The 144,179-nt window shown below is 43.7% G+C and overlaps 1 protein-coding gene and 2 long non-coding RNA genes across 4 annotated transcripts; 2 read left to right on the top strand and 1 right to left on the bottom strand.

Moving 5' to 3' along the window:
• Positions 1–4,447: 4,447 nt before the first annotated feature.
• Positions 4,448–12,881, bottom strand: Gm39205. Its single transcript, XR_878955.1, has 4 exons — positions 12,850–12,881; positions 9,684–9,942; positions 8,459–8,483; positions 4,448–6,216 (listed from the first exon to the last, which is right to left on the bottom strand). It is a non-coding gene; the product is annotated as a predicted gene, 39205 (long non-coding RNA).
• Positions 12,882–47,920: 35,039 nt separating this feature from the next.
• Positions 47,921–52,512, top strand: Gm51578. Its single transcript, XR_003947567.1, has 3 exons — positions 47,921–48,120; positions 48,469–48,552; positions 52,166–52,512. It is a non-coding gene; the product is annotated as a predicted gene, 51578 (long non-coding RNA).
• Positions 52,513–53,793: 1,281 nt separating this feature from the next.
• On the top strand, positions 53,794–114,827 carry Smad1 (SMAD family member 1). 2 transcript variants are annotated; one of them, NM_008539.4, is made up of 7 exons: positions 53,794–53,969; positions 80,858–81,438; positions 96,753–97,010; positions 99,776–99,892; positions 103,410–103,631; positions 109,312–109,568; positions 113,430–114,827. In NM_008539.4, the coding sequence occupies exons 2-7, from the start codon at positions 81,039–81,041 to the stop codon at positions 113,571–113,573; spliced, it is 1,398 nt and encodes a 465-aa protein (NP_032565.2). In that variant the 5' UTR covers positions 53,794–53,969; positions 80,858–81,038; the 3' UTR covers positions 113,574–114,827. The 2 variants fall into 2 exon arrangements, with proteins under 2 accessions (NP_032565.2, XP_006530809.1); XM_006530746.4 differs by lacking the exon at positions 53,794–53,969 and adding an exon at positions 80,549–80,769 and having other exon boundaries at positions 113,430–114,813.
• Positions 114,828–144,179: the final 29,352 nt, after the last annotated feature.

Raw genomic sequence — 144,179 nt, 5'->3', positions numbered from 1 at the left:
TCTCATAGAGACAGGACCTGTTAGGGATTGAATCTCCTGCTGTTGCTAATGAAAGAACACCACACTTCTTGTATCTTCCCAGTGGGATGGAGGAATAAGCAAAGAAAGCTATCAGCGAGTGGACCTCAGAGGCAGAGTTGAGTAGAATTTGTGTAGAACAAACACAATAAATTATTCTACTGGATTCATCTTCCACCAGTCCCTAGCAGTCTCCTAAGAACACTCTAGGGAATGTTTGTGAGACAGAGACTAACTATAGTCCAGGTTGACCACAAAGTCATGGAAATCTTCCTGCTTTAGCCTCTCCAGGCTTGAGCCCCCACTCCGCCACTATAGGAGTTCAACCTAACAATGAGATACTCCATTTAAGCTTACCAAACAGACCTGCTCTCTAATGTGAAAGAGTGTCACCTGTAGTGGGCTCATGTTGACCTCACAGACCAAACCAAAGTGTTTCATATGAACGCCCATCTCACTGTCAATAGCACAAACCATAAGAGTTGTGAGGGGCAGGGGGGTTCTATTTTTCTACACACACTTGAGTGTGTGTGCAGGCATGACTGTCCATCTGCTTGTCTACACAGCTATGGGTAACATTAGCACCAGTGCTCCACAATCATTTCATGTTTTTCAAAGGACATCATTGTAATATTTTTTATTTCTACTAGTGTGCATGTGTGCAAGCATGTGTGTTACAACTGTGATTAGAAGACACACATTTACTCACATCTGATCTATAAGTTATAAAGTGAGAGACTGAGACAGTGAGAGGGAGAGGGAGGGAGAGAGGGAGGGGAGAGAGGAGGGGGAGAGGGAGAGAGTGGACTGGGCTTTTGAAAACTCAAAGTCCACCCCTATTGGCACACCTCCTCCAACAAGGCCACTCCTCCTAATCCTTGCCAACCTGTTTCCCTAACTGGGGACCAAGCATTCAAATTTGTGAGTCTGTATGAGTCATTCTTACTCAAACCACCTGACACCTTGAATCATTTTGGTTCCCCACTGAGATTGCATTGAAGTTTGACTCTATAAATTGCTTTGGGAAGAACTGACTCAATATTGAGCCTTCAAAGCCAATGGCATTGCATATATCTCAGTTGAGTTAGATCTTTTGAAATTTCACTCATTAATGTCTTGTTAATGTTTTATTAATTAAAAAAATTTTGAGACAAGTTTTCTCTGTGTAACAGAGCCCTGGCTGTCCTGGTCTCACTTTGTAGATTAGGTTAGCCTTGAACTCACAGAAATCCACCTCGTCTCTGCCTCCCAAATGGTTCAATTAAAGGTGAGTGCTACCATGCCTGGCCTGTTTTCTTAACTTTTTTTTTCTAGATGTGTCATGCTTTTGAACTGTTGAAAATGGCTATATTCTCTTTCTTCCTTTCTCTCTCTCTCTCTCTCTCTCTCTCTCTCTCTCTCTCTCTCTCTCTCTTTCCTTCCTTCTTCCTTTCTCTCTCTCTTCCTTTCAAAAATTATTTATTTATTGATTGATTGATTAGTTAGTTGATTTAATTTATATGAGTACACTGTAGCTGTCTTCAGACACCAGAAAAGGGCATCAGATCTCATTATAGATGGCTGTGAGCCACCATGTGGTTGCTGGGACTTGAACTCAGGATCTCTGGAAGAGCAGTCAGTGCTCTTAACCACTGAGCCATCTCTCCAGCCAAGCTTTATTTTCTTAATGTTAATTTTAATTGTTTTTTTTAAAACCACCAATATCTTGATTCAACTTTTAAATTCTTAAATTAATTTATAAAATTAGGATATCATGCCCATTTTACAAGGTTGTTATTAAGGATAAAGAAAGTTGTCTAACTTAAAGTACTAAGATTTAAAAAATATTTCACAAACAGATGCTTCATAAAAGCCATATCATTTAACCCTTGAAGCATCCTTCTCAGGTAACCTCAGGGAGAGAGCCAAGTAGTAGGCCCCAAAGATGGGCATCTGGGTCCTGTGCATGCGACCTTACATAGATGGAAGAGAAGGCAGACGGAGGGGTCACAAACTGTACATACAGGACACAGGAAGCTAGGAGAGGCAGGTCATTCTTTTTTTGAGACTTCATGGCCCTGTTGACTTTTGATTTTAGGATTCTGGACCCCAGACCTATTAGAAAATAGGTTTATATTCTTTTAAACCAAAACGTCTAAGGTAATGATTATTATGATTTAGAAAACAGAGCACCATTATTGCATGTTGCATACAAGCAAACAGGCATCTTCCAGCTGTGCCTTCTTGTGACCTTTCTTCAGTATGCACACTTGGAGAAAAGAGGAGAGAAGGGGAGGGGAGGGAGAGGAGGTGAAGAAGGGAGGGAAAGGAAGAAAGGAAAGGAGAGGGGAAAGGAGTGGACAAAAGAGGAGAGAGTCGCTTCTCTTCTTATAAGGACACCGATCCTATATAATCAGGACCACTAATTTGTAAGTGAATAAGTCATATATATATTAAATTTTTTTCCCTCATCTGGTATTTGCTATTTTTTGTCCATTTCCTTCCTACTTATTTTTATATTGTGTATTTTTTTACTCTTTTCTTTTATTGCTTTATTGTATCTGTTTCTTCCCCCAATTATGTGTATGCATGTGTACCTCTGTGTGGACATGTGCACATGAGTGCCGGTGCCCTTGGAGATCAGAAGAGAGTACTGCAGCTGCAGAGGTTCTGGTCCTCTGTGAGAGCAGAACTCGCTCCTCCACAGAGGTGCCTCTGGTTCCAACTTGATCCTTTCCTTATGTTTCTATGTTTTCATCAGTTTATGTTCATTGAGTGACATGGTGGGCCAGTCATAACATTTTCACACGCATACCATGTGTTTTGACCACACTCACAGGCTCACCCCTCCCACATTAGTACTACAGAGACTGTCAGTTTATGCAGAACTCATGCTAACAGCCTCGGCCATTCCAGTTTCACTTTGGTGCCACTAAAGTGAGCATTTTTTTACTTTCTTCCTGGTTCCTTTGGGGTTTGCAGTGCACTTTTCTCTCAAGAGTTTATTTTCAGACAGGGCATCGCTATACAGAGTGCTCGAGAACTACCAGCCATATCTTTGCACCCAAACCATACCATGTACTAGAGCTGCCACACATTTCAATTCTGCACGTGTTATAATGTTCCAGCACTTTGTCACTTTTAACAGTTGCATTTTAAAGAGACTTAAAAATTTAAAAGAACAATAACATTTATTTAGAAGATCCAAATTTTTCTGTGGAATCACTTTTATTTTTTAGCCTAACAGACTTTCTTTTCATTTCTTATAGTGCTAGACTTATGATTAAAGATTCACACAAATTTTATGTATATGAAGTGTTTTTTTAAAAACACCACCCCACCAGATTATGCCCTTCATTGTTTTTATGTGATGTCTGCTTCTCATCTTTCCCCATGGGCTAAATCGAGCTCGGCCCTCCCCCACGCCCACCTAAACTATGTGGTGAAGTCCCAATGCCAATGTGTCTGTTTTGGAGATGAAGTTCTGGCACAGTAACTGGGCTTAAATAAACCTCATGAGGTTGTGGTTCTGATTGTATAGGATTGGTGGCTTTGAAGGAAGGGAAATACATCCCTCCCATGTCTCTCTGTGTATATACTGAGAGCACAGTTAGAAGGCAGGCCATGTGTTAGCCAGAAGGTAGCCTCCACCAGAACCCAAGTGTGTTAAACCCCTCAGTTCAGACTTCAGCCTCCAAGGAAAATCAGTGTCTGTTGTCCTGGTTGCCCAGTAGGTGGTGTTTGTTATGGCAACTTTTTGAAGGCTATTCTTCTAGTTCCCACATTCTTGTTTTCTTCAGTGATGTCTATGATTTTATTATTTCTAGTGCTTTATTATAGCCTGCTCTCAGGGCTAGCTTCAGCTGTCAACTTGACACACAAACCTACAGTCACCTTGGAGGGAACCTCAACTGAAGAATTGCTCAAATTGGCCTGGGGCTATGTTAGTGGGGAATTTCCTTCCTCCCTCCCTCCCTCCCTCCCTCCCTCCCTCCCTCCCTCCCTCCCTCCCTCCCTCCCTCCCTCCCTTCCTTCCTTCCTTCCTTTCTTCCTTCTTTCCTCCCTTCCTCCTTCTTTCTCTCCCTCCCTCCCTTCCTTCCCTCCGTCCTTCCTCCCCCTCTCTTTTTCTCTTTCTTAATTAATTTTTGAGATTACAGCATTTCTTCCTTCACTTCCCCAAAGTGTTACTCTCATTGCTCTCTTTGAAACACACACACACACACACACACACACACACACACACACACACACACACACACACACACAGTTAGTCTGTACAGTGTTACTTGTATGTATGTTTTCAGGGCTGATAATTTGATATTGGATAACCAATTGGAATGCTCTTCCCTGGGGAAGACTATCTCTCCCACACTCAGCAGTCATTAGTTGCCTGCAAATCTTTGTGTAGGGTTGAAAATGGACTTTCCTTCGTCCACTTGAGCATGGCTAGTGTTATTGTTCCCGTTTAAGTCATGTCTAGGCAGTTGAGTCAGTGAGATTTTATGCTTGTTGCTTCTGACATCACTAGTGTTACACCATGTGTGCTTCTTACAGTAAACTCCCTATTTCTTTGGCTATTAAGAGTAGTTCCATTTACTTCTTCCACAGTGATACCTGAACCTTAGGTTCAAGTTTTGTAGATGTATCTATTGGACCCGGACTCCACAATTTTACGTTTTTATTATTTGTGGTTTTCTGTAATGCTCTCTGTTGCAAAGAGAAGTTTCCTTGATGAGGGGTGACTATACTTACCTGTGGGTATAAGGGCAAATATTTATAACATGGTTAGAGATTGCACTGGTTAGTAAAGTGGTGGTTGCTGGTTCCCTTCCATGATCCATGACTTTACCAGCCTTGGGTGGTTGGCTAGGTTTCCAATACCAGTCATGATTTCCTTCTTGTTGAATGGGTCTTAAGTTCGAGAGGCACTGTCTACTACCAAGGTATTTATGTGACTACTACATGCTGATGGTTATTGTACCCTGGTAGGTGTGGTTCTTAGGTGCCACAGCCAGCTAGGGCTGTTGATTGGTTCCCTCCTTTGGACGCTCGAATTACACCTTCTGGTCATGAGAGCTCGTCCTCAGGGGTGAGGCATTCAGGTCAGTTACAGTTTAGGGGCCTCTGGATCTTGTGTCTGAAGTGCATGTGTCTTCAGCAATAGGAACTTATCTTCCACCTCTGTGGTACAACCAAGTGCAATAGCCTGTCTGGGGAGTCCTTGGCCATCCCTGACCAACAGCTCAGAAGAGAGCCATCTCAAGAGGGATGTTTTCTTGAATACTTGTAAGAGGGCCTATCGCCCTGGGGGTGGTGCCGGTCCTGGGCCAGGGCTGTAGAAGAAAGGTAACTGAGCAAGAAAGGCACAAGCCAGCCTGAAGCACTTCTCCATGGCTTCTGCTTCAGTTCTTGCCTCCAGTTTCCTGCCTTGAGCTTCTGTGCTGACCTCCCTCAATGATGAACCGTACGTACGTGATGAAAAAGCCCTTTCCTCCCCAAACTGCTTTTGGCTGTGATGTTTATCACAGCAGCAGACAAGCAAGCTAGAGTGGGTGCCTTTCTGTGCTTCCCTTCACGTCTTCTGCTTGGGTTTGGCGAGCTTCTTGAATCTCAGTTTAGGTTCCTCAAATTTAGAGACTTTTAAAAATAAACTTTAGCAAATTGTGGTTATTGTTTTCTAAATCAAATTTCCGTTCCTTCTTCAGCCTACACTGTTTTGCAGGAGTGAAGGGGAATTGCAGATTCCAGTGTGTTGAGCAGCTTGGCCCCACCCTACCGTTTACTCATACTCTTCACATTGTCCACTCCCCGCCCCTGACTTTTTTGTGAATGATTACCAAAGTTTAAGTCGACATTTTTTTCATTTGCAATATCTTCGGCACTGTTAATCCCATTCACAGTGATTTTCCACAGTATTTATATTTTATCCCTAAAGGCTCTATTTGGGTCATTTCTTGTTTTTCCATTTCTTCCTAATAATGTTCACATCTCTATCTTCTTGAAAGACACAGTATTTTCTGTTGCAACAGATCTCAATTTTCTCATTGTTCTGCAGGCTGGAAGACTGAGATGAGGGTGGAGGGTGGTGACCTGCAGGCCTGGAGGTTTGGTACCTTCTTCTCCTGGCCTTGTAGAAAGCTGTCTTGTCCCCATGTGTTCACTGGTCTTTCCTCTGTGTCTGTGTCTGTGGGGGTCCCCCGTAGGGCCAGGTTTCTTCAGCTTTCAAAGACACCAGTCAGAATGGATTAGGACTCTGTAACATCCTTGTTTTAACTTATTTATCTGTTAAAATATTCTGTATCTGAATTCAGTCTCATGCTGTTGTACAAGGACAGGTCAGGATGGGGATGTCGGGATGGGCGAGGACAGAGAGGAGCACAGTGCAACCCTGGCAGTGATTGAGTTAGAATTCTTTTTCTCCCTTCTAAAGGTCCCCCCCATCAATGAAGGGTTTCTCTCCTACCCCCAGCTGCTTACCAGCTCAGGGCTACATCATCAGTAAAACTCTTTTCACATTTAATACATTTCCTAATCTTTTTTCCTAATCTTTCTCCTTCCTATAAGGATATCTATAACCAGTATAGCTATGTATAACCTATATATAGCTATAACTTATGAGAGATATTTTGACACTTTTCTTTTTTCAGGTAAGGTCTCAATCTGCCCTAGGCTAACCTGGAATTTAGCTTCCTAGGATGGCCTTGAACTTGGGATTTTCTATACGTAAAGTATTTTAATGGGTAATTTAGTGTTCTTTACCAATCTTATTGATCTATATATTCAGTTTTTAAAATTTTTGTTTTTGAGACAGGGTTTCTCTAAAGCCTTAACTAACTTCATAGACCAGGCTGGTCTCACAGAGATCCACCTGCCTCTGCCTACTGAATTAAAGGGTTAAAGGCATGTACTACCACATGGCTTTATTTTTGTGGTTATATTTTTGTCCACTTTCACATTTCTTTAAAATTAGAAGGCAAATCTGATTAATATAATTAATTCTATTGTGTTGAGAAACTGAAGTCTTTATGTTGCCAGGACAAAGGGTTATTTGCCACCAGTCCTCAAGGGAATGGCCAGAAATTAGCCCCCTAGTGAAAATATTAAAACTTATCATTGAATTCATCCTAAATTGAGGAAAGCTGTTCTTTGGCATAATTAGGCAAAAGCTAAGATTAGGTCAGTAGATATAAAAACTGTCTCTTAAAAAGAGTAAAATTTTCGGATATCAATGTTTTTCTTCTGCCTTGGTGTATGCGAGTTACGGTTGTTACTCCCAGAAAGTGTCTTACTGTCTCCTCTGCTAGTGTTTGTGTCTGTCTGTCTCACTGAAAGGGATTTGAGTATGGATTGCTTCATTTCAAGCTTTCACTTGCGCATGCCTGGCATAGCTTTTAAAATGACAAAGGTAGAATTTCCTATCTCGGTTAGTATCTAGTAAGTACTCAGAACTTGCAGGCACGTTCTAAATTGTTTAGTGAAAGGGAAGCCACAAAAATCTTCCCTTTTGCGCAAAACCTTATCACTGGTTACTTGAGATGAAAATATTTGTGGATCGCTTGTTCGGCGGCATCTCCTTTAAGGGAGAGAATTTGTCTTGTTTATAGCCAAAGGCCATGTTACACATAATAAGTTCAGCAAATCTTTGTAGAAATGAGAGCAGAGGTGGCTGGTTATGTTCAGAGATGAATAGAAATTCCACAGCTCACTTATTGGAATAACTCAGAGCTCAGATGAACTTCTGGTCATATTTGAATAAGTGTCTCCTGCATACTTTGCTACAAAGACAGTCCAAATGATAAAGGGCCACCTGAGACACTGAGGCGTACAGCTGACACAATCGAGTCGGGGCCCATCAGTAGTGGCTTATTAAACTCTAGATGCCCAGCCTGAAAAGGGTGGGGTTCTGGCAAAAGACTGGTTTTTCTGAGGTGAAGTAATTTTCACCTCAAGCAAAGCATTTATTGTAAGTAGCATGGGTTGTCTTGATGCATGAAATAACCCACCTACGTTCAAACTCTACTCCATAAGCAAGTCTTCCTTTTACATTTTGTGATGTTATATTTCATGTTTGAAATTTACAAACATTTGTTCACTTAAAATATTTACTAAGTCTGGCTGTCAGCATTTCATTATTGCTGTATCCTTAGCGTTTTTACAACCTTTCAAATTTAAGAAGGTATTCAGTTAAGTCAGTCTCTCTCTTTCTCTCTCTCTTTCTCTCTCTGTATGTGTGTGTGTGTGTGTGTGTGTGTGCACACGTGTACATGCATGTGTGCATGCATGTCTACCTGCCTGCTTTCCAAAGATATCAGACACAGATATTGTTTCTTGATAGTCATTATCTCTTGTTAGGGTTTCAGAATCATCACATGATGAAAAGGAAATGAACTCTATATGAGGATTGAAAAACAGTTTACAACAATGAGCTTTAAAGGTCCAAATTTTCAGGGCTAGAACTTACCTGTAGGCAAAACCTGTGCTGTATGCTTTGTGAAAAAAAAAAAGAAGCTATTAGCTGTATGTCTCTGAGCACTGTGTTAATGTACGAGTGTCGTTCTGATAACTTCTTGGTCATCAGTATAAATGAGCAGAATGACTTCTGCATTGAGTTTGTTATGAGTTATCTGTAAGTGATATCATCTTACTTACATAACAGAGATGACCTTCACCGGACTTACTGTACTTAAAGTGAATAGCTTCCTTTCTCAGACAGGATAAATGCTGAGGTTATATACTTAATATTTTCAAAAACACTCTTTTTGACAATACTCAATTAATATTAATATTGGAGTGTCATTTTCCCCCTTAAACTCTGTGTTACTTTCTCACAGCTCCAGTGAAAATTGATTTAAAAACAAAACAAGTTTCTCACTTAGTCTATAAAAATCATAGCCATAAATCACATTGATATACATGATGAGACATGTAGACTTTTTAAATTACAGAAAAATCAGGATATTATCTGTAGTCACGTAGCGTATTTATCGAGGACTGAACACAGGCATCTTGATATCCAGTCCCTTTTTTGTGACATAGAAATAAAAATCTATGAGCTATTTTTGTAACTAACTTTGAACTTACCCCCGAGATTCTATAGTTATATTATTGGGGGTGACTAGTAAATAGTTGGGGGGAGTGAGTGAAGTCCTGAGCAAATGTGTACCCTTGACATGAGCAAGGCCATGCAAGGCCACCAATGCCTCCGACGCCTGGGGATGGCGAGGCCTTCCTGTGGTCAGGCTCAACGGAATGACAAGAACTCTCCCTGGGCCAAATATGGATGTTGATGAACAGTAGACCTTCAGCTAAAACCAGAATGTACAGAAAGTCTGACCACAGGTTCCTCCTAATGAATGCAGCGTAAGACTTCTCCCCTACCAAGACCCCCCCCTGAGATCAGCTAACTCTTCTCCTTGTTTCTGTTGCACAGGATGAATAGGCCGGTTTTCTGGGCTGCTGCTGGCAGACTCCATCTGAGACATGGACCACCCAAACCCAGGTTTACATGACTTGTGTCTGTCACTTCTTCATTCCCTGTTGCTCGAGTCAGACCGAGCCCAAAGCGGGCTGCAGCAGTCACGTGACCTTTTCAGCAGCCAGTTATATTAGTGCACAGTGTACGGTGATTAAGCAAGCACAGGTTTACATAAAAGATTTCAAATTAGCGTCAAAGACACGTAGCATACCTTAAGGTTTGGCTCTGAAATAGACCTTGGTCTTCAGTCTGTGGTGCCACTGGGAAGCAACGCAGTCTTTAGTGGGGAGAGACTAATGGAAGGAATATGTGTCTCCTGTGTTTGCCTCTGATGACAGCATAGGGAGCCTGCCTCTTCCTTTTGTTGTCTTTGCTTTCCAGCCATCCTGAGGGGGGACAGCTTCCTACTGTGATGGTCTGCATGGCACAGCCCCCAGAGCAGCAGAGCCAGCGGAGGCAGACTGAAATCACTAAAATCAGAAGCCAAGTCAAGTCTGTCCTCCCTTTAAGTTACTTGTATCAAGTAGAACGGCAGCTGTCAAGCACATACCATAGGGTAACTTACAAGCAGTTCAAACTAAATGTGTGTACAGGCAAAACTACCCAAAGAGAAGCTTAAAGGGGGCTGTTGCTGCACTGCTACTTGAAATCTAGGTAGGATCAAGGCCAGATAAACCGTGTCCATAGTATAATGAGTTTTAAAGTTCTCCAGCTATAAGCTCAACTTAGTGATTGAGTAAAAAAAAAAAAAAAAAAAAAAAAAAACTATACAATTATTTCAAAAGATGGTTCTGTTATTTGATATATATATTTTTGCATTTGGCATGGTTCCTTTAAAATCATTTTTTAAAAACTATTATTTTTAAAGTAGGGTACAATTTACTTTCTTCATTCCATTATCTACACACACACACACACACACACACTGATGACAAGACCAAAGCAAACCATGAAATGATGGTCACCTGCCATGGCATGTGGCTCTGGGATTGACCTGATTGAGGTGCCAGGAATGAAGGTCTTCATAGGGGCACAGTGAACACTTCACTGACTTCCTCTCCAGCCTCTACATTCGTTGTCTTGATTGCACTAATAGCTCCATATGCCAAAATTTATCAACTTTTGTACTTTAAGTAGGTGTGGGTAATTGTATGTTAATTATACTTCCATAAAGCTGTTTTCTGTTTGTCTTATAGTACTGGGGACTGAACCAGAGAGCTTGCACATGCTAGGAAAGCATTCTAGCACTCGGCAATGTCCCCAGACCCAGAGTCTCATACATAGCCCAAGCTAGCCTCAAATTCATGATCCTCTTGGATCACCCTCTAAAAGTGCCATGTTTTTAGGAGTAACCACATGCCTGACAATAAAGAAATATATATGTAATATATAACATATAGCATATAACATATAATATAATACATAATATATATGGTGCAACAATTGCAAGTCTGCTTCTGTGTATTACTTAGACGGCTTCAATTATTCACTGATGTGTCAACAGTGCTAGCGTGTGTCACTGTCATCAAGCTCTCGAGTGGCTCAGTACCTTCCATTTCCAGAGGGCATGCTCTCATGGGAAGCACTGAAATGCACTTACAAGTCAAAACACAATTGTAATGAATTAGTCCCATGTATGTTTTAACCACTAAATACCTTTTGTGCTGGCGCTTTTCTCTTAACTCCAGCTGTTTCTGAAAGGAGGAAAATTAACACTCACCTGTGCTGTGGCACTGAGACGCTGAAAAACACTAAACCTAAAGACAAAATAATCTACCTCAAAAGAGAAAAACCAAAAGGCAATTAGATGTATAATTGTGTCAGTCTGGTTTGGGGCCATAAACTGGATTTCTTCTGCCTTTAAGAATGGTGTATTGGGTATTCTAAGCCTGGGACCAGAGAATTCACTTAGCAGTTAACAGCACTTGCTGCTCTTGCAAGGAACCTGGATTTGGTTCCCAGCACCCACATGGCAGCTTACAACTATTCATAACTCCAGTTCCAGGAAACATGACACCCCTTCCAACCTCTGTGGGCATCAGGAATGCACATGATGAACTTAAATACACGCAGGCAAAACACTCCCATACAAGACATCACTCTTTAAAGTTAGCCTCAGCCTGACAGAGAAGGTGAACGTTCTGACTAGTTTTAGGTCAACTTGATACAATCTATAGTCTTCGGAGAGGAGGGAACCTCAATAGAGAAAACACCTCCATAAGATCCAGTTGTAAGCAAGCCTGCAAGGGATTTTCTTCATTAGTGATCAATCGGGAGGGCCCATTGTGGGTGGTGCCATTCCTGGGCTGCTGGTCCTGGGTTCTATAAGAAAGCAAACTGAGCAAACCATGGGGAGCCAGAAAGCAGCACTCCTCCATGGCTTCCCATCAGCTTTGCTTCCAGGTTCCTGCTCTGTGTGAGTTCCTGTCTAGATTTCCTTTAATGATGAAGTGGGTATGTAAGGCAAATAAGCCCTCTCCCTCCAACTTGCTTTTGGTCATGGTGTTTTATAACAGTAATAGCAACCCGGACCAAGACAATGAGTGACCCCTTTCCATGTTACCAAGCCTTGCATGTACATGGTGGTGTGTGGTAGGTACATTGTAAGACAAGGCAGGATAGAGTTCACTGATGGCCATGGAACCTGGGACAAGTCCCCTACTGGAATGAAGTTCTGGAAATCAAGACAACGAATGTAGAGGCTGGAGAGGAAGTCTGTGAAGTGTTCACTGTGCCCTTATGAAGACCTTCATTCCTGGAGCCCCAGTCAGGTCAATCCCAGAGCCACATGCCATGGCAGGTGACCATCATTTCATGGTTTGCTTTGGTCTTGTCATCAGTATACCTTTTTGGTTGTATGCCTCAAGTTTATTAAAATATCTTACTACCCTTTTCATTTGGTTCCTCTCTCTCTCTCTCTCTCTCTCTCTCTCTCTCTCTCTCTCCTGAGTTTGATAGCTTTCTACTCATTCTCTGCAAATCCTTCATAAGATATCATAAGATGAACAATGGCCAACAAATATGTCTATGACTTACTCCCAAGGACCTGTGCTCATGCTATCTTTTATGCAAGAAGAGATTTTTCGTGTGCATGTATGTGGTTTGGTCCTGGGAATGGAACTCGGGGTGTCACAGATGTTAAGCAAACTCAACATCACTGAGCTATAACCCTCAAAACCTGACAATCTTTATTTTTAAAAGCCTGCTATTTTTGGTTGTGATCCTAGCCTTTAACGGCTGAGCCGTCTCTCCAGCCTAGATAAAGACTCAACAAAGAAAGAATTTCAGACCAATTTCTATTATGAAATTTGATGCAAAAAATACTCAATAAAATACTTTCAAACTGAACCAAGAAACACATAAAAAACATTATTCACCTTTATCATGTAGGCTTCATCCCAGCGATGCAGGAATAGGTCAATATATGAAAATCCATCAACATAATCCATCATACAAACAAACTGAAAGAAAAAAAATCATTAGATGCTGAAAAAGCCTTTGACAAAATCCAACACCCCTTCATGATAAAAGTCTTATATCAGGAATACAAGGCATATACCTAAACATAATAAAAGCAATATACAGCAAGCCAATAGCCAAAATCAAATAAAATGGAGAGAAACTTAAAGCAATTCCACTAAAATCCAGGACATGACAAGGTTGTTCACGCTCTCCCTACCTATTCAGTATAGTACAGAGGTATCTTGAATGGCCAAGAAGCACTTAAAGAAGTGTTCAACATCCTTAGTCATCAGGGAAATCTCAGACCATTGTACACCTGTCAGAATGGTTAAGATAAAAGACCTCAAGGGATCGCACATGCTGTCAAGGATGTGGAGCAAGGGGAACACTCCTCCATTGCTGATAGGAGTGCAAACTTGTACAACCTCTTTGGAAATCAATTTGTCAGAAAATTGGGAATAATTCTACCTCAGCTGTATCACTCCTGGGCATATGCCCAAAAGATGCCCCACTATACCAAAGGGACACTTGCTCAACTATGTTCATAGTAGCTTCATCTGTAATAGCCAGAAACTGGCAACAACCTATGTGTCCCTCAACTGAAGAATGGACAAAGAAAATGTAGTACATTTATACAATGGAATACTATTCAGCTCTTAAAAAGAAAGATGTCATGAATTTTTCAGGCAAATGGATGGTACTTGGAGAATATATATCATCCTGAGTGAGGTAACCCATAGTTAGACACAATGAAACTGGGTAACAAGGAGTTCCCAAGGGAGGATGCATGAAGTTCACTCAGAAAGGGAAACTAGATAGTAATTGGAGGTGGATGGAGGGAGGAACTGGGTAGGAGAGGAGGGGATAGGGTGAGCAAGAGAGGTCTGGGAGTGAGAATGGAAATCGGTGGGGTGGGGACATCTCAGGTGACTAGCTGGAGGCCTGGGACTGGAGAGGATACAGGGAGTCTATGAGGGTGACCCTAACTTAGATTACTATCAGAGGGGGATATAGAAACTGAAGTTGCCACCTCCTGTAGCCAGGCAGGACTTCCAGAAGAGTGAGGGGGACATCAATCCACTCACAAAACCCTCAACTCAAAATTTGCCTTGCCTACAAGATGTACAGGGATAAAGATGGAGCAGCGATTGAGAGACCTGCCAAGCAACTTGAGTCCTATCCTATGTGAGAGAACCAACCCCTGACATCATTAATGATTACTCTGCTATGTTTGCAGACAGGAACCTAACAACTGTTTCCATGAGGTTTCATCCAGCAGCAGATGGGGGCAGATGCAGAGACCCACAGACAAGCAGCAGAGCCCAGGGAATCTTGTGGAAGAGAGGGGGAGAGAAGTGAGCAAGTTGGAGGGGTCAAGGACACCACAAGAAGACCCACAGAGTCAACTAACCTGGGACCATGGGGGCTCACAGACCCTGAAACACCAACCAGGGAGCAAGCATGACTAAACCCTACACATTTGTGACAGATATACAGCTTGGTCTTCATGTGGGTCACCTAGTAAGAGGAGCAGAAGCTGTCTTGGACTCTGTTCCCTGCCTTTGGAGCCCCTTCCCAGCTACTTGGACTGTCTGGTTGGGCCTCAGTGGGAGAGGAAGTGCCTAGACCTGCTGGGACTAGATGTCCCAGGGTGGGTGGTACCCAAGGGGGGAGAAGGGGAGGGAGTAAAGGGGAAGGGATTTGTAAGGGTGGAACTAGGGAGAGAGGAGGGAGGGAGGGAGCTGTGATCGAGATGTAAAGTGAATAAAAAAATATTAAACATTTTAAAAAGCCTGCTATGATTTTGATTGACATTGATTGAATCAATAGAGAAATTTTAGGGGAGCTAATATCTTTAAAACATTGATTTTTTTTCTCTTTTCTGAACACATCTGTCAGTTTTTAAAGTGCTGTACTGCTTTATTTCTCATCAATGATTTACAAGTTTTTGATACAAGGTCTTACCGGGTAGCTCTGACTAACCAGGAACTCACTGTGTAGACAAGGTTGGCCTTGAACTCACAGAGATCCACCTGCTTCTTCTGGGAATACACGAGTGTGACACAACCACACCTGGCATCTGTTGGTGAGATTTGACCCCTTGAATTCACAGTTTCATGCTACAGTGAACAAGAACCTTATAAATGTAATACCCCATTATTTATTTCTAGTATACAGAGAGAACATATATATAGATAGAAAGAGATAGAGATATATCGATATATTGATATATTGATGTCACATCTGTCAACCTTGATGGATTGATCATTCTGTGTGAACAACATCTTTAAACAGGAATATATCAGCTTCTTCCTTTACTATCAAGATGTCTTTTTAAAAAATATTTTTTTCTTGTGGTTTTCTTTTTAAAGATATATTTATTTTATGTATATCTGGGAGGTGTCAGATCCCCTGGAACTGCCCTTAAAGACAGTTGTGAGCTGCCATGTGGGTGCTGGGAATTAAACTTGTGTCCTCTGGAAGAGCAGCCAGTGCTCTAAACCACTGAGCCATCTCTCCAAACGAAACACGGTGTTTTGTTTTGTTTTGTTTTGTTTTGTTTTGTTTTGTTTTGTTTTGTTTTTTGAGACAGGGCTTCTCTGTGTAGTCCTGGTTGTTCTGAAACTTGTTCTCTTGTTCTGTAGACCAGGCTGGCCTTGAACTCAGGGATCTGCCTGCCTCTGCCTCTGCCTCTGCCTCTGCCTCTGCCTCTGCCTCTGCCTCTGCCTCTGCCTCTGCCTCTGCTGAGATTAAAGGAATGTGCCACTTCTTCCCGTTCTCTCTCTCTCTCTCTCTCTCTCTCTCTCTCTCTCTCTCTCTCTCTCTCTCTCTCCCTCTCTCTCTCTCTTATTGATTTGGTTTAAACAACCAGTGTAGTATGAATTTATAAGAGCAGATATCCTTGGCTTATTCAGGATTTTAAGGGGGAAAATGTTAAGCTTTTTACCATTAAGAGTTATTTTAGCTCTAAATTTTTTAATAGATTTTCTCAAACTGAGAAAGATGTACTCCCATTTCTGCTTGTTTAGTACTGTTTTATCATCATAAACGGATGTGGGATTCTTTAAAATGTTTTTTCTCTGCATACAGAGATGATTTCCTATTTCTGTTCATGTAATAGGTTACTTTAACTGACTTTTTAACACTTGCTTTATTCTATGTGCATGTTTGCCTATACAGACATAACATATATATGTGTGTGTGTGCATATGTATATGTATAATGTATATGTATATGAATATGTGATGGTTTGTATATGCTTTGTCCAGGGAGTAGCACTATTAGGAGTCGTGGCCTTGTTGGAGTAGGAGTATCACTGAGGGCATGGGCTTAAGACCCTTATGTTAGTTATCTGGAAGTCAGTCTTCCACTAGCAGCCTTCAGATAAAGATGTAGAACACTCAGCTCTGTCTGCCTCATGCCTGCCTGGATGCTGGCCTGTTCCTACATTGATGATAATGGACTGAACCTCTGAATCTGTAAGCCAGCCCCATTTCAAGATTTGGTCATGGTATCTGTTCACAGCAGTAAAACCCTAACTAAAACTATATGTATGTGTATGTATATGATGTACATGATATATGCATATGATATATATGATATATATCTATATCTATCTATCTCTATCTCTACATATGTATTTGTGCATGTGCTGCTATCTGTGGAGGCCCAAAGAGGAATTGAATCTCTTGATACTGGAGTTTCAGACAGTTGTGAGCTACCATGTGGGTTCTGGGAATTGAACCCTGGTCCTCAGGAAAAGCAGACAGTGCTCTTAATAGATGGACTATCTCTCCAGCCTCTAGTAATTATGTTTTATATACCCTTATATACATAGCATTTATTACAGGTTCTGGCCATGGCACATAGTAGGTGCTTAATTAATCTCTCAGATTAATCCTAAGTGAGGCAAATGGGCATTACCTTCAGATTCTGTGTAGTTGAGACTGGATCCCCTATCCCCGAATGTGCATGATTTGTGGTCTTCCTATGAACCTACGCTTTCTCCACAGAACAGGAGAGATCCTGCTAAGCAACACTCCCTCACACCTTCTGCTTTGTAGGTCCTGACAGGAGTCTTCCTCCTGAGTTCCAAGTGGAGACATCATAGGGAAAGACTCTAGTCAGTCCAGATGAGAGCGAGGTCAGCAATACTTGGTTCTTAGCAGAGTATTTTTCTGTTAAGTTGTGTAATTTTTTAAAAATCGTATTTATTTATTATTTGCATGTGTGTGATCATTTTGCCTGCATATCTGTCTGTGTGCCATGTGTGCTCCTGGTGTCTGTGGAGGCCAGAGAGGGCATCAGATCCCTGCAACTGGAGTTAACAGGTGATTGTTAACTGCCATATAGGTGCAGGGAATCGAACTCAGATCCTGTTAGAACTGCCAGTGCTCTTAACTACTGAGCCGTCTCTCTGGCCTCAAGATGTGTCTTTTTTTTTTTTTTTAAGACTGAAAATGTTATATAACTAGAAAAAAGAAAATATATATCATATTCATACAAATTCATTATTGATGTTTTTGAAACATCTCTCCGTTATAGGTGATTTCTCTAGAAAATCGAGAGAAGCCATGCCTCTGCATCGCTTGCAGTCATTCTGAGCAAGGAAGATGGCGTTAGAAAACAGTTAGAAAACGTCAACATTTTAGTTAAACACTAGAAAATAAAGAAAGAGGACAATTTGACCTCTTGGCCTGTATTCATGGAGAAATGTGGGCTCTTCTGAGAACCTGAAATTGCTTTGTTCGCTTTCCCAGGCTTGCCTCCCTGTGTCAGGAAACACCTGTCTACCTGCAGGGCAGTCTGCTTTAAACACTCAGGACAAATTAAAATTGGCCTCTAGGGATTCCCAAGGTTCTTCTAAGTCAAAAGCTGAGAGAAGCCCGAGCCTGTGATGAACGCAAAGCATTTAAAGGTGTAAGGACACAATGTCTAAAGCGCTATTGGCAGGTGGCTGCTGGAGGAGGAAGAGTGACTTTCCTCTGAGGGATGACTACTGGCAGAGATCCAGTGATCCTGTGGATGGTCCCGCACTCAAGCACACAGAAGCAGCACCAACTGGACTCAATGGGTTATTAATTAAAAAAAAAAAGTAAAAAGGACATTAAGTTGGCAATGCATTGGCAGGGAGCAGAGGAGGTTTGGAGAAAGAGAGCAGGAAGTGAATGTGATGGAGACATTGCAAGCATGTGTGGATAACAATCACCAAGAAATGCATGGGGTTGGTCCATGAGACCTAAATACAACAGTACACACACCCCCAACACACACACAGGGCCACTGCCACCACAGGGAGCAACTCTAACAGGGAAGAGGGCCCTCCTCCTCCCTTGCAAAGCTGGTTCTCCTTTTGATTGGCCAATTAAAAAAAATGCTTTCTCTAAGTGGGATAGTTAGAGCCCTGGGATGAGCAAGGGGAAGGCTGGAGTTTGACTTTACTCGGTACACGAGTGGAACCATCTGCACACAGGATCTGAAACTCATTCCTGCCTCTGTCCTGTCCTTTCTGGTGTTGACCAATAGGATTTTTTTTCCCTAGTCAGGCACATAAGGATGCTCTCTTGGAAGCAGGACTCCATTGTGTCAAGCTGAGACTGACTTTCTAACAAAGCCTCCTGGCTTATCTAGATTCTAGTGTTGGTGTTTGTTATACTTAGTATTTCAACACACATGCACACACACACACACACACACACACACACACACACATACACATTAATCAATAGATGGCAGATGATCTGAGGGACTTGTCTTAAGAAGCCCTGGGCGGCTGGAGATTTTTTGGGTTTTTGTTTGTTTGTTTGTTTTTTTGCCAGTACCTGCATTTCAGCGCTGTAACTTATGAGCAGAGACAAGAAGGTGACAGTGCTTCTGAGCCAAACCACAGCCCTCCAGTGACCCCTCTGGCACTAGATCAGAGATACTGCAATCCACCTTCAGGCAACAAATTGAGGCCAGGCAGAAATGACTGGAGAGCCAGTGCCTGGCTCTCTCTATTTGAACAATGCCTGTTGGGCCGGGCATGGCAGCTGGCCTCTGTGTGAGTGCACTGATGCCTCTTAACTGCACCTGGTTCATTTGCTCGCTGGACTGTTGCTGGAGGCACTCAGGAAAGAGCCCGCTTATTGCAAAACTTTTTTTTTTTTTTGAATCAAGATTGTCTTCAGGGTGTTCCCAGGAGTGGCTCCAAATTAGTGGGAGCCTTTCACAAGCTTTGTTATAAGTCATATGAGATTTGTTCAGACAAATACTGTGTCATGCTGTTACCATCTTTGGTAAGAAAATAATCTCTTCTCTAACTAAGTTATTATCCAATGACTGTCTGGAAAGCATAGGATTTGAACCCTCCTTTATCTGTCCTCATTTACCAAAATTTAACTAAATAAATAATTATCTCAAAAAAATGAGAAAGGAGATCTAGGTTCCTAGAAAAAAAAACACATTATGTTGGCTGCTTATTATTATTGTTGTTGTCTTTCTTCCTTCCTTCCTTCCTTCCTTCCTTCCTTCCTTCCTTCCTTCCTTCCTTCCTTTCTTTCTTTCTTTCTTTCCTCCTCCTCCTCCTCCTCCTCCTCCTCCTCCTCCTCCTCTTTCCTCTTCTTTGTCTCCTCCTCTTTCTTCTTCTTTCTGAAGTGCTTGTCAGAGTGGAGAGCTGGGGTTAAGCACAAATTCTATTATGGGATAGTGAATGCAGATCAAGGAATATGCAGAAGATAGAAACAATGGCTTAAACACAAGGTATATCTCATTGGTAGACAGCTTGCCTAGCATATTAAGGGCTGGATCCCAACCCCTCAGGAAACAAAACAAAACAAAACAAAACAAAACAAAACAAAACAAAGCAACAACCATACCCAAGGCTCATGGGCTACTGCAGAAAGACTGTAAGAGCCCGAGGAACAAGGGGAACTGTAAGACTATGTCTCTTAGACATGCTGCCTAAGCATGACCAGAGCAAGGACACCACCAGTAGATATGCTAAGGAGGCCTCAAACCTAGACAGAGAACTACAGGCAACTAAGAAATGCCGAGAGCCTGAGAAATAGTCTTCTCTAGGGAGAGAAAGCAAATCAGCTATCCAATCCTAAATGGCCAGTCCTGAAAACATAATCATATAAGTAAGATTATATGAACTAAGGAGGTTATATTTACATATTTAAGGATATATGCACAAACATATATGTATCTAACAGCAATACTTAATAAAAAAAAAAAGAGGCCATAAATTTGAAAGATTTTTCATGGTAGAGTTTTGATGAGAGAAAGAGAAGGGGGAAAAGTTGTAATTTTATTATAATCTCAAAATTTAAAAATATTATTAAAAAAAGAAGAAAAACATAAAAAGAAATGGAGCAAGAGAAGAAAGAGACAGGCATTCAAGGATTAGAGAACAGACCGTGTGTGAGTGTAGGACCCTTGCCTGAGCTAGCTCTCCAGATCCAATCACCACCAAATGTTAAAGGCTGCTATTCAAGCCAATGCTCACCATTCTGTCCCAGAGGGTCGACAGCAACAACAGTAAGATGTGCCTGCCTTTCTCCCTCAGGGAGTTTCAGCAGGCCCTAGCCTTCTAGGAACCCATCTCTAACAACCTGCTTTTAAGTCTTATGATCAGAAAGACTTAAGAAACATTGCTTTCAGCCAGGCAGTGATAGAGCATGACTTTACTCCCAGCATTCAGGAGGCCGAGACAATCAGATCTCTGTGAGTTCAAGGCCAGCCTGGTCTACAGAGTGAGTTTCAATACAGCCAGGACTGCACAGAGAAACCCTGTCTCGAAAAACACAAACACAAATGAACAAACAAAAAAGTCTTATGGTAATAGGGGTTGGAGAGAGAGAGCACACATCTAAGAGCACTTGCTGATCTTCCAGAGGGCCCAACTTTGGTTCTCAGCACCAAATTTGAATCACATTACAACTGTCTGTAACTCTGTCTCTTAGGAATCTAATGCCTGTTTGTGGAAGCCACAAGCATCACACACAGATAGACAAATACACATACCCACGATAAAAAGAGAATTCTTTTAAAAAGAGACCTCGGTCATGTCCAACAAATGTGCAGGGCAGTGATTCAGACCATTAGGGGATCCGCAGAGTACATTTCCTAGGTAGGAAACCTTCATAATGAAGGAGATGTGAGATGCCATAACGTGGGGCCATGCTCTTGACTAGAAGTGATGGAACACTGGAACAACTCTTTACAGGAGCAACTTCAGTGCTATGCTAACTCTGAGGCATTAGTCTGGAGGAATCAGGGCCACTTTCCAGATATAGAAAATGTGTTCAGTCAGGCTGTTGTGCCCTAATCCCAGTAGGTATAGTACACGAACTCAGAGGAGAAAACCTGTGGTCTGATCTGTCCTCATTTCCTTTGACAGCACGTCTCTTCTCTCTTCTCCAGCTCCAGGCTCTGTAGACAAGGCACCCTGCTCTCGCCAGGGGCACAGCACAGTCATTCGGGGTGTCTAACCTTCATTCCTACAACTCTACTGGTGCGTCCTGTTGACTCCTGGTGAATATGGATTGTCAGATGGTGTCAGTAGGGTAGTTGGCCACATGCAGGAAGAACCATGAGAGTCTGAGCAGCTTGCTTCAAGCCTAAAATAACAGTTTGTTCTTTTTGTAAACTCTTTCAATGAAACGGACCGTAGTCACCTCAAACAATTTTTATGGCTAGACATTATTTTGAGAATAATGTGTGTGTGTGTGAAATCAAGTCATTTAGGGTCTGTGGGGAAAACAAATACACATTTGTGTGGATTGGATTGCACATAAGTCATATAAAGTCTCACTGGCCAGAGGAACAGGTGAGAAACTTTTGTTTTAAACTAAAAAGTTATGCTAACACTGTGTAAGGGAAAGGTGGCACCCACTGGGGGACACTCTGAGATGCGATGGAACACTGGCGCTTCATGTTCTTTATGGAGCTACTTTTGAATTTGATTCTTTTTTGTGCATATGGAAGAATGTCAAAACAAAACACTAATGATGGCTTATTTATTCAAAACAGCTTATGAAGTAATAAAATCAAACCAAAGCAAACAACGCTGAAATGGCAAATAAAATAAATTAACTAGACAACAAATGCTATTCTATTTTAATATATTCCATATTATATGTGATAAGTACCAACCAGAAAGTTACTGTATAATACAATTATGAGTGGAAAACTCCAGGTGTTACTCTAAGTGATTTAAAGCAATCTAAAAAAAAAAAAAAGTCACCCTTTTGTTACTGTACAACAAAGGAAAGTAGACAATTATACTCTGCCACTTAACAGTGGTTGATAGTTTTAAAATTAGTCCACGAATCTGGGAAAGTTAGTAAAGAGCTTGCCACACAAGCATCCCAGCACTCAGCTTTTAAAAAAAGTTTGATGTGCTAGGGAGATGGCTCAGCATTTAAGATCATTTATAGTCTTGCAGAGGGCCCAGATTCCATTCCCAGCACCCATGCTGGGTGGCTCACAGCTGCCTGCCACTCCAGCCCTGGGACTCCAATGCCCTCTCCTGGAGTCTGCAGGCACCTGCACTCACATGTGCGTGAACTTACATGACAATGACACATATACACATAACTAAAGGTAAAACGAAGCTTTTTAAAAAGCCAGTTGAAGTGACACACACCTGTAATCACAGCACTGAGGGAACAGAACAGGAGGGGTCCTGCAACTTGCAAGCCTGGCTAAGTCAGTGAGCTCACCTGATATCATACTGTGGCCTCCACACATGCAGATGCCTGAACAGGTATGCACATGCACAAACAAATAGAAATAAAATTTGTTCCCTACTAGGAGATCTACAATATCCTAGACTTCAGTGTGTAAGTGTGTGTGTGTGTGTGTGTGTGTGTGTGTGTGTGTGTGTGTGTGTGTGTGTAAAAGTATGTGTATGTGTAGTGTATTTGTGTGTGTGTGTGTGTGTGTTGTTTTTTGAAAAAAAATAATTTTGCTATAATTTTCATTCTCATTACTTCATTTTGAATCACACTGGCATTTCTCTGAAAATTTCCCCCCTTTTTAATTGAAATTAATTTTTATACAATATATTCTGATTACAGTTTCCCCTCCTCAACTCTTCCCCAATCCTCCTTACCCACCCAAATCTACATGCTTTTTTGCTCCCTCTCATTCAGAAACAAACAGACATGTAAATAATATGGATAATAAAGTAAGAGAAGATAAATTTTTAAAAAAGAATAGGGTAAAACAAACAAAACCAAACAACAAACAAACAAACAAACAAACACAAAAGAGTCAAAATAAAAGCACAAGAAATACAGGTAGACAAAAAGACACATACATCCCACAGACAGATATTCCATGAAGATTTATAAAACAAAACAACCAACTAACCAACCAAACAACATAAAAACAAATTAAAGCCGGGCGTGGTGGCGCACGCCTTTAATCCCAGCACTTGGGAGGCAGAGGCAGGTGGATTTCTGAGTTCAAGGCCAGCCTGGTCTACAGAGTGAGTTCCAGGACAGCTAAGGCTATACAGAGAAACCCTGTCTCGAAAAAAAAAAAAAAAAAGAAAGAAAGAAAAGAAAAACAGATTAAAAAACAAAACAAAACAAGAACAACAACAATAACAAAAAACCTTCCAAAAACATTACATAGTTTGTTCTTCCATATCCATGGCCTGCCCTTAAGTGTGGTTTGTTTACCCAGTGCTACTCTGTTGGAGACACTAAGTTTTCCTGAGCCAATGGTTATCAGTTGGACCCATTCCCAGCAGGCACTGGAGGTTTCCTTTGGTGGTGAGAGATGTCTAGCTGGGGCTTTGTCTTCTCCGTGGCTTGGTGATCCACTCAGAATTCTTTTATATATGTATATACTTTAAGAAGCTCTAGTGTGGGCTGGAGAGGTGGCTCAGCAGTTAAGAGCACTGACTGCTCTTCCAGAGGTCCTGAGTTCAATTCCCAGCAACCACATGGTGGCTCACAACCATCTGTAATGGGATCCGATGCCCTCTTTTGGTGTGTCTGAAGACAGTGACAGTGTACTCATATAAAATAAATAAATAAGTTTTTAAACAAAAAGAAGCAGCTTCTAGTGTGTTAGGTTTCCATAAGACCCCTCAGATGGCCCTCGGTTTCCATAGGACCTCTCAGATGGTCCTAGATTTTACTGCCTCTCCCGTATTTCCTCCTTTCCCTCCTTTTCCTTCCCCCTCCCTGTTTGAGATTCCCATTCCAGTCCACCCAACCCCATTCAATCACAACCATCTATTCTATTTCTTCTACCTAAGAAGATCTCTTCACCCCTCCTCCAGCCCCTCACTCTATAATTAACCTCTGTGGTTTTATAGATTGTAGCCTGCTTAGCAAGAACTTAATAGCTAACATGTATAAGCAAATACGTACCATATTTGTCTGTTTTGGATCTGGGTTACCTTACTCAGGATAATTGTTTTTAGCTCTATTCATTCACCTTTGGATTTCATGATGTCATGTTTGGAAAAAGCTGAGTAATATCCCATTGTGCAAATGTATCACCTTTTCTTTATCCATTCATCCATCTATGAACATCTAGGCCATTTCTAACTCATGGATATTATGAATAGAGCAGCCATAAACATGGCTGAGCAAGTGTCTCTGTAGGAGGACGTGGCGTCCTTTAGGTGTGTGCCTGAGAGTGGTGTAGCTGGATCTTGAGATGGATCTATTTCCAGCTTCCTGAAGAACCACTGCACAATTTCCACAGTGGCTGTACAAGTTCGCACTCCCATCAGCCACGTATGAATGTTCCTCATCTGCCAGCTCTCTGTATTAAAAAAATATCTGAATCAAGGTTTTACAAACTGAACAACCCAAATTTTCTGTGGTATTATTGGTAGTTGAGAGGTGAAAGAAATTAACATTGGACAACCAGAGCATAGCCAAAAAAAAAAAAAAGTCAAAATTAAATTTAAAAATACAGAATTGATTATACTGACTATCAAAACATGAACGTTTCAATGCTTGTAGAATAAAAACCAAGTGTGTTTGTGTATACCTGTAAGGCCAGCACTCAGGAGCTGGATGCAGGAGGCCATTCTTGATTCTGTAGTAAGTTTGATGCTTGCCTTCCCTGTATGAATCCCTGCTCAGAAAATCAGCAAAACAAGCAAGCAAACAAAACAAAACAAAACAAAACAAAACAAAACAAAAGAGAAATAATTTGGGAAATAAGAATCAAATGAGTGTTTGAGAAATAAAATGGAAGAAATTGCAAAAGGAGAGGGTCACACAACCAATGCTTAATATGAAAACACTAAAAAAACAAAACAAAACAAAACAAAACAAAAAACTCTGAAAACTGAGCAGGAAGGGGTGGGGAAAATGAACACGGTTACCATGGTAGGAATAAGAGATATAAGCAGCACAGTTGACTTATATTTGAAAATAGAATGCATAATTTTTTAAAAATTAGAAAACTCATAATATGTTAAACACAACTCAAAATGTATCTAGCTATACATGCACAGCCTTTGCCAAATTTTATGAAATGTAAAACTTGGGATACATCCTATGGGGCAGTTCAACTTTGACACCAAACCAAGAAACGAACTGTGCAAGAAATAAGAGTAGAGGGCAGTCAGATTTAGGAACAGGTTGTAAAACCTCTTGGTAAAATCTTGGCAAATAAAATTCAGCACACACAAAAATAATACATCATGACTAACTTGTATGTATGTCCCAAGAACACATGGATCATTAGACAATCCATAAATGTAAGTTACCTAAAAATGTGTTAAAGAAGAAAACAATGTCATCATCTCAGCAGATGTAGAATAAAATGTATTAGTAAATTAATCATTTTAAAACAAAAAAACCACACTCCTATCACATTAAGAACTAAAGAAAATTTTTTCTTGACTGGGAAAAGGATAATTATCAAAAGCTTACTTAAATCATCATTTAATTTTATTTATTTTTCTGTCTCTGTGTATGAGTGTTATGTATGTGAGTGTGTATGTGTATGTGGTTTGAATATGCTTGGCCCAGGAAGTGGCACTATTAGGAGATGTGGCTTGTTGGAGGTGGTATAACCTTGTTGGAGGAAGTGTGTCACTGTGGGGTTGGGCTTTGAGACTGTCCTCTTAGCCACATGGGAGCCAATCCTCTCCCATTTGCCTTCCTAACAAGATATAGAACTCTCAGCTCCTTCTACAGTGCTGTGCCTGCCCGATGCTACCATGCTTACCACCATAATGATAATGGACTGAACCTCTGAAACTGTAAGCCAACCCCAATTAAATGTCCTTTATAAGAGTTGCCTTGGTCATGGTGTCTCTTTGTAGCAATGGAAACCCTAAGACAATGAGTGTGTGTGTGTGTGTGTGTGTGTGTATGAATGAGTATGTGCAAGTGTATGAGTGTATGAATGTATTTGTGTGAGTGTGTATGAGTATGTGTGTGTGTGTGTGTGTGTGTGTGTGTATGTAGACACTGAGATCAAGTTGTCTTTTTCAATCATGTCTCTTTCTTTTTCTCCCTGCACCAGAAGCTTGACATCTCAGCTAGATTCATTAGCCAGTGAGTCCCTGGGGTCCTCCTGTCTCCTCCCTAGTGTTGGGGTCACGGGTACTCGCTCTTGGATCCTCATGTTTATAGAACAAGCATTTTTTCCACTGAGACATCTCTCTAGGTTCCTAAAATATCATTTTAGATGAAAAACACTGAAAATATCTCTTTTAGAATTAGGAACAATACAAAAATATCCCCTTCTAGTCAACATTGTATTAGACATTCTCTGCCAGCACAATAAGCCAAGTGTAAGTATCAGCAGATACAATAATTGAAAGGAACAAACAATGCCATTTTCATAAATAAGATACTTACATATAACCACTAAAATATCCATATTCAAACTATTGAAATTAATAGACAAAATAGTAAGAATACAAAACTCGTATTTATTTATATAGACCAAGCACAAAGGGAAAACGTCCACAAAACGTCCACTTATACCTCTCTGGACATGCAGCCCATGTAGCCAGGCATGCAAGATATATGTTACCCACTTGGCTGTGATCCATCTTCCCTGGGACCCTCTCCAAGTGCCTAACTCACTGCCACACCTTGAGACTTTCTTTTGGTAACAGATCTGTTTACCTCATCTTTGCTCCCATTCACCTGGTGCCATCCCCCAGCTCAGGACTCTCCAGCTACCCACAGGGTTCTAGTAAGGGAACAACTCCCCTTTGTTCAGCGCTCGTAGGATTTCCTGAATCCACCCAGCCCATTGCCCTGACCCAGATGCCTGGGAACTCTGACCTTGTGGGCTAAGAGCTCATAGCAAAAGATTAAAGGAATGACTTAACTAAAGATGTCATGAATCCATCTCAAAACCAATTATTAAAAAAAAATAAATGAAGACAATATATCTTCATTCAAGATAACTAATTCCATAGTAAGGATCACCAACAGCAACAACTTAGGTGAAGTTCAAAACACAAAATTCAAAAGAACAATTATAAAATAGTCAAAGAGTTCAAAGGAGACCTAAAAGAAGTTCTTTAAGAGGAGAAGCAAACTGTTGAAGTCTAAGAAAATGCAAAGAATGGAATGAAGTAAGGGAACTTTGTTGAACATTTAACCCTAGACATGATAGACGTATCGAAGAAAACTCAGACTATCATTAAGCTGGAAATGAAAAATTAATTAAGTTCAGAAAGACCACAGATACTTGGTAGAACATATCTGATGAACAGAGAAAAGTTTTGGATGACAGAAACGGGCTGGAAGAGTTTATGACTAGTAAGCTAGCTCTAGAGAGAATCCTGGAAGGAATAGTTCACATTGCTGAAAGGAACAAACATGGCAAAGAGGCTCCAGGGGTGGGTGGTGGTAGAATGGCTGTTCTGTAAAGTAGGGCTGAGAAAGCACACACCACAAAATGGACAAAGATGACAGTAATTCATAGACTCTGCTCAGTAAGGATGCTACGGCTGACCTCAGCTTCCTGTAAGAAGACAGAGGGTAGCTGATTGGGTTAGAACAGAGGATCTAGAGATGTCAAGATGGTTCAGCAGTTAGAGGGGCCTGCTGGCAAGCCTGAAAACCGTCTCTGGAATCTACATGGCAGAAGGAAATAATCCATTCCTGAACATTCTTCTCTGACTTCCACAGATGTGCTGTGGCACATACAGTCACACATAAATACACACATCCTCACACATATGCACATGTATATGCATAAATAAATACATAATAAATAAATGTAATTTTATAAAACCAGGCTTCATCTTCTTTGTCATTTACAAGAACTACACAGCACTGCCAGAGATCGGCACTGTCTTAGAGCAAAAGGATGGAAAGCAAACCGAAAAGTATTCCAGGAAAAAGGAAATAAGCCACATTATTCTTACATCTGGCAAACAGAACTAATGAAAAGACACCAAAGGGTCACTTTATTGTGAAAAAGGCAATATCTTACCAAGAGGACATTACAGTTCTAAACTTATGCCCACTAAACTCAAATAGTGACTTGAATATTCTTGTCAATGGACACATCATCCCGAAAAAAGTAATACAGAAACATTGGCTCTAAATAAACACCAATAGACACCAAAAGATACCTACAGAACATTCTACTCAAACACTACAAAAGATATGTTTTGAGAAACACACACACATATGAATAAATAAATAAATAAATGTAATTTAAAAGGCAAACAGAAAAAAATTCTTCAAAGTACCATATATTGAGACACACACACACACACAAATCCTCCCAAATTAGAAAATTAGAATGACTTTATGCACTGTATCTGGTCACAGTGCGATAAATCTTCAAATAGAAAAAGAAATTCCAGGAAACATGCAAGTTCATGGAGATAATTTCACTATTAAATGGGACATTAAAAAATTAAGAAAGAAATTTAAAAATTTCTGGAATTAAATGAAAATAAGTACACAATATACAACCTCTGGGATACAGTGAGTACAGTCCTAAGAAAGAGCTCTAAGTCCCCACATTTAAAATATCAGAAAGAGCACAAATATATAACTTAATGATGTATGTCAAGAGCAGAAGAAAAAATCCAAACCTAAAACTGTAGATAGGAAGAAATAATCAAACCTTGAACAGAAATTAATCAAATGAAAGCAAACTTAAAAAAACAATTATTAAATGGAGATTTAATTCTTTGAAACTATATACAAGATGTCAAACCCTTAGTCAAGTTTGCAGAAGAAGGAAAGAGAAGATTCAAGTTAATAAAATTAGAGAGGAATGAGGCGACATCACAACAGAAACTAAGGAAATTTTTTTTAAAATTAAGGATTTGCCTTAAAATCCCATATTCTACCACCTTGTTAAACCTGAAGGAAATAGATGAATTTCTAGATACATCTGACTGACCCATCAAAGTTAAATCAAGACAACAGTTTAAGCAAACCTACAAGCAAGGAAGTTGATGCATACATAAGAAGAATCTACTTACTAAACAAGTCCAGGAACAGGTATATTCACAGCAGAATCTATGAGATGTTTAGAGAAGTGATAGGACCAAGGCTTCTAACAGTGTTCTACAGAATAGAGACAGGAGGAGCAGCTCTAAACTCCTCCTATAACGCCACTATGACTCTAACACTAAAAGCAGATAAAGGCACAACAAAATAAGAGAAAACTATAGACGAATGCCACTGATAAACAAAAATGTAAAAACTCTCAGCAAAACACCTGCAAACTGAATACAGAAACATACTTTAAAAATTTATTGACTATAGTCAGATTGGCTTTATTCCAGAAATGCAGGAGTAGTCAGCCTGTCCAAGTGGTTAAATATAATGTCATATAAATGGAAATAAAGATGAAAACCTCATGATCACCTCATAGATGCAAATACAGCCTTTAATAAACTCCAACATCCCTTCATAATAAAATCTAGAAAGAATAATTCTAGGAAACATACTTCAAGACAGTACAGGCTGTATACAACCGACTCACAGCCAACATCGTGCGAAATGGAGAAAAACTCAAAGCAACCACACTGCCTCGCTTCTTTCCCTTGTAAGACAAGAGAAGGAAATAAAAAGCATACATATAGGAGCAAAGCATCTTTGCAGATGGTATTATAAGAGACACCAAAGGCTCCACCGGAAAATTCCCAGAACTGTTAGCAAAGTGGCAGGATACAAAATTAACGTGCGAAAACACAGTGGGAAAGAAAATAGGAATGTAGTCGAAGAGGTGAAAGATCCTGTAATGGAAATTTTAACACTCTTAAGAAAGATACAATCAAGTATAAAGAAAGGTCTCCTGTGCTCATGGCTTGGTAGAATTAATACTGTGGAAATGACCATCCTACGAAAAGCTATACACAGATTTAATATAATCCCAATCAAAATCCTTGAATCATTCTTCACAGAAAAACAATTACCTTACCATTCATATGGAAACATAAAAGATACCAATAACCAAAGACATCCAATGCAAAAACAAAACAAAAAAACAAAAAAACAAAAAAACCCACAAAAAACCGCTGGACATATTACCATATCCAATCTCAAGTTATACTTCAAAGCATAATAAAAGGACTGTGAAAGTAGTAGATTAGAACAAAAGACCCAGACTTACTTCCACATAATTACAGCCACATTTGACAAGGATGCTAAAAATACACAATGAAGGAAAGACAGCATCTTCAACAGTGTTGGGAAACTGGATGTGAACGCATAGAAGAAAGAACTCGAATCCTTATCTCTCAGCCTTATCAAAAAAATCAACGCCCAAGACTCAACCTAAAAAAAAAAAAATCTCTGAAAGTCAGAAACTGCTAGAAGAGATGGTAGAGAAGGCACCACAATCTACAGACACAGATAAAGACTCTGGTCACTCACTCACTCACTCACTCACTCACTCACTCACTCACTCACTCACTCACTCACTCAATAAATAAATAAATAAATAAATAAATAAATAAATAAATAAATAAATAAGGAAACAGCTGACAAATGGGACCTCATGAAATTGAGAAGCTTCCGGTGCACAGCAAAGGAAGCAGCGAGCAGAAGAGATGGCCATAGAAGGTAAGAAAGGGTTGACCAGCTATGCATCCCACAGAGAGCTTACATCTAGAAGATAGAAGGAACTAAAAGCCAACCTATCAAGAAAACAGACAGTGCAGTCTAACAGCAGCCTATAGAGCTGAACAGAGGATTCTCACAAGGCTTTGTTGTTCTGTGTGCCTCAATCACCAAGAACAAGATGTGTTAACTAGAATGCACTGGAACACGACCTTACATGGAGAAGCACAATCTGTATGTTGCAGCGTATCTCATCTGATTATTTTACTTCAAAAGGTTCTTTAATTCTACTGCATTATCATTAGTATTCTTAGACAATAAAGCCACAGTTTTTGTTCTTTTTATTGATTTGGATAGAATACATGAACAATGAGAAAGCAGTTTAATTAACATTTGAAACTGAAACCTTTTTTGAAAAATCCATTTATAATCATAACAAAAATTAAAATGTATTTAGGAAATAAATGTCACAAAAAGTGCAAGACTTTCACGGCTCTCCTTGAAAGTTGTACTGAAAAGCATTCAAGAAAAATCTCAATGCATTGAGACTGAAAAGGAAGAACGGCTCGTCTGGACGGTCAACTTGATTCGATTGAAAAAGGCCTAGGAGATCAGAACAGCATAGTGTGAGCATGTGTGCAGTGATGTAGTGAGAGGCGAGTATGAGTGTGTGTGTGTGTGTGTGTATGTGTGTGTGAAAGAGAGAGAGAGGGTATGTGTGAGTATCTCTGTGTGTGAATGTGTGTGTGTATGAGAGTGTGAGTGTGTGTGTGAGAGTATGAGAGTGTTTATGAGTGTGAGTGTGTGTGGATGTATGTGAGTGTAAGTGTGTATGAGTGTATGTGAGTGTGTGTGAGAGAGTGTGATTGTAAGAGAGTGTATGAGTGTGTGAATTTGTGTAAGAGTGTGAGAGTGTGTGAGAGTGTGAATGTGTGTGAGAGAGTATGAGAGTGTATATGAATGTGAGTGTGTGTGGATGTGTGTGAGTGTGTGTATGAGTGTATGTGAGTGTGTGTGAGAGAGTGTGATTGTAAGAGAGTGTATGAGTGTGTGAATTTGTGTAAGAGTGTGAGAGTGTGAGTGTGTGTGAGAGAGTATGAGAGTGTATATGAATGTGAGTGTGTATGGATGTGTGTGAGTGTAAGTGTGTATGAGTGTATGTGAGTGTGTGTGAGTGTGAGAGAATGTGTGTGAATTTGTGTGAGAGTGTGAGTGTGTGTGAGAGTGTGAGTGTGTGTGAGAGTGTGTGTGACAGTATGAGAGTATGTGTGTTTGTGCATGTGTGTGTATGGATACAGGTGTGTATGCATACATGTGTGAGTGCATGTGTGTATGAGTGCAGATGTGTATGCACATGTGTGTGTGTATGTATGTATGCATGTGTGAGTGTGTGCATTTGTGTATGCAGGTCTGCTGGGGGAAGCATGAATAAGCCCAAGTGTGTGCACAGGAATGGATGTCAGCTTGACACTGAGGGTTTTCCTCCATTGGTGTCCATCTTCTCCAGATGGTGTCTCTCACTGACCCTGCAGCTCAATGGTTTGGCTCCAGTGAGCTCTGGAATCTACCTGTCTTTGCCTTGCCTCTGTCTGCTGGGTTTGTAGGTGTGTGCTCATGCACCGGGATTCTGGGAATCTGATCTTAGGTCCTAACATCTGTGCTGCCTTTTCCCACTGAGTTACTCCCTAGCACCTAGATTCACCAATAGTCTTGATAAAAGAGTAAACCAGATACGTTTCCCATTCAGTGTTAAAGCATTGCAGATTCTAGTAATCAGGATAGTGTTGACTTAGTGTAATTCTCAACATTGGTCAGTGGAATAGAATAGAGAGTTCAGAAAGCAGGGGAGAGGGATATGCCAGAGGCTGCATTGCAGTTTTGTGAGGGGAAAAAAAAGCCACCAATTCAGCTCGACATGGTTGTACAAGCCTTTAATGTCAGTACTCTGGAAGCAGAGACAGATGAATCTCTATGAGTTGGAGGCTAGCCTGATCCACATAGTGAATTCCAGGCCAGCCAGAGCTACATATTCAGACCTTGTCTCAAAACAAAAACAAAACCAAAAACAACTAGTATACTCATTATCTACCAGTGAAGTTGGAGTGTTGCTGTGTAAATATTCTAAACATGCAATAAGTACAGTATCATAATTCAGATTCTTAGGTGCTATAAATTTATTTTCTCACAGCTCTGGAAGCTAGACGTGGAAGATCCAGGTGCTGGCAGTGTCCATTTCCAGAAACCCTTCCAGCCTTGGCATGCAGGTGGCCACTGCCTCCCGAGGCCTCAAGGCACCTTTCCTGTGCACACATGCATCCGTGGTATGTCACATTCTTCTTAAAGGCCAAAGCCTCACTGTGTCAGAGGCCTGCCCTGATGACCTCGTTTACCCTTAGTTACCTCCTTAGGCCTCATCTCCAGGTCCTGTCACATGGAAAGGGAAGATAGCCTACTGTATACCAATTAATAGAAAAAAATGTGTTCCAGACCAACCAAAGATTCAGTGTAAAACACAAACACTTCAAGACACCAAGCATAAGGTGGAACAGAACAACAACCCCTGAGAGAAATTAACAAGGAAAGCCCGGATGAAGCTCTCGGAAAGTTGTCAGGCTATAGTACAGGAAGGACAAATTCACAGCCTGGTGGGTCGCTTATTCACTGCTGGTGGTATTATAAACGAATATACCCATTATAGAAACCAGTACTGAGAAGGCTGGAGAGGTGGCTGAGTGGTTAAGCGCACTTCCTGCTCTTCCAGAGGGCTTGGGTTCAGATCCCTGTACCCATATTAGGTGACCCAGGAACATATATAACTCCAGCTCTGGGAGATCTGATGCCCCTGGTCTCTGTGGACACCTACACACATATGCACACACTATCTTGAAATATAACACAAATTATTTTTAAAATCATTATGGAGGTTTCACAAAAATTAAACTTGAACAACCAAAGGACCCAGCTGTACCACTCCTGAGTATACACCTAGGGACTCTGTATCTTACTACAGAGGTACTTGCTCAGTCATGTCCACTGCTGCTCCGTTCTCTGTAGTAAGGAAATGGAACATCCTAGATATACATCAACAGATGAATGGATAATGAAAATGTATTTGTTTAGGTATACAGAAAAAAATTATGAAATTTGTAGGATCCAAACCCAGAAAGATAAAAACTGAATGTTCTTTCTTGTGATTGTGTGGACTGTGGGTAAAGGCTGAACACAAAAAACAAAGCAAACCAAAAGCTAGAAAGGCGATCCAGAGGGGAAATGAGGTGCTGAAGAGGGGAAGGGAAGGGGACATATGATGTGAAGGGTAGCTAAAAACTTTGTCTGAAAAGACTATAATGAAACCTAATTTGAATTCTCCTTTGTCTGTTGATTAAAAGAAACATAGACATAAATAAATACTGTAGTTGGGAAGCTGGAGACAAAGGAACTTAGAAAAGAGGTGCAAGAAGAGGGGGAGATCTCTGAGGGGATCCGTAGGCATAGAAGGAAAATGTTTGGCCCCAAGAGATCAGAAACCATTAATAGAAATAAGGATGTCAGGAGCAGGTTGGGGTTGTGACATGTTAACTTTGAAATAAAATGGATGCTAGCTAGCTGGCACTGTGAAACTGGAGAGGTGAGTTCATGTCTGACAGGTGTTTTCAGCTGTGGGAGCTGAGACATTCTCCTGGGAGATCTCTGATCCTGGGAGAACAAATGCCCTGGAGGGCAGTCCTGGGATAAAGGAGACTCCTGCAATCGAGGAAGGGCTAGGATGTTGCAACGGCTCAAGAGAGCAAAAGTATTTGTGAACAAAGAGGTCATCATACCCAGAAGGCTACGGAGTGAGGGGCTAACAGAGCATCTGTGTGAAAGGTTCGCCTCAGGACCTCAGAGGGAATTCTATCACAATGGTGGATAAGTCAGGCCATGACAGCTAAGGAATGAGTGTGGGTTCAGGAACTCTGAAAAGACATTTGGCAGCAGATGAGTACACTGGGGGGCATGCTAACCAATTCAGGAAACAGAGAAACCCCAGAATGAGAATATTCTAAGGAAAAAAAACCTCAGAAATCTCGAAGAATCTCAAAGTTTGAAATCAGAAACAGCTTGAAAACAAGGAGAGGAATCTCTCTCTCTCTCTCTCTCTCTCTCTCTCTCTCTCTCTCTCTCTCTCTCTCTCTCTCTCTCCCTCTCTCTCTCTCTCTCTCTCTGTGTGTGTGTGTGTGTGTGTGTATTAGAATGGACACCCTGGGGCAGTCAAGGAGCACAGTGGGTAAAGCTCTTAGAGCCAAGCCTGAAGACCTGAGTTTGATCCCCAGGACCCACAGAGCAGAAGAAGAGAACCAACTCCTGTAAGTTGTTCTTTCACCTTCACATACACACTACCTCCCGCCAACACACACACACACACACACACACACACACACACACACACACACATGCACACACACAAAATACATGCAGTAAATGTTTTAAAAGAAGGATAACTGTGCACAAACAGAGGGTGGGAATACTTAGGCACATGAGACTTGTAGGGATGCCAAGATCTATTCTTTTCAGGCATGCACATGAAAACACATGTATGTGTATAAACATGCACATATGCACACAAAACCCTAAAATAGTATAGATTTATAAAATGTACAGCAGAAAAAAATGTAACCACTAGCAAATTAGGTTTGAAGCAAAACTTATGCAGTTAAAGTTTATATCATTTTACTCTGTATACAAATAATAGACTATACTAATTTTCTTTTAAATGAAATACAGTGAAAATCTAATTGGCTTTTAAAAAGAGGTGGGTTTTTTTGGATTTAGTGGCATTTTATTTTGTATTTATTATTTTGTTTAAGTTAAAAGTTTGATTTTTTTTTCCCCCTTGTTTTTGGCTTTCTTTCTTTCTTTTGTTTGCTGAGGATATTCTCATAGTGCTATCCAGGCTGGACTTGAGCTCAAACCACCCTCTCACCTCAGCCTCCTGAGTAGGTGGGACTACAGGTATATGCCATCAAAAGAAGCTTGAGCATTTTACAAATTTCAGATCATAAGTCTTTTATAATTAAAAGCACTCATGAGTCTCAAAATAGTATTTGTGGAGAACACAATTTTAAACAATCTGTCCTTAAAAACAGAATGAAAACAATGGTAGGGTATATTTCATTTATTACTTTAGGTCTTTGTATTTTAAGATTTCTGTTTTGAAGATTTATGTTATAGTCGGACAGTAATGGTGCACGCTTTTAATACCAGCACTTGGGAGACAGACACAGGTGGCCTGGTCTACAGACTGAGTTTCTAGACAGCCAGGGTTATACACAGAGGAGCCCTCTCTTGAATACCCAAGGAAAAAAAAGAGAGATTTATTTTATTTTTAAATGATCTGTATTGGGTTGGTGTGTTCATGTGTGAATGGCTCCGGAGGTCAGAACAATGCTTCAGATTCCCAGGGTCTGGGGTGACAGGCAGGTGGTGTAAGCCACTCACATGGCTTCTGGGTCCTCTTCAATGGCAGTGTTTCTTAAAGTGCATTAACGTCTTTCATAATATTTAAATTGTAAGGCTTTCAATGAAAGTAACAAAAGTGTCCAACTGATGAATGGGGTAAAGAAAATCTAATATCAAATACAATGAAACCTGTTCAGATACAAGGATGAAATCTTTTAGTTTGTGACCACCTGAATGGATCTGGAGGATACTGTGTTAAGCTAAATAAACCCGAGACAAAAAGGCATGCTCCATGAGTTCACCCATATGGAATCTTAAAACCTTGATCTTCTAGAACTTAACAGTAGAATAGTTGTCTGCAGAAGCTGGGGAGGGAGGACACAGACTTTATTGTGGGGATCAGTGAAGAGCCCTCGATCCTGTGAAAACATGGTGAAGAGACAATCCTTCACTGTGAGCCTTTATGTGTAGGTGTCCATGTTCCTGAACGGGTGTGTTTGTTTGTAAGTAACGTTAGCCTTTCCCCTGTGTACACATTTGTATGAGTCCTGGCCAGATGTGCCTATGTGGCCCAAGATGCTAAGGTAGACGAAACCAGTCTGTAGGAAGGGTGTTTTCCAGCATGAGGGTAGCTGGTTCATTTCATTACTAGCTTGGCTCAATGCTAGTAAATGCTAAGGATTGTGGGAAATGGCTGAACACATACAATCTAAAAAGGATATGGCCTCAGCGCTCAAGTGATGCTTCTGAGGCCACAGGAAGAAACAAGGTGACTCCATAGAAAAACCCCAGTCACCATGAACAAACGCACTAGCTTTGGAACATTCAGGCCCATCTGTAACTTCCGGTAGCAACGACACTTCCGGTTTATCCCTTTACCTGGCTCCCTGTATCAGGACTGGACTCCTTCAAAGTCAGTAAGTTGTAGGGTGGTAGTGGAGGCCTCAGGAAGTCCTTCCTGTCACCAAGGACTGGTGGGTACTCAAATATCAAGGGAAATACATAAAAGTCTGGTATTGTGTTTACATTGCACACTAGTAAAGAGTATTCCAGGCACATGGGAGACAAGAATCTCTTCAGAGTAAGTTATCTCTCATTTGCTGTGAGTTTTCTTACACACACTCTCACAATACCTACATGTAGCTCACTCTGTGCATATTTCCTGCACACTGGGGCAGGGGAAGTGTGTAATGAAAAGCAAGCACCCGGTTCAGCTATGAGAAAAATGGACCTAGAAAGGACAGCGTGGGAGACCTTGGAAGAAGCAGTCTTGTGCAATTTGCCTCTTCAAGATGCCTTTTCCAATACTAGCAGGCTGCCACTTGGGAGCTTGCTCCCGAGTATTTCCAAGATCCACAGGACAGTGGTTCAATGGTAGCTAGAGTCCCATGTGGCTTGTTCACTTATAGCAGGCCTGGTAGATGCTCAGTAAGTATTTCCTGACCAAATAAATGATCTAGTGAGTTAACAGCCATGAAAGCATCTAAGCAAGACAAAGGGGGATTGAAGAGTGCTGCTTCATCTCTGTCCACTAAGATTCTCCCTTGGGAGAGAAGCAGGAGAGCATTGATACGCATGCTCTGGGGAGAAGGCCTGTGTGACAGAGGGCTTCAGTCCAGGTCCTGGTGAGCTAAATTGAATCAATGAGCATTCTCCCATAGAGGAGTATCCCCACAGAGAGGAAATGAAACCTTCGATGGAGAGGAAGTCAATCTTGATTTTTCTGGGCCTGGTGCCAGATATCCTAACACATTAACCATGAGAGACAACAGCAGAGGCACCCAGGACTCATGCTAGACTGTGCTGCTCTTCTTCTCTTGGTTAGCTGGTGCTGAGTAACTAAGTCCCGTGCTCCACAATTTCAGGGCCTGCGCTATCAGGGAGGCCTGAATTACTCTATCTGCTACAGAGGGGTAACGGAAGCTGCGTGAGGTGCTTCTGATCCCAGCCTTCCGGCACTGAGAGTTCACCAATGTTTTCATTTCACTGAAGATTAACTTAAAGAGGCAGGGTAACCTATACATATTGGGAAGAAAGAATGGTTTCTCATTCTATTCTATTCTATTCTATTCTATTCTATTCTATTCTATTCTATTCTATTCTATTCTATTTATTTATTTATTTATTTATTTGAGATAGAAAGGAGGGCTTGTGCTGTGGAGGCCAGAGAATCACTTTCAGGAATCAGTTCTCTCCTTCTACCATGTGGGTCTCACCTGGGAATCGAACTCTGGTCCTCAGGTATGGAAGCAAGTGTCTCTACCAGCCGAGTCATTTTGCCTGCCCGAAGGAATATTTTTTTTATTTGATTAAAAAAAACAAAGAACAAAAACTTGTTGTACAGTGGAGGAAAATTTATTGACAGGGGTGTTATGAGACTCCTCATCGTGTGTTCTTATTTTAACATTCATCAGCACATAACAAACCTACTAGCTCTTGCTATTTGCTACGTGGGAAGAGTTTTGAAAGCATAGAACCTTGAAAAGCCACAAGGTCTTTCTTGGCTAAAATGTGCATGCCTATGATGGTGCATACCTGTATTCCAGTACTTTGGAATTGAGAGCACAAATTTAAGGCCTGCCTAGACTGCGTAGGAGACCATATTTAAAAGACAAAAATATTTATATCTAATTCAAAAAAATTGGAGGCCTCCAAGTGGGAAACCTGCAAAATCTTGTGCTAAGATGTTTTGAATACATTACTGTCCTCAGATAGCTCACAGTGAGAAGACATCCAAAGGCAACTCCTGACAGTGGCAGGGCGAATTACATAGGACGTGCTTAGTTTGACGCTGGCTCCCAGTGTTCACCATTGTACGGGGTTATTCTGTGTGTGCTGCCACTCCCCATGAGTTGCTTGAAGGGAGCGATGTGTTCAAAACCCTGTGCACAGTTAGAGTTGTTCTAGTGTCCTTTCTGCCACTGTGATAAGACGCTCGGGCCAAAGGCAAGTTAACAGAGGATTGTAGCCTACAGGTCACAGTCCATCACTGGAGGAAGTCAGGGCAGAAACTCAAGGAAGAACCTAAAGCAGAAACCATGGAGGAATCCTGCTTGCTGGCTCCCTTGCAGGCTGGCTAACACTCAGCTAGCTTTCTAAGGCAGCTTAAGTCCACCTGCCCAGAAAATGGTGCTGCCCACAGTGGGCTAGTTCCTCCTACATTAAACACTGATCAAGAAATCCCGAATAGACATGCCCACAGACCAATCAGATCTGATCCCTCATCTGAGACCTCCTTTTCAGGCTGTGTCAAGTTGATAGTAAAAAAACAAAAAAACAGTGCTCAATAAATATTTGTGAATGAGTCAATGTCTTTATTGTTAATTTAAATTCAAATAAATCCAAGTGGTTCGGACTCAAGTGTTTGTTGCAAACTATATAACATTTTGTTTTTGTAGTGTGTGTATGTGTTTGTGTGTGTGTGGAATATACACATACACAAGTTATGCTGAATAGATATCATGACTTAGTTGACTTTTTTTAAAAAAGATTTATTTATTATTTTATGTAAGTACACTGTAGCTGTCTTCAGACACACCAGAAGAGGGAGTCAGATCTTGTTACGGATGGTTGTGAGCCACCATGTGGTTGCTGGGATTTGAACTCTGGACCTTCGGAAGAGCAGTCGGGTGCTCTTACCCACTGAGCCATCTCACCAGCCCCTTGACTTTTTTTTCTACCTGTCTACATTAGGGTTAACTAAGTTGTGTATAAAAGTCTCCCTCACAGCCTATTCCTCTGGCAAAGTGCTTTTCAGACACCTAAATGGCTCTTCAACTAATAAGGAAATCTGTATACATTGTAAACCTCATTACCTCCTAAATTTTGTCTCTACTTTTGCAGTCATGACAACACAACCCGGCATGTATAGATCTCCTAATTTCTCAGCCGCTTCTGACATGGGGGCTCCTAATTCTTGTTCAGATGAAGCAAAGAGTATAAGTTTGTGGATGAATCTCGCACGACTCATGCAGCTCCAGAGCCCTGGAAATGTCCCAATCGTGGTTTGTAACATAACAATGTTAAGATAATTAGTTTTGTCTTTTATTTTATTACAATTTAAAATACAAAATGTCAAGCATCATTAATGACATGACTATGGAGACTAGTCTCCCCCGCCACCCCCCCCACCCCCCCCACCCCCGCCAAGCTCTCTTTGTCCTTAGATTATATCCTACTAAGGATTTCAATCAGGTGAACAACATATCTCTGTTATGGTTGCTTGTTTGTTTTTGTTTTTTGAGACATGGTCTCATAGACTTGTCTGTCCTGAAACTTATTGTGTAAACTAGGCTTGCCGGCCTTAAATTCACAGAGATCTGCCTTTCCCCAAGTGCTGGGGCTAAAGGTGTGGGCCTCCATCCTTAGCAAGGTGACTTTATTTATTATTTATTTAACTTTTGGCAACTGTATCTTTGTAAGACACTTAAAATAATTCCTCTCTGCGTCACAGGCTACATTCACAGGTTGGTTTATTTTACTTTTCTATTTTTTAATTCTTTTTCAAAAGAATACTTTAGCTCCATAATTGTGTAAAATATGACTATGATTCAATGGTATATTTACAGTCCATGTTATAGTAGAGAATTCCAGTTTCCATTCTATTTCTCTCTTATTAAAGTCTATGCAACTTTTAAATATGTTTTGCTTTACTCTTTCATTATACTTTTAGTAGGGAGCAAATGCTTATATTCTTATGGGACATTATCTTTTTTAAGGATTTGCTTTACTTCTGTGTGTATATGTGCATGCACATGTGTGTTGTTTTCGTGTGCACATGCACGTACATGAACACTCATGTATGTGGGGAAAACAACAAATACCAGAAGACATCATTTGATTCCCTAGTGCTGGAGTTACAGGTGGTCATGAACAGTCCAATGAAGGAGCCGAGAGCAGAACTTAGGGCCCCTGAAAGAGCAGCAAGCACTCTAACCACTGAACCATCTCTCCAACCCTGGACCTCCATCTTTTAAACATAAACAAAATAGCATAATATACATTTTTGTTCCTACTGCACTTTCTTCTCTTGATGTACCCTGTAGCATAGGAAACAATTCAAATTCTTTATCATGGTTCCAAAATGCCCCATTAATTAACTAATCCTCTAGGAATGGACAAGTGATTTAATTCCAGTGTTTTTTTTTTTAAACCAAACAAACAAAACAAAAACACAAAGCTTTTGACAGTGGAAGAAGGAATAGCAGATAGTGAATCTAGGCCTTTCAATAAGATGAGGACTGAAAAACTATGCATAAATTTGGCAATATGGAAGCCAAGAACATTTTAGCTAAGGAGAAACTGTAACACACATGGTCTACCCAGTAGGACACAGCAGGCTGGCTCAGTAAGAACAGTCCAGTAGTGTGGCACAAGACAGAAACTGGGCTGTAGATGGCAATGGGGAAAACAGAAGTCTTCCTTGGTTTCATCATCACTGTGACAAAGTACCCAGTAGGAGCAACTTGAGAATGAAGACTTTTATGTATTTATTGTTTGTTATTAATTAATTAATTTGTATATTTACTTTCCATCCTGATTGTAGTTTCCCCTTCCTCCTTTCCTCCCAGTCCCTCCCCTGAGCCCTCCCTCCCTATGCTCCTGTCTTCCCTTTCTCCTCAGAAAAGGGGTGCCAACCATGGATATATCAACCAGCCTTGGCATAACAAGGTGCAGTAAGACTAGGTGGATCTTTTATTGAGACTTACACAAGACAGCCCACTTGGGGGGAAGGGATCCAAAGGGAGGCGACAGAGTCAGAGACAGCCTCTGCTCCTACTGTTAGGAGTCTCACATGAAGACCGAGCTGCACAGCTGTTACATCTGTGCAGAAGGCCTAGGTCTGTCCCATGAATGCTCTCTGGTTGGTGGTTCAGTCTCTGAGAGCCTCTATGGGCCCAGGTTAGTTGATTCTGTAGGTTTCTTGTGGTGTCCTTGACCTCTCTGGCTCCTTCAACCCTTCTTCCATAGAATCTCCCAAGCTCCACCTAATGTTTGGTTGTAGGTCTCTGCATTTGTTCCCCTGAGTCACTGATTGAAGTCTTTCAGGTGACAGTTATGCTAGCTTTCTGTCCCCAAGCATGGCAGAGTATTATAAATAGCACTGGGGGTTGGCTCATGGGATGGGTCTCAAGCTGAGCCAGTTATTGGTTGGCCATCCCTTCAATTTCTGTTTCATCTTTACCCTTGCACAACATCTTGGCAGGAGAAACTTTGGATAGAACAGTTTATTTTGATTCATAGTATAAGGAGGGATGCAGCCCATCTTAGTGGGAAGAGCATTTGTTGGGTGGCTGTACATGGGCACGTGTGTTATGTTAACATTTCCTCCAAGATTAAAACATGCCAATCTTCAGGAAGCTCCTTAAGCAGGAACGGAAACAGCTCAACTCAGCTTCAGGAAGTCCCTGAAACCAACCAGATTCACTAGGCCCCTCCCTGCTATAGTAACCAATAAAAGCTGAGAGTCTCTCTCAGACAAATAGAGCTGCCAAGAAAACTTTCAGACAAGGCAAGCTGCAAAGGAGCCTCAAACCAAACCAACCGAGATACCTGGAAAGGACACTCTCCAGCTTGTTGAGCTGCCTGCAGGCTGTGCAGTGTGCTCCAGGTTCCCAGGTTTGTGAGCTGTCACCCATGCTGAAGTGGGCTTTGGTGATGCAGCTGTCTTTGAGTCATTTCTGCTCCCATAAGTAACCCTTCACCCATATCCCTGTAAGTAACCCCAATAAGCTCATTGGTTCACCAAGCTGGAATTTAATGGTACTTTGATCTTGGGTGATTAGATGTTAATGTTGTGTCTCCCCAGGAAAAGTTTTGTCACATTACAATGTACAAGTAAGAAGCAGAGAGCAGAAAGAAAACAGGGCTGGAGTACAAAGCCTTAAGGCACATACTATATTTGATTAGAATGTTTTATGTATGTATTTTGTTATGGAAGATATTGGAGCATATTTATAGTTTATTCTTCATTTTCTAGTTATGGTAAGAATAGCTGGGAAATATAAATGTGTGATGAGCATTTCTTAAAAACTACTTTTTTTTCTGGGGCTAGTGAGATGGCTCAGTGGATAAAGGTGCTTGCTGCCAAGTCTGACAGCCTGAGTTTGACCTTGGGAAGAGTGTACGTGATAGGATCGAACAGACTCCAGTACATCATTCTCTGACTTCCTTACCCTTGCCATAGCATGAGAGCACAAAAATAAAATGATGATGATGATGATGATGAAGGAAGAGGAGGAGGAGGAGGAGAAGAAGAAGAAGATAAATGATCTTTCCTGAAGTTCACAGGCCACCATAAGAAGACAACCATCTACCTCTTATCTAACTACAATCCAGCTGAAGTTCTCATTAATCCAGTCATGTTTCCCCACTGTTTCTGATCCACCCACCAGTCTCACTAGGCCTGCCAAAACCATTCCTGCTTTGGCCTTCCTGAGTGTGATGGCTAATATTGACTGTGAACTAGATGGACTCTAAAAACTAGGGGATAATTCTCAAGGTATATGTGTGAAGGAGATTCTAGATTAGGTTCACTGAGGTGAGAAGACCCATCTTAAATGTCGGTGGCACCATCCCACTGGGGTGAATTGTGAATAAATAAAAAGGCAGATGGACAGGGCATCAGATTCCTTCATAGATGGTTGTGAGCCACCATGTGGGTGCTGGGATTTGAACTCAGAACCTCTGGAAGAACAGCTAGTGTTCTTAATCACTAAGCCATCTCACCAGCCCCTCTTTGAACTTCTTGACTACGGATGCTATCTAACCAGTTGCCTCACATTCTGGCTGCTGGACCTTCCTCAACGAAAGACTGTATCCCTCAAACTGTGAGCCAGCACAACCCTTGCCTCCCTCAGGTAGCTTTGTCAGTTGTCTGACCAAGACAATCAGTATTCCCAGCTGCTCTGTATGGAAGGAAGCCTTCCCATCTGTTGTTTCTCTCGTGGCTTTATATAAAGCATTCAGATTTAATAGCCATGGACTTTTGGAGTCAATACATTTTTTTTGGTAGTTCTTATTTTTCTATTAAGAATTCTGAAGAGGTAACCCCAGGCTTTCCTCCTCCACATTAGACCATATGATAATTTCACATTGTGTTCAGAATAAAACTGAAGTCCTGGCGAGGATTCAGGCAGGATTGTTTGGCATCTGTATTGTCCTTTCCTCAGCTCAGAGGACTCAGGGAAGCCCTCTGGTCACTAACACACACCCCTGCCTGGGCTTTGACATCCTTATTACTCACAGTGTGATTCTTCTGACACTTTAAATGACCATGTCTTAACCTATGTCCTTTGATCATTGTGTCCCCAGCGACAACCAACAATCCAGAATGAAGCCTTTATACAACACAGACAGTTCAAGGCTGTGTCTAGCATACAACAGGAACTCAATAAATGTTCACTAGATAAAATCTTGTTCTCTCTCTCTTGTCAGGACTTCCTCTAATAACTTTTTCATCTATTCTTTCTCTAATGCTAATGGCTTTTGGGATGATACAACCATGACAAATTTAAATTTGATTTAAATAAATAAAATTAAAACAAATTTGATCTTCTAAAAGTCCAATCTTTAGAGAGTTTTATTTAGACAAATGAGACTATCCCTGAGTTCATTTGGGTAAAAACCAAACAAACAAACCAACCTGCTAAGTTTGTCTTGGATGGGCAAGTGCACTGCTAATCTTTCTCTAGAGAAATGAGACACTCAGGTGAGTGTTGATACAGAGTGGGCAATCCTGGAGGATACCAGGAGGAAGACACCATCCCGTGAGGGAGGTCCTGCTTGTCCAACCCCATATGAAATAGTGTGTTCCTCTGCCCCTGTACTGCTGCTGGAGACCGAGCTTAGCTGGAGGTGTATGACAGGCAGGCCAAGCTGGCCACCGGGCTAAGACCACGTCTTTCAAGACACCGCATAGTCTCGCTTAGATTTCTACCTCTGCTCTCTGGTTCAACCTCACACTTAGGGGAGTAAGCAAATGTTTGCATATATGTTTGCTTTTCTAAATGAATTTTTAAAATAAAATCCTTGCAAATAATAAAAATAACACACACTGAAAATAAGTTAGAATTGGCATTTGGAATGAGTACTAGCTGTTTTTGTGTGTCAACTTGACACAAGCTGGAGTTATTACAGAGAAAGGAGCCTCCCTTGAGGAAATGCTTCCATGAGATCCTACAGTAAGGCATTTTCTCAATTAGTGATCAAGGAGAGAGGGCCCAGCCCATTGTGGGTGGTGCCATCCCTGGGTTGGTAGTCCTGGGTTCTATAAGAAAGCAATTTGAGCAAGCCAGAGGAAGCAAGCCAGCAAGCAGCACCCTTTCGTGGCCTCTGCATTAGCTTCTGCCTCCAACTTCCTGCCCTGTGTGAGTTCCTGTTCTGACTTCCTTTGGTGATGAACAGCAATGTGGAAGTATAAGCTGAATAAACCTTTTCCTCCCCAGCTTGCTTCTTGGTCATAATGTTTTGTGCAGGAATAGAAACCCTGACTGAGACAGAATGGAAGCTGTGAAGGGTCATACTAAATTTTACACTTTCAACTTAGAGTAACTACAGAAACCAGCAAAGTAAAAAGGGGTCATTGCATTGGAAGCAATAGCGGGGGCATTGCAGGGGCTAGGGGGCTATTATAGGGGTGGGTGCATTGTGGGGACTAGGGAGTCATTGAAGGACTGTTGTGGAGACTAAGGGGGTCATTTCAGGAGCTGGGGGGGCATTGTGGGGATTGGGAGTCTTTGGGGCGGGCTAAGAGGGAATAGGGGGGACTGGAAGGCCGGGGAAACAATAGAGGGGCCACTGGAGGGGCTGGAGGGGAATAAAGGGGTCATTGCAGGGGTTAAAGGGGCAATAGAGAGGCCTAAAGGGTAAATGGGGTGGGGAGTAGCAAGGCACTCGTACTCTGAAGCAGAAAATGGGGACAGCAGAGTGGGAGTCTAAATAGGGACAGGGGTGGGCACATAAAGTAACAGTGAGAATGTCTGAACAAGTCATGAGGGGTCATAGTATTAGCTATCTGCCTAAAAAAGCCAATAACACCTCTAAATCAGTGTACAAATAAGCATAGATAGTTTAAATGAAAATTTCCCATCTGTACCTAAAATGTTCCCACTAAGAGTCAAAGACCATCTATGAAATACCGGAACACCAGGTGTGAGAGTTCCCCTTTCAAATTATTGGTCAAGATTGTCCAGCAGATTCCCCAAACAGACTGTTGCGATTGTCATTGGCTGCTCCCCAGAGGTGGAAGGTAAGTCCTATTGTTGAGGTGGGCATGTCTCTGTGAGTTCCAGCCCAGTATGGTCTATACATCAAGTTCCAGGGCAGCCAGAGCTACAGAGTGAAACCTCCAGGTAGCCCCTCAGCACCCAAGAACCCCCTCATGATGATCTCCCTAGACCCAGCAATGACCCTCTATTGTCCCCTAGCTCTGACCCCCACAATAGCCTCCTAGCTCTGGAAATGGCCCTCAACACCCACATGAACTTCAGTTATGGGTTCCAGAGGCTCTGAGCTGGAACTGACCTGAAGCCTCCTCCCTGAAATTAACTTTCACCGTACCAGAAAGCAGAGCAGAGCAGAGCAGAGCAGAGCAGAGCAGAGCAGAGCAGAGCAAGCAAACAAACAAACAGCAACACCAGGCCACACCTTTTCCTTATTACGAAGGTAAAACAACATTGCACGTCATACCTTTTTCAGATTATTTTAGTTTTATTTTTCGAGCTAAGGTCTCACTACATAGCTCCGGCTGGCCTGGAACTCAATGTATAGACCAGACTTACCTGGAACTCTTAGAGATCTGCCTGCCTCTGTCTCCAAAGTGCTGGGTAAAGGCACAGGAATGGTTTTTGAAAGCAGAAATCATTTTAAATGGTGTGACATGCTTGAGTCAGATTACCCCTTCACTTAGAAAACTGAATTGTCTTAGTGACAGCTTGAACTTAAAATCAGAGGCATTTTCTGAGCGTGCTTGAATCTTACTAGAATAGTATTTCAGGATATTTAAAAAAAAAAAAAACAAACCAAAAAACCTTTAGAGCCTGGTGGTGGTGGTACACACTTTAGTCCCAGCACTCGGGAGGCAGAGGCAGGCTGGTCTTTGTGAGTTCAAGGTCAGCCTAGTCTACAGAGTCAGTTCCAGGGCTACCTAGAAAAATCCTGTCTAGAAAAGCCTAAAAACAAACAAACAGAAACCAAAAGAACAACAACTCCCTTGAACAGAAATGTCAACAGCTGTAAGGATCTACTAACATACTTAGCAAAGACCGCTGAACATTCTCTAAGGGAAGAATAGAAGTCAATAAAAATGGATGAGCCTAGAACCATTATGTAAGGAAGAAGGGGGCATATTATGGTGAACACTTCAAAGTTTATCTGCTTGATCATTAATACAACGGACTCACAAGTCAGAAATAACTGATGAAGGGGGGAGGGGAGCCTTTTGCAGCAGGAAGTCCTGGTAGCTTGCCTGATTGTGGTGTGCTGGTAAATGTTTAACAACCAGCTTTCTAAAGAGAGCCGGAAGGACCTTAGCTCACGGTGGCATTTGTTCATTTTGTTGTTGATGTATTCATTAGCACCATGAGTAACTCGCTAAATAGGTCTGTAAAAGACTTGCAAACTGGGCCTGGTAGGACAGGTTTGTAGGTAAGGGTGCTTGCTGTACCAAAAGGACCCCAGTTTGATTTTTCAGCACCCATGTAAAGCCTATGGCTGCCCATGCAGGTAACCACAGGTTGGGGGTGGGGGATGGGACGTGTAGAGACAGATAGATCTCAAGAGCTCTCTAGCCAGTCATCTTAGATGAAAGGGTGGGCTTAAGATTTGGCCAGGAAAAGTGTCACAGAAAAACGGACTGTGATAGAGAAAGATCCCTAACAGTAAGTATGGAAGCACATTTGAATATAGGCATGTGCACACATAGTACATACCCCCGCCCCTGCCCACACATACCCTCCAAGGCTCATGATCCGGGGCAAGCCGTCTGAGCACATTGCTGTATTTACCCTCCACCTTCTTCCACGGGGAAAAGGATCCAGATTTTAAAAGGATATTCTCCACTCTTCCTCGAAGATAGGAACGACCGCAGGAGAGTGGCTGGCAGAGAGTGCTGGCAGAGACTGTAGGAGTGGTGACAGCCAGTCACAGGTGGTACTGGTAAGTAGCAGCTTTCTTAAAGGAGTTTCAGGCTCAGATCTCCTCTTCTACCGAGGCTGCAGCGGCCATCTGTAACTAGCCAAGAAAGAAAAGCCAGGAGACTGGCAGAGTACTCTGTTTTAATGACTTTGAGTTGTCTCACAGCCCCTGGCCTTCTCCCTTGGGTCTTCCATAAGCCATGGCTTCTTCAGGCATTGTATTAAAAGTAGGCAAACTCATTCTTCTTCTGTCTCAATGGACACAGACCTACCAAAGGGAGATTGCCACTGAACACAAAACTATTGAAAAATTTAAAAAGATCATACAGTCACTTTCAAAAACTCATTGTTCTGTTGATGTGTGTTTGTCTAAAACTCTTGGCTTGGAGACAGAAACTCCTCTAAGCACAGCACTGTGAAAATCTGGGAAAAGGCCTACCTGTTGTATGCAGGCTACAAGGAGAGGCCATGTTGAGGACCATGAGGGCATCAGCACACTTGTGGGACCAGCGGCAAGTCACTTAGCAGTTGGCACATTAGCTCTTCATCTGCAAAACAGAAATAATGACATCCATATTAGAAGGATTTATTTTTATTGTTAATTATATGTATGTATGTGGGAGGGCCTGATCACTTGCATGTAGGCATCTGTGGTGGCCAGAAGAGGGCGTCAGATCTCCCGGAGTTAGCTGTGCAGGATGATGGAAGCTACCCAGTGTAGACGCTAGGAACCAAGCTCAGGTCCTCTGCAAGGGTACTATGTGCTCCAAACTACTGAGTCAACTTTCTGGCTCCTCCGTGTGTTGCTTGAGGGATTAATAACTTGTACAGAGGGCTTAAAACAATGCCAGGCAAACAGCGAACACAAAATCTGCAGCTGTCTTCACCGCCCTCCTCACACCCGTAATTCAGTAGGTTATGGTGTCATCTAAAGATTCTGAGGATGTCCTGTACTTCATGGGGATGTGCTGAGACTGAGACCAGGCCTTTCCAGGGTTTAGTCTTGTGTCCTCCAGCTCAGTAAACTCTGCCTTACTTAGGCTTTATTGCCGTGAAGAGACATCATGACCACAGCAACTCTTATAAAGGAAAATATCTAACTGGAGCTGGCTTACAGTTTCAGAGGTCTAGTCCATTATCCTCATGGCAGGAAGCATGGCAGACATGGTGCTGGAGAGGCCAAGAGTTCCACGTCTTGATCTGTAGGCAGCAGAAGGAAGCTGTCCCACTGTGAGTGGCTTGAGCATATAGAAGACCTCAAAGCCCCACCTCCACAGTGACACACTTCCTCCAACAAGGCCACACCTACTTCAACAAGTAGTGCCACACACACCCCCAGGCCTGGGGGGGGGGGGCGCAATTACCTCCAAACTGTCCCAGCATTCAAGCGCCCCTTTCTCAAACTGTTCTTTGAGAATGGCCCTCAACTTGAGAGACCCACAAGCCCCACAGAGACCGGCAATCCACAGATCCTATCACCGTCCCATCATGTCACCCTCTCTCCTTGCTCATCACCACTCAGTGCTTGTGGTCACTCCTTTGTCTCTGCCCTCTAGTGCCTGACTCCCTTCCATCACACTCACTGGCAGAGTCCCAGCTTTTGGGACACTTAACTGGTCCGGCTTCAGTTAAGTGAAGCTGGCTGCCTGGGTTTGCTTTAAGTTTTGATGGCTAACCTCAGATGGGTACTCAGCAGTGTGGCCTGGCATTTCCACCATATTTCCCTACTTCCTGTGCTTTCTGACTCTGAGAAGATGACAGTCTGGAACTCGCCTCTCATCTACCCACTAGCCTCCCAGACACCCTGTCCCATTCTCTGGAAGCAGTCCTGGGTCTGTTCATAGAGAGGGGGAAGCAGGACAAGACCTCCCTGGCGCTCACACCTCTGCACCTGCTAGTCTGGTACACCTGGGCCTCCCCGCCTTCCCTCCCAGCCTTGGCTTCTTCTCCCTGCACTACTGTTCTGGCTTCTGATGTTCCACGAGTCTGTGAAGCAGAACTGCCCTTTCCTCTGCTAGGAGGGACGGGAACTGTATTAGTCAAGGGTTTCTGGAAGAACAGAATATGATAAATATATGTTATGAAAGGAATTTATTCAATTGGATTGTGTGAAGGGTGTGGGCAATCCAACCACGGTCATCAGCACTATAGGGAGTCATTAGCTGGCAGTACACAGGCTGGATGCTCCGTTAGTTCGAGCCTGTGGCTGAAGGCCTGGAGGAGTGCTGCTTTTCAGTGTACATTGGAAGGCTAAAGAAGCTAGGCTCTGATGGCACTGAGGAATGGAAGCAGGCAAAAACAAACAAGCCAAAACCTCAAAAGCATGAGTTATCCCATTTCTCTGGTTAGCTAAGATATCTACTAACAATAAAGGAAGGGTGACCAAGCATGCTAGCAGCAAGAAAGAGCACATTTGAGCATGGAACTGAGTAGTACAAGTGAATGTCAGACACTGGCCAGGGAGGGCCTCACGGCACGCTATGAGTGATGGCGCGGGTGCGGATGGGCAAAGCTGCATGGACGTCTCTGGGAAGGGCTGTCCAGGGAGGGTATGGCCATACACTCAGGTGAAGCTGTGTCCAGACTGATCTGCAAGATGGAGGTGGCCAGGATGGCACTGGGAAGAGAAGAGAGAAAGACTAGGCTGGGGTGGGAGAGAATGGCAAACAGAAGGTAGATTGTGCATGACCTCCATGTGGTAAAATGGTTATTCTGAGAGAAGTGGGAAGTCAGTTGATTTTTGTTTTGTTTTTTGTTTTTGTTTTTTTAACAAACAAAATGACTTTAATAATGAGGTTAATCACAATTTACAACTGTCTCAAAAATGCCCATTTTGAAAGAGTATCCAAAATTTTATTACCATTTAAAGAAATAATCTGCATGGAGTAAAATAAAAATTTATAATGTGCATAGTATTAGTAACTATCATTTAGGGACAGTAGTCATGCACTAAGAAAGGCCATCTGTGGTGCTATAAATTACTTTAATGAACAGTTGCATGATGCCATTGTATATCTCCCTAGGATTTTTTTGTTTATTTTTATTATATGTGTATGGTGCTTTGCTGGTATGTGTCTCCATGTCTTCACTTATATTATGCATGTTTCAACAAGGCCTTCCCTGGTGTGTCTGGCCTGGTGCCCTGGAGGACAGAAGAGGGTATTGGATGTCCTGGAACTGGAGATATGGTTATGAGCTGTCCTGTGGTTGCTGGGAGTTGAACCCAGGACCCTCTGGAAGAGCAGACAGGTCTTAACTTCTAAGGCATCCCTCCAGACCTCCCTTCAGGACTTAAACAAGAAACATGCACTGCCTTTAGATGCCTGCAATTAAAAAAAAAAACAGCACTATTTGGATAAAATTTACAATCATAGAATGTAGCTATTCAAAATGTACAATCATATGACTTTTGCTATATCCACACAGTTGTGTAACTACCTGATTTTATTATTAATCTTATTTTGGAATCCTTTAGAGACCCTCCTAGGTCTTTCAATCCTGCACCCCACACTGTAATCCCAGGTTTTCCTATTCTGTTCCATGGCTTTGTCTACTATGAGCATCTTGCATGAAGGAAGCAAGTTCATTTGGCAGAATGTCTAATACTTGGTTGTTTTGTTTTGTTTTTGAGACAGGTCTCACAGAGGCCACGGTGGTCTTGAAGTTACTATATAGCCAAGGATGCCCTTGGACTTCTGACCTTGCTCCAGCCCAGAGGGTGGGCATTAGAGGCCAGCACCATCCCACCCGGTTTATTCTGTGCTGAGGATGGGACAGAGGCTCTCATTCCACCCTGGGAGGCAGGGGAAGTGCTTCTTTCCTTTTCTATGGCTGAGTAATGTTCCCATGTATGGATATACCTCACTCTTTTCATCTACAGAGGGTCTGTACAGGGGAGGGAAATGGCCCTGAGTGGCTTTAAGCCAGGCTCACTCCAACTGTTGCCCAAGGGACCAGAGAGCAACCAACTATGTCAAATGCTGCTTTTAAGGAAAATAAGATGAGATCCAAGAATTGACCAGTAAGTGCTCAAATAGTTTAATGAAGAAAGAAATTTAATTAGCAGGAATATTCTTATGTATAATTTATAAATGGCATTTTATGGGTTTATGGGATTTGTTGCATTTCCTTTGAATAATTAAATATGTAATGCAGATATAATACTTAAATAATTAATAAGAATTTTAAGTGGAGTGCTAAGCATGTAAAGGTACAGGAATAATTGGAGAGTGTCATTAATTTGTAGTGGCCTTTGGTATTTCTTTATATTGCGGGCAATGATTTTTTTCTTTTTTTGGTTTGTGGGGCATTTACTCCTAGAATAGTTCTTCTCTAAACATAACTCAACATTATGATAAGTGTTCAAGATTCCATGCCAACTTCCAGAAACTGACCAAGAAAAAAAGTTGATTGTTTCAAGAAGGTGTTTTTGGTGTCTGAACAGATCAGTAAGATGTGAGTTCCTTTGTGTGTGTGTGTGTATTTTTGTTTTGTGGGTTTTTTTGGGGGGGTGGGTGGGAATAGGGGCAAAACTGTTATCTAAAAGATTGCACCCAAATTTACAGTACTAAAAGGGTATTTCCCAGTCCAAAGCCAGTCTGGTCTGTAGAGAGAGATCTCATTTCCAGGCAAACAAGAAAGCAAGGAAGTTCAGTTGTAAAGTTCTTGTCCAGCATGCATAAGGCCATGGGTTCGATGATTCCCAGAACCTTATAAATAAAAATATGTGCAGCCCTGTAATCCCAGCACTGAGGATGTGGAGGCTGGAGGAAGAGAAGTTCAAGGCCTTTTCCCCTTCAAAGCGTGTTCGAGGTCATCCTGGGCTACGAGACCTTTTAACAAACATACAAATGGTTTCTGTCATTTGCCGCAGGAAGGGTACATACTGGAAATAAATGTATCTACCTAGTAGTTAACAGGTCAGCCAATTTGAGGCTCATGCTACATGAAGGGCCGGTAAATCACTGAGTCAGTGATTGCAGGGCCTTTAAAAATGCGTTTTTAGGACGACTGAGTGGGCTCGATGGTCGTGTTCGAGAACTTTTCAGAAAATAACACAGGCTTTGGAATTTGACTGGCAGCTAGGCAGGGACTAGAGTCAGAGGAAGGCGCGGGCCGGTAATTTGGAGAGGATCCCTAAGCGGCAGCGGGCGCGCGCGGTGCGCGTGTGAGCGAGGGCAAGCGGCAGGCGGGTTGTGCGCCGGGTATTGGCAGGCGGGCTGTGGAGGCTGGGCGGTTCCGACTGCCTGACGCCAGCGCGACCAGATCAATCCAGGCTCGGGGAGCGAGCGGGCGCACCAAGGCGAGGCCGGGGCCGAGGCGCGGGGACGGCGGCCCGGAGCTAAGCAGAGCGCGGGGACGGCGGCCGGGAGCGGATCGGAGCACGGGACCCGGCGCCGGGTCTCGTGCGTCCCTGCGGATGGGCGCGCCGCCGAGCCGGTAAAGCCGAGCGTACCCGAGCCGACTCGAGACAGACTTGTCCTGTGCCGCGCGGGGCGCACCGGGACAGGGACCAGCTCCAGGGGGGGATCCTGGGCGGGCTCCGGGGGGCATCCCGGGCGGGCTCCGGGGGAGGATCGGGGACAGGCTCCGAGGGGATTCTGGGCGGGCTCTGGGGTCGATCTGGGACGGGCTCCGGGGAGGATCCGGGAGGACTCGGGGGACCCGCGCTGAAGGAAATCTGGGACGAGCTCCGGGACGCAGTCCCCCCCCCCCCCCATGATGGCGCCTCGCGGCCGCGAACCTGCCGCCAGACCTCCCTGCCTCCCCGCGTCTTTGTCGGGCGTGTCCAGTTCTCCGGGGACCCCCGTTCCGCATCGGGCCGCAGCCCCATTGTGTCCCCGCCCCGGCCTGCGGACCCTCGCGGGGACAGCGCTGCGCTCAGCTCGGGTCTCCCTGGATGGACGCGCGCACCCCTGTGGGTCCCCACACAGCCTGATTTGGGGATCGGGGTTAAGGAAAGTTCGTAGCGTAGTTCCCTCTGATTTATTCAAAGGTCTGGCGGCCTCGCGTCTCCCCCCCCCCCCCCCCGCCCCCTTCCGCCTACACCCCCTGCGTCGCCCAGTGTCGCCTCATTCCTTTCCCTTTACCGGATTCGATTGCCTCACTGCGCGTTCCGAGCGCCGAGAACAACTGTTCTCGTCCAGACCGTCTTTGTTAGTGTTTCTGTCGCGGGGTGGGGGCGGTGGGCGTGAGAGCGCGGGCCTGTGCAGCCGCTTTGCGGACTGCGTGCGAAGGCTGCGGGGCCAGCGTCTCCCCGAGGTGCTCGGAGGAGCCAGGAGGGACCATCACCGGCTACATCCAGACAGTATGGTAGTCGCGGCTTTTGTTTATTCGGAGGCACATGTAGTTTTTCTAAATGCACGGTACAAAGTAATCCAGCCAAGAGCTTTCCATCTGAAAATCGCCGCCTATGCCACAGCCATCTAAGAGAGCATCGTTGTAGAATGCTTGTTGTCAACCCCTGGCCTCTTCCCCCTCTCTTGGGTTCCTGGGTGACATCTGAAGTTTTCAAAGCACGGACTGAAAGGAGTTGCTTGGTTTATGTAATGCCTTCCTGTTTTTGGAGCAGATTCACAGCATGCCCTTCACAGCATCAATCTCTCTCTAAGGGCCTGTGGTGGATAATGTGCCCACACCTCAGCACAATGAGAAAACTGTTCCCTGGCCAGGTTCATTTTTCATCGTGTTTATAATTACCACTGTAAGTTGTACCGGAAGCTGATGAGCTGTGCTGGAACAATTCACAAAGAGTCAAGGCAGAGGCAGTGTCCACTGCCTGGGTGTTTTCAATTGGTGCGCCTATGTTTTGCACCAGCGTTACTGTGATGTAGGTGCCAGGCCTAAATAGACTGGACTGGCTTTTGGGTTCGCCCTCTCCATCTCTGCTTTCCTCGTTTTCAGTTAGATGATATTTCTCTGAAGGTGGAGTGCCATCTGTGGAAGTCTGCATTTCCTAGGGAACTGTAAACCAGGGTCTCTTCTGGGGGTGGGGATGCCAGAGGCTCCAGAACGATCAGGTTTCTTCAGAGGATGGGGATTTGTCCTTGATTTAGTTTTGACCCCTGCAACCATAGTAGTAATAAAATACACTCTCCCTTTTGCAATGTCCTCTAGTTCTTGGAGAGATGGTGGTTTTGACATTTTGGAGGAGTAGCTGGGTTTTGTTTTGCTTTTGGCAATTAAAAAAATGCTAAACTCTTGTTCGTTTTGGAATTTAAATTCCTTTTCTGGTAAATTCGTGTGAGCATTAAGAGGAAGTAAATCTTGGTCCCCAGTTACACACATTAGTTAAAAACTAAATTTCGGTTTTTAATCTTGATTTCCAGCTATTCTGGGCTCAAGATAAAATGCAATAATGTGGTATATTGGAAGAAGAATAAGCTCTGATGTAATTAGATGAGCATATTTAAGCTGCAGTAGCCTACATAATCAAGGCCAAGTTGTGTGTGTGTGTGTGTGTATAAAAGACCTCATTTGTGTGGTCTTACAGGGCTAATGGAGGCATCGCCGAGACTTTATAAATAATGTAGAGTTGTGTGTAATGCGGAGTCTCCAGAGAGGCAGAGAGAGCATCATTACCAGCCTTTTCAACCTGCTTGAGATCTTAAATTGATTTACAGCACTGAACTGGTGCAAAATGATCCGTCAGGATGACATGGGGTCAGCCTGTAAAAGTCTGTGATGTCAGCCTATTAGTTCAGCCATCATAATTAAACCGTATTCTAGGGCAGCTAAGCAGGACTCTGGCGTTATACTTCAGATATGGGTGCTACATGGATTTGGTTTATGATGGAGAGGGGAGATGGTGAAGAACCTCCGTGTTGTTAAAAGAGGGCCAAGTGTTCTGAACTGTGATTTCTGGGCTGAGGGTTGCTGCATCTTGTTAAAGGTGTAGCTTTTCATGTGATGCTCTGGGTTGGTAATGGGGACCTTCACAGTTGCGATCTTTGTATCAAATGATGCTTTCGTCAGTGTGAATTTAACGTGGCCTTCTGGATGCGCTGAGATACCAAAGGAAGGCATCCTTCTTTGTTTCTGCCCTGAGCTTGCACGGTGCTGGTAAGTGAGTGAGGAGGTTATTGCTTTAACAGGGTATAGGCTCCAGGCTTCCACTGAAGACATAACAGCGACTCAATCGGAAAAGAAAGACCATCGCTTTTGCTTAAGTTCTTGTAATTTAGGCACTCAGTCTATTAAGTAGAAGTAGCCTTGTCTGTGTAGCTCAGTCATTATTTAAGATACAGTGTTGCCTGCACCACCCACATTTCAAGTAGTCATAAGCCACTACCATGTTGAATGGAATGTGCCTGTGACAGTTTTTATTCTCCCAGAAAATTCTAGATTCTAGAATCTAGAGAGTTGACCTAGGACTCCTCTGCACAAATACTTTTTTTTTTTTTTTTTCAGAAAGGCAGTTTGGCAGCCAGGGCTACATAGAGAAACCCTGTCTCAAAACCAGCCAACTAAACAACAACAACTTCAGTTTGGAATGCTGCTTGAAGACAATGGTTAAAATGAAGTTGGCTTTCAATAGACCCTATTTGCCCTTTGTGACCGTGATTTGGAGCACTAGGTAGATGGAAATTATTGTAGTTTTTTCTCTCTTTCTGAGTTTTTACTGTGTGCCAGGCATTGTTTATGGTGGTTATAACTTATTTAAGCCCTGGAACTTCCAGAAGAGTGGTGTTCCCATCTTATAGGTAAGGAAACTGAGGCAGAGTGACTGTGTGTTGCTTCAGGCCACACAGCTGGCAAGTTCTTAGGATTTACAGTCTAAGTAGGAATGTGAATCAAGCCACCTGATAGCCCTGAGCCTCAGTCCTAACTCTGTTTTATTATTTATTTTCTGTTTTGTTTGTTTGCTTTGTAGACTATTTTTCTCTTAAACTTTCTCATGCACCAGAAATTTTTCTGTGACCTGAGTATATGAAGTCTATGAAATAGGTCTACAAACCAAATACTTACTGATAATTAGTTACAAAGAAATATCCATTATTAAAGGCCAGCAGGATGGTCCAGCATGTCAGTAAGGCTGATGGACTGCGTTTGATTCCAGAACCCACATGGTAGAAGGAGAGAACAGACTTCCACAAGTTGCCTCTAACCTCCTTAAACAAATTGAAGATAAAAACATTTAAAATTTATTTAAAGGTAAGTCTTTAGTATACATAATATATACACATACACATACCACTTACTAAAAAGGAAAATAAATGTGCTAATTAATCAGACGGACATTCTGTTTGTTTATTTTACATTAAAATTGGCTGGGCACACAGGACGCAGGGAATCTTCAGATTTTCAGAATAGATGATACTTTGACTTCATAACTGTCAGTGCGGAGACTTGTCAACCTAAATATGTCCTGTCAAATGACAGAAGCGTGTTTAGGGCTGTTTTAAAAATTATTGGGAATTCTAGCCTCATCCCAAGTCAAACTCATTGAACATTTTATAAAACTGAAGCCCAGCATCTCGACCGTCGATTTGTAGGAGCGAACATTCTACCACAGTCCAGGCCAAGGATACTAGTGTCTGCTGTGGGAGGTGTAGGGGAGCGCTACGAAGCTTCCTTTCCTATAATCACACTGTTACTTAAAAAAATAAAGTTAAAAAAAAAAAAAAGCCCCAACATTTGTCTGTGTCTGTGAAGAGGGAAGGCGCCCGACACATGAAGGTTAAGGAAAACCCACTGTCGCTTCTCTCCCTCCCTGCCTGGGTCCGGGGATCAAGCTCGGGTTATTTGGCGTGGCAGTAGGCACCTTCACCAACCTTCTTCTGTACCAAGGCACTGCAGTTCTGTAAGAGTTAAACATTTGGTGTCTATGGTAAAACTACAGCCATATAGATACAGAGATAGTAGTTTTTTCTCTATAATTCATAACATAGGCTAGTCTCAGATCGGAGCTGACGTGTTGCCCTTAGTTACTGTGTGGTATAAGGACGTGCGTGGACAGTGCAAAGCGTGCATGCTGCATGTTCCAGCCCAGTTGTATGGTGGAGCAGGGGTGCCAGGAACACCATGGACTCGTTGTCTGTCTGTCTGTCTTCCTTTCCTACCTGGAGACCCTCAGGTTGTCTGTCTGTCTGTCTGTCTGTCTGTCTTCCTTTCCTACCTGGAGACCCTCACGTTCACTAGCTGGAGTCCTTCGGTTTGGAAGGCTTTGCTTTGTCGGTATGGACATGTCTGCCTGCTTGTACTTTCAGGCCTTGAGACAAATGGATTCCTTGCCATCCTGTTTTTGGAGGGTGCTTTCTCCCATCACCCCCCTATTTAAGCAGCACATGATTTGAAGACAAGTTTGCCAGGAAAGCAGCGCGTTTACAAGTCCGGGCAGTTGTATCTCTGCTTTTCTGATTAATTCCCTCCACTTGCCCTTTGTGTTGCTGCGATCAGTCCCAAGCTGACAGACGCTGCTGCTGAAGAAAGTTACAGTCACCTGGTTTATCTGTTTATCAGAACGCCTCTGCTTCCCCTAACGAAGCAGCTGGAGATAAGAGCGGTTCTCGAAAATTCCTTGGAGACTTTTTTTTTAAGAATGGGTGTCAACTTTTGTAGAAAGTCTCACAGTTCAGTTGCTCTTAACTCTTTTGGAGGAAGGATTAGAGCTGTTTAAGAATCTGATGGAAGCATGGTTCAGTACCTACCTACCTGGCTTCTACATCCTGTATACTCCTGTCTTCCTATCCAGAGATGTGGCTATGCACTAGTGAGTTTGTGCATAAGGCTCTGTGCTTTCAGGCGAAGTACACGGTTTGATTTTGAGACTGTCTTGCCAAAAGCTGCAGAGACTAAAGATGCTTACTCTTAAATACTGCTTTCAAGAGTGTCTAATCCAACTGGTTCCTACCGAGTTGGCCAGTCTGAGGCCAAGAGAGGTTACCTGGCTTGTGTAATGTCTCCCCTCTAACTGATGGAAACAGAAAGCCAGATCTGGATCCTCTGCGTATTGTGGGCCCATTTATTTTATTTTATCTATTTATTCTTTCTGTTCCATTCAGTGTTTCTGAGGCACTGAGCTGAGCACATCCTGGATCTTTTGGGGAGGGGAAGAAAGAATAATTTCTTTTGGCATAATTTTGTTGTTTTTATACTTAACATTGTTTGAGCAAAGTAGCAATTAAATCTGACAAACATAGAGAAATGTTTGCTTTCTACAGCTTAAAATTGATTTTTTTCTCATTCTAGAAATCGAAAAGAAAACCCCCATGTCTGATTTAATCAATGGGATCTTATTAGAAATGGGTGATCTGAGGCTGTACAAAGTTCAGATTGAGTCAGACAGTTGTGACATACTGAACAGTGCATGAAAGTCTTCTTTCGACTCTCTAGACCACTGTATTCCGTACTAAAAGCTGAAGTTTGGGGTCTGTCGGGAAGGAGCTAGGTGGGTAGTAGGAGATAGTTGGAAACGTATGGGAAGAGAAAGGGTAATTTAACTATAAAAGGGTGGAGAAAATATAAGTCAAAATGATGTTGAGATTGGTGAAGTGTCTTGGTGTTCTCCGTGGTACCAAAATCACGGGCTATGTTTAGCAACATAGAGCATCTCTTCTGAAGTCTATTCTTTTCAGTCGGTATTCCTTCTTTTGCCATTATCAGGTAGTAGACATCTTCAGTCTAATTTGACTGTCAGTGTTCTGAGTTGTATAGTAAAAACACATGAGGTATTTTCAGCAATTACTTAACTGTGCAATGGCCTCCTTTAAGTTTGAGAAGAAATGAAACCAGGAAGCAGGATACTCTCCTGCAGCTACTTCAGATCCAAACCGATCATTTAGGTGTGCCAAGATAGGACACAGTTAGTCCGCAAACCAGCTCTGCAGCGTGGGCAGGAGCACGTCAGGGCTCTCATTTGCATAAAAGACACTTTCGTGAATGGTTCAAACATCAGTGACTACATCCATTTGGGGGATGTAGTCAAATTGGGAACTGCCGTATTTGGAGGGTGGAGCAGCTCAGCTTTGCAGTTTTCATTATAAACTTATCTGAGAATGGAGTCCCCCTGGAAAAGAAAGCCTCAGAGCCTGTCAGGATCCAGGACTCCCTTTCTGTTGATTCTCCTGCATCTCTTTTTCTGTGTGATTCCCACAGTTGAAAAGAATCCCTGTGTTTCTCTTTGAAGAGCCCACATCTGTGCTGTGGGGAATTCGTGGTGTTGGTTGCTTCTCCTTCCTCTGTAGTATTGTTTATTATTAAAGATACTCCTGTATCGAAAGAAGGCACACATAACACACGTCAGCGTTAACTAAACACCCATATCTTTCTTAGTCCAGGGCGTCAGCAAATGTTTATGGTCATATTTGGGAAAGAGAGATATAAAAGGACCTACATGCTTATTCAGAAACATGTTGTTATGCTGAGTTTTTAAGTGTTTTATTTACAGTTTTCCTGAATTTTGGAGAGCCTGTGCTATATCCTTTTCATTTATCCGTTTTAGGATCTGCTGATTCAAACTGTCCCTTCCTGCTCCTTGTCTGTCTGTGCCCTTGCAGAGCACAATCATTTCAGATGGGCACAGCTATTTTTCCTTTCAGTTTCAAACACCAGAAGAAAAAAAGAGTAGCTAATTATCTTAAACTACTATAATTAGGCATTAAATTAAGTCATTCATTTAGTTAAATTCAAGTTCCTTTATTTGTTTGGATTGAAAGAAAACATTTATTTTTATTTTTTTAGTAGAAAAGGGATATAAGCCCCTTACTTGGTGATTTTTTTTTTTTTTGGTGTAGTATTATAGGAAATGTGTACATCAATTACCCGTGATTTTTTTTAACAGTTAGAGTAATTAATGAGAAGACACATTAAAAATGAAACAAAAAAAAATCAGTAACACTGTAAGAATTATTACAGGGCAGTCTGGGGACTCCGGTGGGGTAGAAGTACATGGGGCTTGTATCGTAGGGAGCACAGTGGATAAGCAAGGGCGAATGGCCCTGTAGCAGCCCCATCCACTGGAAATCCTGCAGTGGTGTAAGTGCCAGCCATATACCACCCAGAGCTGTGGCCACGGGTGACTGGCAAACTCGGAATGTGGCCAGTGCAGCTGAGGAATGGCCTTTATTCACGTCTGACCTTGGTGGGCGTTCCTGACGGAGCCTGAGTGGAGGGGGATTTGCGGAAGTTCAGATGGACAGTTGAGGGGTTGTCATGTGCTATAACGCAGAAGCACCGAGAAAGCTCGGTCATGAATTTGGAATCGGGTGGGGTATGTTGCATTTTTTTAATTTTGTTTTTAAAAAAGCTTTCTTTTATGTGATGATGAATCTTTGATAAAATGGAAACGAACAAAAACCAAACAATGAAGATGTGGCCATTACACGGCTGTGGGATTACAAAAGGGATGTCAGAGATGACCTTTAAGCTTCGGATGTCAGTGGCTGGAAACATGATGCAGCCACTCCATAGAGTGAGGGATAAAGGTTGTGCGGGCAAAACATTGGCGTGGATCTGTGGATTTCCACTGGGACGCCTGGTTAGGTCCACAGTTAAGTTAGAGGTGGGAAACTCAGAGCTACGGGTGGGTCCTGTGCAGGGCAAGCTGCTTCTGCACAGAGCTACCTGCTCTGTACCCAGAAAGCCCAGAAAAGGAGGCAGCATGTATTCACCTTTTCTATCCAAGGCCACACACAGGAATTAGGAAGAATATTTGAAGAAGTCAAAAGAGTCAACTGTAAGAAAGCAGCAGCCTTGGAAGGGTCCATGGGTAGAGTCCAGAGTAGGCTCAGAGAGGAGGCATGCCTGCTACTTAGGTTAAAGAGGGAAAGCATGATTAAGTGAATGTAATTATGCAGAGAATGAGTATATTAGGAAATGGGGAATAGATTCTTAAACTCCTACTAGTCCCTTCTTTTTTAATGAGACTCTATATAGAGAGGGTGCAGAGACGAAGGGACATCTTTAAAGAGTGTGATTGTGATCTGGAGCACAGTTGACAAAATACTGACCCTGTAATATCTGAGCAAGAACCAGGTTATCCAGGGAAGCGCCACTGCAGAGTGTGCACCGGCCTGGAGTGACCATCCAAAGAGTGCACGGGGGCTTGGGGTGATCGCCCTGCACTGCCCTGCAGGGGCCTGGTTACCTGTGTTAACATCGTGCCCCATCAAGCCCCCAAAACACTCACATTGTAACTTTGGAGAAACTACTATTAGCCTGTGATTCTTCTCCAGTAGCAGAAAAATGGAGATGGTAGAACAGCCCAAGATTTGCTATGGACATGAAAGAGAAATGGTTTTGTGTTTCATCTAGTTTGAAGCCTGATTTCATGTTCTACCAAGGAAAAACTCTGTGTAGCTTTGGAGATATTGAAACAGTGTTAAGATGCAGGAGTTGGCATCTCCTTAGGGGCAAGTGCAGAGCCATGAAAGGCTCAGCGCAGAACCAGCCATCAAATGAGAATTCAGCCTTGGTAACTGCTTAGACAAATCAACGGTTTTACAGCCGAGAATGTTAACAAGGCAGCATCTTGTCCAGTCTGGAAAGAGGAGCGCAGGAGGAGGAGTCTAATGGCCTCCATGGTTTCGGAAGATCTTTGGAGAAGGAAGGGCAGAAATAGCCACGTTTGGGAATTTGTACTAAAGCGTTTTCCTGACAGCTGCTGATGAAGATGTTTAGGAGGTGTGGTAAACTGAGGGACGATCCCTTTAATGAGCTAGATACATTATTTAGATTGCTCAAAACCTTTCAAAATTATTATTCTGAATTTATTTAATAAATTTATTCATGCTTTTTTCAATTGGCTTCCCACCGCAGTACTGGCATTAAATAACTGTCTCCTCTGTTTGTTTCTTCTTTTTACATCATTCAGTAATGTTCATCTTCCCCCATTCTGACAACAAGTAATTAATTCAGATAGATTCTGGGGTGGAGTCTTACTGTGGTAATCTGTAGGAAAGCTGGCGAATGGCAGTCTGGGGGCCTTACCACCCGGTAACTGCCAGGCCTTCTAGATGTGCCACCAAGGGCCAGATCCAGAGAAGAGACGTTTTATAGATAAGACAAATGTCCTGTTGGTCTGTATGCACCAAGTATGCAGGCAGCCTCACAGCAGGTCTCAACAGCACTACCGTGACCACTGAGAACCTTCCAGATGCAACAGAAAGCAACGCCCCGAGAGAAGAACTTGGGTGAGTGAGCAGTTCACAACGGAAACACAGGCTGAGAACTGTGTCCTGCAGCAGTTCATCCCTGGGAGGGGGCTGTGCTTTCTTGGACCTTAGTTACTTCCTCTCTGTGGATCAGAACGCGTCTGTCCGGCAACACTAGGCTTCTCCGGTGAAGAAGAGGAGCCCAGCATTTCAGGGAAGCGGGGGTTGTGGGGGTTCGAGGTACATGTAAAGGCCACCCATTTCCTCCGCAGTAGCCTGTTTCCTCCAGGACAGGTCTCGGAGCCAAGGGTCACCTCGCTAGAATTTCACGTTTCTCGTGCTGTTAGGGCTCCTGCGCATGCGCGTGGCTCTGTCAGCTGGCAGAGTTAGTGAGCCTTGAAGACACTGGTCTTCCCTAGCACCTTGGGAAATAGGTTTCCCCGCCCTTCTGCCTGTGCTGTAGTATTAGATTTCACAGTGACGTTTTCTCATTTATACGAGTTAACAGTGATGTCTTAGAATGTGGCTTTGATTATTGAGACGGACTGGTTTATGAAGAGTTGGTGAGAAAAGTTCCCCTGTGTAATAAAACCTCTTCTAAAGTTAAAGAAGCATCCAGATTTAATCTCCTGGTTTTCTGTTGTGGATAACAGTTAGTTTGCAGGGGCTCTTCAGCAGACCCAGATGAGGTCTGCTGGTGGTCGGCAGGATTCTGACCCAACCGAATCAAATTCTGTCTTGCCTCAGCGTCAGGTATAAGGGTGCTGCGTAGCCACCAGACAGAGTTTATCTGTCTTCTCACCATCGCCTTTAAATGGCCTGAGAATATTTTCAACGTGGAGGAGGAAGCTTGCGTGTCTCTACTGTAGGCTCCGTGTTCAGCCTGTGGCCATCCCTCCTCCCCATCTTTTATGCCTCTTCAGGATGATGAGTGATTAGGACGAGGGACCCTGACTCGGTATGCACTGGTCATGTCACTCAAACACCTTCAGCTCAGTTGGACCGGAAGAATGAATGTTGAGATGCTAATTTTATTAAATATAGTGGCTTTTCTTTTTTTAAGGGAGAGAAACTGTGTGTGTGTGTGTGTGTGTGTGTGTGTGTATTTGCAGACAGCTTTTGGGAATCTGTTCACACCTGCCACCTTGTTTGAGGCATTACTGTGTCTGAGCTATTGACGTTTGTCTTTCTACTGCATACTCCAGTCTGTGAGCTCCTAAGCAATACCCCTGTCTTCTCCTCTCAGCTCTCCATGGGAGCGCTGGGATCATAGATGCACACTCCCATGTCTCTGTTTTTACTTGAGTTCTGGGGATCGAACTCAAGTTACCAAGCCTGGCAGGCAAGCACTTTGACCCCATGAGCCATCTCCCTGGCCCAGTAGCTTTTCTTGATGGGAAATGAAATGAGCCCTTATAAAAGCTCAGGACAGTTGGTATGTGGTGTGCCATCACATCTGTTACAGCTTCCTGTTTTGTTGTGGGTCCTTGTTGGCTTTGCCGTCTGGAGTGATTAATAACAACCTCATTATCTTCCCTGTTGTGTACCTTAACCCCCTTGAGTCTTGCCTGTGTGGGAAAGAGGTTCTTACCGGCCTACCTTTCTCCTTTAGCTTTCTCCAGTAAGTTCCCGAATGTCTAAAATGTATATTTATACTTAATGCATATCTCACAGTGTAAGTTTCTGTTTAGTTTGTCTAAGCTCGAGGGAATGTTTGATAGGTTTTAAATGTTTTTTTTGCTAACTGGAAGAAAACTGAACTTATCCAAATGACTGGCACAGAGAGGAGATGACATTTACTTGTGCTTAAGGAGAGTGTTGTCAGATCGTACGGGATGAGATGTTCCGTGTTTCAGGAAAGCTCCCTTCTCAGAGGGCACGCCTTGTGTTGGGTTTGGTTTTTAAGTCAGTGTTAGCCAGTGCCGCAGACATCACACATTTCTACTTGTCTTTCTGCACATCCTGCGCAGTGTGAGAGGGAAAGAAAAGCGCGTGGCTTCTATGTGAAGAGGCGATCCAGTTGGTGCAGTTACCATACAGTAACTAACATGAAAGGCTGGGTAATAAGCTGTTGATAGTCTGGGGCCGAGTTTCAAAGGCAGTTCACATATGCTTGGGGTAGTCTCCAAAACCAAGGGGTTGGGAAGGAAGTTGGGTGCAATTGGTAGGGAGTTCTAAATTCTATTATTTTAGTGTGTGTGCGTGTGTATGTTTGAGCATGCGGGCATGGGACAAGATGAGAGTTGGTTCTCTCCTTCCACTGTGTGGCTCCAGGGGATTGAACTCAGGTCATCTATCCGGTGTGGAGTAAGCAGCTTACCCCCTTGGGTCTTGCCTGTGTGGGAAAGACGTTCTTACCGGCCTACCTTCCTCCCTAGCTTCCTCCTGTAAGTTCCCGAATGTCTAAAATGTATATTTATACTTAATGCATATCTTACAGAGTTTGATGAAGTTGGGATAAAGGATTATAAATACAGGGCTGGGACTAAGGAGCTTGAAACTCTGAGGAACAGCACAAACCTGCTTGTCGAGTCTGCCCTCTGTTGTAATACCTTTTATTTTAGTTATCATGTTAACGCCACCGAGTCCCTTGAGGGCATGCAGGGTGTCCTCATGATTTCTGTGTGAAAGCACACTGGGTCCTCTCTCCTTGTCTGTTCCCCAGAGAATCACCTACAGGCCTATCACAGGAGTACCAGGCCGGTCCATAGGGAACCTGGCACAGTCAGCTGTCTGCCTGACACTGTGTTTATGTGTGGAGTGCATAGTCTTCCGTTTTGATGTTTTTGAAAACGTGTTAGGAAATCTGCCCTGTTAGTTGTCAGTGCCTTGTGGGTATGAACCATGCATGGTTTTTCTGCTTGGTAGCCTGTGGCATGGTGTGGGGCCACTGAGGGCTCTTGCTCTGTCCTTCTTTAAGAAGAGCCAGAATGTGGGATTCGAGAGATGATTCAGCTTTTAAGCACTCCTGCAGGGTCGCAGATTTGGTTCCCAGCACCTGCAACAGGCAACTCAGTCACCTGTAACTTGCACTCCAGAGGATCCAGCGCCCCCTTCTGGTCTTTGCAGGCACTACATTCATGTGCATACACGTACTCACAGTTTGAAAAGAAAGGATGTGTTTTGGACATCATTCCCTCTGCCCTAGCAAGAATGAGAAACTCCTCAAGTTGAAGAGTTTGCAGTTCAGCATAGAAAATCGGCTGGGGCCTGGGATGCTTAGATCGCAGAGAGAAAGGATGAATATGGAAGAGCTGAGCGTGGTCACCTGTCAGTGTCTGGGAGGTTGTTCAGTTGTCACAGCATGGGGACGGAGCATGGGGTTGCAGCTGGTTTGTAGGAGCAAAAGGCCAGGGATACATCTCAATTGATATCTTGCTGAGGTGGGAAGAGTCTTGGAACAGGGCGTGAAAAGGAGTATCAGGAGGCAGGAGGATAACGAAGTTGAGTGACTGACTGGTGTGTCTGCTGCATCTGCTTTCTCTTTTCTCCACTGTCCCACCCCCTACTCCCCACTTCTTCAGTACAGACAGTATTGGACTTGCAGCTGTGTGTTAGACTGTACAATGACTGTTGTGGTATTTTTATCTTACTAAAATAAGATGCTTGAAAAATTCTTGGCTAAATTTTCTTCACTTCTATGCTTGCTCAGTTGGAAATGTATTATCTCAAGAACAGGGAATGAGTCTAGTAACTTCTTTTTTGCACTTTTATATTTTTAATAAGGGACCTTGAAAATAGAATTGTTAAACTATATTCACTCATTTGTGTGTGTGTGTCTGAGGGAGGGGGCTTGTGTGCCACAGTGCACATCTGGAAGGCAGAGGACAACCCTGTCCTCTCCTACCACGCAGGTCCCTGGGGTCAGAATCCGCAGCAAGAACCTCTACCTGCTGACACTGATTGTCAGCCCAGAAAATGAATTTCTGAAAAAGAGTTTAGTATTCTGCAGTCAGCTAAAGGGGTCCAGGAGTGGAGTGTCTGCGTGGCCATTGGTGACGTCCTCTTGTCCTGCTTCACTTAACTTGAAGCTCTGTGATAGACAGGAACAGGATTTTGTCATGGCCGCCCTGATAAAACCCATGATTTGTCCATGGTGTCAGAAGATGAGGACAAAGCAAGAGGGAAAACAACTGCAGGAGCAGCAGCAGACATAAGTTAGGAAGGAAGGGGGTGGAGCCATTAAAATTAAATACTAAACAAATCCCTCTGTTTTATGCGTTAAACAAAGCTGTGTCTGCAGGGCAGTAATGGCGCATGCCTTTAATCCCAGTACTTGGGAGGCAGAGGCAGGTGGATTTCTGAGTTCGAGGCCAGCCTGGTCTATAAAGTGAGTTCCAGGACAGCCAGGGCTATACAGAGAAACCCTGTCTCCGGGGGAGGGGTGGGGGGTTGTCGTTCAGGAAGCAGGGAGCCTTGCCTAGCTCCCTTGGCCCACAGGTCCGCAGGGCGCTCAGGTTTTAGTTACACAGACTCTAAAGTAATGCAGACCTCCTAGGATTCCCACTGGGATGAAGGGATTTGGTGTCTGGCTGGTTGAGGATTCCTCCCCCTCATTCAGATTTCCATTGTAAGGGACCCACAGCTTAGGAGGCAGAGGAGAGGTAGTGGCCACAAAGAAAATGACAGCATTGGCTATTCTCCTTCCCCTTGCATGTGCGTGTTACTGGGTAGATAAATAGCCTAGAAAAGTGCCCCGTGCCAGTCTCCACCGTACTTTCTGTGCAAGCCGTGATAATGGGAAGTCTCTTGAGTCTTGTTTTCTTTCTTCTGTGCTTTTGGGCCAGTGGCGAGCCCTTTAAGGATCTGCTCAGTTATGGATTAGTGGGCACTAAGACCGTCCAGTAATTGAGCAGGAACTGGGGATTCCCAGCCTTCCTGAGAGCATGGCGTTGGGACTTTCTGATCGGTAAGTTTTACGGGGCTTACTGGGTAGGACTGGACTTAAATCGGAGGCAGAAAGGTCTGTGCGCGCATATATCTAAAGCTTGGTTTTTCTAAATACAGTGAAAAGTGACCTTTGTTAGCTCTTAGGATGGATAGCTTACTGATGGGACAAAAGCTACCACTCTGGCTTCTCCCCTGAAGCGACTACATGTGACGATCTGTTCGTAGGCGTCTGGAAGGTTGACACGGGGCTCTCGTTGATTCAGTGGGAGTGGGAGAAGGAGAGGGGGCTGTGGCTGCTCTCTCGCCGTTTCAGGGGCTCTCTAGAGCTCATCCCTACAGTTAGTGTGCCCAGTTCACAGGTTTACTCTAGAGAAGAGGCAGAGACAGTTTGCTGTGAAGACGTCCAGATAATTGAGACCATTTTCCCCTCTTTTCCTGGTAATAATTGTGTGTGCTGAGAATCTTGGTCGTCATGAACTATTGACAGAAAGAGGATTTAATAGGAAACAAACTTACTTTTTTATAATAGGATACCATTTTGAAAAATTGAATTTTTGATCCTTTTAGCCAAACTGCTTAATAAGAGAATTCATCTGTGTCCATGTTCTATTTATCTAGGCAAGATCGTGGATCCTAAATGGGCTCAGGCTCACAATGTTTCTCTGAAAGTTCATTCATCATTCAGTGCAAATGCCCCTCAGTTCCCTCTATCGATAACACCTAAAAAGTCACTGCAAGCGCCTGTGGGTCCCACTGCTGCCAGGGCTTTGATGTTACAGAGAGTGAACCTTTTACTGACGTTGAATCTGCTAAAAGAAGTGGATAGCTCCTGTCCCGTCTGTCCCCCGTGTCCTCCCCCCCCCCCCCCAGTCAGCTCTCTCTGTGCCTGCAAACGCTCACAGGTCCTCTGTACACAGCTTTGTGTTTCTTTTAGACTTTTTGAAGAGGTCTCATAGGAGAGACACCGATTTGTAGCATCTTTTAACTGGAAAAAAAAATCCATTTTTTTTTCATGTGGTTCATGAATGTATCTCTTTTTTGCATTTTCATTAATGCCCATGTGTGTTCAGTGTATTTAAAATCTGGTGTTGTTAAATGTCTGTTCTTTCGAGCAGGATATGAACATAGATCTTTGCTGCGTTCACCTGATGAAGCCACCTTCCTTTAGCTCTATCAATTCTTGATTTCTCTCCATACTTTGCCAACCTTAGACCCTTCCCCACGTCCTCCTGGAACTCTCCAGCTTTGGGGGGGGGGTTTCCCACGTCCTCCTGAAACTCTCCAGCTTTGGGGGGCTCTCTACTCCCTTTCTTATCAGTCATTCAAGGTCTCACTGTCCCTTGTTCAACTCCCTCCCTCCCGTCTTGGGTTTGAGACAACCCCTCCAGGATTCAGTATCTTGCTCACCATAATACTGGCTTTTAAACTTCTAAAAATTAAACGGGTGTCTCCAACCTTATGTTTAACTGTTCTCTCCGTTTACACAAGCAGCTTTGTTATCAGGGCACTGTCAGATCTGACCGCTTCTGACATACCATGCTGCTCTCAGACCTTTAACACCTTCTGTCTCAGTGACTGCCACCTTTTCCCTGGAGACTCTCTCACTCACGCCGTCCCTCCCTCTGCCCCTTCAGTCTGCCACAGCCCAGCAGGCTGCAGTAATCTTGTTAAACTACAAGTCAGATGTGCCTGACTCAGCTCAGATCTTCTGACAATAGTTCCCACCGGAGGCTGGTCCCCTGCTTACCTCTGTCCCCTCTGTCCCTTCATCCCTGCTCTACTCCAGTCACCTTGGACTCGTGGCTTTCCTGGAACATTGCAGATGATTCCGGACAGACGGCCTTTGCACTCCCTCTGTTTGCGGTGCTTCTCCTGGGTCTCTCTCAGGCTCTGTTCTCAGTGAGGATTCCTTGACACCGGAGCATGAGCCTTTGTCTCAGTACTTACAGTCGTTCTTAGTACATCCTTGGTGTTGAATTTAATAACTGTGGAAATTACCTTTTTTAAGTATTAAAAAAATAAAGTTAGAAATGAAAGAAAATCGAACAGGTTTCATTTGACATATATAAGTAGTATCAAAAGAGCGTCACTTGGCAAATTGTTCCTTTCACAGACTGTGTTCAGATGTTTCCGTGTGCTGTCATTTCCAGACCATTCTAATTATATATTCACATTTAATCCTTGTAACAACCAACTGGAGTTGGTGGCAGCATCAGTGTGCTGTGGCAAAGTAAACTGGGGTTCAGAGAAGGCAGCAGCATGCAGTGGGGAGCAGTTCAAGCCCTTTCAAATGAAGGACTTTTGTTTTCTAGTTACAAACCATCATAAAATTACAAAAAAATAAAAAAATAAATAAATAAATAAATAAAAAGACTTTGAGAGCCTGAAAAACAGGCCCTGGTTAATTTTGGTTTTAGTCTGCCGTTTGTTTCCATTTTGAAAACATAAAGCAAATGGTTAATGTTAAAATTCCTGACAAGGTCAAAGCAGCAAGTTTTATTTCTCTCACCTGTGCAGGAAGTGGCCTCCACCCAGCTTGACTGAATTAGGAGGGAAGTGATTTTTTCAAGTGATAAAAAGAAATAAAATTCCTTGCTCTTCCCACAGGAGGGGCTCAACAATTGGAAGAGTGGCGTGAGACCATATGTTGGTTTGCAGAAGGATATAACTCGTAAAGATGTTTCCTTTGATGCCTGTGATGAACGTGCATGTTTCCCCTCTAGAGGGGCCTGATTAAATTAAGCAATTAAGAGCGGAGCTGAAGGCTCTAAATATAGGGAGCGAGTTCAGGCTGTCCTGCCCTGTGTACACCAGCATGCAGCACAGATGTGGCTGTTGTTACAAACAGCACCTGCCAAGTTCAGCAGAAAAACAGACACTCATGTTCTGAAAGATGTGAGGGAGGGGGTGAGCTGGGGGGAGCGCTTGGATGGTCTTCCTGCCTGTGCTCAAATCCTGGCCTCAGTGGATTTGCTCTTTAAATTCCTTGCTTTTTAAAACCCCATTCATAAATTTTTCATTTTCTTTCTTGCCCTTTTTGTTTTGTTTTGTTCTTTTGGGGTCCCACTATGTATCCCCTGGTTGGCCTGGAACTCGCCAAGTAAACCTTGAACTCATAGAGATCTGCCTGCCTCGGCTTCCCAAGTGTTGGATAGAACCACCAAACCTGGCTGATTACTGGACTTTTATGTCAATAAATTCTAGCTGAAGTGTAGGTTCCAGAGAAGTTACCTAACTTCTGAGCCTCCAGACTCTTAGTAGAATTGAGATAGTCTGTGAGATGTAGAGACAGCCACTGTCTCCCCAGATGGGAGCTCAGCTAACAGCAGAGCTCCTGGGCCTGAGAGGAAGTTTGTCCCACTTAGCCTGCTGTAGACTGTAAAATTACTGTTGAAGATAAAGGTCCAAGAAGAGTGCTTGTTGTTGTTGTTGCCTGTTTGCTCATTCATTTGTCTTATTTGGGAGACAACTAAGGGGCTCATCTTTCCTGCATTTCAGGACTGAGCACCCAGGTGAACTTTTTCAGGAGAGGTCAGGGGTTTCAGAGTCTGCCCAAGGTTCCTTCATGCTCATTAAAGAAAGAGCATCCAGTAGGGTTTAGGGAAATGCCAAGGAGATGGGGGACAAGGAGATGGAGGAAAGCCAAGTCTGGTGGTTGAAGTTGGGGACAGTAAGGAAACTTTGTATTGGCTTTAATCTCCTCACCCAAAAAAAAAGTCATTATCTAAAACCAAAAACCAAAAAACCAAACCAAAACAAAACAAAAAACCCCAAACAACCCAAAACCTTAGAACTTGCTATTGCCTACGGAATTTGAGTGAAATGAGCCAGGCCATCCTGTTTAAGCCTAGATGTGTTGGGGGAAATTTTTGTGTATGCAGAGGGTAGAGTTTTCTAATATACGAAAGCTACATTGAGACACACACCTGATCTACATATTTAACTACAGCTGTGTCCTGGGAAGCCCTGTTGTGGAGATGTCTGTAAATTCTTTGATTCATCAAGGGGACACTCCTTGTAAAGTCAGTGTCACAGTGTTACAGTGTCTGAGGTTTGTAAGTGGTAATCTGGGACCCACACTCTTCTCTCTGCTGATTTCTAAGTCTTGCACTTAATCAGCACTCCGAGAGACCATATGGCCATGCCTGATAGCCTGCCACACTGGAAGACTGGCTGGTAATGCTTGCACCTTAAAGGCAGCTGTACCAGCTGGGCTCTCTCTACCCCATGGACCCTCTTCTTTCATTACCTACTACCTCTTCCCCACCAGGGAAAATCCAACTCTGGAAAGGACTTTTTTTTTTTTTTAAATGCAAACAAGGTAAACTACACACCATGTGTCCCAAGATTGAGTAGATTCCTGTGATCTCTGAGCATCCTTACGTTGTTTTCTTATACAGGAATTTTGTAGAAATATATTTCCCCTAGGGACTTGGCCAAGAGTTCATAAAGTCGTTAAAACGTGCTTCCGGGGCCAAGAGAGGCTCAGTAGGTAAAAGCGCTTGCTGCCAGAATTTCACCCACGTGGTGGAAGGAGGGAACTGACCCCTGAAAGTGACCTCTGACCTCTGCATGAGCAAGGACGGATGTGTGCACACATTAGCATGCACACAACACACACTCGCGCGCGCACGCGCGTGTGCACACACACACACACACACATTACATAAATGTAATTGGAAAAATTAAGTTAGATGCCACAGAGGGAGTATTGAGGGGTTCTATAACTTTTAACTTCCTTTTGTTCTAGAATTTCTCTCTGGCTTTGGTTAGCAGGAAGCCTTGCTGTCTGTTTGACCCCAGAGAGTCCTTCTGGGGTGTCTTGAGAGTTGAGTGCTGTTTTCTTGAATGGGATGAGCAAGGAATGAGCAGGCAGTTCACCTGGCTCTGCCCACAGAGGAAACCCCCTCATAGCACTTCTACTAGAAGGTGTTCTTTGGGCCTAACATAGTGAGGTCTGCCTTCATTTTTATGCTTGTCAGTTGAGTCGACTGGCAGCTTCAACTTATCTTTTCTCCTGCCCGCCTTACCTTTTCCCACCTGACAGCTTCTTCTCCTGCCCGCCTTACCTTTTCCCACCTGACAGCTTCTTCTCCTGCCCGCCTTTTCCCACCTTTTCCCACCTGACAGCTTCTTCTCCTGCCCGCCTTTTCCCACCTTTTCCCACCTGACAGCTTCTTCTCCTGCCCGCCTTACCTTTTCACCTGACAGCTTCTTCTCCTGCCCGCCTTTTCCCACCTTTTCCCACCTGACAGCTTCTTCTCCTGCCCGCCTTACCTTTTCCCACCTGACAGCTTCTTCTCCTGCCCGCCTTACCTTTTCACCTGACAGCTTCTTCTCCTGCCCGCCTTACCTTTTCCCACCTGACAGCTTCTTCTCCTGCCCGCCTTACCTTTTCCCACCTGACAGCTTCTTCTGCTTGTTGGGAGAGAGGGGATGCGACTGCCAGGTGGTGACACACTCCACCTCCTTTCTGATAATAAAACGTAGCCTTAGTTCAGACTCAGTATGTAGACTAGGCTGTCTTCAAACCAGAGAGTCCCATATTTCTGCCTACCAGAGTTCCCAGATGAAAGGGGCTCATGATTCTGCCTCACTATTCCTCTCAGCCCTTAATCCATCCGGGTCCCCAACCTATCGGAAGGGCTGCCCACATCAGAGAGGGCTCCTACCACCCTCCGAGAATCTTCCTTGGGAAATTCCCTGACAGATAGATAGATAGACCCAGAGGTGTGGGTAACTGATTTAGGTACTTCTTAACCCAGTCGAGTTGACAATGAAGATTAACTTACAAAAGCTGTTGTCTCTGTCAGGTGGTGGGGATGTGGCTGGCTTCTGTTGTCTGGCTTTTCAAGTAAGAAACGCTTGACTCTATTGAAAGTTTTAGCTCTTTGGTCTTCTGAAGTTCTGCTTAACCCAGTGGCCTAATTTCACACAGCCTTAATGATTATAATAGTGGTTTTCATGCCCACCTTCTGACTTCTGCATCTGATTCTGACCAACAAGACTCATTGTATTTTTTTCACTGAATTACAGGTTCTTAGTTTTTGGTTTTTTGGTTTTGTTTTTTAATGTTTTATAACATGTTCCTGGCAGTAAGCCTGTGAAAAAAGAAAATTTCCTTGTGAACTTTGTCTTTGGACTCTGCAGCATCTAGTCCTGTGTTAACATGTGGTTTCTCTGCGTGTGAGGAATTACATTTTTTTAAAAATCTATTTCTGAATAATGAAAGTTAAATTATAGGCCCCTGTGTGCTCGTCTTTGCCTCTCTTTGATGTTCCAGTTTAAATATTTCAGAGGAAGCAAGTTAAAATTAGATTCTGGGATAGGTTGGCCCTGCCTTTCTGTGCTGATTCAGAGCCCACCCCCACCCCCACCGGCCCTGGTCTATACCAGCAGTTCTCAACCCATGAGTCAGGACCCCTAGGGGTGGGGTGAGCAACCCTTTTACAGGGGTCACTTAAGACTACAGGAAAACAGGGATTTACACTACAGTTCATAACAGTAGCAAAATTACAGTTATGAAGTAGCAACAAAATAATTTTATGGTTGGAGGTCACGACAACATGAGGGACTGTGTTATTAAAGGGTCACGGCATTAGGAAGGCTGAGAACCACTGTTCTGTCCAGTGGATCTCTCAGATGTACATGCTGCTGTGATGTCCAGGGTCTATGGCAAGATAGTTTTCCATATTAAAAATACAAAGGACACAGCTCTATAAACTTTCTATGGATCATGTTTATTCTGTATGTCAGTGTAAAATGGTGGCCATGGTGTAGTCGGAAAACAGACCCTGAATTGGTTTGAGTTACTAGAAAATATCTATCATATATATATATATATTGGATCAAACAAAATCTTTTTAAGTTTTTTTCTTGAATAACTTACCCAGCTGTTGTTAAGCAGTTTCAGAGTAAAGTTAATCAATGCCCTGGGCTTTTTGTTCTGCTCAGTCCCCTTGATCACTATGTCTTGATACCATGCTTTAGTTAAGACGGAAGGGCTGAACCAGAGGGTAAGAACTGGGGGAGGAGTGGGCCGCCTGCCCCGTGCACAGCTGAGCTCTTACCTGTCAGTTACTTGTAAAGGCAGTGTGAACCTTCCATCTTCTTTTTCTCAGTTTTAATTATACCCTCAGTGCATGCATTTTGTCTAGTCCACTGTTTTCCATGCCAGGATAAGAATTGACAAACAGCCTCTACATCCAAGCTGAAACCATGACGGCAGTCTTCGCCTCATTTCTCTCCTTCTTATTAAAGACAGGCCTTCACACAGATGCAGATCTCCAGGTCCAGGCTTCTGAGGATCCTGTAAACCTCTGCAAACTGCACAGCTTTCCAGACTGTTCATATCAGCTCTTGGTTACATACAGCACCTAACTCCGTAAGGATGCTCGTAAAGAGGTCTGCTCTGAGTTGCTCAAGGAAAGTGAAAATCTTCCATGCCAACACACTTTCAAAATGAATATGTGTGCTTATGTGCATGGTATGTATGCATGTGGACACACACAGACCATAGTGCATGTGTGTGTGTGTGTGTGTGTGTGTGCGTGTGCATGTGTGTGTGCGTGTGTGTGGTTGGTTTTCTCCTTCCCCTTCTACATGGGTCCAGGGGTCAAACTCAGTGCTTGTTGGGGGCAAGCACTTTTACCCACCGTACCATCTTGCCAGCCCACCATCGATTTTCTTGAAATATCAACTGTTGGTTGAATTCACAGATGCAGAGTTCATAGATGTGGAAGTCAACTGTGTCTTCCGATGCAAGCTAGAATGACTCTTCAGAGTTTCTGAAGGAATTCAAGGCATTGATTGGGAGACTGCGTTTTGGTGGTGTTTACACAGTTAGGTAATTTCGTGTTTCTTTACGAGATGAGACGCAGATAAGAAAATGTCCATGGTGCAGTTGGCTGATTTAGTTTCCTCTGACACAAAGCAAATTACGCAGCAATTAAAAGTATTTAAATCAACGGGCAGTGGTGGTCCCAGCACTTGAGAGGCAGAGGCAGAGGCAGGCGGATTTCAGAGTTTGAGGCCAGCCTGGTCTACAGAGTGAGTTCTAGGACAGCCAAGGCTACACAGAGAAACCCTGTCTCGAAAAACCTTAAAAAAAAAAAAAAAGAAAAGAAAAAGAAAGAAAGAAAGTATTTAAATCCCACTTCTTCTAACATAAGGAATACCATGTAAGTTTCAAAGTTAGCCATTTAAAAATGAATAGTCTAATATCCGTGTTAGCTTCCAGTGGCTGAGACTTTATAAGAACAGTTCTGAATTAAGAACCTTTTTTTTGAGTTATCCTTTTAATATTTCTGGAGCTAGATCACACTGTCAATCCAAGTATGGGTTGGGGGATGTGCACTCGGGTGCAGGTACCTACAGAGGCTTGAGGCTAGACACATTGGGTTTCCCTGGGGCTGGGGTGTTAGTTGTGAGCCACTGGATGTGAGAGGCTGGAACAGAACTCTAGGTTCTGCAAGAAAAGCCCCAGCTCGGAATGCTGAACTATCTCTCCTGCCTCCTCTCACTCATCTGTGACTGTGTCTCCTGAATGATGTGTGTGTGTGTGTGTGTGTGTGTGTGTGTGTGTGTGTGTGTGTTTGTGTGTGTGTGTGTGTGTGTGTGTGATGTACCTGTGTGTATTGTTTGATTAGCAAATATTCACATAATGAAACTTCAAAGACTGATTGGAGCATATGGGGAAGTGGGCGACATCTTCTGTACACCCTGGCTGCTGTTCACTGTTGGCAGACTCACAAATCGTCCGCTCTCTGTTGCCCACTTGCTCTGCTCAGTGTTCTCTAAGCAGGGTTTCTGAGCAGAGGTTCAGGGCTGATAACAGTCGACACTGTGGATGTGTGCGTTGCTGTTTTCCAGTGATAAGTAATTCTATGATGAGTATCTTGGTGTGAATTACTTTCCCCCTTTTCAGTTTAGAATATTCTTTCTCTACAGTTAAGTCTAAGCTTGTGATGAGGCGACAGGGTCGGGTGCAGTGTTCCTCATTGGGGTTTTTGTTGTTGTTGTTGTTTTTGGTCAGTGTGAAATGTTTGTATTTGCACAGGAGGGAAGGAAATCTCTGTGTGCTGACTCATGTTTTTATGTTTCGCGTTAAACTGATAAGGCCAGTTAGCTTCTGATATAAACTAAGGCAGGAAGTACAAAAAGGGACAGAAGGAAACCCTTCTGGTCGTCTGGCCGAGTGTATAAAGCTCACTTTGGAGTGTGAGGTAGATTGCCTGGAAATCTCCTCAGGCTGTAATTTTTATGGCTGCCATGCTCATATTCCAAGGCTTGTGGTCTTTTTGGTTTAATTATTGTGAGCACCGTTCAGACCATGACTGCCCAGGTGAACACCGTTGTTCCCAGTGTGGTGTCTGCAGAAACCCTACTTTCTTGAAGGTACTGTACTGCCTTCCCTGTGCTCCTGAGTCAGTCAGGCTTCATTTCAGCCTCCCGATAAGATGCTGTACCGCCCTCCCCAGTCTTGCCCCTCTGGTCTTGGCTTCTGTGACTACACGACTGAGCCCTAGGATTCCTCTCCCATGTCTGAGAGCAGGCAGGTTAGGACTTTTAACTGTCTGTGCAGTAGACTTAGGCAAAAGGGGTTTAGACCTTGGCTCTGCCTCGCGAAGATTGGCTTGCGAGTAGAGCCAGCGTTTAAACTTTAAGCTCTACTTCCTCATGTCTGAAGTGAGGAAAATGGAAGTCCCTTTGTAGGAAGTGCTCACGACACTGTCTGTGTCTCTGCAGAAGTCTACAGTCCTTCCCAGGCTCAGGCTCCTCTTTGGAAAACTTCCTGGAAACCCTGGAGTTAATTCTTCACTCCTTTTTGTCTTTCCTGTTTGACTTTATCTGTTCAAGCTTAAGCCTGAGTAGCCTGTGATGCCCCAAGATCGAGACTGATAGTTGGGGTGCTTCCAGCTGTGCAGCATCCTTCTGCTGCACCCCGAGAAGGGAGAGGACTGTGGAGAGTTTAGTGGGGGCTTTATTGCCATGCCTGACCCCCTCCCAATACTGTACTGTACAATTTAAGACTATAGGACACACACAAGCATCAGCCTATACTCCGCTTCTGCCTGTTTGACGACAGTCACCACTTCCTGTTAGTTACCCTTGGAACTGTGTCAGCATTCCTTCTGCCAGAGGCCAGGGAGAGCGGAGGAGGGCTCAGTGCAGCCCTGTGGGGCTGGCATCGGGTGGGCCATCTGCTCCATGGAGTTACTTCAATGTCTTCACCTCATTCTTCCTGGGAGCTTTCAGGGTATTGGTCCCTGCCTCTGCTCTCCAGTCTAGTTCAGTTCCAGGTATGCATGGTAGCTGTTTTGAGGGGAATAAAGATCCAGGGTGGTGATTCTCAGGTACCTCGTGCACCCCAACACACTCATGGTAAAGGTATGGTAAATCCTCATCAGAAAAGAACCCTAAGGTAACTTTGAGATAAATAATCCTTCTTATTTGAAAGTCAGTTATTAAACTATTAAAATTATTATTATTATAGAAAAGGGCTGGGAAAATTCAAGGCCTCTTTAGTTGGCTGCTGGAGGCCCAGAAAGAAGCAGCCTTTACAGTTTTTACAGTCTTTACAAAACATCCCCAACCCCAAGTCTTCCTGAACAGAGAATTACCGTATCAGTAGGTGCTGGCTCACCAAGGGTGACTTCTGATAATGGCTAAACTTTGTTTTCTTTCTCCTTCCCTGCTAAATGAAAACTTCAGAATAACTGGTAAATTTGGGTGTCTCCCCAGAAAGGAGAAGTGGATCTCTCTTGCCGGATGGATGGCAAGCTGTTGCTCTTTCAGGGACTTGGGAATGAGGAATCTTCTTCATCTTAGTCTAAGTTCTTCCTGGAGCCAAGTCTCTCATCAGACATTTACAGAGAAGCTGTCCGGTGCCAGGTACCACGCTCCACAGATGGAGCAGCCAGGTCACTTACTCTAGGAATGAAGATGGAAACGCAGATTATCCCAGTTAGCTGTGGTGACCATCTGTGAGGATCAGGAAGGTTTCCCCCAATCTGTTCCTGTTACTGCTTATTTGCGATTTTTCTATTTTTATAGTTTTCTCTAGTGTACTTTAAGAAATAATTTCTAGATTGCTTGTATTTTTCTTTGAGCTTAAATCACTGTCCACCTCCCCATGTTGGGTACGAAGAACATAGATTTCTGGCTTTTCCCCCCTCTTCCAGTAAGTGCACTTTAGCTATAAATTTCCATGCGATTATGGCTTGCCACACCTTACTATTTTTGATATCATATATTTATAATCATTCAGTTAAAATATTTCATCTCTACTGTAGTTTCTTCTTTGACTCATGGTTAAAACCTGGTTGCTTCCAATAACAATATTATTGTTGATTTCTTAGCTATACTAAGACTGAGGGGTCTTACTGCCGTTTATTATGCGTGGTTGTGTGCACATGTTGCAGACATCAAGAATTGTCCGCCTTGGTTGTTTTGTTTATTCATTATCGGGACAGAGTCTCCCTGACCTGAGCTTGCCAACTGGCAAGGTGAGTTCAGAGACTCACCTGTGCCCCCTCCAAGTGGGGTGACAAGCAGAGTGTGCTCAGAGTGTGGACTCTGAGCATGGAGCTCAGGCACTGGCGCTTAGAAGGAAGGAAGGCGCTTTAGTCACGAGTGGGCTCCTCCACCCTAGCAGCTTATGCGCCAAAGATTTCTTCTCCTTTTTCACATGTTGGTTTTGCATATAAATTTGGTAATTTTACACTTTAGTCTTCTGTATCTGTCAGCTCTTGGGTATCAGTTAATTGCCAGTCTCCCACCAGGAGTGTCAGTTGCTGGAGTTTTGATTCTTTGCAGTTTTGTACCTGATATCTGTTGAGACTTGTCGCTTTCGTTTACATATGAGGTGGTGATATGCAAATTGCCCGAGTGAGTGGATCTTTGTGCCCGAAACCCTCACATGACCTTTGTCCAGGGCTTGGGTGCTGCTGTGAACACTCTCTTCCCTTCCTCTTGTAAAACTGCCAATCCTGCTGCCTCAAGGCCCCACCCACCCTTATAATCTCATTTAACCCCAGTGAGCTCCTCAGAGGCTCCAAGCCCAAATACAGTCGAGCAGAGTGGGCACTACGCCTTTAACGTATGCATTTTAGGAGAACGGAGCCCAGTACCTGGCGTCATAGAACACAAATGTTCATGATCTCAGCATGGGCTTGCATCTCTCTAATGAAGTCACCGAGTTGTGAGGCTGAACAGTGTACGCCAAGCATAGACTACCTGTACAAAGACAGACTTAGGTAGTTACTACCGGACACACATTAATTAGCTAATTGTGGCACAGTTGGAGCTAATTTTAAAGTCAGCTTCCTGTCTTGTCTTTTGCAGGCGCTAACTGGGATCCTCGCTGGAACAGGAGGGACAGTATTTTCTACCTTTCCAAACCGCAGACCAAGAAGCTAAGGAGAATCTATGTAAATATACTGAAATCTCTGTTGGCTCTGCGCCCAACACCCCGGAGCTGGCACCTCACCCTGTCTGAGGAGCGTGTAGAACTAGACCAGCCGCTATGAATGTGACCAGCTTGTTTTCATTCACAAGTCCAGCTGTGAAGAGACTCCTTGGGTGGAAACAGGGCGATGAAGAAGAGAAATGGGCAGAGAAAGCTGTGGACGCTTTGGTGAAGAAACTGAAGAAGAAGAAAGGGGCCATGGAAGAGCTGGAGAAGGCCCTGAGCTGCCCTGGACAGCCGAGTAACTGCGTCACCATTCCTCGCTCCCTGGATGGCAGGTTGCAGGTGTCCCACCGGAAGGGACTACCTCATGTCATTTATTGCCGTGTGTGGCGCTGGCCCGACCTCCAGAGCCACCATGAACTGAAGCCTCTGGAATGCTGTGAGTTCCCATTTGGTTCCAAGCAGAAGGAGGTCTGCATCAACCCCTACCACTATAAGCGAGTGGAGAGCCCGGGTGAGTGACAGAGTCCTGAGTCCCACTGAGATCAAAACAAAAGCACCTTTCTGTTTGGGGTTGTAATTCTAAAATATTTGGGGGGAAATTCTGTACGTATTTGTACCTGTGTGTGCAAAAGAGAAAGAACGCAGGCATGCTCAGATGTCCGTCAGCCTTCCCTCGCTGTAACAAGCACCTGTAGCAATCACTGGGTAGAGAGAAAAGCTTCATTTTGGTCATGAGTTTGAAGGCTTCGGTCCTTGGTCCCATCAGCCCTGTCCTCTCTGGCATCCTGGGGTGGAATGAGTGGCGGAGCAGAGCTCATGTCTAGAGAGGAAGGAGCTTGAACCCTCTCCCCCTCAGTGCCTGGGATATTACTCATGAGGCTTTGGGGACAAGCCTTCAGCACTTGAACACTTTAGGAGTGCTTTCCAGGCCCACATTTTAACAGCCCTGAGTATTTCGTGCATGCTAACAGCTCCCTTCTCTCTAAGTGACATTCTTCCTTAGGAACAGGTTCTGAAAATTGGATTTTGTGTCTGAATTTGCTTTGAATGGTGCACATTGGCTTTGCGTTTCTCTCTGCAAGTTTATCGTGCAGTGCATCAAGAGAAGACACCAGAAGCATAGGTGCTGGCCCTGTGCTCGCAGGAAGGGTATCACACTGGGGAGGGGGAGCGAGGTGCAGCCGTGACTAGAGCCAGGTCATGTCTCCTGGCAACGCCTTTTGTCATCCGTGTGGAAGTGTGCTGCGGTGTGTTCCCTGCAGCTCTGTTCTGTGCAAGGATTTGATGCTGTTTGCGTTACAAGAATCTCTGTCATGTCAGATATGGCACTGAGATATGGTAAAAGTTGTATGGTCAGGTTTCTGAAATCATATACAGAATCAGCTACAGTTAAAAATGATCGGCAAAGGAACTTTGTCTGTATTGAGTAAGCTAACCCTTCCTGGTACTTTCTCTTTCAGTTTTGGTGGTTGAAAAAGTCAGTGCACTCCCGTTGCTTCTAGGGCTCAGAACTCTGCTCAGGGCTCAGGGCTCAGCTGGGCTTCCTCTTCTACCACAGGCTTCTAGGAGGTTGGACAGCCACCTTGTAGAGATCAGGGCAGTACCTGGGCCTGGTGCTGCTGGAGGGTGACTGCGAGCTCTTGGTGCTGACAGTCCTCATATAGTCTGGCTTGCACTGGCGAGCCCAGCTCTTTGACCACACAGCGTCGCCTCAGCAGGGGGCTCCAATCTCAGAGTCTTGGGAGTAAATCAGCCCCATTATACTGGAAGGAGATTGGGGTCTTCCGATGATGAGGCTGGGTGCTGCACAGCTGTTCAGTTCTCTTGATCAGGAGCCATTGCAGACAGAGGAGGGCAGAAGCCCCTCTTACGCTCTGAACAACCAAGTGACCATCTTCATGGCATTCATACCATGTCAGGCATCGTAAGTGATTCGGGGGTGATTTGACATGTAGGGCAGATGATACAGCTTCCACATTACACAAGGGCTTGAGGGTATGAGAGGGAGTGCCTGTGCGGTGCCAGTCTCCCGTGGATACAAACCTCTACATCTTTAATTTATAGAGTTTGCCCCTGAGTTTGAGTCTACATTGGACAAGTGGTTCTGTATTGAAGCCTTGAGATGCTTCGCTGTCGTTCGCAGGAGGATTGTGTGGGTTGTGTGGATTGTGTGGATGGACTTGCTCACTTAACTCGTGGTTTATGGCATCAAAATTATGTGGCTCCCCTCCCTGTTCCTGCTTCTGGGATGGCCAGGTCATCTCCTTCTCGTACAGGAACTTCAGACCCCAGGGAAAGAGGAGTTGTTCAGTGAGTGCAGACCTACAATGACGCGTTTCTCTCTAAAGGCATTTTGTATTTTTGTGCAGCATTTAAGTCACGAGAAAGTAAAGGCCAGGAATAATTTGCAAGCAGGAAAGAGAGCATATAAAGTTAAACGAGGTGTGGTAGTATACCCCGTTAGTAACCGCCATTCGGAATCGCACATTTATCTCCATGCATATTTTATGCTAACACATCGATCCATAGGAACACATATCACTTTGTGTATTTTAAGATATTCTACAATGACATTAGATTTTCCTGGAACTGATTGCTGTGTTCAATCCATAGTGTGTTGCATGCTTCTAGAACGTACGTTTTTAGGATTACCTTGTCTAGTGCTATGAAGGGCCTTCCCCTCTGCTGGAATTTCATTTGAGAAGGACTGATAACATTACGCCATCACATAGTATTACCTAGCTCCCTTAAGTGTTTGCCATACCCTCCTTACATACCTTCTGGCTTTATTTCCAGGTGCCTTTCTTATTGGACCCTTTGAAAGCTGCACTGCTGTTCTGGGCTAGGACTCCATTTGCTCCTTTCCCTGGCCTTGCTGGGTTCTTCTTAGCTCTGCGATTCTTTACTCTTTGTCAAACCAGATGGGAAGTGGGTTTCTGTTTTGGTTTATTTTTAGGAACATCTCAGATGCAGGCACATGGTTTTCTTTTAGCCAGAAACTGAAATGGAGATGGGATTCTCGGCGAGTAAAAAGTATCGTGCAGATATTATATACAAATTAGATTCTGGGTACATGTGTTTCGGCGGTCATGGTCCACAGGGAAACTTTTAATGTCAGGTAAGTAATGAAAAGGAGCCTCCGAGTCAAGGGACTTCCGTGTCAGACATCTGGAAAGCAGTGGGGTTTGGGCACGGGACGTGCTCTCACACCTAAGGGATTGTTAAGAACACCCCACTCTCACTCGTGGTGCCAGCATTTTGTCCTGCGCTGCTGCATCCCCGCCCCGTATGTAAACTGCTTACGACAACTGTGCAGCCCCTGCAGCTGAGGTCCACTAAGAAGTGGCCGTGATTGAAAGGGCCTCTTTCCCTTTGCTCTTTAGCAGCGCTCTGTGGGTTCTGGCTTCTGCCTCCTTCCCCACTTCTTTCCCACTTTGTCCATGGCTGTGTACTTGTGTTCTGTGTGTGCCTTTCCACCTGTTCATAACTCCTTCCTCCTCCCTCCTGGGCCAGCTCGCTTCTCTTCCTCTTCCATATCTAACCTTGCAGAGGTCTGTTTAGGTGGGACTCTTCTTTAATTCTGCTGATTTTGTGCCCCAGAGAGACTATGCTTTTCCCATAGCAACCTGAGCTTCTTCATAATAAACTTCAGAGCCAGTACTGTTCAGCTGGGCTCCGTGAGTCAACAAAGTGTTAGGTGGGCACTGTGCTGGTGTCTCACAGCTACCACAGTGACACTGATCATTGTCGGTCACTGAATACGCTGTGACTATCTTATTCATATGGACATCTGTCTTTCTAGAGGTGGGTTTTCCATTTGTCTGCAGCCTTTGAAAACCATCTTCCTCTTAGGTCCTTTCCTTGCTCGCTCGTGTAAGATAAAAAGGGAAACCATTCCTGGCCAACTCTAGTTACTTAGTAACTTGCTCTAACATAAAGGTTTGATGAGGAGGCGGAAGGCTGGCCAAATATGAGTCTGGGTTTCATGTCCTTTCTCTTCCTCAGCCAAGAATGTTACCAGCCACTCACAGGGCACTTCTGGAAACCCCTTGAGGGTAAGGAAAAGATGTATTTGATTTAAATAGACCAGGGGTTTCCTTTCAGTTTTCATACTGTGAAGTGGTAATATGCCCTCGTAGAGTGCATGTGTGTGATCACATGACAGCTGTGCACTGCTGGCACTCAGGGTTGAGATTCATGCTAAGGTCACTGAACCGCTGGTTAGGTGCCCGGCTAGTCAAGCCCCACAGGCCTTCTAGGTTCTCCCATCTGTAAGGTGCAGGTGAGTTGGTCTTTACATCATTGAGCATTTGGGGCCTTTCTTGTTCTGATACTTGCTCGTTCTAAATCTTTCCTTCAGATAGTCGATTGATGGACTTCTGAGAAATAATTGATTTCTCTTCAAAATCTGGCCAGGCAGATTTTTGTCATTGCTCATTTGAGTATCTTCACTTTTTATTTCTTTGCCCCAAAGTCATCAGTTTAAGTAATTACAGTTTTTCTTTAACCTGGGCTGTGCATCTTGTTACACATCCCAGCACTCTGGGAAATGTTGCCTCTTGTGCTCACCGGAGCCCCAGAGATGCTTCCTTCTGTGGAAAGGTCACACCCTGGCCACCATTGAAACGTACATCTCTCAAGAAGGCCTTTGGAGTGTCGTGTCGTGTCCCGTGCGCCCCCCCCCCCCCCCCCCCGCACACGTGTAGACACTTGCAGGAAGCAGTTCTCAGAGCTCCCGACACTACGACCCAGCTGCTGACGTCGCAGTCCAACTGTTTGCCTGGACTTTACAAACCTTCAGAGTGGAGGCTGCTTATTAGTGGTTGGATTAAATATTGCTTCTCTTTTTATTTTCCCAAAGTAAATGCTGACCAAGGCTGAGTAAGTCACCTAATTGTGGTATTGAGAGGACCATTCAGCTGTTGTCCACTGCTCCCAAAGTGCCTTAATGGGGGTTTCCTATCCAGTCCACTGACTCTCTCTCTCTCTCTCTCTCTCTGTCTCTGTCTTTCTCTCTCTCTCTCTCTCTCTCTCTCTCTCTCTCTCTCTCTCTGTTTCTCTCTCTCTCTTTCTCTCTCTGTGTCATGTTCATAAAAAATATTTTTGCACTTTGAACTTCACCATGGAAGCCCTTATCAAACTCAGGTTTAAAATTCTGAGATTTTTGTCAAGTGTGCCAGTACCTGTAATCCCAACATTCAAGGGGCTGAGGAGAAAGATTGTTTGGGGCCACATGCCAGACTTCGTTTCATAAGACACTATCCCCTAAACAAATAAAGTTTGGGATTTCCATTAACAATGGAAATGGAAATCTTAGCTTAGTTGGCAGCCTAGTTGCTGCTGTCTGCTTAAAAGTGAAATACACTGAAAATCCTCCTCCTCTGTTGGCTGAATATGGGCTTCAGCTCCAGCCATTCTGTTCATCCTGGGAGAAAATGCTTTAAATGTTAGAGAACTGAAGAAAGATTCATTATCGCCCAGCAGGAACAGGGCAGGGGAAGTAGATACTGAGGAAAGAGGCGAGCTGTGTGGGTCCTGAGGATGCTGGAGATGTTCTACATTTAACAGTTCTGACGATAGACTCTGTTGGTGGCATAAAGCTGTATATGAAACTGTAATGATCTCAACTGAAATAGCGTTCTGTGGATAAGTGTCCGTTGGTCTCACAACTCAGTCACCCAGTGCTCTGCCCTCAGACAGCCAGGGACCCTGTCGGATGGCGCAGAACTGCCTCCATTTAGTCACAATGGAGGTTGATTTTGATTCTTTCCTGGGCTCAAGATGTGCTACCCCAGTGCTGGCAATGGTGGGGGCAGCGGTGGGCGGCGGTTCCAGTCACGGGCCAGCTATTGAAACCCCAGGGTGGAGGCCGCAGTGGGTAGCAGTCACACACCAGCTAACCAGGAAACCCCAGGGTGCCGCCCAGATGAGGTGAGGTTTAGGGTTAGGTAGGTTAGGCAGGAGTCCATTTCCAACTTGGAGTATTTTGACTCAGAGTTAAATCTCTCTGCATCTGGGCAACAGCCAAGCTTGCTGGGTGGGGGGGCCAGTATTGGCGTTATCTGAAGGCTTTGAGGTTATAAGTTAGATACCAAGATGTGTTCATAACAAAGATTTTGAAGATTGGAGATAAATTAACTATACTAACAAAAGAAATGAAAACAAGGCAGCCTGTGCTGTGTCCCAGGACATCTACATTTCTCTTCCTTTTTACATTTATAATAAACACAGGCGTCTACAGGAACTATGCCCACCAGAAGACTGGCATATAATTATAGTAGCATATGCTAAATTCAGTGACAGGTGTGGATGAGGCTGAACTTAGCTCATAAACCTCAGAATAGCACCGACAAGACTTCCTCAATGGAGACACCTGCACACTGTTCCTGCTAACCCTGGCCTGTGGTGCAGTGCAGAGATGTCCGTGACCACTCTCTCATATGGCCACTGTCTCAGAGATCTCTTTTTATGTGTATGTGTGCATTTGGAGGTCAGCCAATCTTGGTTGTCATTCTCAGGAACACAGTCCACTTTGCAACAGAGCCTTTCACCAAGGTTTATGGACACCAGGCTTGACTCTCTTGGCCTGAGAGTTTCAGGGCTACTTCTGTCTTTGCCTACCTACCCAGTTTGGGAGCCTGAGGAATTTTAAGTATGAGTCATTGTGCCTGGATGAATTCTGGAGTTGGAATAAGTTCTTCATGCTTGCAAGCTAAGCACTTTACCCACAGAGCCATCCCCAAGCGTAAGAAGAGGGTTTGAAGGGTTCTCTTATGTTGTAGAGGGGCACGGAGTCAGCACATGCTGCTGTACCCATGCAGAGGCCAGAGGATGGTGGCTCGGGAGTTGGCTTCCTCCTTGCACCTCATTTTTGAGGCAGGGTCTTTCTTATTGTTTCTGCAGCTGGAACACACGGGGCGCTTTGTTCTGTTTCTTCTTTAATGCCAGATGTGGTGGCCCACACCTGTAATCCCAGGAATCGGAAAGCAAGGGGAATCAGGCAGGACACAGCATGGAGAGACGGCCTCAAACCTGAGGCCGTCTGATGAAGAAAGTCCTTTAAACAGAAGCAGACTGTAAACTATGCTTGTGATAGGTCAGACATCCAGAAACTGCACATGGAGTATCAGTGAGAGAGGATCGGCCCACGGTGGACTGGGAGAGTGGGATTCCTTAGGAATTCAGGACAGGAAAGGCCATGTGAGGAAGATACCAGTTTCCTTCAGTAATGCCGTGAGATCCTGATGGGGACAATGGGGTTAGGCTTCAACCGCCTTGGGCAGTTTGGCCCTGAGCCACTTACAGACCTGCGGGGGAAGCTGAGGGTTGCGATGGTCCATCTGTCCAAGGTTGTTGTGAAGATCATATTAGTCACAGCGTATGAAGAGACCTCCATACTAGTGCATACTTGAAAATGATGTGATCCACAAGATAAAGGTCGCTGCTTTCCTCCATACCTCCCATAGAATTAAATGAAACCTGCAAAGGAAGCAAGTCTTCACAAAGTGATTAGTTCTAGAAAACCCGTGGCAGTCACTACATTAAAATAGTGACGGTGAATCACGGCAGCCAGTGTTTGTCCTGAGCTCCATATTTACTGCCACACGTGCATTCTCACTCACTTCAGACCTAAGAAGCAGGTGCCAAGGGCTGGGGAGATGTAGTGTCAGAGTAATGTACAACTTGAAACTGGAGATCTAGGATCCAAGTTCAAATCCCCTGCTTCCCAAGAACCAGGAAGCAGTTGGCTTTCTCCTTAACAGAGGAGCCAGACATCCAGAAGTATGAGTATTAGGGCATGTGTTCTAAGATGCACATGGCAGCCTGCCTGTGGCCTGGGCTGAGTTGGGAGCACCTGAGCCCGTACCCTGATGGGAACACCCGAGCCCGCGTCCTGTGTGTTTAGGAAGTTCTGTTTACATTTATTTCCCATCCATCAGTGATCAACCTTAGAAAACCAGAGTCTCGCTTCCCAGAACATATTCGTTGGGATCCACTTTGAACTCAGAATAAGCTAAACCGATTAATTGAACTATGATTGTTAGTTAAACAAAGCGGCTTGGAGGTCATTGTCAACAGACCAGTGGATTGTTAGGTACCTGAGCCAACTGCTCAGAAACTTCCTTAAGACCACGGTGGTCCAGCTTGAACCCTGACCCCACTAGACATTAGCTATCTAACCATAGGTGAGCTAACGTCTTAGGTAAGTTACTCACTCAGTCTTCTGTATCTCCATTTCCACTTTTATCTTAGGATGCATTCTCATCAGTTTTAATGTCCTGTATGATGTCTGTCTGCATGTGCGTATGTGCGCGTGAGTGCAGATACCTTGTAGGCCAGCCACATCGGATCCCCTCTGGATGAGCCGCCGGACGTGGGTGTTGGGAGCCAAACTCCAGTCCTTTCTAAAGCCCGCTGGAATACACTCTTAACTGCCAAGCCAGTGCTCCAGCACCTCAGTTTCTTCATTAGGCAGGTATGACTTAGGATAATGTATTAGAGCGTGACTCTAACATTTGATACAGCCATCAGCATGTGTAAGTGATGTCTGTCTCAGGGAAGTACCGTTGTTCCAGCTCTACTATTGAAAGGAAAGAAGGTTTTAAAAAATCTCTCCTGTTTCTTGTCTAATGAAGAGTTAAACAAAACCCTGCGTTTGGAAAGCTAAAGCAGTATTGTTCTCTCTCATGCATTGCCAACAGTGGTTTTTGTTTTTAACTCCTGGTGTGATAATTTTAGCTTATACTCTGAGGTTATCCTCTACCCTAGAAGACTTCTGTACTCTCTTAGAACCTCATGCCTTCCCTCTGTGGAAGTGAAGCAAATAAATGTTTAGCGAAGGAAAGGAAACTGGGCGAAGAGAAGAAGCGGGGGTGGGATCGGCTGATGGGGACACTTTCGTGGAAGTCCCAGCAAGAGCGTGTGCTGCCTAAGTTCATGCAGTGGGGACCCTGGGCCGCCTTGAACGACAGCACATGTTTTGTCCATGACCCATGCAGCTTGACCAAAGAAACAACACTGTTTTGTTGTGTTGTGTTGTGTTGTTTGTTTGTTTGTTTTACACGTTTGTCAGTGTGTGTGGCGGTCTGAGAGTAACTGGCAGGAGCCCGTTCTTTTCCTTCTACTATGTGGAGTCCAGGAACCAAACAGGTTGTGAGGCTTAGCAACAAGTATCTTTACTTGGTTTCTCCGGCCCCTAGACACTGCTTTATTGTGAGCAGTCTAAGGCCAACCTGGCTGTTCCCGTAGCATACTGGTTTGAGTCTGTATTTTACCTAAGACTCAGAGCTGCCACTGTATGGGGTCTTAGAAATGCCAGGAGTCATTGCTAGGTATTTGACACAAGTGAGAAATTTGAGGTTTGGTTTCCATAGCTAGAGACATGGAACAAGAAACCCGTGTTCTGTACCCAAAGCGCAGTGACCCAGGCTGAGTCCACCCAAGGGTCCAGGTTCTGGTTGACGTCACAGGGATAATGTTCACAATCTGCTGTTAAGTCAGGAGCAGACTTTGGAAAAGATTACTCTATACTATACTACACAGGGCAGGAACTGTAATAAAACTCTCAAGTGTATTAATTGAAAACACATTAAGGACTCTTATATGTCAGACTCTGGGCAATACAAAAGAAGGAACAACAGTTCCACCCTCAAGGGCATGACACTCTACCAGATGAGGAAGTCAGGTGAGAGCTAAAACATAGCTGTTACCATAGTAAAGCCTTTTACAGCCACCATGGAGCACAGGGAGGAGGTGTTCCTGCTTTCGTGGACAGGGAGCAGGGAGGGCGTCTATGAGAGATAAGGAGACAGAGACAGCAGAAGCCCAGGGTAGCCAGGTGGGAAGGGAGGGCTTCCCCTAGAGACAGGTCAGAGGAGGGACCTCAGTCCAGGCTGCAGTCATAGCCAGCATATGTGGCAAAGTCTCACAGAAATACATTTCTCAGGAATCAGCTGTGGTGGACCAGAAATTACTGGCTCCCATTTTCCAGGAAGTTGAGTTATATTTAGGCTATTTTTGAAGTAAACTGAATGTTTGGCTTTTTTTTTTTTTAAAGTTGATACTAGTATTGAATAAAATTCATTTCTCTACCTGTGTTCAAATTGTATTTGCGATTTTTTTCTTCTATGAATATACTATATACTTCTTCAGAGTAATTGCTACATTCCTACAAGGTAAACACTACAGTATCCTCCTTAGGTAAAACAGTCTGTTGAAAATATGATTCTCCAAACAACCACCTAAGCATGGGTGTGGGAAGACGGCTCAGTCAAGGGTTTACTGTGTCTGGTCCTCAGCACACACAGGAAAAAACCTGGCATGGCGGCACATGGTGGCAATCCCAGTTCTGGGGGAAAGAGACAGGCAGTTATGGGGGCTCGACGGCCAAGCCAAAACACCGAACAGGTTTTGTGAAAGAGCCTGTCTCAAGAAATAAAGTAGACAAACAATTGAGGAAGAGAACCTAGTGTCTGTTTGTCTGTCTTTGTCTTTCTCTCTCACACACATACATACACTCTACCCCTGCCTTCTCTCTCTCTCTCTATCTCTATGTCTGTCATATATATACACATACACCACCACCACCACCCTCTTTCTCTTACACACATGTGTACATATAAACCACACATACCACATACTCTCACACTATACACATACACACACACACACACACACACACACACACACACACACACACGCCTGCAAGCGCACACACACCCATCGCATGCACCCCGTGACTTTCACAACCTCCTCTCAGTTTTGTAGAACTAAGTAGTGAAGCCTGGTGCCTGTGATCATTCTTTCACTCAAGCCTTGGCCCCTCTTTCTTCAGGTGCTAGATCCAGGATGAGTTACTTAGCTGGCCTGAGCCTGCTTCCCTAATGAGTTACTTAGCTAGGCTGAGCCTGCTTCCCTGGAGATTACAGTTGTAAGAATCAACATGGAGACACCCTGTGGTGGAGCTGCGTCCTCCAGTTGACTTTTATAACCACAACTCAGGAGGCCTTATCTATTATTTCAAGCCCTGCCCACCCTCAGCTCACCACCAGTGAGCAAACAAAAAGGTAAAGGGTTTTTAGCTGTTGTTTATTGCTGTTAAAATTTAACCTTGGTTAAGATTCGGGGACCCATTTCTTCAGTTTCTGAGGCATATCTTGAAGAAAGGGATTTAGTTTTATAAACAAACATACTATTACCTTGAAAGCCATCTTACCCCCCCCCCCACCTCTTTACATGCATGATTTCTGCTCACAAGGTCACCCAGTACCCTTCTCAGGGACATCTGTCTTACGTGGCTGCTGAGGCAACTTGCCCTTTTGGTAAAGTTGTTACTGTAAGACTGACAGCTCTTAGAGAACCCCAGTGAGATGTCCTGAGGTCTCGCCTGAACAGAGCTCCGCACACTGCGGTGCTAGCATTAGATGTACACAAAGTCATTGCAGAAGACAAACAGGATTTAGGGCAGAGCTGCCTGAGGAAAGCCAGAGTGAAGTCCCAACAAGTTGGGTGATTTGCTCAGAGTCGAGGTGGTTGTCCGCCGAGGCCCCTTAACCAGGGACCTCCTCTCGCCCTGCAGAACGGGCAGGAAGCATTTAGTAGCCTGATTGCCATTCTGTCTTCATGGAGAAACACAGCAAAGGGACTGGCAACCTCATCACCAGAGCTCTCTGTGTGTTAAAGCAGAAACAAGCTGCCTTTTGGAGAACGTTTGGAGGGTCAGAGCACAGTTGAAGAGTTGCCAGGTTTAGATGAGAACACATTGTCACTGACCATTTGGTGTAGAATTTCAAGCCACGCTTGAGACTCTGGACAAAGCTCCCATCTGGGATGTGAGGGTGCTGTGCGCTCTGCTGTATAATTTTAGCCGTTCTTGGTCATTTCTTTCCCATGCGCCTTGGCAACGTAGTCAAGCAGAGCCCATCTCCTTGGACGGCAGCATCCTGCAGTTTCAGTCGCGGTTTGGTTGTCCTGTTATCTGGAAAAGGGATTTTACTTTTTCATGGAAGGAGATGCAGAGTTGAAAAGCAGAGTTAACAGTAGTAGGGAAAGGAAGAATTCTAACTCCTCCCTTCCGAAAGGTCAGGAAAAGATGGAAAGAGAGAGCATCCTACTTTTAAATTCTTAGAGAGCTGGAGAGATGGCTCAGTGGTTAAGAGTACAAACTGCCAAGTTCAATTCCCAGAATCCACATTGGACACCTCACAACTACCTGTAACTCCAGCTTCAGGAGGCTTAATACCTCTGATTACAGAGGACACCAGCATCATGTACAGATGTGTACACAGACTCACACATATACACACAAAATTAAATAAAGGTTAAAATAAAGAATTTTGAAACATTTAAATAAAGATGTGGCAGAGAGTGGAATGGCTTAGTTGGTAAAGTGCTTCCGGCACTAGCCTGAGGACCCCAGCATCCAACAGCAGATTTCCCTAGGCGGCACACACACACACTCATGCACACACACACACTCATGCACACACACACACATGCATAAACACACACTCACATAGACAGAAACATACACATGCTCATACATGCACGCACAATCACACCCACACACATAAACACACACACAGACTTCAGGTGGTTGTCAGGTACATGCGAAAGGCTCCACTCATCCAGGCCCCCTTTTCTGGAAGGGCACAGAGCTCAGCCAGGCCTGGGTATTAGTTACCAGAGTTCTCTGAACCACACAACCTGGTTATCTTAGAGACGAAGCTTTAGTAAAACCAACCATTAAGCTTCATATCCAAGGATAAACCTCAGGGCCCAAAGGCAAAAAGAACAGATTCTGATAATGTTTAGAAAGCAAATTTGGACTCTGGCTTCTCCAAAGTATCTTGTAGAAAACAGCATCTCTGAAGACATCAGGAGAGCAGTTCCAAACTAGCATGCTGTCCGTAAGTAGCAAGTTTGAGGTGCTTGGCGACTTGGACGATACTGCATGTGTGTCCCTAAATTCATGTTGTAACCCAAACCCCAAGTACCATGGAATGTGAGTTTTAGAGACGGGGCCTTTAAGAAAAAGATAAAGTAAGATGAGGGCATTGTGGGAGGCCCTAACATCCTTGTAAGATGGGCTAAGCTATGCAGAGATGCACCAGGATAGTAGGCCACCAGGAGCAGATAACAGAGGCCTGGGGAGAACCCTTCATCATGGACATGGTCTCCATGATCACAGGAAAATGAATTTCTGTTACTACAGACACCACTCTTTGGTATTTTATTACAGCTGCTCTGGGAAACTAATATAGGCAGTGTCTGCAGATCACAGAGCCACCATGGACTTGAGCTGACTGTCCCGTGCTTTTGCTTTTCCAGAACTGGGGATGAACCTGGGCTAGGCAGGGACTGCACCACTGAGCTATACCCAATGGCCTTTTCTTCATTTTAACTATGCATGAATGCAGGTGCCCTCAGAGTCCAGAAGGATCCAGATGGAGTTATCCATGTGGTTGCTGGAAACTGGAAGAATGGTGCATGCTCCTAACTACTGAGCTTCTCTTCAGTTCTTATTTTGAACAGTTTCGCTAAGTTGCCCAGACTGGCCTCGAACTCATTTTTGCAGCTAAAACTAGCTTTGCACTGAGTATCCTCCTGCTTCCATCTCCTGCCCAGCTCTTCCTTATTGTAAAGAAGGCATTTCAGCTCCAAGATATTTTCCTGTGCACTAGTGAATGGAATGGCCTCTCAAAAAAGCATCAAGAACTTTTTTGTTTCCAAAAGGTAGGCAGAGACGTTAACTAAAGCCATTTGGAAAGAGAAGCATGCACCCTGAACACCAAGAAGAAAAACCAACAGGAACTGGGTGTCATTGAAACCCCTGGTGGTGGTACACACTTAATCCCAGCACTCTGATCACAGAGGCAGGCAGCCTCCGCCAGACAACCAGAACAGCCAGGCCAAACACGAAGGTGCTCTCTCCTTTTCTTAATAAAATGTGAAAATAAATAAACAACCAAAAAACCCAAGAAACGAAATGATGGCAGGGCCACAGAGCAGAGCAGAAGGAAACGTCTGAGAAATTGGCAGAACATACATAGGACATTGTGAGAAAGGTCCCCTCAGTCCCCAGAACAACGATGGACTCCCTATAATCAGCGGCATTTAAGGTGGCTGGTTAAACAGTTAGAAAAAGATAAAATTAAATGCATTCCTCGTACCACAAATAAAACTAGCGGCTCAGAAACCTAAACAAATTGGGAAACTCTCCATGCCCCAGAAGGGAAGGGTATACAGGGATGAATTCTTCCATTCAGTGTGGGTATACAAGACTTTATGACTGCAGATTCAACACACACACACACACACACATACACACAGAGAGGGGGGGGGGAGGGGAGGGGGAGAGGAGGGGAGAGGAGGGGAGGAGAGGAGAGGAGAGGAGAGGAGAGGAGAGGAGAGGAGAGGAGAGGAGAGGAGAGGAGAGGAGAGGAGAGAGAGAAACCTTGAGCTGCCTGTGAGGAGGTTAGAATGAGGGAAGTGAGTTGGAGGAGACAGGGTGGGAGGTGGGTGCTTCTGACCTTCAGAGCACAGGAAGTGTTTTCTGGATTTGAACAAAGCTCTGGGGATGTCGCTGAGGACTGACAATGAATTGAGCAGATAAGCCTAACCCTGGAGGTGGGAGTTATACCCAAACACGTTTTGAACAAAAATGTAAATGAATCCAAGAATTTTGCATATAAAACCAACCATGCAGTTTTACAACATGTTGCTTTTCTCTGTTATTTTGGGCCACAAGGGCAGAAGGGCTTCCAAAGGTCTTTGTCACTAAGGGGAAGCTACCTGGTGACTCTGGAGAACATCTTGGGGTGTGATAAAATTCCCCAGGGTGGGGTTCTATATGTTACAGGCAGCCCATCCCATGCAGGTCATCAATTTGGTGGTGGCTCTGCCAGGATTTGGGGAGTTGACCACGCTGATCTCCACCATCTTAGTTTCTTAACCTGAAGCTTTCAGGAGAGACCACTCTTTTTTTCTTGTGTTTATGTACCTACCTCTTAGCAAAGTGTGACTGTGCCATCTGGGTCCTCCTTGACCCTGTTTTGTGGATAACTGGCCATCTCCCTTGGCCTTTGGGTGTTCCATGCCCACTGTGTTTATTTCTTCAACCTTCTTCATTCTGCTGCTTTTTATTTTAAAAGGAGCTAATGGGTCAATTAAAATACTTAGCTGGTAAGTAATATTCAATATCATTTCAATAACTCAGATGTCAGCAGACTGTCAGGTAAGAAGACCATCACAGGCAATATATAAATACATAAACAGGGTAGCCCAGGCTGGACTCCAGCCTGAGGTCCTGTGGCCTTTAACCTCCTTCCTGAGTACTGGGATTGTGGGTGTGTGCCACTGTGCTGTGTGCCTTTGCGCGATATGTGTATGGAGGTGTGCACACGCCACAGACCAACTTTGTGGAATCTCTTCCATCCTCCCTTTACCTGAGTTCCAGGGATCAAACTCAGGTCACCCAGCTGTGTGACAAGCCCCTTTACCGATGAAGCCATCCGGCTAGCCCGTGATGTATATTGTTATCTGTGCTTTAGGTTTTGTGTGAATAGGAAGATTTAAAGTGGAATAAAGCAACATGTTTTATTCTAAAACTGTGTTCTGAGCCTTCCCTGGGTCAACAGGCCAGGGGCGCTGCTCTCTGGCTGGAGTCCTGTGATTGGGACTGAAGAGTCACTTTCCCTCTGGTCAGTACTGTGGAATTGACAGTTGAGGTTCTGGTCATTTGCCCTCACTTACTGTGAGGTCGTTAACAGTTTTCACCGTTCTTATTTGTCTCTCTCGCTCTCTCTCTTTTCTTCCTGCTTCCAGTTCTCCCGCCGGTGCTGGTTCCGAGGCACAGCGAGTACAATCCTCAGCACAGCCTTCTGGCTCAGTTCCGCAACCTGGGACAAAATGAGCCTCACATGCCACTGAACGCCACGTTCCCAGACTCTTTCCAGCAGCCCAACAGCCACCCGTTCCCCCACTCCCCCAACAGCAGCTACCCCAACTCTCCTGGCGGCAGCAGCAGCACCTACCCTCACTCCCCAACCAGCTCAGACCCGGGCAGCCCTTTTCAGATGCCAGGTAAGAGGGCGTGTCCAGAGATTGGGGATGGGGTGTTTGGGGAGGTGGATGGGCGTGGCCTGCAGGGAGGCAGTCTGATCCCTGAGCAAGCACCCCCCCCTCCAGCCCGTGCTTCAGAACAACATTGTAGAGAGAGGAGTCTCACAGCCCAGACAAGGGACGGCCTGTTTGATTCCTGCTGCATTTGCCCCTTGTTTTCAAACGTTTTGAAACAGCTGCATCCTTCTGGGAGTGGCATGGTTGTTCCAGCCTCTGCTCTCCATAAAAGAAAGAGCGAAAACCACACAGTGCCGGTCTGAGAAGCGGCTCCGGACATCGAAGAGCCCTTGCTGTCAATGCAGACTTGGAAGAGCTGTTTTCTGAGGGGCCCCAACTCCCATTTAATTAGATTCATTTAACCAGTGATGTAATCCCAACAAGCCTGTACTTTTAACAAGGGATTGTAACAGACATGCTGGAGACCATCTGCTGTTTAACTTAGCAGAGACAGAACCAGCTATTTTCCTGTTGTAGTCATAATGGATGCTGTAATAGTTATCAAAATACGTGATTAATTAGAACGGTCTAGTTTTCAAATTGCAGGTTAGTAAACAAGCATGTCAAATATTAGTGCCAGAGTACTTGCCAGTCAACAGCAAAAGGATCGTATAAGCAGAAGACGATCTTGGATCTGGGTATTTTGTGAGGGAAGATGACTGGGCAGGCAGGCAGGCTTATGGAACCACTTAAAGTGCTTTAGGTTAAATTGGAGTTCAGCATCCATGAACCTGAAAACCTTCGGAAATTGAAGGGTGGTCCACACTTTTTGCTGCTGCTTTTTTTTCTTTTTTAATAATTACTCTTATTTTTCAACCTGTTAATTTTGCATTATGTCTTTCTGTTTGGGATGGAGATGGAAGAGAGAGTATTTTAATAACGGGACGAACAACACTCGATGGTTTCCTATCTACCCATTCCCCGGCAAGCCTGTAGAGTCAGATGGATGGGTTGGTGGTGGCAGGGTTCATTTCAGAGGACTTGAGCAGGGGCAACTCCGGGCGAGCCCCAGTGAAGAGAATCAGAGACTATTGCTAGAATTCACTCTTGTCCGTGGCTGCCAGGGTTCAAAGCACCACTGAGAAGAGCAAAGAGACCGGGCACGCTCTAGCGGAGATAGAGCAAAGAGAAAGGGTGCGCACTAGCGGAGATAGAGCAAAGAGAAAGGGTGCGCACTAGCGGAGACACCCGAACACGATCAGTAAAGACCTGGCCACTTGGAGCCCTGTTGGTGTAAACTCATCGGCTCTGTTGAGAACAGCCTCCTGGTTTTGTTCCTGGCTTGAGCAAAGTAGACTTAACTTAGAGCTGCAGCAAGAAGCTGGAGTGTGGAGAGGGCAGACTGCGAAGTGCAGGAAAGTACCTGGAGCCTGCCTGGCTCTCTGCTCCTTAGCAGCTAGGCTAAGATTCTGCCAGGGTCAGGGGTGGCGGCAACTGCCAGGGAGCCCTGAAGGAGCAGAGTTTGTTATTTGGGGTCCACAGTTGCCCCTAAGTATCTACCCAAGCATTTATGAACCCCTAAGGTAAAATTCCATTCTCAAGGCTCTGCCGTACATGCTGGGTGGGCTGACAGGCCAATGAGGAACTGGTTTTCTGAGTCCTGTAAGAAAATACCAGTCTTGCATTAATGTGTGTGGTTTCAGTAATCTCATTACTTACTAGAAACTGTTCAGAGAAGATCTATGTAAATTCTAAAGCAGAAGACAGCTGAGCTAAACTGATTTCTTTCCTACTATTCTGTTATTGGGGATTTTTAGGCTAGACATTGCTTAAATGGTTATGGTGAAGGTAGTCCTAAGAGATTGCTTAACGTCATGGGAAACCAAAGTCTCAATTAGTAGGCCGTAACAAACCCAGACAGTAAATTCCTGCCCAGATGTTTAATGTCAGAGGCCTGGGAAGAAATTTCCCCTTACTAAGTCTTGTCAGGCAGTTTGGTTACAGCAGTGAAACCAAACTAGTCTGCTGCATGAGAGTGTGCACACGTGTTCTTCTCAGTGGATTTCGAGGGGCCATGATCCTGCAGAGTCATGGGGGCTCCGGGAGCCCACTTACGGCTTATTTTTCTTTTCACTGAGATGTCACTGGGAACAAAGTTTGGGGCTGTGATCGTTTTCTGAAACTGTACCTTAAGTCCAATGTCTTTAGCCATCTCATCCTTTGTGGAGGGGTAAGGGGTTGTGGGTGAGGCAGGGTCTGATGTAGCCAAGGCTAGCCTTGACTTCTTCTTCATCCTGCCTCTGCTTTCCACCTGCCAGGACTGCAGGCATACACCACCACATAAGCCTGCTCGTTAAAAGGGCTGATTCAGCTTGAGTGCTTAATACTCAGGGAAGCAGGGACAAGCAGAGCCCTGGGGCTCACTGGTCGAGCAGTCTAGCCTGCCTGAAGAGTTTCAGGCCAGGGAGAGTCCTTGCTTCTCTCCCCCCCCCATAATCCCCCCAAAAGGTGAGAAGCTGGTTAGATGGCTCAGTGGGTAAAGACACTTACTGCTATTGTGAAAACCTGAATTTAGTCCCTGGAACCTACATGTTGGAGAGACCTAACTCCCCAAGTTATGCTCTGATCCCCCCATGTTCTTCTCCCCCCCACAATAATTAAATCCAAAGTTATCTTCTGACCTCCTACATACATGTACACACACATGCATCTGCGTACACAAAGACTCTCAACACAGAACAGAATATATGCCTGACACATGTATTTTCTTTTTCTTTAAAACTTTGTAGCTGACACACCCCCACCTGCTTACCTGCCTCCTGAAGACCCCATGGCCCAGGATGGCTCTCAGCCCATGGACACGAACATGATGGCGCCTCCACTGCCCGCTGAAATCAGCAGAGGAGGTAAAGTCGGTTGCTGCTTCTCCCTCTTAGAGTTTATTGTCTGCAGTCCAAGGGTTACTTTCAGTCATACAGACCTTCCAAAAGTAGCTGTTTATGAAACATACAAAAAGCAGTTGTTGTTGTTGTTGTTGTTGTTGTTGTTGTTGTTGTTAACCTAAGGGAAAGAATTCTCTAGTACCCAGCCCTTTGCTTAAACTCTGTCACAGTCTCATAAGAGACCTCAGATTCAATACATATTGAATGTATTTTCAATAGCTTACCAAATGGCCTTAAGCATCCTCCTGCCATTTTGTACTAGAAAGTTAAGTGAGGCTAAGTCTCAGCATTGGTGATTAGAAAACCAAGCTGTTGGCAAACTCTGAAGATAACCAAGCAGGCTGTTCATCCATCGGTGCTGAATATTAAGCCGACATTTATTATTTATTTTAAAAATGAGCAAGTGTATCTATCTCATTAGCATGCTAATTTGCTTTTACCTTTTGTAAATGGTTACATAATGTAAACAAAGAACCATTTAGAAATATATTTATACGTGATTTAGTATCAATAAATACGTGATTTGTATAGCTGTTTCATGTACCTGCATACATATGAGGTTATTGGAGAGCTCTTGGGCATGAAGAGCTAGAGGGGACAATGGCGAGGCCTGTGTTACATAACATAGTCCTTTATTTAGATGGCCGTGTGTTCAGGTCTTCAGTAATTAATAACTTGGGATCGGTGCTGTAAGAATTGTCTTTTTAAGGGCCAAGGGGAAACAGGCCATCCACAGGACTGCAAAGCAGACTTCCCACGGGTGATCCCACTGAAATCCATACAGCTGGGTTTCCAAACGGTTGTCTTTGTGTTAGAGTAGACACACACACACACATATACACACACAATGCGTGCGCTGGCACCTCGTCTATTTTATAGCTCTTATCCATCACTGGAACAATGGTGCGTTTTCCCGTTCTGCACTCATGCCTCACTTTGTTACCAGAAGAATTTACAGGATGAGAATGTATCCCTCTCCCCTCAAAGAATTTACAATTGAACTGAAATTCACCTTCCCTCCTTGGGGAGGGGCCTGGTCGTCACCACCAGCTCCATTTCAGCCCAGTAATGAGCTGGCGGATGGCCCCACACACTTCTCAGGACCACAGTGGCATGTTGAGTGGGAGCAGAGAAAAGCAGATGCTAGAATCCCTGAATCCCGCCCCAGACACCAGGCACACTACCGCATGCCAAGAGGTGCCATGCTGCCCTGGCAAGGTCTCCCATCCGCTCAGTAACTTCTGGGAGGGGCCTCCGGCAAGCACTCAGCCCAGGGGTGAAGCAAGTTGAAAGTAAAAGCCACGTGACTGCTGACTAGGTTTTATTTTGTTCCTAACCCCACTTTCAGTGAAACGAGAGGTGCCTTGGCCTGAGTCAGAGTTGCTGATGTTTTTTCAAGACTTAACTATTATGCTGTCCGTATGGTAGTGTGAGGGCAACAGCATGCCCTGTTCATATGTGTTCAGACCCACAGACTAACCAAGAACAAGCCCTGACACCAGCTCTGGATTCGGGACGATGATGTGTCCATGTAGGCTCCTGAATTATACTGAGTACACCAATCTGATGGCAGATCTCTGTGATGGGAGGATGTACGGAAAGTCTCTGTGCCAACTTTGCAGTGACCCAAAACGTTGGCTCCAAAAATAAATACCCTTTATAAAACCCTTAGCTGTACAGTTAAGTAAATTGGAACATACATGAATCAGTGATTGTGTTTTGAAGTTTCCTTTATAGGTGCTCTGTGTTTTATGGGTCTTGGTCATCGTTAGATGTTGGGAGTCAACAAGCGAAGAGTGTGAGAGAGGAGCCTCTATCTGACCCAGTTTTGGAATTTTTATTTGGGGAGCAAGATACCCTGTGTGGACCCTGTATCTGTACTGATGAGATTAGCTCTAATACCCCAAATAGAGACCATACTTTTAAGATTTTTTTTCCTTTTAAACAGCTTTTAAAATGTTCCCTGTTAGAGCCAATTTAAAATCTCCTTGTATAGTCAAAGGAAAAAAATGATGGCTTTTTTCCTGTTGTCACCTATGGTGGTTTTCCCAGAGCAAGGGTCAGCAAACTACAGCCTGCAGACAGATCAGCCCTCTGTCTGTTTTTATAAATAAAGCTTTATTAGAACACAGCTGTGCCCATTTGTTACATATTATCAATGGCTGTTTTCGTGTGATACAAAGGCATAATGGAATAGTTGTGCTAAAGACCATATGCCCCACAAAATCTTTCTGGCCTTTTATAGGAAAAAAATGTGTCTGAGTCTAAACTAGATGAATAGCATTTCTAACAGCACTAAGAGCTGATAAAAGGCTTGTGTGACTGTGGCCACAGCCGCCTTTGAGGTTTGGCACTTGTGAATCACTAAAGCTTTGCTTGAAGAACAGTGGAGTAACAGGGGGGAACTGTTTAGAAAACAAGCGAAATAGTTTATTTTCAGCTAAGCCACTTAAGTATAAAATGTAACTGAAGAAGAACATGGAAGCCCTTCTTTTTTTTCTTTTTTTTTTTTTTTTACCATGTCTGCTGAATTTTCTTTGCATTTCTTCCCCTTTGTCATGAGGCCCCATGAGGTTGAGATCAGTAATTACGTTGGCAATAGTGTGGTTTGTATGCCTGGGGTCTCAAAGGCGGGTTAAAGGAGGTTTGCTGCAGAAAGGATTCATCTCCCAACCTTTTGGTTGAAAGCATTTAGAAGTGTTTTCTGTTTGGAGATTCGTCAGGCTTAAGAGATCGGACTTAACAAGCTGCATCCTGTCGGTGAAGCTGGGTAGTTTCCATTGTTGGCCCATTCTGGGAAGCGAGAGACAAAACACACCTGCTCGGCATGACTTAGAGCAAATAGAAGGAAGTTAGCATGGAGTCTGGATGAGAGAGATATGATTCACTGAGGGAGAATGGCCAGCTGGCAAGATTTCTTCCTGAGCTAGAATCACAGCAGAACTGCAGCCCTGGCCATCACTGGCTCCTGTGGAGCCAGGCAGCCTCTCCAGGATAGGCAGAAGTTGGTTTTGGTGCTTTGGGAAAGCAGAGGCTTACCAAGGCTCTCCCAAAGCAGCTCCCTCCCACACCAGCCCTGCTGGCACACCTCCAGGCCCCTCTTGTTCCTGAGCCACTTGGTTTTTCATTGGTCACTTGTATTTCTCGTAGGTGGTGTGCCCACAAGAGTGATTCCTATTATTCCTGTATGTTAATGAGCAAGTAATAGATCGTTAGTATTCAGCAGACGCTGCTGCTGGGCTTGCTTAGCTGGTATTTTGGTTTTCTGCTAATCATTGGAGAAGATTGTTCCCCAATTAAAGGAGAATGCACCTTTAATAAGAAGTACTTCAGCTCTCAAAAAATGATACATGCGATCATTGTAGTCGCCCTTGCATGTCTTCTCTGTGTGGTGCCCAGCCAGGTTTACAGTGCGGTTTCAGTTTGGGGATGCTCCAGGCGCAAACCTTGAGCAACACAACCTCTTCTTCCCTTCTTACAGATGTTCAGGCAGTTGCTTACGAGGAACCAAAACACTGGTGCTCTATTGTGTACTATGAGCTCAACAACCGTGTGGGTGAAGCGTTCCACGCCTCGTCCACCAGCGTGCTGGTGGATGGTTTCACAGATCCGTCCAACAATAAGAACCGCTTCTGCCTTGGCTTGCTCTCCAACGTTAACCGGAATTCCACTATTGAAAACACCAGGCGACATATTGGGAAAGGTGAGCTTTCCCTTTTCTCTGCTTGCAAACGTTCGTCTCTTATTCCTCTAGAAGTGACTCAGTCATTCCTGTGGCAAATGCCAGTGAATGTTCAGACACTGCTATTTGAAGACATTTTCCAATTCATATTATTGAAGACTGTGCTAATTGATGATCTTAGTGGTTTTTTCAACTCTGATAATGTTGTTAGGAATTAGTGCATAGTGTGGCTTGCTACTGTGGGCAGTACTCTGATGTTTTTGTTATAAAAATATCTTATTAAGAATTTTTACATTTATTGCCTATGTGTGCATGCGCCTGTGTGCATGTGTACGTGTGTGCTCGAGGGTCTTGATCAGAGGACAGTCAGGGAGTCGGTTCTCTCCTTCCATCCTGTGGCCATCAGAAATCAAACTCAAGTCATCAGCTTGGTGGCAAGCACTCTCCCCATTGAGCCACGTCGCCATCCCACCTGTCTTTCTTAATAGACTTAATTATTTATTAGTGGTAAATTAGAACAGTTCTGTAACGTTTACATGCATTTACTATATGATTAAGCAAATGGCTAAACGTGTAGGTAGGTGCTCAGCTCAGCTTTGCCTGCGAAGTAAGGAGCATGCAGTCATGAAGGAGTGTGGCATCCCTTGGAAGTGTCGGTATAAAATCATAAATTAATGACATGGTGTGTGTTTATATGCTGTTGTGCATGTCTATATGTGAGCCTGTCTATATGTGACCCTCTGAACATGCAGGTAGTTTTTCTACCCTGTGTACCGAAAGGGCAAAGAAGCAAAGATACAAAGTATTGACAAGCACATGCCTAGGGTCCATATCATTGCTGCTAATATCTGTCCCCACTGAGGGAGATGGTGGCTGCCTCCAAAGCTGGGACGAGGCAAGCCCGGAGGATCTCCTGTGAGAGAATGGGAAGGAAGGATTCAGAAAGCCACAGCCACGGGTGCCTCTTGGCATTCAACTCCCACCTCACAGCTCAGTAACCAGAATCTATCTGTCCTTTGGTCTCCATGGTGGGTGTGTTCTGAGACCCGAGAGGCTCAGTTCCCACACATAAAACAGTGTAGCAGTAACTTACCACACTTCACCTTTCAAGTGTCCTTCTGAGAACCATACCTACTGCAGAGTTCATGTCATGTAAACAGTATCACTGCTGAGTGAATCGTGAGGAGACAAAGCCTGCACATGTTAGGGTTGGTGCTATCTGAAAACATCGTTTTTGATCTGCGAGTAGTTGAAACTGGATTCCAGATCCACAGATAATGAGGAGCAACTATAATTAACTGCAGTAGTGGATCTTACGATACTGCTGGGTGTGGTGGTGGTGAGCCTAACTCCTGTAATACCAGCACTTAGGAGGTGTGAAGCAGAAAATCAGGAATCCCAAGCCAAGTCTACACAGTGAGATTCTGTCCAATAAGCAAATTCTAATTGATACAGCCATAGGAATCATTAGTAGAGAAATGACTTAATTGGAAAGTCCAGTCGCTAAATGACCAGTGAGTGCTAGAATACAAAAGTCATTGTTTTTGCAACCATTGAGTAAGGACCACGGAAGAGTCATTGGTGTGGGGCTGGTGAGGCAGCTCAGTGGGTGGGTGAGGGGGCTGGCTGCCTAGCCTGAAGGACCTTAGCTTAGTCCCCAGGACTGCCCGGCGGGAGAAACTCAGCTCCCGTGCTTTGCCCTCTGACCCCACCACCATGCTAGCCCGTGCTTCACACGTGCATACATCATTTCTGCAGACCAAACAAGGAAGTGAATGTTATAAAACAGCCGTCAATATATGCCAAATATGAAGAGAAGTTTTATGACAGAGCATTTGCATATTTTAAAATATTTCTCTAAAAGCTATTTTAGTTGCAAGGCAGAGTAAAAATAAATTTATACAGTGGATAAATCTGCATAGCCAGTAAATTGTTTGATTGATCCCCCATCGGGGCATCACCAGTGAGAGGCAGACAAGGAGCATGTGCTAGGGAATTAGAGGCAGGCAGATCTCCAGGAGTTGCAGGCCAGCCAGGAGACAGTGGGACCCTGTCTTTAAATAAATAAATGAAGTAAAAAAAAAAAATAAAAGAATCAACATCTGTAGAAATAGATCAAATAAAAAAGGAGGATATTTTAATAAGGCATAAGAGGCATTTAAGGAAGTGTTCTAAGATTATTCTTAGAGGAAACCAAACAGATGGGATTAGGTAGACATCTTAATATGATCAAAGGAGGGGAAAATGGAAATGACAGCTTAAGGTGAACATAGGCTCACAGCTCACATGGGTGCTTTCCTATGCCTGTAAACACAGGGTACATTTAGAATATACACCTATCAATACATTCAAAATGGAGGAGTGTTTGTTTTGCTAAATTTTATGGGGACTTTGACCCCCAAAGTAGGAAAAACCCACATCGTAGAATTTCCTCTTTAAGACATTACAAGGGACTGGGTGTGGTGGAGCACGCCTTTAATCCCAGTACTCAGGAGGTGGAAGCAGAGGCAGGCGGATCTCTGAGTTTGAGGGCAGCCTGGTCTACAAAGTGAGTCCAAGATATCTATGGTTATAGAAAGGAAACCCTGTCATAACCACCCCCTCAAAAAAAAAAAAAAAGATTAGGAGTAACATAAGGGTACTGGGGCTGCACTTCCTGAAATCACCCCAGATGCCAGAGTAGTGGACTCAGTGTAGAATTTCAGATGGTGGAAGAAGCCGGGGTCATCATGACAGATAAGCCGAGGACTCACATCCTGACCCTCAAGCAGCAGCAGACGCCATGCCAACATCGATGCAGGTGGCATGTTGATACAGTCTTCTTGGGACATGTCCCACTAGAAATGGACATGAGGTGTTCCCCTCCCCCTGGACAGCTCAGGGGTAGCCTTCATGTCCATCCCTGTCACTCTGTTTACCTGGAAGCTTGTACTGCCACTTCCCCTGACCTGGTGTGTTATTGCTTTTATGTTGCTGTGTTGAAACCATAACCAAGGCAACGAGAGAACAGAGTTCACGTGAGCTTACGGTTCCAGAGAGACGAGCCCAGCACTGCAGGAAGGCCAGCGCGGCGGCACGAGCATGGTGCTTAGAGCAGAAGCAGGTGGCTCACAACTTGAACGGCAAGCACAAAACATAGAGACCGTGAACTAGAAGTGGTCTAAGCCTTTAAACTCCCAAAGCTCACCTCTACTGACACTTCCTTCCAGGGCTAAGAGAGACAGAAAATAATTGCATATACAGGCAACCTTTGGTCCTTAAAGGGTTGGCTGAATATTGTATACCAATTTCAAGCAGATAGTAATTCTTTCTGTAGGATTTGTGACTTAAAATGTGATACCAAGATTACTTGGAAAGGTTAATAAGAATAGTTAAAAGTTATAATGGACGGACAAGTAAAGAAAAAATTCTGACATTAGGGCTAGTAAATATTACAAGTAAATCAATCAGATTTGCTGTAGAGAAAACAGCAAAGTACATGAAACTCATACTGTATTGCACATGAGAGCTGATGTTAGGTGTTGGCATCAGGTCAGCAGCATTCGCTACTGGTCCTGCATGTCACACCACATGTCACACCACACGTGGGAATGAGTTACTGGGTGTCCGTAACAAGGCAAACAATTCAAAAGGCTCTGTGAAAACACATTCGATCCAAAAGGTCGTTTGCCTCAATAAAAGTCATAAAAATTCAGCTAAACTTCTCTAGGTTAAAACATATGTCACTATCTATCATCTGTCTGTCTATACACACACACACACACACACACACACACACACACACACACATACACATAAAATGAATAACATTGAAGGACAAAGGAGTAAGAGGAAAATACAAGATAAGTCATTTCTATCTGGCCCTAAATATAGAACTCATAAAAAAATAAAATAAAAATAAAAACCCTACAACCGCAGCAGAATAGACAGGTGAGCAGTAAAGACGGGGAGTCCACAGGAGACACACAAATGGCCACTAAGCTATGAGTGCATGGCCAGCCCCACATGCAAATTATAATGATTGTATTATTTTTCAGCTGCAAGCATTTTGCTCACTGATGAGGGTCAGATGAACGAAGCACCCGCACAGTGCTGTTGTGGGTGTAAATCGACACAAGAATTCTGGAATTCATGCAATTCTAGGGTTTTCGATCTAGCCCTTTAACTTCCAGGAATCTCTTATAGATACCCGTAACAATTGGTCCAGTGACATTTGTCATGACTGCAATAAAAGAAAATAGTTGTCAGCAGTGCACTTTGGGAGAGCACTTGGATAACAGGACAGTTGGGCAGAGGTTTAAAAGTTTGCTCAGCACAGGATCCCCAATGAAGGAGCTAGAGAAAGGACCCAAGGAGCTGAAGGGGTTTACAGCTCCATAGGAGGAACAACAATATGAACTAACCAGTACCCTCAGAGCTCCTAGGGACTAAACCACCAACCAGAGAGCACACATGGTGGGACTCATGGCTCTAGCTGCATATGTAGCAGAGGATGGCCTAGCTGGTCATCAACGGGAGGAGAGGCCCTTGGTCCTGTGAAGGTTCTATGCCCCAGTGTGGGGGAATGCCAGGGCCAGGAAGTGGGAGTGGGTCGGTAGGTGAGCAGGGGGAGGGGATAAGGGGAGGAGATTTCCAGAGGGAGACCAGGAAAGGGGATGACATTTGAAATGTAAATAAAGAAAATAACTAATAAAAAATTGATTCCAAAAAAAAAATTAAAAAAAAAAAAGTTTGCCTGAGCAAGTGACTAAAGTGACTGGGTTTACTGATGGCAAAGCCAGCAGTGTGTGCACGCTAACAAGCAGGTTTTTCTGTCACCGAAACATTGTTAATATTTTCCACATCTTTATATTTTCATACACTGCCTTAATTTTCTAAGATGAAAAGTCACTATCTTTATTATCAGGATAAAGGGTTTTTTTTTTCCTTTAAAATTGTTTTCTAGCCCTATGTCTCTGTAGAAACGGCACATGGTGTTTCCTCGGACAGTCACCGTAGCGCAGTGCCACAGGCATGGAGTGGTCTGCAGCCACACCACGTGCCTCTTTGCTGGGTGCTTGTTCCCCCTGGGGAGGTTTTGAGGGCTTTCCTCCTCCCCATTTTTAATTATTTCCCGTGGGAAGGGTCACGTGGCATTGGGAGAACAGCTTTGCAGGACTGGCTCTCCCACCTTCACCAGGAGAGGATCCAGGCCTCTGCCCGCTCTCCTAGGTGGGGTGTTGCCTAGACTCCTGGCGTTCTAAGCTGGGAGATGTTTTCAGGTATTATTTGTAGTAGTTATTTTGGTAAGCTTTTATTTCTCACAGGCCCCCTCCCTCAATTTTCTACCCTGGGTTTTGTTCCTCCATGTTTATTGATCATCCCTTCCATCTCTCTGAAGTTTTCTGAACAATTTAGCCCTGGCATAAATGCAGGAGAGTTTAAAGGCACAGGATGCCCCAGTAAACTCTAGGTTTTACTGCATTCTATTTTTAGAGCACAGATATACTTTTAACCATAGCCAAGTGGGACATTAAATACTCAGTGAAATGAAAGTTTTATACTTTATTATTTTTGAGAGACTTTGTTATTTCCTGAACAGACTGGCTGACACAAGGGTAACATAGTTACCGGCGTGTTTTGTCAGAGTAGCGCGGCCTAACTCTGCCCCAGGCACCTCTCAGCCAGATAATAACTGACTGCCATGGCTGTGTCCCCGCAGGAGTCCACCTTTATTACGTTGGAGGAGAGGTGTATGCGGAATGCCTCAGTGACAGCAGCATCTTCGTGCAGAGCCGGAACTGCAACTACCACCACGGCTTTCACCCCACCACCGTCTGCAAGATCCCCAGCGGGTGCAGCTTGAAAATCTTCAACAACCAAGAGTTTGCTCAGCTACTGGCGCAGTCTGTGAACCACGGGTTCGAGACCGTGTATGAACTCACCAAAATGTGCACTATTCGGATGAGCTTCGTGAAGGTGAGCAGTGCCCACCCGTCTCATTCGGGCTGAATGCCCCCCTCCCCCAACACACACACATACTTCCCCCATACACATATGCTCACACAACACACACATGCCTTCTCACAACATGTAAATCTGTGCCTTCTTGGTGTATATATACCTATCAGCAGGCTACTGTTGTTGTTGTTGTTGTTGTTGTTGTTTTCCAAATTTCTAACAAGAGTATCACTGTCCAAAAAGTTATTCTGGAACATAGCAATGTAATCTTTCCCTCCCACCGTGTGGATCCCAAGGATAGACTGAGGCTTGGTAATGCTGAGGCTTGGTGGTAGGTACCTTTACCCACCTGAGCCATCTTGCGGGCCCTGGTCAATCTTCTGTACTTTTGAGAGAGGGTCTAACGTAGCCCAGGTAGCTGGGCTGATGCTGAGGAGGAGTTTAAAGTCCTGATCTGTCAGCTCTGCACCTGGAGTGGCTAGGTAGGATTCTAGGCTGTGTGCTACCATTGCCCTGCCGTAAGGTCTGTGCTCTACGAGGCCAGCGCTCCACCCACTGTGCTGTGTCCCCAGCCCCATAGCTGCTATAGTGTCTTTAACAGGTAGCTTAAATCTGTGGTCATGCTATGAGACAGCTGAATAAATGTCTTTGTTCCTCTCGTTCTTTGCTTTCAGCACGGTATGCACAGGAGACTTGGTGCCTAGTGACTGTAGTTCTGTAGTCAGTTATGATCTTTTAGGGCCTGTGCTCTTTTAGGTGCCTTCTGGCAGGCAGTTTGATTCCTGGGACCCACGTGGTAGAAACAGCTCCCTCAGCTGTTCTCTGTCCTCCCCATGTGCACACACAGGGCGGGGGGTGGGGGGAGTAAATAGATGTAGCAATTTACGCTGGAAATTATTTTCAGTTGGTCAGGTTTCTTTGTTTTGTTCTTACATATTTCTAGTAAATCATGCATTTTATGTGTAATTGAAAAGTTAGCAAGGCCCTGGCCCTCAGCTCCAAAAGTATCTGTAATATCAAAGAAAGGAGAAGATCGGCGTCATTGCTCTTAACAGATATCTCTGTCCACTTCTGCCATTGAGAATGAAAGTTTTTGAAGATGCCGATGAAATGTTAAAAACCAATGTGCATCTGATGGCAGCACACTCTAGCAACTGGCTCGTCTCTGAAGTCTCCAAGATAAGTCTTTATCCCACTTCACCGTGAGGAAGAGTGCTAATTACAGACTTGGACCAGGCAGTCGTCTTTCCTGTGCCGTCTTCAGAAGCTCCGTGGCTTGTTGCAGGGCCTGTTTAGTGGTTTGTTCATCACTGGGCGATTCCAGAGCCTTGCTTTGCTCGGCCTCCCCCAGATCAAAGGCATCCTGCCCCCTCCTTAGCTGAATGTGGCACCTCCTTAATATTAAAAACTAGTGCCCCTTAAAGAAACTGGCCTGTATACTATGTGCAAATGTGACCAAGGAGCCAGTCCTTGTTCACTGTTCACAAGTGCCACTTAATTTTTGACTTAGCATTTTGGTTCAGGTGATTTACCACCTACTTCACAACGTGGATTTCGTTTGGGGGAGAGGACTCTCGAGAGTGGGGGTGTTTGAACTGTGGTCGAGGCACAGGGGCTGTTCTCAGATCTCCTTCTCATGGTCTGTAAAATGGGACTGGCTCTCACTGGGGCTTTGGTAATTATGCCTGAAGTCCCTGATGGACTGTGATTATTGAATTCTTGAAGAAGTTTTGGCTCCAGTAAGCTGTCTCCTTGGCATTTGTTTCCTACTGATTACACAACTAACAGTTAAATGTTACTTTTGTACATTTAAAAAATTTTGCACTAAGGTATTTAAAGTTTTTTGTTTTGTTTTGTTTTTACTTTTATTAGTGCATGTATGTGTGAGCGCAATGTGTGTGTGCTGCTGGAGGTCAGAGGAGGGGGTCAGATCTCTTGGAGCAGAAGTGAGATGTAGATTGTTGTGAGCAGTCGTGGATGCCTGGAACCAAACTCAGGTCCTCTCTTAACGGTTAAGACCTCTCTTCAGCCCAAAGCTGCAGATTCAAAATTTATTGACTTTTTTCTTTCTGCAAATACTTTATCATTATTCTAAAAAGAAAATACAAAGAGGGGAAAAGACACATCTGAAGCCTCTGCCTCCAGGATGCATGCGGCTTCCTGTGGCTTTATTAGGGACGGGACATGAAAGGATGTAATGCTTACAAGAATGGCATCTGTGCAAGATAGCGTGGATGTGGCTGGGAGTGTGGGATGGACAGATCCTATCTACTAAAAAGCTGGCAATGGGCTAGAGATGGCTTTTACAGAAGGTCAGAATCCTGTTCTCATCGGCCACATCCCACAGCTCATAATTGCTTGTATCGGAGACCTGGATGCCTCAGATAGGCGTTCGTAGATAAATCCACACTCAAACGGTGTCCTGCAACAGCAATGCGACTCACAGGGACTGAGCAGGAGTTGCTAGGCTTGCGTAGTAAGTAAGCGCCTTTGTCCAAGAATTCACCTCTAGCAGTGTTTTCTTCTTGAAATGGGTGTTGGGGTGCAGGTCCTTGCGATTGCATGGCAAGCCCTCTGCAGGCTGAACCATCTCCTTAACCCATATGTGTGTGTGTGTGTGTGTGTGTGTGTGTGTGTGTGTGTGTGTGTATGTGTGTGTGTGTGTGTGTTTCAGACAGGGTTTTACTCTGTAACCCAGCTGGCCTGAAACTCACTATTCTGTCCCAGCTGGCTACAAACTTATGCCAATCCTCAGGCCTTACCTCCCATGTGCTGGAATTACAAGTGTGGGCCACCATGCCTGGTTCCCCTCTGTCCATCTTTGTGGCAGAGGGAATAAAACCCAGGGTCTCTCATATGCTAAGCAGTACATGCCACCACTGAGCCCTGTTAGAGCAGTCGCTTGCTACATTCTCCCCTTACCACTGAATACAGACAGTAGAGGTCGTGTCAGACAGACTAATATTCTGTTTCTTCCCCACTCTGGAAGATTAAATTCTTCTACCTGTCAACCACACAGATCTCTTGATCTTTCAGTCTCAAGTGAAAGTGGAGGGAGGATAGTTATGTACCCCAAAGTTCTTCCCAACACCTAGTCATTGTCTTGAAGTGTCAGGCTCCATCATTCATCTGGTCAGGAAGGTGGCTTGCTACATGGTATCAGAATGATCAATTAGGACAATAGTATTCAGTAGAGGTCACCATGAAAGCCAGGAGTGAACGGCTGTCCTATAATCCTAGCACTAGTGAGAGGCTGCGGTAGGAGGATTGCAAATGACTTCAAAGTCAGTCTGGGCTACACTGAGTTTGAAGCTAACATGGGTGACTCAATGAGACCCTATCTTAAAAATTTTAAAAAGTAAAATGGTGTTGGTGTGAACAAGAGCACAAACTTGTGATTGACCCTTGTTTGCAAAGAGTTATGGCTGCTAGGGTCTGGTACATACCTCTTTCTAGCAATTTTAAGAAATATATCTGAGCAAGAACTTTTAAGACAAAGTTGGGTGTGTGCACTCCACCTGTGTTGTGTGTGTCCCTGGGTTTGAACATTCAGCAGCTACAGTTATATGCAGGTCTGTCTCTTTAGACAATGAGTTCCTTGAAGACAAAGGGCTGGCTGACATCCTGCTGGGACTAAAGAAGTGTGCCACCCACCATACCTGACAAAATGGGTCATCTGGGGGGTCCTAGGATGGACTTGAGTATTCAATATATATCCCAACATTTACCGACTACATATGTATGCATTTGTGGTGTGCTGTTCTTGTCAGATGTTACCATGAGTCCAAGCAGGCTTCTACAAACCGATCATCTGACCTTTGTACCGAATCACTGAGACTAAGGAGCTAACTGATCCCCAGTGTGCTTTCTTTTGCCTAGGGTTGGGGAGCCGAATACCACCGGCAGGATGTTACCAGCACCCCCTGCTGGATTGAGATCCATCTGCATGGCCCTCTCCAGTGGCTGGATAAGGTTCTGACCCAGATGGGCTCACCCCACAATCCTATTTCATCCGTGTCTTAAAAGACCTGTGGCTTCCGTCTCTTGCAAACTATCGAGCCTTGCATGTACTTGAAGGATGGACAAGTCAGACAGGATGGAGACCTGACGAAGGAGCCACGATAATACTTGACCTCTGTGACCAACTATTGGATTGAGAAACTGACAAGCCTTGGTTGATAGCAAGAACCCTTTCAGTTTACATTGTGACATTCTGTTGTAAAAATCAACTAAAATGCTGACTTTCAGCAGGACTTTTGTGTATAGTTAAAAAAAAAAGAGATGGCCAAGCCAGGGACAAATTATCTATTAGGAAAAAAGAAAAAAATGATTGTAATCAATCCTTTTGTGTGGGGTGTTGGCAGAAGGTTGGCGCTGATAGTCTTTCTGAAGTGGGCTTTCATCAGGCTCAGAGCCCACGTTGAATCATCTTCTCATGGGTTTTCTTAATATTTTAAAACTACTTGTTTAGAAATGAATGGGTTTTTTGTTTGTTTTTAAAGTACAGGTTAATCGTTATGACATGCATAGTAATCTTTCTGAAACTGTATGCTGGCTGTATTACTGTCAGAATGATGGCAGGCATATGCTCTTTGCTAAATATGTATATACAGAATATTTGGAGGTTATGAATAGTCTAAATGGCTAGTGGGTTTACAGAGTATCTGAGGGGCGGGGTCGGGAAGAAAACGACGGCTGCAAATGTAGACTATACCGTAAAGCTCAGCTTGCTGCCTTAAACAGACAAGCTGGTGTCTGAATTTGCTGTGTTTCAGTTTTTGTAGAGTTTTATCTGACTTCTTTTCTTCTGTCTTATCCGCTCCACGGCACAGTTAAGCAGCTGGTTAATTCCTCTAACTGTGAGAGCAGATGAGTAATTCCTTCTGTTCGCAAATCAACTGGCTTCGTGTTTCAGTACCCAGTATATGAAAAGCTTGAATTGAATGAGCAGTTTTTATGGAGTTTACAGTACAGACATAGGCTTTGATTTCCAAATAAATTGTTTGCCAAACCTGGTAACTCTGTTCATTATTCGCAGGATTAAAGATCTCTCTATTGGAATCCATTTCAAAGGTTGTTTTTTTTGTTTTTGTTTTTGTTTTTTGTTTTATTTTGATTTGTTTTTTTTTGTACTATTTGGTTTCTTTTCTTCTGTTAATTTTTTTATTCTCCTTTGCTCTTATACAGCGAGTACTTTTATTCCAACACTAGCAGGGTTTTTCTCTACTGGAAATTTTTAAATAAAACCTGTCATTATTGCTTACTTTGATTAAAAAATGTGTCATTTTTTTTCTTTGCATGTTAAAATTTTAGATCAGTAAGATATGGTGCTCTTCTGAGTGCTCTCTGCCTGATACAAAAGCTAAATTACTGAAATGAAGACGTGAACCTGAACTGCTAAGAGAGCTGAGTGATTTGGAATTGGAAGAGTAAGGGTACATAAAACTGGAAACATTAAGGGAAAAACTAAGTGTGTAAACTTAAAACCAGTTTCTTGAAGGCAGGTGGGATATGTACCATGGTGTGCCTGTGCAGGTCAGAGGGTAGCTTGGTCTGTCCTCCCATGGTGTGGGTTTCCGAGATTAAAGTGAGGTCTCCAGGATTGACAGGCAACACCGTTACCCACTGAGGCATCTTACCAGCCCACCGATAGATAATGTCAGGAACTGCAGCAGCACGCTTAGGTAACCAGAAGAGAAGATTTGGGAGTTAACAGTGCACACAAGGGCAGCCATGGGAGAATGCAGCCAAGATGGCTAGAAACTGAGGCTGCACAAGAGAAAATGGTGACCTTGGTGCAGTTTTCCTGGGATAGGGCTGGTCATTCCTCTTATCCCTGACTGCACTGGAACTCGCTCTGTGGACCAGGCTGATCGGAGATTTGCCTGCCTCTGCCTCCCAAGTGCATGTGCCAACCACTGCTCAGCTCCACCAAGGGGATTTTTAAAAATTTATTAAAAACAAAAAACAATTTGAGGTCAAAGTTTCTAGCCACATAAATGTCACTGTTTCTCCTTATATTCTTTCCTAGACTTGGTTCACAACCCCAAAATTTCAGAATCTACTGCCTCCCACCATTGGGAGAATGTCTTATTCCCCTGAAACTACAAAATGCAACCCTAAACAGTGGCCAGGCCCAGATTTCTTTCTCTTACTGTTGCCCCCAAGACTATCTATCACTAGCAAGCAGAGAAAGCCTGGGCCAGGAGACCTAGACTGTGACAGTCCTGTCCATCTTTGCTAGACCTCTCCATTTATATTCCATTTATCACCACAGAGTTAGACTGGGAATCATTCAGCTAAGGTAAGAATGCCTTAGAAATGTGTCAAAATACAAGCACCACCTTTCTTGAATCTTTTGCCGTCTGTACCTTTCATCAGCCTATGAGGCAGCCTGCCTGTCATTCCAGCCTGAGAAGACAGAGATGGGGAGTCCCCAGAGCAAATTGGCTGTGGAGACTAGCCATATCTGTGAACTCTAGAATTGATTGAGAGACCGTGCCTCAAAAGAATAAGGTGGAAGAAGGATGGAGGGTTATTCCTGAAGTCAACCTTGGACTCCACCTGCATGTGCACACACTCACATGCAAATTTGTGCATCAAAACCAAACCATGACAATGGCCAATGGGAATGAGTAGAGTTACCATTAAATTATACCGTGGTGTATAACTGGAAGTTGTCTAAAAATAAAGAGTTCAGATAAAATTTACTGTTAAGTTATATCATACTGTGACATATAACTGGAAATTGTCTGAAAATAGAGCTCAGGGCAAGAGTTCTCAAAAGCAGGTGGATAGCTGCCTTTGCCTTCCTTGAGTTCCCTTGTTGGCGGCTGGACAGTTAGTGAGTTGGATATTAGGTGAGTTGAGTATTACACTGTTAGTGCCTTGAAGGTGTGCTGGATAAAACAGGAAGAGCATCCGGTCTGTCCCTGGGTGCGTGTGTACCTGTGGTGCATAAAAAATGCCCAGTGTGGATAAGGGCAATTTCATGGAATTCTAGTAAAATCTTTTTTTTTAATTTTTTATTAGGTATTTAGCTCATTTACATTTCCAATGCTATACCAAAAGTCCCCCATACCCACCCACCCCCACTCCCCTACCCACCCACTCCCCCTTTTGGCCCTGGCGTTCCCCTGTACTGGGGCATATAAATTTTGCGTGTCCAATGGGCCTCTCTTTCCAGTGATGGCCGACTAGGCCATCTTTTGATACATATGCAGCTAGAGTCAAGAGCTCCGGGGTACTGGTTAGTTCATAATGTTGTTCCACCTATAGGGTTGCAGATCCCTTTAGCTCCTTGGGTACTTTCTCTAGCTCCTCTAGTAAAATCTTAATGAAAAACGTTCTCACTGGCCATAGAAGATTAATGAGTATGTCTTTGGGAAATATTTTGTGAAAAGGAATGAGAAAAATCAAAGCAACTGTTTGTCTAAATAATGAGAAAGCCAATGAAGTTCAGTAAGATGGCAAAGGTGATGTGGACTGTTTGCTGAGAATCAGTAGCCGGGATGATTAGAAGTGGAGAGCCCTGCACCACCACCCCTCTGTCATTTGACAGAGCTTGAACTAGGAAATGTCTTAAGTTCCTTGCACATGGTACCTCGTCTGTAAAACGGAGACAGGAAAGCTAGGCTCATTGGGTCATCATGAGAATGAGCCTGCACAAAGCCCTTAGAACTCCTCAGTAAATTACTAAGTCTCCTTAAGCCCGGCTGGGAAAGGCTTGCATTCAGCTGGTGTTTGGGGGAAGACTCCTGCCTTTAAGAGAATGAAGAGAAAGCCTGCTTCCAGTCTAAAGGGAGGAGGCTAGTTTATGAATGCCTGGGTCTTTGTGCTCTGGTCCCCATACCAGGGGCTTTCCCACAGCATTTCTCTCTTCCTCACAAGAACATACCACTCAGTTCCCAACTCTTGTCTTATTATCTTTTGCTGAAATAAATGATTAAGATGATAGCTGGTGTATAAAGAGAATCAGTTTGTTTTTGACTCAGTGGTCCATGACTTTGACCAGGAAGGTCCATTGCTTTCAAACCTCTGTAAGGGACAGAGATGAGCTGCTGTCATCACAGGAGCATGGGACAGAAATGAACTACTCACCTTTTGACTGAGCAACAGGGCGATGTGGGATTGGTGTCTCCCACTTGGCCCCTTGGAAAGCATGCCTGCAGACATCCTAGACCTACCTCTTTAAAAAGACTTCACCATCTCCTGATAGCACATTTCTGCAAGCCAAGCCTTTAACACAATAGACCACTAAGTGGCTGTTCTGAAATGCTGTCCCCTGAGCATAGCAGTCATTACCACCTTAAGCAGAACAGTCACAGCTACCTGCAAGAATCCCTCAAAGTGTGATGTTAAGTTCCCATAGGAAGTGAAGAGTTCTCAGACCGCTCCTGAGATTCTAGCCACTCCCTGCCCCTCCCTCCCAGCTGTAGGTAAGTTTGCCCAAGCTCCACGTTGTCCTGGTTGCTGCTTGAGTAGGTGTAGAGTGTGGAAGGCTAAGTGAAGAAGAGAGACCCCATCTAGGCAGCCATAGGGAGGCCATGTACACTGGGGTGAAGCTTCAGTGATGTGGTTATTTTTCTGGTAACCTGTGCTCATCCAAGTATTCTCTTACCATGGCCCTGTAAATAAGCACAGTGAACTGGCTGCCTCACCAGACTAAATGTGAGTAGCCTCATTGCTTCTGTCTAGTGTTGAGTCTCTATCTGAAATAAGGAGACGTATGTGCCCATTACCTCCCCAGGAAAGGTTCACACCACAGTGATATTTAAGATGAGAACAATTCATCATTTTAAAAAACATAAATAAACCACTCCAGAAGCTAGCTATCTTGTCCAAAGTTTCCTAGTATAAACATAAACTTACTACAAAATGAGAGAGAAAAGAAGAAGAGGAGGAGGAGGAGGAAGAGGAGAAGGTGAGGAAGTAGAAGTAGAAAAAGGAAAAGAAATTGTGTTGACTTTGTTGAAGAGAGATGGATGGGTAGGAGCTCTACAGAGGAGGTGACATTTAAGTTTGAACCTTGAAAGCTGGAAAACATTTAGATAATTGTAACGTTTCTAGGTGTCACCCTAGAAAGGTCAGATCATAGTTACCTGTGAGTGATGCCGACTATTTGTTTTGACCTCTGAGCTGACACTCCAGTCTGCATAGGTGATGACTCTGAGCTGTCTGTGTGCTCTGTAGAGATTATCCCTGCAAAAGACTACTGAGGGAATGCATGCACACAAGGCAGACAACAGAAAGTGCGAGTGGGAGGTCCACATGCATTTGGAAGCATCAAAGTGTAGGCCAGTTAGACAGGAGCCACACCATTAATAATCTTGGGTACAGTATACTAAGGAATGGGATTTTTTTTCCTCCTATGATTATAGCCCCTTGATTTATGAGATCACTTGAGGATCAAACACACATGCAAGATGCAACTCTAGTGAAGGATACAGAAAGGAATAGAGAAGAAACAGAGCAGGCTTCCATAGCAAGGTTTCCTTTTCAGAAGGGTCAACACAGGACAGAGAAGGGTGTGGCCTCAGAATAGGCTTATACTTAGGAATTACGAAGCTGTAGCTAACCGATGAGTTTGGGGAGTACTTAGCTTCGTTTCCTGTTGTGATAAGACGCACTGACAAAATAATGGGAGAAAGCAGTCCTAAGAATCCTTCAAGGTGAGGAAGGCAAGGCAGGAGCTTGTAGCAGCTGGTCACACTGCATCCACAATAAAGAACAGAGTGGTGTGTGCAATGTGTGTGCGTTTATCCAGTCTAGGAGTCCTGTCAGGGAATGAAGCCACCCACAGTGGGTATGTCTTCCCATCTCAATGAATACAATCAAATGTGATGGTTTGAATAGGAATGGTCCCCATAGACTTATATGTTTGAATGCATGGGCCACAAGGAATGGCGCTATTAGGAGGTGTGGCCTTGCTAGAGTAGGTATGGACAGTTTTGTAGGAGGAAATGTGTCACTGAGGGCTTTGAAGTCTCAGATGCTCAAGCCATGTTCAGTGTGGAATTCACTTCCTGCTGCCTGCCTTCCAGATGTAGAACTCTTAGCTCCTCCAGCACCATGTCTGCCTGCATGCTGCCATGCTTCCTGTCATGACAATAATGGACTGAACCTCTGAAACTGTAAGCCAGCTACAATGAAATGTTTTCCTTTATAAGAGTTGCCTTGGTCATGGTGCCTCTTCACAACAATGAAACCATTCCCATCTCCCAGGCAATTCTAGGTTTTGTGACATTGACAATTAACTTAGAATGGGGACAGGGCAGCTGTGGTACATAAAGCCAACATGTGACATGTGGGACTGTGATAAGCAGCCTATTTTGGTTGAATGAGGCTTTCTCTGGTGACCCAGTAGAAAACTCTACAAGGGACAGAAAAGAGAGCCACGTTCCCAGAGTCAGGTGCCTGACACCACAGAGCCTCCAACTCCATGATTCTGTGACTATCAGTCACACAGACAATGCCCCAAGCTTCTGGCATTCTGGCTAGATTCCACCCCCAGAGTTATCTGACTATAGCCAGGTATGCTCCTCCCCACAGTTACCTGATAGCCCAGCCAACTATAAAAGGAGCTGTTTGGCCCCTCCTTGCTCTCTTTAAGCTCTCACCTTTCTTACTCTTCTCTCTAGCCTTCCTTCTCTCTCTCCCTTGCCCCCTCTCTCCACATGTCCATGGCCTGCCTCTCTCTTTCTACCTTCTCTCTCTCTACCTTTCTACAATAAAGCTCTAAAATCATAGACTGTCTCTGCTCATCAAGGCCCGTCATGCTTGAACGGTGGGTTAGGCTTTCCTCTAAGGCGCCTCATCTAGCCTCCTGCTGGAAGGCCTTCCTGTGTTCCCGCCACAGACCAGACCAAGGACTCTCACTCATGTGAGAACCATCCAGCACTCCCCTCTCCTGCCCTCTCCTCCCTTTGCCCCAGGGCTGACTGAGCTGCCATTCTGTTCTCAGCTCTTAAGTGGTATCCAGCGTGGGATGACGGAGGCTGAGAACCTGGTACCTAGTGCTGCCCCTTGTCTACCTCCCGCCGAGCTGGGGTTCCCTGGCTTCCCACAGCCAGACACCCACCCAGGGCCGCATGGAAAGTGTGTAACCACCTTCTGTGTCCGCCCGCCCAGAGCACCCGAACTCTGGCGGGACACAGGTTTTCTCCCACTCTCCCTTTATTCCCTCACGCTCCAAGCCCTGCAGTAACAATTTGAAAGTCTGAGCTGAAAGAAGTAGAGGTATTTTTGAGTTCTAAAAAAAATGTTTATTGGTGAGGAGGAGGTAACGATGGAGAAGAGCATATGGTGGCTGGAAGATGAGGACATAGGAAGGCTGTGTTAGGACAAGAGTCGCGAGCTCAGCTGTGAGATCTGTCTCCCTGGAGAGTCATCCACAGAAAAGAGACGAAGGCGGCTGAGACTGAAGAGCACTGCTGTGAAAGAGGAAGGAGACCACGAGTTAACAAAGCACGCATCCCCAGGAAGGCATGAGCGTAGCTGAGGTGGGCACTGAGCCTGCTGTCCCTCCTGTACCCACAGCTGAGGTGGCACTGAGCCTGCTGTCCCTCCCATTCCCACAGCTGGCACTGGGGGCTCAGGGAACAAGAGTGTGGTCAAGTTCCTAGAGTTGGGGAAATTCTGTCAAACAATGACCACCGTAGGGATGATGCCTGTATGGCTATATAGCTTGCTTTCGTCCTGCCGTGACCACACCTATCTTATTCACTTGTCTCACTGCTGTGGCCATACCCAACAAAAGGGGCTTAAGAAAAGAGCATGGTGGGAAGGCATGGTGGCAGAATGTGAGGCGGCTGGTCACACTGCACCTGCAGTCAGGAAGCAGAGAGAGATGACCCCTGCTGCTCAGCTCACTCTCTCCCTTTCAAAAATTAAGCATTAACAACTCCCCAAAATAATGGTTTTGAGACAATGAGTTAAGTATCCCAGATGGGCCAGAAACTGTGTCACTAAGGATGACCTTGAACTTCTAACCCTCCTGCCTCCAGTTCTGAGTGCTAGGATTACAAATGTGTGTCACCATGTCCTATTTATATAGCATTGAGGAGAAAGTTCTGGCCTCATGAACATTAGGGAGAATTTCTGAATTGACCTTGAGCGGTTCTATGTTGAACAGACACTTCACTAGACCCTATCCGCCCAGATCTCACTATCAGCTTCAGGATCAACCCACCAAGCCACCCAGGCTCCAGTCATCCTCTTATCCCTCTGAATTTGTGGTCTGCAGCCTGAGTGTGTCACCTTCACAGTCCCTTAAGCCATTCACTTTCCATACAGTCTTACGACCCAAATTCTCGTTCTCATTTTGTAGGCAAGGACTTATTTTGCTTGTGTAATTTTATCTCCTATGAGATCAGGACATGGAAGTCTTCTATTGTACTTCTGGAAGTGTATGGTCCGTAACTAGGTGACCTGGCAGCCGCCTTGACCTGGGTGACTGCCTAAATACACAGCACATTCTACTGACACCAGTCATCATATATTAATAACACACGTGTATCTAGTAGGATCCATTAACTTGTCCCTACCACTGTTCTTACCTCATCCGGCGCTTGGCTCTTGTCTAAATATAGTTAGAAACTTAAGTCAGCTTGGGTCCTGCTTTCTCCCGGGAGGGAGACGAGGTAAGTGAATTTAACATTTATAGGCTCTGTAATTCTGCTTTAGCATAAGCATTAAGTGTAACATCACTCAGACATTTCTTTAAAGTTAATCCCCATATGACAGGAAAGTACTTTAAGGCTCAAACCAGCATGACTCCAGTATCAATGAATTGTGGCACTAATTTATCTTTAAAGTGGGGGAAGGGCTCTACATATATTCCAGATTCCAGCGCCCATCTCCTAGGATTTTCTAAGGAGAATCAAAGGGGAAAAGGCTTTGAGGACTGAGACCTGCATCCAGACCCTGCCTCCTGTGCTTCCTCCTAAGTAGTTTCTGGAAAGTTCTTCAGATCTATTGAAGCTTTATGTTCTGTATGAAAAGGGTGGGGGGAATGAATGTTGTGAAGATTAGAAATATTAAATCTTGCTGGCCATATCTATTACCTGCTCAATAGCTATTAAATAGTAGTCATGGTATTATGTTTGGTTATGCTGGTATGGTAATAAATCTCTTTCCCCAACCCCATCTCTGTGTGTTTGAAAATTTACAGTAATCACTTTCAAGTTGTTTGTACAGCATGGAAGTTATACCTGAATAATCTTGTAAATTTTCTTTGACTTAGAAGACAGAATCCATCGAATTCCATTAGAAAATATACGTGACTTTTAAACTGAGAAACCTTAGTCCTGTGCTGTAGACGATCAATAAATATTGATCACTGACCCTGAGCTGCCACTTTTCATGAGAACATGAGCCCAAGACCCCCCTTCTACAGAAGTCTGCCCTTAATGCAAACATTAACTACTGCTTTTATAGCATACTATTATTATGATATCCATACTCTGCATCGGGAAATGATTTGAAATATATAAAGAAGTATATCCCCAAGCTTTGATAAATGAGTATAATTAGTTCCAAAATTCCTACCCATAAGCCAAAGCTAGTGTCATCAATCATTAAATATTCCCATTAAAATTAATGTATGAAATGTCAGTGTTGCTCTTAATGGAATAATTAATAGAGGAGTGCTTTGCTTAATAGTCTTGAGGTCCCCACGGCTCTGTCCTGACTGCCCTCCTCAACTCTGTCTACCTTCCCTCCCAAAGTTACTGCACCCTTCAATCAACCCAGAGCTCCCAGTGCCTCCCATATACTGTTGCTCACTGGATGAGTCTGCAGCCAGGATGCCTCTCAAGAACTTGTCATCTAACTTGACGTTTCTCTCCCACATATGTCATCTCAAACTTCACATGGGCACAGCTGGACTCCTGGGCATCACTCTTTCACACAGTGTGAGCTTCTCTTTCTTAGTCACTATTGACCACTGACTGTCAATAATGCAGTTGTTAAAGCAACTCATTCCACCCCAAACCACCAGTAAGTCCAACTGCATCCACCCTTAACCCACCCTCAGTGCATCCGTTCCTTTTCAGATCTACGTCTGCCACCATAGTGGAGGTGGCGGTATCCCTTGCCTAAACTACAGCTTCTTATGTTGAGGGTCACAACTGTAGAAGTGGTTGCACAACTGAGTGAGGGGGGTTGCAAAAAATGGCATCAGTAAAGGGTTTGTAAAAGTACAATGACCAAAACTTAACTCCAAGTCAAATGCTTAATGAGCGCAAGGCATTTCTGGCAGTGCTCGTCCCTGGGGAATCTTGTCACCTCACTGCAGCCTGGGCCTAGACCACAGAACACTCACACTTTGCATAGTTCAGCCACCAAGCTGCTGCCAACCGTGTACGGTATGATTAATTCCCCTAATGTATAGGTTTCTGTTTTTTACAAAAACATAATGGATTAATTACAGAAAAGAACACTTTGAATATTTTCCTACTGGCATTCCAATGTAAGTATTGAACAAATGTATCTGTGGGGTGTATCATATGACAATGCTTGATTTTAAAGTTGCTGTTTGAGATGCTGGCTAAGTCCCATAGACATAAATTGTTCAATAAATTTTGGCTTGAGATTGTGATAGAATGTACAAATTCCAGAATGCCCTGAGTATGTTCCTGCCATCGTGTGCTATGGATTTATACAAAGTGGTTCTCAGAATTGGCTATTATAAAATCAAAATATCGATCAACTTTGAAAACTTTCGAAGGTGCGTCACATCCAACAACATCAGCTATTCTGCCAGACGGGCTTCTTTCTGTAAAAATAAACGAGCACATCTGTCTCCTTAGTATGTGAATTTGTTTTTGTCATTAGTAAACAGTAAAAATATGTACACTAAAGAATGATTTTAAAATGAATTTCTTGTATTGGCAAGTATTTGATTTTCAGGCCTTATTTCATATACCTACTTACCTAGGTGCCCATGAAAATTTCTCAGATACTATCTTAGTTAGGGTTTTACTGCTATGAACATATACCATGACCAAGCCAACCCTTATTAGGACATTTACTTAAAACTGACTTACAAGTTCAGAGGTTCAGTCCATTATCATTAAGGCAAGAACATGGCAGCATCAAGGCAGACATGGTGCAGGAGGACCTGAGAGTACTACATCTTCATCTGAAGGCTGCTAGCAGAATACTGGATTCCAGGCAGCTAGTATAAGAGTATTAAAGCCTACACCCACAATGATACACCTTCTCCAACAGGGCCACAACTTCTAATAGTGCCATTCCCTAGGCCGAGCATAGACAAACCATAACAGGCACTAAGGATGTAAGTAGGAAGAGTCGAAACCCTGGCCTCAACTTGCACTAGACTCTGGCTTGCACACTTTCCTTCAGCGACCTTAAATCTTCATGTACAGCCTTTTAATCCAGAATTTAGGAGGCAGAATCAGGCAGAGCTCTGAGTTAGTTCAAGGCCAGCCTAGCCTACATAGTGAGTTCCTATGACCCTGTCTTAAAACAAATAAACAACAAAAATCTTCATTTAATTTCCTAGGCAATGTGAAATTGCTGATCTGATCAGGGCTGTAGGGAAGGGCCAGCAGGTAAGGCTAAAGAATGTGTATGGGAGTTCACACCCTCTGATCCCATGAAAACCTCAGCATCTTTCCTGTATAACTCCTCATGCTCCTGTCCTCGCCAACCATGGTTTTTGTCTTTCTGTGCCCTTTCTCTTTCTGCTTAGAATTCATACGTAGACCCTACAAAGGCTATGAAGAATAACCATGCCACAGCTGAGTGCTATGCTGTCTGGGAATTTACTCTGCTCAACAACTTGGTCAGTCATTGTTGATTCAGCCTCCCTCATATTCTCAGGACACTAGGAAGTCGTAGCCAGAAACTAAGGAGAAGAGCCAGCGGCTCAGGATTTGCTCTGAAGCCTCATGTGTCCCCCTTACTATGTGTGTTCCCATGGGCAGTTTGTCACATTCCCACCAGATGTGGCTGTTCAGCTCTGTTTACAGCATTCTAGGACTTCTTTGGGCAACACTTCTAACTCTTCCACATTCCTCCCACAAGCCAGTTCCCAAGGTCTAAGAAGGACATGGTCGGCTTATCATAGACAGTGCTATTTCTCAGTACCAACATTCTCTATTAGCTACCTTCCTATCCGTGCAACCACACACCTAACAAGAAGCAACTTATGGTGGGAAGGAAGGATTACGCTGGCCGTGCTTTGAAGGTGCAGTCCATCACGGAGGGGGAGGTGCGTGGTGGTGGCAGAAGCAGCTTGGGTTACAATGGCAGGAATCTGGCTGTATTTGTATTTCTCAACGCAGAGAGGTTGGGCTCTACATCTCAAGATCCTTTCCCCAGAGACTCACTTAAGACATATTTCCCTGTTCCCCCAGGGAATCAATTCCTCCAGATAGGTCCTCAATTTCCCAAAACAGTGTCACTAACTGGAGACAAGTGATTAAATATAGGAATCTGTGCAGGGGGAGGGGACAGTTTACATTCAAACCACAGCCACTTCATAAATTGTTGGCAGTGTTCTATGTTTCCTAAATTAAATATAATATTTAAAACAGGGTTGAACTATATGCTTATTACATTTAATGTCCATTTCACACCAGATAATGTAACTAACTATACTTGGATACTTTCAGGTCCCCCCACCACACACACACACACACACACACACACACACACACACACATGCTGTGGACATTCATTATAATTCCACTTACATTGTCAAAATGCAAAATGCATAATGAAATTACTGGGCTGTGTTTGAGCTTCTAAAATCATATTTTCACGGGATCTTAGTTTCTAAAATAAACATGACTTGCTTTATTTATGCGCCAGTCAAGCTATTTTAACTCCTGAAGAGTCTCTACATCTTATTATTGGTTTGCTCTGTAGGAAATGATATTCTGAAGCTGTTGGAGGATTCTTGTTTCAGTTCTACCTGTGTCTGTTTGGAAATAAAAGCATTCTGTGTCTTAGTCTGGTACAGATAAGGAGGAAGCTGTGTGTTTCGGTTGCTTATGAATGTGACCTCCTTAGTGCTGTCACTTGGCAAAATTGCTGATGAGTGTGGCTGACATAGTTCACCATACAGTAATCTGTTTTCATGGCATTTATTTATTCTGTGTATGGGCTGCTGTGTATATGTGTGCATATGTGTATGGTGTGTGTATGTGTGTATACATGCATATGTGTGTATGATTTGTATGTGTGCATACATGTCAGTGCATAAATGTGTGTACATGCATGTGTGTGTATGTGTGTGCATGTATGTGTATGTATTCTTGCATTCGTGTGTGTGTGTGTGGGGGGGTGTAGGCTAGAGACTAACATTGCATGCCTTCCCGTAGTCACTTCTTGACTTTTTGAGGCTTTTTTTTTTTTTTTTTTTTTTTTTGGTGGCAGGCTCTCTCACTCAATCTGTACCAGGTTGACAGGAACAGTTGACTAACTGAACCCCAGAGATCTTCCTTTCTCACCTCCTGAGATCTGGGGTTACAGCCAGCACCGATGTCCCTAACTTCTTACATGGGTGCTGGAGATCTGAACTCAGGTCCTCAGGATTCATGGCAATCACTTTACTGATTTATTGAGCCACCCTCAGCCTCTTTTCTTTACCTTTGACTAATACCGCAGGGGATAGGAGGCTCTCTCCAGGTTGCACACCTGCCTACAGTGAAACCCTGGCCTGATTTGAAAGCTGGGGAGAGAACAGAGAGAGTGGTCCAGACTAGGATCTCTGCCCAGGAAAGGATTCAAAGACAAAGTAAGGAGTTAGGAGGAAGTTTTATGACAAGAGAAAGTGAGACAGGGATGCTGGGCAGGCAGGAGGAGGCTGAGAAGGGTCATTTGCCGCCAGCTGCTTCCCGGCACTGTTTGGGCCACATGAGTATCTACGTCAGCTCCTCTGGTACAAACGGCATGAACCCTGGTTGTTAACATCCTTCCTGCTGTAGGCAGCAGGTGCCTCCCAGATTGGGGCTCCTTGGGGACAGTGGAATATCAACATCCTCTGGCTTGAATAGCTTAGTGTATGACTAGAAAATCCCTTTCCAAATGGCTTGGTCAGTGGCCCAAGTGACCCTTTTGATGGGGACGGCAGGTGCTTCCCGTGACCAGACCTTTGGTAAGAAACAAATCCTGTTTTACAAACTATGGCCAGCTTAAAGCCAGAGTTTGGAAAGAAAGATGACGCACCTGCAGACATGACAAGCAAACAGGACGGACAAGCCCTTAAGAAATGTGCTTATGCGCTGCAGAAGCCCCTCCCTTGACACCGCGGCATGCATCTTGCCTGGCAAACTCCAATTCTCAGTTCTAGTTTAGAAAGCATTTCTCTCCCTCCTTGTTCCCATCTCCAGACACTAGCCAGCATCCTGTGCCTGCCTGCCTGAGAGGCTTCCTGGCATGCTGGGTATCCAACTCTTGGAAGACCCTCCCACCATGCAGTGGCTTGCACGGACTTGCATTAATGTAGCTGCTGGCTTTGTTGGCTTCCATCTTAGAGAGCTAGTTTCCCCTTTCCCCCAGGCAGCCGCTGCCTGCTTGTGCTGCTTGGAATCCATTCTTTAATTCCTTTTATGAGACCATGGAATTGCAAAACGGCCCTATATCTGCCGATGGCACACACTTAAAGTTCATGTTCTCCTGCTGTCCTTGTATGGGGTTTGTGGATAGTCATGGCTCCAGATGTATCATGGAGATGTCACGATTATGAAGCAAAGAACATCTTGCTGTGGACCATCTTGGTGAGACAGGTTGGTCCCAACTGTCCTAATTTTTGGTGTTTGAGTGGTCCTGTTGTGATGCTGGCCAGCCTGCCTCTGTTCCACTCACAGCTGGCTTTATTGCTTATTACTTGCTCCAGTGGGGTGGGGGTGGGGAGAGAGAGACAGAGACAGAGACAGACTGTCAGAGACAAAGGCAGAGAGAAAGTGCCCAGTTTCTGAAGAGTCCTATTATTGTAGAAGAGCCAAGGCGGGCAGGAGGCATTTGTTCACCTTCTCCATGAATACTTTATGCGAAGGAGATTATGAAGAGAGAAAAGGCAGAAGAAAACAGGATCTGAGCATTATGCAAATACGGTAAAATAAAACATTAGCATTATGCATAGAGAAGGACAAATGCATGCAAATTGCAAATGCAGAGGAGAGCAGAGGACCTGACCAGGAGGGATGGGTGACCAGGCAAAACCCCAACCCAGAAGAAATGGGGGAGGGAGAAGGGAAGGAAGACTAGGAGGGAGAGGAGGAGAGGGGGAAGTTACCAGTTAGGACTTGGATGCACAAGCATTTCTTCCGTGCACCCGTACTGGGACCCTCTGCCAAGAGGAAAGGTTTCATTTAATATCAAAGCAGAACTGCCAGGAAATTGCAAGGAGGAAGTAAAACCTGGGAGCTGTCCAGCCAGATCCTGGGTCACCTCCAGTGTGAGGTCACCTGCAGTGTGTGTGTGGTCACCTGCAGTGTGTGTGTGGTCACCTGCAGTGTGTATGTGGTCACCTGCAGTGTGTGTGTGGTCACCTGCAGTGTGTGTATGGTCACTTGCAGTATGTGTGTGGTCACCTGCAGTATGTGGTCACCTGCTGTGTGTGGTCACATTCAAACAGACCCGGGGTCCCTGGTAAAATAGTGCCTCTCATTCAGGGTTCCTTACACATCTGTCAATCCATGGGGTAAGTGACAAAAGGCACTGGCAAAAGGCACAGGTTACAGATGGGTACTGATTAGGGGTCAAATGCCAAATGCTTTTTTTTTCCCAATTATTTCCTGATCCTTGAATAGCTTCCAGTATCCTTCCCAATGTCTAGACCGGCTGTGTCTTGCCCAACTGACTTGCTCTTCTGGTCTCCACTCTTGACTCTTGGGAGTTTCACTGCAGACATAGTGAGGTGACAGAAATTGAATGACCACCCTGGAATCACTGTTAATCACATGATCATTCCATGTGTTCTTATGCCTCGATTCATCTTTTACACATCACACAGGCTCTGGTTTTGTTTGGGACTTTTAAGTTTTTTAAATACATTTGTTTAAAATGTTTTATTGAGGTGACATGCATTTGGTTAAGTAACAACTAAATAGTACTGAAAGATACCATTCTTCTGCTATAGGCTCCCCTGTCCCCCCTCCTTAAATCCTGCTTCCCTGGAGTGAGCTGTTGCTAGCATTTGTTATTCTCCTCTGGGTCGCTATCCCCATAGCTCTAAATAATAAACTTCTCCATCTATTTCTGGTTTATTAACTCCAGGCCTTATTTATTGATTTCCGGCTGTGACAGAGGACTTAGCTAACTTCCACGGCTTCCACATCCCCTTCCTGCCTGTTCCTAGCATAGCAACGTTGTGATTCTCACTTCCTTCCTGGCCTTCATGTCTTCAAACTGTAATGCGCCCTTTCTCATACACACTGGCACGGCCCCTCTGACCTGGCAGGGCCCACTGTGAGGTGCAGATGCAAAGTTCACAGCTGGCCCTGGTACTGGAGCTTCTGCACATGTGACGTCCAGGCTGGTGGCATTTACTCCACATTCTCTTAATTAAGCCAAGTCTTAGTGATTGTCCATAGTGGATACTAAGAATCCCGAGGGAATAACAGTATTTACCTTATCCTGGCTATGTCCAATGTCCATCTGGGGCCAAGCAGTGAGCTCTATATAACTCTTGTTTCTCCTCTCTGGCTCCAAGTTCTACCCGCTGAGCCCTTGAATAGGAAATGTTTCCAGAGCCAAGTTCAAACGTCAGATTGTTTCCTGTACTGTTATTTCAGTTTGGTTTGTACTTAGACCATAATGTCTGTACAAGTACACGCCTATAATCCCAGCACTTCAGAAGTAGGGGCAAGAACATCAGGAGTTCAAGGTCAGTGAAGGGGGACAGCCTGAGCTATATAAGAGCCTGCCTCAAACACAACCTGCTGGTGAGATGGCTCAGTAAAGGTGCTTGCCACTAAGCCTGACAACCTGATTTTAATCCCCAAGTCCCGCATAGTGGAAGAAGGGAAATGACACCGTAAGTCACCCTCTGACTGTCACAAGTATACTGTAGCATGCACGCGTGAACACATGCATATGCCTGCACACATGGACACAGGGAATGCAATAAAATTCACAAAGCAGCAACAAACTCTTCCTACTGATGGGATTTCCTCCATACAGTTCTTTATCCCTTTAACATTCACTCCTCTGTCTGCCTCTGTCTGCCTAGTGATGGGATTTCCTCCATACAGGTCTTTATCCCTTTAACATTCACTCCTCTGTCTGCCTCAGACAGTCTCACTAGGTAACTTAGGTCGACTTCAAATCCACAATCCTCCTGCTTCTGTTTCCATAGTGCTGGAATTACAAGGAACACCACAGCCACACCAGTTTTTTGATTCATTTCTCTCTCTCTCTCTCTCTCTCTCTCTCTCTCCCTATTGCTCTGTCTCTGTCTCTCTGTCTGTCTGTCTCTCTCGCTCTGTCCCTTTCGCTCTGTCTGTCTCTCTCATATGATGGCTTTTTTGATTTGTCAGTTTGGCTAACATAGACTCCTCACATATTCAAACATGAATGGTGTAGTCTCCTATCAACTGATTGATTCTAGGTAAAGGGAATTAAAACATAGATCTAATTCAGTCCTTAAAAAAAAAAGGTGAAGGCTTCTCTGAGACGGGAAGACATTGCTTCTGTGAGCAGTAGCTTCCTATTGTGCCTGTCACTTCTCACTGGCCATGAGCTTCTGTTCTTGACACCTGGCCTGAGGATGGCAGAGCTGGCCACCGTCACATTAGCTCCTTCATTGCCTTAAACCTTGTCTCTCAATCACTTCTTTTTATTACTACTGAGATCAAGGATGGTGGTACACCAATAATATCCAGATGCTACTTTATTGTTCAGGATTTTTTTTAAGCTATCCTGACTTGTTTGCTTGTTTGTTTGTTTGTTTTGTTTTCCATAAGAAGTTATGAATTGCTCAGTCAAGGTCTGTAAAGAACTGTGTTAGAATTTTTATGGGAATTTCATTTAATATTTAAATTGCTTTGGGTAAGATGGCTGTTTTCACTACGTTAATCCTACTGATCCAGGAACATGGGAGATCTTTCCGAAACTATGCTCTTCTGATATCTTTCTCAAATTCTTTCTTCAGTGGCTTGAACTTCTTGTCATACAGGTCTTTCACTTGCCTGATAAGGGTTACATCGAGGTATTTTATATTATTCGTGGCTATTGTAAAGGGTGTTGTTTCCCTAATTTCTTTCTCAGCCAGTTTATTATTTGTATAAATGAGGGCTACTGATTTCTTTGAGTTAATTTTGTATCCAGCCACTTTAATGGTGACGGTGTTTATCAGCTGTAGGAGTCCTCTGGTAGAATTTTTAGGACCACTTATGAATATTCTCATATCATTCACATATAATGACATGTTGACTTCTTTTTTAAAATTTTTTTATTGGGTATTTTCTTCATTTACATTTCCAATGCTATCCCAAAAGTCTCCCATACCCTTCCCCCAAATCCCCTACCCACCCACTCCCACTTCTTGGCCCTGGCGTTCCCATGTACTGGGGCATATAAAGTTTGCACAACCAGCCTCTCTTTCCACTGACGGCCGACTAGGCCATCTTCTGATACATATGCAGCTAGAGACACGAGCTCTGGGGGTACTGGTTAGTTCATATTGTTGTTCCACCTATAGGGTTGCAGATCCCTTTAGCTCCTTGGATACTTTCTCTAGCTCCTCCATTGGGGGCCCTGTGATCCATCCAATAGCTGACTGTGAGCATCCACTTCTGTGTTTGCTAGGCCCCGGCATAGTCTCACAAGAGACAGCTATATCAGGGTCCTTTCAGCAAAATCTTGCTAGTGTATGCAATGGTGTCTGCGTTTGGCGGCTGATTATGGGATGGTCCCCCAGATATGGTAGTCTCTAGATGGTCCATCCTTTTGTCTCAGCTCCAACCTTTGTCTCTGTAACTCCTTCCATGGGTATTTTGTTCCCAATTCTAAGAAGGGGCAAAGTATCAACACTTTGGTCTTCGTTCTTCTTGAGTTTCATGTGTTTTGCAAATTGTATCTTATATCTTGGGTATTCTATGTTTCTGGGCTAATATCCACTTATCAGTGAGTACATACCATGTGAGTTCTTTTGTGATTGGGTTACCTCACTCAGGATGATGCCTTCCAGGTCAATCCATTTGCCTAGGAATTTCATAAATTCATTCTTTTTAATAGCTGAGTAGTACTCCATTGTGCAAATATACCACATTTTCTGTATCCATTCCTCTGTTGAGGGGCATCTGGGTCCTTTCCAGCTTCTGGCTATTATAAATAAGGCTGCTATGAACATAGTGGAGCATGTGTCTTTCTTACCACTTGGAACATCTTTTGGATATATGCCCAGGAGAGGTATTGCGGGATCATCCGGTAGTAATATGTCCAATTTTCTGAGGAACCGCCAGACTGATTTCCAGAGTGGTTGTACAAGCTTGCAATCCCACCAGCAATGGAGGAGTGTTCCTCTTTCTCCACATCTTCGCCAGCATCTGCTGTTACCTGAATTTTTGATCTTAGCCATTCTGACTGATGTGAGATGGAATCTAAGGGCTGTTTTGATTTGCATTTCCCTGATGATTAAGGATGCTGAACATTTTTTCAGGTGCTTCTCAGCCATTCGGTATTCCTCAGGTGAGAATTCTTTGTTTAGCTCTGAGCCTCATTTTTTTTAATGGGGTTATTAGATTTTCTGGAGTACACCTTCTTCAGTTCTTTATATATATTAGATATTAGTCCCCTATCTGATTTAGCATAGGTAAAGATCCTTTCCCAGTCTGTTGGTGGCCTTTTTGCCTTATTGACAGTGTCCTTTGCCTTACAGAAGCTTTGCAATTTTATGAGGTCCCATTTGTCAATTCTCGATCTTACAGCACAAGCCATTGCTGTTCTATTCAGGGAATTTTCCCCTGTGCCCATATCTTCGAGGCTTTTCCCCACTTTCTCCTCTATAAGTTTCAGTGTCTCTGGTTTTATGTGGAGTTCCTTGATCCACTTAGATTTGACCTTAGTACAAGGAGATAGGAATGGATCTATTCGCATTCTTCTACATGTTAACTGCCAGTTGTGCCAGCACCATTTGTTGAAAATGCTGTCTTTTTTCCACTGGATGGTTTTAGCTCCATTGTCAAAGATCAAGTGACTATAGGTGTGTGGGTTCATTTCTGGGTCTTCAATTCTACTCCACTGGTCTACTTGTCTGTTGATATACCAGTACCATGCAGTTTTTATCACAATTGCTCTGTAGTAAAGCTTTAGGTCAGGCATGGTGATTCCACAAGAGGTACTTTTATCCTTGAGAAGAGTTTTTGCTATCCTCGGTTTTTTGTTATTCCAGATGAATTTGCAGATTGCTCTTTCCAATTCATTGAAGAATTGAGTTGGAATTTTGATGGGGATTTCATTGAATCTGTAGATTGCTTTTGGCAAGATAGCCATTTTTACTATATTGATCCTGCCAATCCATGAGCATGGGAGATCTTTCCATCTTCTGAGATCTTCTTTAATTTCTTTCTTCAGAGACTTGAAGTTCTTTTCATACAGATCTTTCACTTCCTTAGTTAGAGTCACGCCAAGGTATTTAATATTATTTGTGACTATTGAGAAGGGTGTTGTATCCCTAATTTCTTTCTCCACCTGTTTATTCTTTGTGTAGAGAAAGGCCATTGACTTGTTTGAGTTAATTTTATATCCAGCCACTTCACTGAAGCTGTTTATCAGGTTTAGGAGTTCTCTGGTGGAATTTTTAGGGTCACTTATATATACTATCATATCATCTGCAAAAAGTGATATTTTGACTTCTTCCTTTCCAATTTGTATCCCCTTGATCTCCTTTTCTTGTCGAATTGCTCTGGCTAGGACTTCAAGTACAATGTTGAATAGGTAGGGAGAAAGTGGGCAGCCTTGTCTAGTCCCTGATTTTAGTGGGATTGCTTCCAGCTTCTCACCATTTACTTTGATGTTGGCTACTAGTTTGCTGTAGATTGCTTTTATCATGTTTAGGTGTGGGCCTTGAATTCCTGATCTTTCCAAGACTTTTATCATGAATGGGTGTTGGATTTTGTCAAAAGCTTTCTCTGCGTCTAATGAGATGATAATGTGGTTTTTGTCTTTGAGTTTGTTTATATAATGGATTACGTTGATGGATTTCCGTATATTAAACCATCCCTGCATCCCTGGAATAAAACCTACTTGGTCAGGATGGATGATTGTTTTAATGTGTTCTTGGATTCGGTTAGTGAGAATTTTATTGAGTATTTTTGCATTGATATTCTTAAGGGAAATTTGTCTGAAGTTCTCTATCTTTGTTGGGTCTTTCTGTGGTTTAGGTATCAGAGTAATTGTGGCTTCATAGAATGAATTGGGTAGAGTACCTTCTGTTTCTATTTTGTGGAATAGTTTGTGCAGACCTGGAATTAGATCTTCTTTGAAGGTCTGATAGAACTCTGCACTAAACCCATCTGGTCCTGGGCTTTTATTGGTTGGGAGACTATTAATGATTGCTTCTATTTCTTCAGGGGATATGGGACTGTTTAGATCATTAACCTGATCCTGATTTAACTTTGGTACCTGGTATCTGTCTAGAAATTTGTCCATTTCATCCAGGTTTTCCAGCTTTGTTGAGTATAGCCTTTTGTAGAAGGATCTGATGGTGTTTATGATTTCTTCAGGATCTGTTGTTATGTTTCCCTTTTCATTTCTGATTTTGTTAATTAGGATGCTGTCCCTGTGCCCTCTAGTGACTCTGGCTAAGGGTTTATCCATCTTGTTGATTTTCTCAAAGAACCAGCTCCTCGTTTGGTTGATTCTTTGAATAGTTCTTCTTGTTTCCACTTGGTTGATTTCGCCCCTGAGTTTGATTATTTCCTGCCTTCTACTCCTCTTGGGTGAATTTGCTTCCTTTTTTCTATATCTTTTAGGTGTGTTGTCAAGCTGCTAGTGTGTACTCTCTCTAGTTTCTTTTTGGAGGCACTCAGAGCTATGAGTTTCCCTCTTATAAATACTTTCACTGTGTCCCATAAGTTTGGGTATGTTGTGTCTTCATTTTCATTAAACTCTTTATAAAGTCTTTAATTTCTTTCTTTATTCCTTCCTTGACCAAGGTATCATTGAGAAGAGTGTTGTTCAGTATCCACGTGAATGTTGGCTTTCTGTTATTTATGTTGTTATTGAAGATCAGCCTTAGACCATGGTGGTCTGATAGGAAGCATGGGACAATTTCAATATTTTTGTATCTGTTGAGGCCTGTTTTGTGACCAATTATATGGTCCATTTTGGAGAAGGTACCATGAGGTGCTGAGAAGAAGGTATATTCTTTTGTTTTAGGATAAAATATTCTGTAGATATCTGTTAAATCCATTTGTTTCATAACTTCTGTTAGTTTCACTGTGTCCCTGTTTAGTTTTTGTTTCCACAATCTGTCAATTGATGAAAGTGATGTGTTGAAGTCTCACACTATTATTATGTGAGGTGCAATGTGTGCTTTGAGCTTTACTAAAGTTTCTTTAATGAATGTGGTTGCCCTTGCATTTGGAGCATAGATATTCAGAATTGAGAGTTCCTCTTGGAGGATTTTACCTTTGATGAGTATGAAGTGTTGTCCCTCCTTGTCTTTTTTGATAACTTTGGGTTGGAAGTCGATTTTATTCGATATTAGAATGGCTACTCCAGCTTGCTTCTTCAGACCATTTGCTTGGAAATTTGTTTTCCAGCCTTTCACTCTGAGGTAGTGTCTGTCTTTTTCCCTGAGATGGGTTCCTGTAAGCAGCAAAATGTTGGGTCCTGTTTGTGTAGCCAGCCTGTTAGTCTATGTCTTTTTATTGGGGAATTGAGTCCATTGATATTAAGAGATATTAAGGAAAAGTAATTGTTGCTTCCTATTATTTTTGTTGTTAGAGTTGGCATTCTGTTCTTGTGGCTGTCTTCTTTTTGGTTTGTTGAAGGATTACTTTCTTGTTTTTTCTAGGGCATGGTTTCCGTCCTTGTATTGGTTTTTTGGTCTTTTTTTGTTTTGTTTTGTTTTTTGTTTTTTTTTTTTCTGTTATTGTCCTTTGAAGAGCTGGATTCATGGAAAGATAATGTGTGAATTTGGTTTTGTTGTGGAATACTTTGGTTTCTTCATCTATGCTAATTGAGAGTTTGGGTGGGTATAGTAGCCTGGGCTGGCATTTGTGTTCTCTTAGTGTCTGTATAACATCTGTCCAGGATCTTCTGGCTTTCATAGTCTGTGGTGAAAAGTCTGGTGTAATTCTGATAGGTCTGCCTTTATATGTTACTTGACCTTTTTCCCTTACTGCTTTTAATATTCTATCTTTATTTAGTGCATTTTTTGTTCTGATTATTATGTGTCAGGAGGAATTTCTTTTCTGGTCCAGTCTATTTGGAGTTCTGTAGGCTTCTTGTACGTTCATGGGCATCTCTTTCTTTAAGTTTGGGAAGTTTTCTTCTATTATTTTGTTGAAGATATTTGCTGGCCCTTTAAGTTGAAAATCTTCATTCTCATTTACTCCTATTATCCGTAGGTTTGGTCTTCTCATTGTGTCCTGGATTTCCTGGATGTTTTGAGTTAGGATCTTTTTGCATTTTGTATTTTCTTTGATTGTTGTGCCAACGTTCTCTAGGGAATCTTCTGTACCCGAGATTCTCTCTTCCATCTCTTGTATTCTGTTGCTGATGCTTGCATCTATGGTTCTAGATTTCTTTTCTAGGGTTTCTATCTCTAGTGTTGCCTCATTTTGGGTTTTCTTTATTGTGTCTACTTTGCTTTTTAGGCCTAGTATGGTTTTGTTCATTTCCATCACCTGTTTGTATGTGTTTTCCTGTTTTTTCTTTAAGGACTTCTACCTGTTTGGTTTTGTTTTCATGTTTTTCTTTAAGGACTTGTAACTCTTTAGCAGTGTTCTCCTGTGTTTCTTTAAATGAGTTATTATAGTCCTTTTTGATGTCCTCTACCATCATCATGAGATATGCTTTTAAATCTCAGTCTAGCTTTTCGGGTGTGTTGGGGTGCCCAGGACTGGGTGAGGTGGAAGTGCTACGTTCTGATGATGGTGAGTGGTCTTGGCTTTTGTTAGTAAGATTCTTATGTTTGCCTCTCGCCATCTGGTAATCTCTGGAGTTGTTGTTATAGTTGTCTCTGGTTAGCGCTTGTTCCTCTTGTGATTCTGTTAGTCTCTACTAGCAGACCTGGGAGACTAGCTCTCTCCTGAGTTTCAGTGGTCAGAGCACTCTCTGCAGGCAAGCTCTCCTCTTGCAGGGAAGGTGCCCAGATATCTGGCGTTCAAACCTGCCTCCTGGCAGAAGTTTTGTTCCACTCACCAGAGGTCCTAAGATCCCGTGGAGTGTGCTCTGGGGACCTTGGGGGTTGTCCACAGACTCCGCGCCCAAGGTGACCCGGTGCTGGGGCCGACTGGAAGGCGATATGTTGACTTCTTCCTTTCCAGTTTGTATCTCCACGATCTCCTTTAGTTGTCTTATTGCTCTGGCCATAAATTCAAGTACCATATTGAATAGGGAAAGAGAAAGTGGGCAGCCTTTTCTTGCTCCTGATTTTAGTGGAAGTGCTTTAAGTTTCTCTCCCTTTAGTTTGATGTTGGCAATTGCCTTGCTGTGCATTGGTTTGATTATGTTTAGGTGTCCACCTTGTATCCCTGATCCCTCTAAGACTTTTAACATGAAGGAGTGTTGGACTTTGTCAAAAGCTTTTTAGCAGCTAGTGAGATGATCATGTGATTTTTTTTCTTTCTGTTTGCTTATATGGTGGATTACATTTGTGGATTTTTCATATATTGAGCCATTCCTACACCCTGGGAAGAAGCCTACATGATAATAATGGGTGATATTTTTGATGTGTACCTGGATTCTGTTTGCAAGTATTTTATTGAGTATTTTTTGCATCAATGTTCATAAGAGAAACTGGTCAAAAATTCTCTTTCCTTGTTAAGTCTTTGTGTGGTTTAGGTATCAGGGTGACTATAGTTTCATAGAATAAGTTTGGCAATGTTCCTGCTCTTTCTATTTTGTGGAAAAGTTTGAGGAGTATTGGTATTAGCTCTTCTGTAAAAGTCTGGTAGAATTCAGCACTAAAACCATCTGGCCCTGGACTTTTGGGGTAGGGAGACTTTTAGTGACTTCTATTTTCTAAGGAGTAATATAACTGTTTAAATAGTTTGCCTGATCTTTATTTAACTTTGGTAACTGGTATCTGTCTAGAAAGTTGTCCATTTCATTAAGATTTTCCAATTCTGTGGAGAACAGTTTTTTTTGAAGTAAGACCTAATGATTCTTTGAGTTTCCTCAGTGTCTGTTCATTGTTTCTCTTTTCATTTCTAGTTTTATTTGGATACTGTCTCTCTGTCTTTTAGTTATTATGGCTCAGAGTTTGTCTATCTTGTTAATATTCTGAAAGAATCAGCTCTTCGTTTCATTGATTCTTTATACTGTTTTCTTTATTTCTAACTGATTAATTTCAGCCCCAATTTTGATTATTTCCTGCCTTCTACTCCTCTTTGGTGTGCCTGTTTCTTCTTCTTCCTCTTCTTCCTCCTCCTTCTTCTTTTTCTAGAGCTTCCGGGTATACTTTTAAATTACTGGTAGGAGAAGTTTTTAATTTCTTTATAGAGGTACACAGTGCTATAAACCTTCCTCTTATCATTGTTTTTATTGTGTTCCATAAACGGGTACATTGTGCTTTCATTTTCATTGAAGTATAGAAAGTCTGTAGTTTCTTTCTTTATTTCTTCCATGACCCAGAAATCACTCAGTAGAGAGTGATTTAATTTCCACAAGTGTGTAGGCTTTCTGGTGTTTTTGTTGTTGTTGAAGTCCAGCTTTAATCCATGGTAGTCTGATAAAATATAAGGAGTTATTTCAATTTTCTTGTATTTATTGAGGCTTCCTTTGTAAGAAGGATGTATGAGGTGCTGAAAAGAAAGTATATTTTTTTGTTTGGGTGAACAGTAGTTGTCTGTTAAGTCCGTTTGATTCATAATGTCTATTAGTTTCATCATTTCTCTGTTTAGTTTTTATCTGAATTGGTGAGAGTCAATTGGTGAGAGTGGGGTGTTGAAGTATCCCAGTATTAATGTGTGAGATTTGATGTGCAATTTGAGCTTTAGCAGTATTTTTTTTTTTACAAATGTGGTGAAATTTGTTTGGGTCATAGATGTTCAGAATTATGATTCTTGTTAGACTTCCCCTTTGATGAGGATAAAGTGTCCTTCCCTGTCTTTTTTTTTAAATTAATTTTGGTTGAAAGCCTATTTTATTAGATATTAGAATGACTACTCCAGTTTGCTTCTTGGGTCCATTTGCTTGGAAACTTTGATCCAGATTTTTACTATAAAGTAATATCTATTTTTATTGCTGAGGTGTGTTTCTTGTATGCAGTAGAGTATTGAATCCTGTTTTTGCATCCATTCTATTAGCCTGTGTCTTTTTATTGGGGAATCGAGTCTGTCAATGTTGAGAGATGTCAATGACCAATGATTGTTAATTCCTGTTATTTTGTTGTTTGTGTGTGTGTATGTGTTTGTCTGTGTATGTGCTTCCCATATTTTTGCTGGTATGGAATTACTTATTTCCTGTGTTTTCTTGGATGTAATTATCTTCCTTGGGTTGCAGTTTTCCTTCTAGCATTTTCTGTAGAGCTGGATTTGTGGATAGATACTATTTAAATTTGGATTTGTCTTGAAATATCTTTTTTTCTCCACCTATGGTTATTGAGAGTTATGCTGAGTATTATAGTCTAGGTTGGCATCTGTGGGTTTTTTTTTTAGAGGTTGCAGGATATCTGTCCAGGCCCTTTTAATATTCAGAGTCTCTGTTGAGAAGTCAGGTACAATTCTGCCTTTGTATGTTACCTGGCCTTTTCCCCTTGACACTTTTAGTATTTTTTCTTTGTTCTATAGATTTTGTGTTTTGATTATTATGTGGTGGGAGGATTTCCTTTTTTGGTCCAGTCTAATTGATATTCTATAAGCTTCTTGTATGTTTATAGGCATCTCTTTCTTTTAGGTTGGGAAAGGTTTTTTTTTTTTGTTTTTTTTTGTTTTTTTTTTTTGTTTTTTTTCTTCTATGATTTTGTTGAGAATATTTTCTGGGCCTTGATACTGTACTCTTTAACTTCTTCTTCTACTTAACTACTATTCTTAGGTTAGGTCTTCTCATAGTATTTCAGATTTCCTGGATGTTTTGTGTAAGGAATTTTTTTAGATTTAATATTTTCTTTGACTGATGTTTCAGTTTCTTCTATCGTATCTTCTACACCTGAGATTCTCTCTTCCATCTCTTGTATTCTGTTGGTGATGCTTGCATCTGTTGCTCCTGTTCTCTTTCCTACATTTTCCATCTCTAGAATTTCTTCAGTTTGTGTTTTCTTTATTCCTTCTATCCCCACTTTTAGATTTTAAACAGTTTTATTTTCTTCATTTGTTTAATTATATTTTCCTGTGTTTCTTTCATTTCCTCTTTAAAGGCTCCTATAATCTTCATAAGATTGTGTTTAAGGTCATTTTCTTGTGTTTCAGTTGTGTTAGGGTATCCAGGGCTTGCTGTAGTAAGGTAGCTGTGACCTGAAATTGTCATATTGTTCTGCTTTTGTTGATTGTGTTCTTTGTGTTCTTTCAAGGGCCTTTGGCAATCTGGATGGCTTTGGTCCTGGATGTTCCTGTTGTAGTATGTATTGGGAGGGGGGTTGACCTCGATGGTTATGATGTGGTAGGCCTCTGATGGGTATCCTTGGGCTGTATGATTTGGAATCAGCAGGTCTGTATGGTTCCAGAATCGAAGGTCTGATGAAGGTGGAAGAAGAGGTGACAGGAGAATGGAGGTCTGCTGGAAACAGGAGACTGCACAGGGCAGCTTGGAGTACCCCAGAGGACTCAGCAAGCAGGGCAGATGGTTGGGGCAAGGGAATGTAACCTGAACCTGTATGGTTCAGGACCCATAGGTCTGATATATGTGACCTATTTTATCTTTTTCTTTTCTTTTCTATTTTTGATACATGTTCTCCCAAGGCAGCCATGGCTGACCTGGAACTTCCTGTGTAGACCAGGCTGACCTAGATCTGCCTGCCTTTGCCTCCAAGTGATGGAATAAAAGGTGTGAACTACTAAATTCAACATGTAGTCTATTTTTGAAGATTCATTTATTTGTGGGGAATGGATGGTATGTTGGTACAGGTACCAAAGAGGCCAGAGACATCAGATCTCCTGGAGCCAATGACAGGTTGTTGTGAGCTACTTGATGTGAGTTCTGGGAACTGAACTCCAGTCCACTGGAAGAGCAGTATGTGCTCTTAAACACTGAGCTGTCACGCCAGCCCCACTTGCTCCTTCTGTTATGTTCCATATACTGAAATCACAATTATGATTCTTGGAATCTCTATGTCACTGGCACCTGACTGGCAAAAAGAGACCTACAGATGTGACTGAGATAAATGTCTTAAGATGGAGAGAGCATCCAGAGGTGTCCCACATAGCCACATAGACTTCAAAGGGAACAGAAGGAAGCAGAGGTGGAGTCAAAGAAGGACATGTGGTAACAGAGGTCGAGATGAGAGAGAAAAACAGGTGAGGAAGGAGCTAGACTGTTGACTTTGAAACTACACATTGGGGCAGCAGGTCAAGAGAGGCAAGGGACCCCCCAGAAGCTGTGCAAAAGCACAGACAGTGGTTGAGATGGAAGGTCTCTCTCTCCTCACTTCCTGTGCCTTTGGGGTGACACCAGTCTGTGCCAGTCTTCTGCCTACAGTTCCCACCCTCGCCTCTAAGGTTCTGGGTGCTGTGCCTGCCTCCTCACACACTCCAGAAACTGAGTTCTGGGCCATTCCTAAAATGATGGCTAATGCTGGGGTAAGTTTCCTGTCTTAAACTATGGTGTTAATGGGATCTTCACTCTCTACACAGATGAATAATGTCCTGTGCTCTGCCATCTTGTGGAAAAGCCCCTGTGGACTTCAGTGCACCAAACACCAGGTGATATGAGCAATAGAAACCCACAAAGCCCAACATGACCATGCCTTGAAGGACAGGGCACACTGGCACAGGCAGAACCATGGGTGTGGCTCAGTGCATGAAATATGAGCTCAGCAGTTCTGGGGTTCCTGGTTCAAACTCAATACCAAAGAGAGAAAGAGAAACATCCACACAGAGGAAAACTCAATAGCCTTTAGTCAGCTCTTCAGAGGCACTTGCAGTACACAGACATAGGCACAGGACAAGCTACCCACATTTCCAATAACATGGGGAAGATGTCAATGAACCATGAATGTTTTCAATTATTTAAATGATTATCATCCGTTCAATACACAGTTAGTGAAATGTCTGTTTTGTACCAGCGACTGCCTGGGGCTGCAGATACAGTGCTGGGCCAGAGTAAGACAGATATTGCCCACACTCCCTTTTATACACATGAGCCTCTGGAAGATGGCATCACTGGTCTGTGCTTTGCAAAGCCTGAGGTGAGAGGGAGTCCGGCCTAGACTCAGGAGGAGAAGAATGCCTCTGTGCAACTGGACTTGAGAAGAACACAGTATCAGTCGATGCTGCTGTACATTTTGTGTATGTGTGTGTGTGCGTGTGTGCGCGCACACACACATGTCATTATTGGGCGGGCAGGGAGGCCTGATCAAGAGTACACTAAAGGCACAGTCAGGAGACCTGGGAGGCAGTTAGTCTTTTCAGTTCAGCTCTGAACACCATGCCTGTGTGATCCCACTCAGCATCTTTGCGTGTGTGGAGTTGGGGGTGTTTAATTTTATTTTTTCTTAAAAGAAAGAAGCCAGGTGAATGATCTGTCAGGTAATTTCCAGACTTAAGCCTACCTTTCAAAATATGGATGAGTGCATTAAAAGTCAAGTTCACATTATATGTCACATACACATATACTTTCCACTCTAAAACTTTCCTTTGAAAAACTTGATCAGTATTTAATTATATGTGCTCTCATTTCCTTGTACATACATGGGAAGAGAAAAAATCGTTAAGCATGTTCATATAAAATAAAAACAATTTTCACTTTCACTTGAAATGGCTTGACATCGGCAAATACATATTTCATTATCCCGGGAGTCACACTGACTAAAGAATGGCATTTTGATTGGTCTTTAGGCATGAAGTACTCCTAGGGGATTTTGGCTACCGGGTTTATTTTCAACTTGAAAGTTCCTAAAATGTTAACATAACACTGTTAGCTATTGCTGTTGAAATATTATTTAAGAGAGCAGATGGGTGAGTCTGTTTGTTCACTCTGTTTACGGCAACAAACGTCCTCTTTGGGAGTTATGAGATGATTTCTCTTTGAGTCTTTGGAAATGGTAACTTTCTTAGGTTGTCCAGATGATTTGACAAATTGAAAGGAAACCAGCATGTGATCAATAGACTGCAGTGAGGGCTGCAGTAGAGCTCCTGCCTAGCATGCAGAGCCCTGGGTTCGAATCCTGTGTCTGCAAAGTCGAGAACCTCTAGAGTCCCCCTTTAGAACTGGGCTGGCCATGTTTCTTTATCTGGGTGATCATTAACTCTCTGTTCTTCAGTGGGTCTTCCCTTCATTAGTAAGATCCACCATTTTGAGACCATACCTCTGAAAAAATTAAGTATC

Source organism: Mus musculus, chromosome 8 (genome assembly GCF_000001635.26).
Source record: "Mus musculus strain C57BL/6J chromosome 8, GRCm38.p6 C57BL/6J".
Classification (NCBI taxonomy): Eukaryota; Metazoa; Chordata; class Mammalia; order Rodentia; family Muridae; genus Mus; species Mus musculus.
This window is presented reverse-complemented; position numbering and strand designations above follow the sequence as displayed.

What these genes read in the sequence shown, in the direction of transcription:
- Smad1 (NM_008539.4), top strand. Translation starts at nt 81,039, where the DNA reads ATGAATGTGACCAGCTTGTTTTCATTCACAAGTCCAGCTGTGAAGAGA. An exon ending in CAGCCCTTTTCAGATGCCAG is followed by an intron (nt 97,011 to 99,775) that starts GTAAGAGGGCGT and finishes AAAACTTTGTAG; the next exon opens with CTGACACACCCCCACCTGCT. An exon ending in CGCTGAAATCAGCAGAGGAG is followed by an intron (nt 99,893 to 103,409) that starts GTAAAGTCGGTT and finishes CCCTTCTTACAG; the next exon opens with ATGTTCAGGCAGTTGCTTAC.